Genomic DNA, 110460 nt, shown 5'->3' with positions numbered 1-110460 from the left:
TCACCGCTTTGTTCAATTAAAAGCAACAATGGAAAGAAGAAAAGAGAGAACGATTCCAGGAACTGAGCACTTCATGTTCTGAACTTTGACCTTTGAATCCAGATGACAGAAAGTGAAGTCTCCTGATCCCTTACATGATGTTAGTTTTTTAATGCAATGAACTTAAATGGTTTAAGAACTAATTAGTAAATAGTATGAACATCTTTTACTTGCAGATAGCTCATCATTTCAGTGGAAATCTGTGGGTGTTCGAGCTCCAGGCTGAGGGGCCCAGACTCTTGCAGGGTGATATATCACTGGGGATGGATGTTCAAATCATTTTCAGATCAACTTATTTCCCCCCTGGCGAGGCAAAGCCAATTTATTCATAGAGCACAATGTCATACAAATCAATGTGTTTCAAGGTGCTTTACAAGAAGAGTTTAAAACAGGGATTAAAATACATGAAGAGGAGGACATCAAAAATGCAAAAGAGAAAGAAAAATAGAATAAAAAAAACAAGAAGATAAAATAAAATAAATAAATAAAATAAATCCTGAACTCGTCCTCAAGTTGTCCTGGTGAGGTAAAGCAGCGTTTAGGCTCCAGCAGCTGCATCTTCAGTGGAATTCAGTCAGCAAAGTATTTGAATGAAAATCCTTCATGAGGGTTTGCTGTTTGCTGTGACTTCATGAGTTCCCTAAACACAAGCGATGCTCCTCTTCATGCAGGAAACAGGCCCACAGTATAGGACAACACATTCAAAGCCAATTCTGTTGCACCATACTGATAAACAATCATATTTGTGCAGCATTTCAACAAATAAACAGAAGAAGAATAGAAGAAATGGTAGAACAGAACAGAATAGAGCAGATAAATGATGAATTAGTGAATGCATACTGGTCTGAAAGTATTCAGTTGACACAGTGTTGTACCAGTGTGTCGAGAGCAGTCTCCACATTAAGGGGATGCTACAACACCAGATGTCCCTCTCCTCTCTGCTTTCAAATCCCCAAACATTCAACTCTTGTCTCAGCACAAACAGAAGAAAGCCCATCACCACTGAGCCAGCAAACTGTGCCGTGTGGCAACAGGAAGCAGCAGCACAGGCCTGGTGACAGAAAACACACCAACAAACTGGAGAGAATCATCAAAGAACAGGAGTTCTTAGCATGCTCTTTCCTTTTTTCTGATATGGCTCTCATCAAGTGCCTTTATTAAAGGAACATATCCACAATGCTGAAACTGGTGCAAACTGTGTGTGTGTGTTTTATTTATTTTTTCATTTTTCCCCATCATGTTTTGTGACTATACTGCATATTTTATCTATCGACACACGATATCCATCTAATACATACACCTGCTGACCAAAAGTTAATACATATTCGCACCTCCTTCCACAGCACCCTGAGGAAGACAAAATGGCTAAAATATGGTTGTTTTTAATCTACACAATGATGGTCTAAGTCAAACATGCTGCAACATTGCTGACATGACACTATGCACATGTTTTGATCAAACAAATGAGCCACATGTAGTGTTACTGGTAGAAGAAATAAATATGTCCAACCCAGAGTGGTCCTTGTTTTATTTTACTGCATTTTATTTTCAGAGATGCTGACAGAAATAGACCACTGTCTTTCTTTTCAATCTGTGGCATAAATCCAGAGGATGACTAACAAGAGCCAGCTGCTGCTTCTGCTGCTGCTGGTGGGGTTGATTTCTGAAATGTGTGCTGCTGAGGACATTTCTCTATTTTTTGTACAATCTCCATCACTGCATCAGTCATGGGCCTTGACATCATCCCTAAATCATAACATACATTGGCTTATCATAATAATCATAATTATTTTGCTGTTCTTATTTTATCTGAACAATAATATTTAGCACACTTGTCTGGCAAGCTCTTGTACTGATCCATATAAAGAGGCCTTCATATTTTGGATGAGTGATGTCAGTGCAGCCTGACAGATGGGATCATTAGTCAGTGTGCCATATAGGGGAAATAGCTCCAGTCACATAATGACATTTGAGAAAATATGCATGACTGATGTCTGTGAGGTGGTGTATCTTGTGATTCTGGTTTGACTTGAGGACCCAAAAGGTTGACAAACACTGGATTAAGCTGCAGTGTGTAACATGTACAAGCTAGAGCCTGAGGCTCTGCCACAGCCACTGAGCAGCCATGGATTTGACGTTCCTCCGAGCACTAGGTGGCGTTGTGGTAAAGGCCGAGACCGCAGCACGTCAGTAATCACAGGTGTTGCTAATGTGAGGGAAGCAAATCATTTTTCTCTGCTTGACTCTACTTGTTTTAATCTTGTGCTGAAAACTTACTGCAAGTGCCTGACTCCACGGGAGCAGCTTTACATAGACAGTGCTGAGAAAATAAAGGCGTCATTATTTAAAGTAAAGGTAGTTTAGTATAATACTGAATGTTTTTATTGATTACACGTCTGAACAGTTAAGTCCAGGACTTTGTCACTACATTTAAACCAGAACCCGCTTCACACTGGACCATGGGGACAGGACACGCTGCCTGTCAGTCAGCGGGCCTGGTCGCTGGACACACGCTTGGCAGTGGTGGATTCATCTGACAGGTGGATCTGCTGACTGGAGCCACTGGACTGTTTACGTGTTCAGACCAAACACCAGGCGAGTTTTTAACGCGGCGCAGCTACATACAAAGTCAATGCAAAGATGCGAACAGACGCGAGTTCTCAGTGGCATCGCGAATGACATGAATGTGCAAAATTCGCGTCAGTTTACAATTTTCAACTTTGAACTTGTCAAAGTCACGAGTCTGAGACAAGAACCCACCCTGTGTTCCAATACGCATACTAACATACTATTTAGTAGGCAAAAAAAAGAATTAGTATGTCCCAGTACATAGTATGTCATATGCAGTATGCCAAGAGTACCAGGATGTTCTACCACATCCGGTCAGATTTCGCAGTATGCATTTCAGCATGCTGCACCGGCCATTCTGACCCACAATCCTTTGCGCAGCGGATGTTATGTGGCACTGACTGAGCTGTGTGTACAAGCCACGCCCACATACGGAAGACAACACACACACACACATGGCACCCACCTGGCTCAGTGACAGCAGAAACGACAGGAAGACAGAGATCAGAAATATGACAGACGACAGTGCAGTATGAAACAGCACCAGCATTTTGACAACAACATTCAAATGTGGCGCTACGGACGGCGGCGGAAGTGAGCGAGAGGGTCGGAGCTCAAGGATGATGTATGTAGTGTCCCAATAGTATGCATACGCATGCATACTGCATACTACACTATATGCACACATACTGTGTAAGTGCAGCTGCAGTGCATACTAAAAGTAAAAAGTAGCAGTATGCGATTTGGAACGCAGGGCAGGACATCTGAGCACCTGTACCGGCCAACTCAGCGGTGCGTGCAGCGCTGAGTCCACCATGTGACCGTCATGTAGAAACGGTGTGCCCACCCACATGACATGTCGCTCTATACTCGCCTCGCGTCTGCTGTGAACCGACAGGGAGAGCAGCACGTGCAGCCTGGCAGCTCACGTCCTGGTCAGACTGCTGGCTGTGACAAGTAGAAGCAGGTTAGGGTGGAAACACACTCCATTACATGAACCCCAAAGCACTGATGATAATATACAGGGACACTGTAACCACAGAAATGTTGACACAGAAATATCTGCCTCACAAAAACTGCTGTGTGGTCAGTGGTAATTATTATTATTTTTTATTGATTGATTTTTGTTCATTTCCAAGAATGCATATGAAACTGTACCTAGCACTATATAAATTTTAAATAATGCTTCAGAAACTGCAGTATGGTCACTGATTTAATTTTGTTTCATTATTTTCAGTTTGTATTAGATATTGCCATACTAATTCACAAAGCCTAATTGGCAAAATTACAGAGTATTAATTAAATTTAATGTAGCACATATCAGTGGGGTTTTGCATACATTTTTTTTCAAATATCGGCAGTATAAGAAAACAGAGTTGGGGGAAATGCTTTTAACTGGTGACCGTACTGCACTTTAGGGAGAGCATTCTACATGTGGACAGACAAGTACAACATCCAGCTCAGGGGCCCGGGGCAGACTGTCCATGTGCTCCTGGGATTACAGCGCCCTCCTGCTCTGACAAAGCAACACTGCAGGCACTTTGCCGTGTATTTTGTCAGCACAAGAGCAGAGAAAGCCGCTCACACACACAGTGTAGGTGGCATCTATTCCCCTTCCACTGTAATCAGCTAAACAAACACAAGAGCCTGTGGTAAAAGTTATGTTTATGACACCACACCTATGCCACCGTCATTCATGCCAGTCAGTCATTTTGCAAACACAGACAAGGGCGGTAGACCATCGTGAAGTTATGAAGAGTATTCATCCATTTAAGAGTCACTGATATTATTCCCTTCTGTCATCATCATCATCATCATCATGTCATCGTTTCATCCGGGCAGTTTCTGAGTAGCCACTGTTCAATCATCAGCCCTCAATACATTTCATTGTCATATTGAAATAGCACATTCTGAGAAATCATTTACAAGTTACCACCTTGTGGCTGTATTCCTCCGCGAGCCTGCCACATTGCAGTTTCCATCCATGTCTGAACAGACCCATAATATTTACAGTGAAGAGTTTGAAGGAATTTAATTAAAGGTAAGGTAAAGTATATTTTTGGAGAAATGGAAGTTGTCACTATATTAACAGGAGAGCCTCGTCACATGATGCAACAATAATCACTTGAAGCTCAGTATCAGCAAAACCACTGAGGAACAGGAGGTGAGGTGAAAATGCTGAGTCATGGTGTTGAATAATAGCCAGAAAAGTTTTTTTTTCCCCCCAGAACATTATGATGCCACAGTGAAGTGGACCTTTGACCTCAAATGTCTTGACTTCATCATTTTGAGATACCAAATTTATGAGAATAGGACAGACAGATGGACAGACGACCTGGAAACATGACTCAGCTGTCACCACTACTGAAGCATAAAAAGTATATCCTTATTATTGTTGGGTGTATGACTATATCAGAGCTACGTTCACATATTTTTATTTGTGCAAAGACAGATAATTAGTTAAAGATGCATTTTTGTGGCAAAGAAATCTTCATTACAAAAGAATAAATAAAGAATAAGCAAACATCATGGAAAACAAAGCATTTGACGACTTACTAATCAGACATGATTTTTTTGTTGAATGATTGGATTTTTAGCTGTGGCTCATTGACGAACAACTTCAAATGTACATTTTCCTGATAATGAACACATTACTGTCTTGTTTTCATGATGCATTTACAGAACGTGGTAACTCTGAAACCACGTGATGAATGTTATCTGAAGACTAAATGCACAGTCGCTTTGATATAGACAGCTGATATGATTCAAGATTCATACTGCAATCCTGTTTTGTTTTTTGCTTAAAGACAATCACTAGAGCATTAAGATGAAACTAAATTTTATTTTTTTTTTCACTTTAATAATACAATCATAACAGTGGCTTAAATGAACTTAAACATTTCTCAAGTATGAATTCAAAACTCATCTTGCTTTTGCAAAGAGAACATATATATTATGTAATGTATATGCTGAACATGTAGCTGTAGTGTACACACAGCATAACGTAACTAATGAATCATAAAAACAGTTCTGTTGTAACAGTGCTATGAAAAACATCCTTTCCAATCCAAATCTTAAAATATTTCACACATGTAGAATACAGGCACTGACACATTTCAGAAAGTCATTAAAAATACTGCTTCATTTTTACATTTGAGCTCATTTAGTTTCCATTTAAACTGCAACACAATATTGTTTCACCAGAACACACAAATAATTGTTGGGATGAAAGGAGAAATTCATGTAGAAAAGAAAAACAAGCTCTTCTGAGTGCTTGGATGCTGAGTAGTTACAAAATCAAACAGGTGTTCTTCTGTTATCTAGCCAGCTTCATGTCTGAGAGTGAGCTCCTTCTAGTCTTTATGGCAAAAGAAAAACTATCAACTTATTGAAGTGACCATGACATACTTCCCAGTTCTGCAGAAGAAATACACGTGTAATCCAAATCTGTGCGTCTACCTTATTTTTTTTTCTGTTTTACTGGTGCAGACATGCACAGTGACTTGCTTTATTTTATTATTGTGACTTATTATTTACATTTGTTAAATCCTGTGCCATGTGCAATTAATTTTGGTTTGCAAAGCACTAAAATTCAGTCAGTTGTGTTAATGCTTATTACCAATTAATTGAGCATCCTTACATGTGTGTTCTACTGTAATAGTAGTTAAAAAAAGACAAATTGTTAATTGTGATTATTTGTTTACAACAGTCAGCTAATTGTCACAGCCCTACTCCCACACACACTACTAAGAGCAATGATGCACATGGAGAACAAATGCTGCTACAGAAAGTGTCCCACGGCACACAGGTTTATGTATCGTTCCATGACTGATGAGCCGCTGCCATAAGCTAAATGTGTTAGTTAGAAATTAACTTTGGTGTCATTTTGTGTTTTAAATTCATACTCTCACCGTGAATGATATTTATTACTTTAGAACTCTGAATTCAGTCTTGTTCTTAATTCTTAATTCAGTTACTTTTGAGGATAACAAGTTACTTTACTAAATTACTGTTCTTAAAAAGTAACTAGTTATTTTACTTACTTATTTTTGTGAGTGGTAACAGTACTTTTAAATTTGGCAATTAAAGCATGCTTTTTAAACCTGCATTTTGGCAATGCCATCACTCCTGCTGAGAAACAAAGCCTTACTAAGTGCACTATCAACTCAAGATCATTACAGGCAAGAAGACCTTGCAACATGTAACACCCTGAATAAATGTGAATACTTTTTATGGGTTTCATAAAGTGCAGAAAGGAATTGAGTCATTGTTGGCAATGTTCTACCTCTTACTGAGCTTGACTGCCAAAGTTTCTCTCCCACAGCAGAAGCAGATGATGACCAGTCTGGGGCTCTAACTCCTGGGTGGGCAAACAAGACATGGAGAGAGTGTTTAAAATGAGGTAATTACACTGGTTCACCTTTGGATTTGGTCCCATCCAAAAGGCACTTATAGTGACCTCTGGACTGAGGAGGAGAATATCAAGGTAAAAACAGCTCAGTATCAGCACCTAATATTTCTCCACAAATCCAATAGAAAACTGAGTGCATCACTTCTGTCTAATTATCGTGGATAATTAGACAGTATTTTACCGATGTGCATTCCCAACTGATCAGATACTGATCAGCAGGGAATGGACCCTACTGATCAAATAAAATCAGCTCAAGTTAGAAGTGATTTTGTAGTTTTTGAAAGAAAATTATTTAAAAGTAACTGTTACTGCCAAACTTTCTCATAACTTTAGCCATTAGACCATTTCACTGACATACTGACATTTCACTGACAAGTGTTAACCACTTATGACGCTTCTGATGAAGGCGGAAGAATCACGCCGAAACTGTCAAAAAGGTAAAGCATTAAGTTTTATATTTTGTCCCTAAAAAGAAAAATTTACTGGAAGTGTTAACCACTGTCAGCTGCTATTAATCAATTAATTAATCAATTAATTAATCGACGTCGACAATCAAAATAGTCTAATTTAGTAATCAACGTAATTGTTTTTTTTTTTTTTTGTTTTTTTTAAGCTTTGTTTTTTTGCTCGAAACTGCCGCTGTACCTTCCGCTGTCATGTTTGCCTTTTGTCCTTGACGCACAGGCGCAGTAGCGCTCATCAGAGTCAGCGGCGGCTATGGCAAGCCGGCAGCGAAGCTCCACAGTTTGGGAGCATTTTACCCAAAATATTAACGGGAAGACTGTGAAATGCAAAATCTGCAAGGCAGAGCTGTCATATCATGGCAGCACAACTGCCATGCACCAGCATTTGAAACAAAAGCATGTTGTGTTGGCTGCTGAAGAGGATGATGAAGAGGGACCGTCATCTCGATAAGCTAGTTGGCTAATTAGCTGCTAATAAAGTTAACGTCAACATTAATAAGCTACTTACCTATATTGATGGAAGGAAGCGAATCATGGTAAAACAATAGAAGCTGCACGCTGGCGCAATAATCTGCAATTTACGTATGATCCGATTAATCGAGGAATCGCAAAAATAATCGGTGTCATATCGATTATCAGAATAATCATTTGTGGCAGCCCTATATGTAACTAGAAATAACCTACAGCACTGACTGTAAGAAGTTCACTATTGGATTATTTATAGCCTTTAAGAAAGCCTTTGAAACAATTTATTATAATTTATTAATGCATACAATGAAAAGATACAGATACAGAGAGGGATAGGAGTAGATTGTGAATGCACTGTATCTTCTCAACCAAAGTATTCAGACCCCCTTCACTTTTTTCACTTTTGTTATGTTGCAGTCTGATGCTACAATCATTTGAATTCATTTTTCTCTCAATCTACCCCATAATGACAGAGAAAACAGAATTAGAATTTTTTTTTTATTATTAAAAAGAAAAAACTGAGATATCACATTGACATAATGCGCCGTTCCAGGCCACCCGTAACTGGTGATTTACCGGTTAAAAGTGGGTGGTGCTATAGCCAAACCTGTGAATTCACGCCTGTGAACTCAATTGTGCTCAACGTACTCCAACTTCCTCGTTCGACATCACACGGTTTATGTTTTGTACACAAGAATGGTGGCCCAACTGGAGACGGTTGTTCTTAAAATAGCCAACGGTGAGAAATACTGTATTGGGTAGAGATAAAAAGTATTGTAAATACTACATATATCATTACCTGTTAAGTGTATGAAATTACCTATCTATATATACATAACGACACGTATAGTAGTAGCCATAGTGCTTGGAACGGTTTGAAGTCATGACTCTTGACTTTGAAGTCGTGATTCACAGGTACACAGGTACAATTCCCCGCTGGAACGCAACATAAGTATTCAGACCCTTTGCAACAACACTTGAAATTTAGCTCAGGTGCCTTCCATTTCTCTTGATCATTGCTGAGATGTTTCCACACCTTGGTCACAGTCCACCTGTGTTAAATTAAAATGATTGGACATGATGTGGAAAGGCACACACCTCTATATAGAAGGCCTCACAGCTGACAATGCATATCAGAGCAAAAACCAAGCTATGAGGTCAAAAGAACTGCCTGCAGAGCTCAGAGACAGGATTGCTGCAAAGCACAGATCTGGGGAAGGCTACAAAAAAATTCTGCTGCACTGAAGGTTCCCAAGAGCGCAGTCGCCTCCATAATTCTCAAACGGAAGAAGTTTGGCACAACCAGGACTCTTCCATGGGCTGGTCGCCCAGCCAAACTGAGCAATGGTGGGAGAAGGGCCTTAGTAAGAAAGGTTACCAAGAACCTAATGGTCACTTTGACTGAGCCCCAGAGATCCTGTGTGGAGATGGGACAAAGCTCCAGAAGGTCAACCATCACTGTGGCCCTCTACCGATCTGGGCTTTATGGCAGAGTGGCTAAACAGAAGCCTCTCCTCAGTGCAAAATCCATAAAAGCCCACTTGGAGTTTACAAAAAAGCACCTGAAGGACTCTCAGACTGAGCAACAAGATTCTCTGGTCTGATGAAACCAAGATTGAACTGTTTGGCCTCAATTCCAAACGTTATGTCTGGAGGAAACCAGGCACCGCTCATCACCTGTCCAGCACCATCCCAACAGTGAAGCATGTGTAACCCATGGTTAAAAGACAGTAATAAATAGTCATAAAACCCATAAAAATATAAATATACCTTCCATTTCATATTAAATCTTCCCCTTCATTTAATGTGCTACTGTCTCTTGAAGACTCCTCAGTAGTCGCGAGCTCCTTTGTAAACAGTAGATGCAAACTAGCTCAGCTCAGAACACCAAAACCGTCATGAAATGTTTGAATGAACGTGTTACACTGTAACAAGCTGGCGATGTAAATGGTCAACCAAACCCACTGCAACATGATCTATATGTATTTCTGATGTGTTTTGTTTGTTTGTTGTCAGAATGTGTAGCCTTTACCTGAGTAATCCCTTTAGTTTTACATTTTATTTTTTTACATTTTATGTTAAGTGATCATTGATTTTATGTTGAGTGATTGTAATGTCTTGTCAGATGCTATCAAGTAACCATGGCAACACACTCAGAGGCGAGTGAAATAGTTACTCCCCTGCCATCGCCATGTAGCCTATATTGAGAGAGTAACCCATTCCTTTTGGTTGAAGACATTTAAATTGGATCGGATAGAACAACTGAACTGAACAATATATATAACAATATAACCCTAACCCTATATACACTATATTACCAAAAGTATTCGCTCACCTGCCTTTACTCATACTATGAACTGAAGTGCCATCCCATTCCTAACCCATAGAGTTCAATATGATGTCGGTCCACCATTTGCAGCTATTACAGCTTCAACTCTTCTGGGAAGACTGTCCACAAGGTTGAGGAGAGTGTTTATAGGAATTTTTGACCATTCTTCCAAAAGCGCATTGGTGAGGTCACACACTGATGTTGGTCGAGAAGGCCTGGCTCTCAGTCTCCGCTCTAATTCATCCCAAAGGTGTTCTATCGGGTTCAGGTCAGGACTCTGTGCAGGCCAGTCAAGTTCATCCACACCAGACTCTGTCATCCATGTCTTTATGGACCTTGCTTTGTGCACTGGTGCACAGTCATGTTGGAAGAGGAAGCGGCCCGCTCCAAACTGTTCCCACAAGGTTGGGAGCATGGAATTGTCCAAAATGTTTTGGTATCCTGAAGCATTCAAAGTTCCTTTCACTGGAACTTAGGGGGCAAGCCCAGCTCCTGAAAAACAACCCCACACCATAATTCCTCCTTCACCAAATTTCACAGTCGGCACAATGCAGTCTGAAATGTACCGTTCTCCTGGCAACCTCCAAACCCAGACTCGTCCATCAGATTGCCAGATGGAAAAGCGTGATTCATCACTCCAGAGAACGCGTCTCCACTGCTCTAGAGGCCAGTGGCAGCGTGCTTTACACCATTGCATCCGACGCTTTGCATTGCACTTGGTGATGTGTGGCTTGGCTGCAGCTGCTCGGCCATGGAAACCCATTCCATGAAGCTCTCTGCGTACTGTACTTGGGCTAATCTGAAGGTCACATGAAGTTTGTAGCTCTGTAGCAATTGACTGTGCAGAAAGTCGGCGACCTCTTTGCACTATGCGCTTCAGCATCCACTGACCCCTCTCCGTCACTTTACGTGGCCTACCACTTCGTGGCTGAGTTGCTGTTGTTCCCAAATGCTTCCATTTTGTTATAATAGAGCTGACAGTTGACTGTGGAATATTTAGGAGCGAGGAAATTTCACGACTGGATTTGTTGCACAGGTGGCATCCTATGACAGTTCCACGCTGGAATTCACTGAGCTCCTGAGAGCGGCCCATTCTTTCACAAATGTCTTGTTTCACAGTCTGCATGCCTGAGTGCTTGATTTTATACACCTGTGGCCAGGCCAAGTGATTAGGACACCTGATTCTGATCATTTGAATGGGTGAGCGAATACTTTTGGTAATATAGTGTATATCTATATATATAGATATGTATCTATCTATCTATCTATCTATCTATCTATCTATATCTATCTACAGTACAGGCCAAAAGTCTGGACACACCTTCTCATTCAATGCATTTTCTTTATTTTCATGACTATTTACATTGTAGATTCTAACTGAATTCTAACTGATTCTAACTGAAAACTATGAATGAACACGTGGAGTTATGTACAGACTGGGCCGAAGGTTCACCTTCCAACATGACAAGGACCCTAAGCACACAGCCAAGACAACACAGGAGTGGCTTAGGGACAACTCTGTCAATGTCCTAGAGTGGCCCAGCCAGAGCCCTGACTTGAACCCTATCCAACATCTCTGGAGAGATCTGAAAATGGAAAATCCCCCAATCCAGGTGTGCAAAGCTTGTTGTGTCATACCCAAAAAGCCTTAAGCCTGTAATTGCTGCCAAAGGTGCTTCAAGTACAGAGTAAAGGGTTTGAAAACTTATGTCAATGTGATATTTCAGTTTTTTCTTTTTAATAAATTCACAAAAATGTCTACAATTCTGTTTTCACTCTGTCATTATGGGGTACTGAGTGTAGATTAATAAGAGAAAAAATTAATTTAAACGATTGTAGCATCAGGCTGCAACATAACAAAATGTTGTTATGTTGAAAAAAGTGAAGGGGGTCTGAATACTTTGTGAATGCACTGTATCAGTTCAAACCAGTTCAGTGTATCCATAAGTGTGTTGCTGTCCTTACTGTTGAATGAAGTGATGATAGACTCATGAAGGACAGAAAGAGACTAGAGTTACAGCTAATGGAAATATCATCTAGCTCAAAGTTGTAGGATAACATAAATTCAGATACAGACTTGAATCACATTCTCTCTCTCTCTCCCTGTCTCTCTCTCAAAGGCTCTATATTGCAGGAAATGGCACTTTCCTGTAATATACAGTGATAGACAGTGACAATATATCGGTGCTGTTTAACTGTATATATATTAAAAATCAGGGTTTGAAAACAGCCGCTGTTCACATAACTAAGGTCAAAACTGCTGCTTTCTGTAGTTGTGATCCAGCCATACACTAGTCAAGTCAGTGTCTGTGACACCATTTACAATATTTGAGAAATTCAGCTTGACTCAGATTCTCAGCAGATGTGAACTCTGTTAGCTCTTGTTACCCATGAACTCCCCAGAATTTGGTTTTGTTACCCTGTATTTACTTTGTTTGTACCCATAATGACAAAAGAGCACTGCATTAGCACCATAGCTTTTCAAGAAATGGGTCATTACCACAAAATGTTTGTAAATGTTTGTTACACTCTAATTACTTTGTATTGCATAAATTCAAACTTTAACTAACTGGCAAAGCAGGAAAAGCAAGTGTCACAAACTTATGATACATCCCTAGTAAGCAAAGATAAGTTCATCCTAACTTCATTTGGCAGGATAATAAATTATTAGTTACTTTTGTTTTATGTTGGTTGTTCTAATTATTATTAAGCTCCACAAATGTAAATGAGCATACACTTCTATACATCTTACTTGTCCATCCCTGCTGATCTGTACTTTTTTGTTTTCATTCCATGGGTTGAGGAGGTGGCGGGTGCACTGGAAGGGAAGGTTCTCCTTCCGGATCCATTCAACGCAGAGAACCCCTCCTAGCCCTATGAAACCCCAATCCTGGCAGTGCTCCCGGCTGATGGCTGATGTCATGCGAGCATAGCCCTGAGAAAAACAAAAACTACATAATTATAACAAGCTGATCTAATCTTAAACTCATGGTAACACAAGTGCCTTGAGGCAAGATTAAAGGACCGTGACTGTGATTTCAAATGTCTGGCCCATTTACTACAATTTAGCCACATTTTACATTGTAACAAATGATTTTTAAAATCATGTTGCATAATTATAACTTGTTCTGCAGAAAGCAGATTCGTTGTCTTCTCTATGGAGCCCTTTGTCGTCAAACTCACCATCCAATATAATTTCCAAAATTTGTGTAGCTCCTGTCAATAGAAGTACTGTGGTGTAAGTGCTATTGCTATTTCCCACAATCGAGTCTTACCAAGGTCAGAGGGGAGCTGTATATTTTCATACTTTCAAAATGAGGGAAAACAGACAAGCAAGTTTACCATACAATTTTTACAGCCACTTCAAAATCTAGCAAATTCACATTGTCATCATATTCTCAATGTCTTTATGGCATGGGCACTGTTTGTCTTTTCCTTGCTTTCTGCTTGTGAATTTGATGTTTTTAGTCAATGAGAAATGACTGTAGCCCACTGTTGTCAGACACCCCCTGAATGCACCACTAGGAAGGCTTTCAGACTGGTTCACACAAATGTGAAAATGTTTTGTGAGGGTCTGTTGATTTAACAAACTGCCGATGAGCTACAGCTGTTTTTCTGAGAGCTAACATTTTAGGTGGATTTTGTAAGCCAACTATGGATAAACAGTGTGGAGTATCAACAAGACAAGTAACAGCTCATATTGCACAGGTTTCAAATTGGGTGTTAATTTGACTAAATGTGTAGGAGGACAGCAAAAAATAAGTATTTGAAAATATTCAATATTCATACCTGGAAGTGTCCCGAACCCTGGACAGAGAAGATGAGGAATATGGTGGTGTTCTCCAGGAAGGCTTTGTTGAGCTTGAGCTCGTTGCTCGGTGTGGTGGACCAGATACCTTTCTGCTGTGAAATTTCTATGTTCTGGAGGTTGCTGCTCTTCATGATGAAATACCGTAGTGAAGACAAGGCTTGTTGTGGGGATGGTGGCTTGGAGAACTGCTAGTAAAGAGAGAAGCAAATGAATAACAAAATAAACAGATTGTCAAAGTAGAAAAGCTTTTCTGGAAAAAAAACTGTACTTGCTTCAGTTTGAAAATGTGGAAAAAGTTGATATTATCTCCGAAATTTTATTAATATATTTGCTTTAGTGGGTAGATTTTTCAAATAGTTAATTATTAATAGTTAAATTTAAAAAAATCCATAAAACAGGGAGTGAACACACACTGCGCTTTCTTCTTCCAATTATGACCACTGTTTTTATATGGAATCCTATGGTAAGCATCAGTCAATGACACATTGTGACAATTGTATGTAAGTTTGTTTCACTAGCCATTCACTACCCACTGGCACATTAGTGTCACCCACTGCTGTTAGCCACTTGCAATCAATCAATCTTTATTTATATAACGTCAAATCACAACAGAAGTTATCTCATGTCAGTTTACATGTAGAGCAGGTAAAGAACACGCTCTACAAATTACAGAAGAAAATAGAAACCCAACAGAAAACCTGTTAGTTGCAAAATGTACTTTTATGAAAACACTAAGATTCTTAATTTCTTGTTTTTATACACTAATAAACACCATGTTCAGGGATAATATATCCTATTTCTGTCTTCAACTCAATTTAAATCCCACACACTGTACCTTTTAAGAGCTATAGATAAATATTAATGTCAGCTGCAAGTTTGCATGAATGCATTCCTAGCAATTAGATTAATCAAAAACTCCATACATACAGTTTAAGGATCTAAACATCTGACATACGCTATTTAACAAGATTAAATCACAGTTATTGTGAACAATGCCCTCTAGCAATGTTTGTAAGGCACTGATTACCTTTCCTGAAGAGGTGGGAGAAGACTGTGGGGTTGTGGTTGTGGAGCTGTTGAAGTCAAAGCCTGCAGAATTACTTGAGGATTGAGTGTCATCTGAGGGGTGATTGAGGGGCAGAGACCCTTCATCTCTCCTAAATGGAAAATATGCATGTGAATACAACAAAAAAATATTATAACTGTTGCAGTATGGCATGAGAAAAATCATCAAAGAAAAATGTTGGCGGTGAACAAAGACCCAGTTACACTTGGTTGTAACATGCATTTTGGGTGATTGGATCACAAGTGGACAGCACTAAATGTAAGTGTAAACCAGGGGTTTTCAACTGTTTGTGACCACAGTGCCACCTTCCTGACTTAAGAGCAACTTGGGGACATAGCAATGAAAAGATTCTTCTTACTACAAAGGTACCTGCCACTGATGGTGTTAGTAGATGTGAAAACCGGTGGACTGATCTTGATGTTTTGTGGGACAGTCTGGGGGCCCTCCTCTGATAACATGAGGCGGGGCCGCTGGCCAATGCCTGCGGGTTGCTGCAAGCCTGCTGCCTTCTCCTCTGCTGCAAGCACCTAGGGAAGGCAGTTTTTACACCTGGCATTAACCTGTGTCCTGGGTGATCGGACTGTAACCACATTAGGGCTGAGCCATATGGGAAGGGAATATATGACATGTAAAATTTTCTTTAAAATTTTCCTAAACCTAACCCTGCCCGGATTTGAACTCAGGCCACCACAGCAACAACTCAAATTTGATACATGGTACACGTTCCATCATGTGACCCAGTGGGACATGCTGTTTTTTGATGCTTCTTTGATCAACTATCTGTCAGTCATTAGCTAGCACAACATCAGCACTAAACAAAAGCAGACTGGTAAACATATTGCTGGCTTGTTAGCCTACTGCTTACATGAACTGGCATGAATTAACTAACCCTAACCCTAAAACTATGTTGATATCCTATGCTTCCTGTTTCCCAGTTCAGTGCACTGTGGCATTTCATGTCATCACCTAAACCACGCCTGTAGTCCCTCAAATGGTGCTGACGGGTACAACCATTTTTGGGTAGGAAAGTAAACGCTTTGGCTTTTGACCAAATCTCTATGCCAGGTTATCAAATTTGTTGCCATGTTTAAAAGAGGTAAAGCAGCCCCAAACAGCCTACAATTAAGACGTTTTGTCGCCTGGCTTGACTAGTGTGAAGCAAGCTATTTGTCTAAATACTGCAGCCAGAGTTTTGTGTAGGTAAGGCTTCTATGTACCAAAATTCTGATTTGTTCTCCTCAGATATCACAGCCCTTTGCAATGTGATTATCACATAAGTTTATTTTGCGATGATAAAGAATAAGTATCATTCAGTCCTAAAACAGATAAAACAAAAATGCATCTAAGGGGCCGTGTACACGACAACGGTTTTCACAAAGAACGGTAAACTTTTGTTGCAGTTTGGCCTTTCATTTACACAACAACTGCGTTTTTAGGTGCTTGAAAATGCAAACTTTTGAAACCAGGTTCCAGAGTGCAATTTTTTTTATAACGCCCCTCTCCCCGCCGCCGTGTAAACTGGCAATACAAAATTCTTGTGAAAACGATGACGATACGTCCCTACTTCACGCGTGACTATAACGCTTTCAGCCATGTGCGAACAGGAAAACAACAACGACGCGCTGCCAAAGTGTTTGTACGCAGGCACGCGGTGCTACTCTGTGGTGTTACATTGCAAAATTACACTGCCACCTACTGGCCTGGCATGCACACTACAGCGTTTTCAGTTATTTTTGTGGATTCGTGTGTACGAGGATCATTCTCATAGCGTTATTGTATACACGTAACTTTTTAAAAACGCAAAGGAATAAGTTTTCCGTTTTAATCAGAACTGTTGACGTGTAAACGGGGCATAATTCAAGTGTATATGCATAAATGTAACAGGGAGCTTGGATATTAACTTGTCAAATCACATTGTCAGGATACTCCTGGATGTGGAATAAGAGAGATGTGGGATTTTAATGAGGAAATGATGTGTGCAGCAGTTTGCACTTTGTGAGGAAAAGAGAAACCATATTTTTTGTGTGAATCACAAATCATAAATTTAAAATCAGGGTTAAATTAATTGTAGTAACATCAGAATAACTCAGTAATTTTGTTACAAAAAGAGCACAAGAAAACATACTCAGGATTTCTACAGATACCAGAGATAAATTCAGTGCTTTCACACGGACCATCCCACTGATTTTGAATGTTTGGCCCATTAATGACAGTTTGGCCACATTGTACATACAAACAAACCTTTCTGAAAATCCAGCCGGGACACTTAAGATTTCACAAGCAAAATCCCTTGATTTTCAAATTTTAATTTTTGGTTGAAACACTAACACAGTAGTTGCCATTCATAAACTACAGAACTGATAATTCACTGTGCAAAACAAATGTTTCCCCAAGGACTATTTTCTGCAGAGAGTGTTTCACTCTGTCCAGTTCCAAGTCATCAAACACAACAGTGCTGCTGCTTTTAGGAAAACTAATAACATTATTATGTTGATGGAATAATGGTGTGAAGAAAGATTGAAGTCTCCGAAAGTTAATTTTCATATTGTAGTGAGATGAATGGAAACTGATGTCTGGGTAAAAAGGAGGAAAAATTATATTGGAGTTCTAAAATACAACTGGTGGCCTGAAATATATACATTTTGTAGATATTACACTAAACATGTAGAATCACTGGCATAGTGCTTTAAAACCTTTTGAGGGCAATATTTACCAACATTTGACACTGTTTAAGTCATACTTTGCAGCTAAGTATCAAGTTAAGCACTATATATTTGGCCAGGTGTGGAGATACGTTTTAGATATGAATATGTTATGTCCTTAGCCAGATGATACTGTGAATGTTTAAAGTTTTCCAAGTATTATAGCAGGTGGCATTGAGACACCCGTAACTGTTTTCCACAGAACTTGTGACAAGTGAGTACCAGGCTTTTCTTTTGCTATCTGCCAATCAATATGACAGGTAAGTGCAAACTGAGTTGGCTTAATCTACAATTGCAGTTTTCCCAACAGGTTAAGTGTAGCAGGTCAGTATAAAGGCAATAATAGGTTCAGTAGATTTATTTTGAAAACATCAGAAATGCTGAGTCTGATGCAGAAGAACTTGCTAAACAAAAAAAGAACAAATGGACTGATGAATGAAATTAGAAACTAAAAATTTTGAGGACACCGAGATAATGACCAACATTCTCAAAAATCTTTAACAATATCAGTGCCTTCCTAGTGTTATCTGTGCAACATGTGTGTGTTTTCATACTGATGGTGATGGAGATGGTTATCATGATGAAAATGACAACATTTTATCTTTGGCTGCTTGATCTAAACTAGGGTTAGAGTTCAGTTCAGTGCCTTTGGGAAACTCCTGGGCCATATTAGCATAAAATTATTATTATTAATAACAGGACATTATTAGGTGAAATGGCACTCCAGGTCTTAAGCTTTAAAATGTGACAGCAAAGACTGGCATATCAAGCAAACAGAATTCCCGTTTCATTCTGCAAAAAAATAGCTCCTCCCGTTCAGATAACAATGTCCTGTGCTCCTCTTCATACTTGGACTCAGCTTTACATTTTCCTAACTCTGCATCTGTTGCACTTCTGCATCTATACACCTACATTTTATGTTTGGGCTAGAGTGGATACATACATTACATGTGACCAAAAAAAAAAAAAAAAAAAAAAAAACACCTTTAAATTTTTGTCAGTATTGACAAATAGTCATATCTATTTTGACTGATGAGAATATATATTTTAAAATGTAAGAATACATAAATGAATGAAGTGAGAACATGTTTAATATTTGCAACAAAAGGGATTGCCCATTGGTACAAATAAAAAATGTGCACTGGACATACAGAGACCAAGGTGTGGACTATGGCCTCATCCTGCTGAGACCACTGCTTTGAAGGACAACGGATCCTCCTGAGGAACAAGCTGTGCCACCTCTGCCTCAGCTGAAACACCAGTCCTGCTGCCTAACAAGAAGATAGACAACATATAGCCATGTTGTATTTCCTTTGTGGATAACAGCAAAATTGCTGTGGATACAGCTTTCAATCTAAATAATTTTACATGCTCTCTTTCCTCACTGAATTAATAAAAGACTGGCTCTTTGCAATGATTACAGTTCCTTATTTAACAAGGTGGCAATGCACTATGGCCGCTGTAGATAACTGAGGAATCCTGTGTGTAAACATACGCTGTTTACCTTACACTGAAATTCTTATTGCACAACTAATGCCCATTTCCATTACAAAGTGAGTAGAGGCAAAACACTTGCATTGAAATCATGTTTTCTGAGGCTGCACTGCAAAACAGAAACACCTGGAACAAATGTGTTTTTCTGGTGAGTAAATTTAACTGTCCTTTGTGTAGACTAGGCTAGAAGTCCTCTTCTAAATGCACAAGCTGCTTTGTCATGCCTATCTTTTATATTCAACGATATTCTTGCTAATTTGATAGCTTGCAAGTACAAAGCAATAGGAATAATGATCCTAGCATGTTGTGCGTTCTTACTCTGACCTTGCATTTGACCAGAAAAAATGTCCGATTTGATCATGACCTCAGAATTTTACTTAAAGTGGTTTTCCCTCACCTCTCTGTCCAACTGGAAGATGAGTCGGTCATCAATCTTCATCTGAGCTAGGTCGTCACTGTCACTGTCACTACTGTCATTCGGTGCACTATCTAAAAGAAAGACCAGTATATGACATTGGCAGAAACAAAGGGCCCTATCTTGCGTCAAAGTCCCTAAACCTGTTATTTGGGGATTTAGCATTGCGTAAGAGGCGTTCCCCCACAAAAGTTGCTATCTTGCACACCTGCCGTTATCCCTAAAACACTTGTGCTACCCGTTACATTATGCATAGGCGTTGTTTGGGCGTTAGGCCAGTTAAACCAATCAGTGTGTCAGGTGCCATTGCCTTTAAGAGCAGGCTGCGTTATCCCAAATCCTCCAACTGAAACCCATGATGGAGAGAGGAAGGTCGCGATTTAGTACTATCTCTGCCATTTTTTCAGGGGTTCAACTGAGGCTAAAGCAAGGTGGCTTTTTATAGGCGAGTTAACTGGGGAGGTGGAGCCGCATGTGCACGTGGACGTGCACTGAAGCCGCCTGGGCGCGCTCTTGTAAAAGCCCAAATGGGATAGCGGGTGGTTCTGAGGACCCGCTATACACTTTCCCTAACGTGTGTGCTCAAGATAGCAATTGTAGGGAAAGCGCATAAACACGCCCACGGACACACCTCCAGGCGCAAATAACGGAGTCGGCATAATGTATAGCAGGTAGTGTGGCTGCAAGATACTGTTTAGGGATAGCAGAAGCTGCTAAATGCATAATTCATGGGTAGCGGGTAGTGGCAAAGGGTAGTGCAGTGTGAAAGATAGAGCCCCATGTGTGTCTTCCCATTTCAGAGATTTGTTTTAGTTGCATAGGCTTCTAAAGCAGACTGGACAGTCACCCTTTAAGAGGCTTTGTACTGTTGAGCGGCAAAAGTAATAATGAACCAAATGCTGTGTAAAAGGAAAGTGGCTTAAAAAAAAACAGCACAATACTTGAGAAGAGATTGAATATTAAAGCAAAATATCAATAGTGCAGTAAAATATTTCATTTATTTTGTAGCCTCAGTTCCTCAAGAGACCTGAGAGTAAAATCTCCTGTCAGAACTGAGGAGAGTCAAAAGGACATGAATGAAAGAGCAAAATATATTGTTGATAAAAGGTGACAACTTAGGTTTTGGTGATTTATATGTTTTAAAAGCAGATGGACTTCAGGTTACTTAGTTAGAAAACTGTTCAAACCTTGGATTTATGAAAACGTTCCAAAAATACAACTGGATAAACGTAAGCATACATGGAAAATACATGGAAATACAGGGATACACAAAATGAAATATGAAAAAAAGTTAATTCTACACAATATGTTCACAATGTGCAAAAATGTGCACTGTAACCTGTTGTAGCTCATGTTCTCATATAAAAGACTGAAATATCTTGCCACCTATGCTACATGTAGCTAGGTTGAGGTACAAGGTTACAAGTACCTTTGTAGACAGCAGATTCCTCAAGGGCAGAGGGGGGCGTATTGGCACAACCTCCAAATATGGCCACAGTGATGGGTGTCACAATGGAGCAACAGCGAACTCTAGCTATCCTGTGGCCTTGGGTCATCTCATCGTAGATCAACCAATTTGTGGGTAGGGCCTGGACTGATGCCATCTCTCCCTTGTCTGAGGGGTTCTAAACAGAAAAAAAAAAAACAATTCTATCATACACAAAACTTCTGACAAGTGCCAGACAAAAATGAAAAATTATTTTGAACAAATAACTGTCAAAATCAAAACAACTGAAGATCCAATGGTTGACACTGGTTCAAGTAAACCAAACCTCCCATTGTGCTCTTCCCCAAACCCAGTCACTCTCAAGCATCCCCTGAGTAAACCATGCTCTTCCTTATGCACCAAGAAAAATCAATTTCATCAAGTAGACATGGGCTGTTAGAGAATGCTGACCGGTTATATTCCTGAAACAGCTGAATGTAGCCTGATGGTATTTGGGACCATCAAAATCAATAGGGTTTGGGACTTTTGTGGTTTTGGTGTTTTGTTTTATATACAGTTAGGTCCATAAGTATTTGGACAGTGACACAATATTATTACAATATAATTTTTCATTTTTTTTTTTTTTTTTGACATTTTTGCTTTGTTTGACAGTTACAGTAGAGATAGACAGGAAAGGCAGGGGAGAGAGAGGGGATGACATGCAGCAAAGGGCCTGAGTTCGGATTCGAACACTGGTCGCTGCGATTAGGACTAAGCCCTGGTACATGGTACACAGTCTTAACCGGTGAGCCACCGGAGCGCCCCAATATTCATAATTTTGCCCTTGTACACCACCACAGTGGATTTGAAATGGAGTATTCAAGATGTGACTGAAGTGCAGACTTTCAGCTTAAATTTAAGGGATTGAACAAAATATGGCATTAACCATGAAATTACAGCCAGTTTTATACATTGTCATCCCATTTTCAGAGGCTGTGAAAAAAACTGGCTGTGATGCCATATTTTTGTTCAACCCCTTAAAATAAAGCAACACATTATATTTATACAGTATGACAGATTACCCTACCTTTTTGAAGTGGAATTGGCTAAGGATGGAGGTCTGATGGAAATGGACCTTCTTCTCTTTGTTACTGGACAGGTGGTCTTGGTTGACATGAATCAGCTTGGGATACATGCCAGCTACCAGGGCAGCCTTCACCACCGCCCAGTTCTCTGAGTTCAGGTTCACATCACGGATGTCACTGCCGCCACGTACCCTCACGAAACCTTTAAGCATATATTTATTGCAGTGAACCCTACATTCCAGCTATCTTCCTGTTGAAATTATTCTAAAAACTATCCTGAATGTAATAATTAAAAATAAAGGTACGTCCTTAAAATGAACTGTCTGAATGAAGTATCAATACCTGACTGTTTTTCTCTGGATAACTCAACTGAAAAGATTCAAGGACTGCCATTGCCATTAAGATTTCACAACTTATGCAGTTATCAAGAAGATTCTGGCATTCACCAACATTTTTTTTGTTTGAGATTTGTTCTTAGGAAAGGACAGAATCTATGCAAACTCAAGAGCTCTCTTACACATATCTGTGTGCTGACATGTTTGTACAAAATAATTGACTGGTGCATTTCCTTCAGTTCTATAGTTAACGGCAGCACAGGCATCTTTTTTTCTGTTACTTTATATCCACTATTGACACTAAATGAGCTCTGGGTTCTGCACCTGGAGGATTTCACTTCTGGTGCACCACTGCAGTGTCACCTGTCACGCCTTCCTTTGTCGTGTCATTGTGTGTGTGTGTGTGTGACAGCGATATCTGTTTCTATGTGCCTGCACTTGTCCTCACTTGTTTTGTGATCACATTCTTGCACAATAAAGAATATATATGGCAGGTGGTTTGTTGTTTACTTCCTGCAGCAGAACATCCATGTCAAAGCTATAGAAGTGCTTTTTGTTTTTTTAAATGTCTGTCCAGTGTCCGGTGCTCTATCCTCTGTAGACTTGTTTGGGCATTCTTGACTTCTCTCAATTTGATCAGTTTCTGTGTGTCATTGTGTGTGTGTGTGTGTGTGTGTGTGTGTGCGTGCGCACGTGCGCGCATGCGCATGCACACAGCCCTGCAGTCTCACGTCCTTTTATGGGGTCTGGTAGGGCATTTACCTATGCTAATTAAGGTCAACTGGCATGTGCTTTCAACTTACAAAGGCAGTGGGATTCATCAATATAAGAACACAGGTGTGAACAATCCTGTGGTTTAAGAACACGTCATGAATCCAATGTAGACTTAAGAATCTTTCTTAAGAAGAAATTTAAGCAAAAACCTAGGAAGATATTGGTGAATGAAGCTCAATGCCGCCCAGCTGAAGGAGCTCAGCCTGGTCAGAGAGGTCTGTTAAACTATTTCCCTAAGTATGTTTGACCAGGAATGCTTTATTTTATCATTTTCTTTTAGATCTTCTTTTGTAACTTTTATCCTCATTTATGCTTCCTGTCTTCATGTCTGCTTTTTCAGTTTTATTTAACCTGATTTGTAGTACTTGCAGTGCTTAGTAACGAATGTTTGGAGAAGTGGTAGAAGAATGGGTTTGTTATTCTAAAATTATTATAACAGCTGTGACTGACCTATGGCACGAAGCTGTCCAAGCAGCTGTGTCCTCATGCTGATGATCATGTCCATGATGGCCTGGGACACAAAGTTCTTCTCACAGAAGGACCTCTCCCAACCATCACTACAGGCCTTCTGCCATGCCTAATACCAGAAAGAAGGAATAAAGTGCCAGTGAAAAAATAACATTTGTTGAGTTTCTACACATATGTCTTTATGCAAATTACGATGTATGTAAAAGTGATGGAAACAGATTTGATGAATCACTTGGTTAAATCTTAGTGCACAACAGGTAAAAGTAGCTTTGGACACTGACATGCCTGCAACCTTTGTCCATTACAAGTATCCAGAAATGTCATATGTGCTTGACAGCTCATATATATTGTATATGACAATGGTGAAGGAGACACTACATTAATATTTTAAAAGGTCTAATCTCACACAAAGTAAGTTGAGTTATGGCACTTCTTATACAATAGAAACTGAATTGAAGAGTTTTACTTTTACCCCCACTACTGAAGATGGGAGGCTGCCCATCTTCAGTGTCTGTCTTTCTGTTAGCAAGATAACTCAAAAACTAATGTAAGGATTTTGATGAAACTTCATAGATGGATTGGTTTTTGTGGCTTTAATTGGGGCACTGTCACAGACCTGTCCTGAATAGTATAATCGTTGTAGAGTGATTGTCTGTTAATCGAAAGGTTCATGGTTTGATTCCTGGCTCCTTCAAAGAGTGTGTCAAAGTGTCTTTGAGCAAGACATGAAGCCCTAACTTCTCTCAATGGGTGGCTTGGTACCTTGCATGCCACCATCAGTGTGTGAATATGTTTGTGTGAATGGGTAAATGTGAAGTCATCAAAGAATAGTCCAAAAGTTTCCAGTGATTATCAAATTGTACTTTTGGTTGAAATGCCCATCCCTCATTCTTACCAGTATCTGTCATTCACAAATGCTTGTAATGGGTATGACAGCCTTCTTTTATATTAGAGATTCCCATAATCATGCGAAGGCACCAGAGGTGGTATGTCATTCCACTTACAGCCTCTACTGTGAGGGATGGTGTGGATTTTCAAAGTGCTGCACACTTGAACACATATTAGCCAATGTAGATACGTAGATAAATCCGACATCAGGTTCAAAAACCTCTTTGCTTTTGTATACATCAAAGTGGTTGGCTATAAATTGGACAGCAGTAAATCAGTAAGCTATTCTGCACCATATAAACTCCATGTTTACAGTACAAATAATCACTAGCCCTCATTCTGTATTCTAACCCCAAAACAGCAGGGTGATGGCATGCAACTCCATGTATTGTTTCCTTTCCAAGAAGTTTCCCAAAAGAAATGCCTGATACATGGCTTTTTTGTTTTTTTTTGTTTTTTTTTGTTAAATTTCAAATGAAAAAAGTTAAATCTGGTCTTGACAGGACATTAAACAATTTTGTCAATATTGTAATTAGAGCAATAGTCTAAGTGACACTCGTGTTAAAACTGCACATTTTTTAACTGTGGCCAAATATTACAAGCTGCATGCAATTTTCAATGATGGAAAATCGCTTAAAGAAAAAAACTACAGGCAACCAACAAAAATTGGAAAAAAGTCAATTGTACTACAAAGTTTGACTACACTGTTATTGAAAAAATTGCCATCCAAAATATCACATCGGAATAATTACACACACAAGATGGCTGTACCAAGTTGACTATGCTTAAGGAAACACACCTTTTAAACAATTTCCCTGCAAATTTAAACCTTTGCATAAAAATCACAAGACATTTGGATGGTAACATGGCCAGTATCACTTGTCATTCAAAATTATCCACATTTTTAAAAATAATGACCCATAATTAGCCCTAAATTTTCAAAATTTTTGTGACACCGCCCCCCCTACCTGAAAAGCTCGCAGCAAGGCCATGTGGTCACTGAGAGTAGTGGCAGTGAAACGCTTACGACCAAGTAAAGCAGCCCTCTTCTGAGAGGGCTGAGTGGGCAGAACAAAGGGGTCACCATAGGCCAGCGCACAGGCAATGGTTAGGATGGGGTCCAGGCACTTGAGTACCACAGCGCACAACACCATCTTGCCTAGGTGAGGCTCCACAGGCAAGTCAGCTAGGTGATACCCCAGATCAGTCAGTTCTTCAGACTGGTTAATGGCATCTACCACCTAGACAGAGTGATCAATACAAACACAAAACATCTTTTAAGTCTCATGTAGTTATGTGGGTTGTGCTGGAGTGCTTAGAGCAGGACCATACTTATATAGTATAGTACAGTATAGTATAGAAGCTATTTTTGTTATGTGAGTGTTAAAATGTGTTCACATTATTACACTTTTTAGAGGAAAAACAGCTTCAGAGTCATTTTATAGTAATAAAATGTGGACTTGAATCCATAGCGACCAGCCGGAGTTGCTGCTATGATCAGCAAACAGTATTAAGTACAATTATTACAATACTGATGACAAACTGTCACACATATAGAAACTATTCTGGGATGGGAATCAACAGGGAACTCCTGATACAATTTGATACACAACACTTGGGTGCCAATTCGGGAGAGGGAGGGGCCTGTTAATGTTGTTTCAAATATTGTCCAGATGAGAGAGCAATTGGAAAAGATGAGTGAGCTAGCCTAGGCACATACAGCAGGCCATCAGAGGACCTGGTACCACCGGTCAGCCTGGCAGAGATCCTGCCCAGAAAGTGCTGGTGATGCTCCCAACAGATGAAAGAGATGACAGCAAGATGCTGTACCACCAACCAGGTTTCAACACAGGACATGAGCGGTCCAGCAAGGTGCTCCATGTCAAACTCCTCAAGAAGTGGGTTCCCAGACTTGAAAATAAGGTGTTGCTAATCAGGGGTATAGAATGGTTTTGCCATGTCATAAGATTTTACTTTTTTTTTTTTTTTTTAAGCATTTCAGCTTTACTCAACAGCAACATTAGAGAGACAGGAAAGGGAGAAAGAGAAGACAGAAGAGATGACATGCAGCAAAGGGCCTCATGTGGAGTCAAACCACTGTAGTAAGACTTGACTAGGCCTGTCGCGATATGTGATAAGTCCGTTAATTGCATGGTAAATTTAAATGAAGTCGGTAACTTTTCTGACCGTGATTGATTGCCACATTCATGCGTGTTTGTTTTTCTCATCTCTCTCTACCAAAGAGACCAGACGACAAGAGTGTTCACTGTCGTGCGCTGTCTGTCAGCGAGGTGAGTTGGTTCATTAGCGTAATGAACAGAGGGAACGCTCTTGTCATCGAGTGTCTTTGTCTCTGTTGGGGGGCGGGGTCATGGGCTACACACACACACACACACACAGAGTGCGATCCCTGTGAGGTAGAGACGAGGTGGAGAAAAAAGCAAATGAGAACGACATGGAACTTCTTCCCAAACCAAACACAGCAGCCCCTGTGTAGTCCAGTAATTTTAGGCCAAATTGGGGTCAACCTAGGACAAATTGCAAGAGAAGTAAACTCAACTGATTTTGTATCCTCAGTCTGTCCTGAGTGAGGAAAAAAAGTCCTAAAAAATCCCACTGGTGGAAAGTTTTGAAAATCACTTCTATATGACCATATAATACCAAAAAAACACTGTTTTTAACACACAGGGGAAAGGGGTTCAAAATTGTACTGTCAGATATCGCTATAAAAATTCACAAGTTAATTACACACACAAAGACAAGAAAAAAAGTCAATTACAAGTTCTTTGAATTATTCTGTTTACACATGCATATCACACATTATCTGATTTGATATGCGCTAATAAGGAATATAAGGAATAAATGCCAGAAGAGACATTTAAACAGTGAATTAAAAGGTTACTATATATTATATGCTATACTATATATATATTATATAATATATAATATATATTACATAATATAACTAGTGTGGTGTGAGCTACAAGCTTTTTACTGTACAAATATTGGTATTCTGCTAAAATTCTGTAATATAGTTGATATATAATGTTTTTCTCCCTATCTGTTGTTCTGATATATTCATACTGTTTTGGTGGTGGGTTCGCTGTACTGTACTGCATAAGCTACTGGATGCCTGAATTACCCTCAGGATCAGTAAAGTATCTATCTATCTATCTATCTATCTATCTATCTATCTATCTATCTGTTCACTTGTTTTACTAATTGTGACAGGTATTATTACTGTTGCTCAGGAGTCAATTCAGGTGTAAACACTGATTGCCCCTTCACAAACACACACGCAAACGAATGCACGCACGCGCGCACACACACACAAACACATGCGTGCGCAAACACAAACATGCGCGCGCAAACATGAGTGCGCTCGCGCACACACACACAAATAGGTAGAAATGATCACATTTCCTTTGCCTTTCGTGCAATTTGTTTAAAAAACATTTTAAATGAAAATAAAGACATTTTCAGGAAAAGTCAAGGACCAGCAACACTGTAATTTTTAATTCAACAAAGTTATATAACACAGAAATGTGAAAACGGTCAAAATGACCGTCATGGCCGTTCTAGTGTTAACAGACTAGCTGTCTGTGAGTACAGCTAATCATATCCATGTGAGTATAACTGCATATTTTGATTATTACAAAGGCCAATGGCCCAGAAAATTAGCCTTAGATTAAAAACTATGTGGCAAGATGTAATTCGCAAAACATAAAAGTAAGAGCAACATGTTCTTACCTTGAGCATCTGCATGGCGTTCCTGACTACACCGATGAGAGGTGGCTCTGGAGCACTGGACAGGAATTCAGCAATAGGACAGGTGACTGGGGCCAGCAGCTTCGTGTGGAGACACAGTTCCTGACACAGAAATACACTTAAACATGTTAACATTACTTTTTATTATTATTATTATTACTTTGTGATGTTTTGTCCAGGATTTGTACGTCTCAGTAATTTAAAAATTCCAGGATGTTTCATGATGTTTCCAGTGGCATCAAACAAAAACCCATCACCAAAAGTTAAGCAGTCCACTGAATATCCACAGCAAAATGACACCGACTTATCAACATACATTAAACCTGACAGATTATACATCAATACTGTTTAAACACTTTCTTGGTATCAGCTAGGATATAGCTAACATTCTTTTCATTTCATCTCTTCATTTTTCTCAATCTGTGGCAATGAGCCAGAGGTCCAAAACAGGCATGCACTGAATAAGTGTGTACCTGATAAGCGCATTCTGAAGCAGCTTGTTTACCATTGCATTTAGAATATGTCTACTGTCTGCAGCCCTCTTACACTGATGATATCTGTTATAAAAATTGCATTTTAATCTTATAAAATTACATTATATTACCATTATTTCCCCTGGGTATTGAATTCTGCACATATTTGTCATCTTGCTACAAAATTCTTTGAAAAATTTGTGAAACCGTATACTGTGAATTTACTTAATGTAAGGGTATTCATCCCTCCTGTCGAACCATGGCAAGGACCGTGGCTCAAAATACACGCCCATTTATATAGATTTCTAGGGAGAATAGTTTTTTTTTTTTCTCAGGAGAGAAGTAAATACCATCAACAATTGAAACACCATGAGACAACCAAAAAGATTGTTCAGACTCAATGGAATCTGTGTCAGAAAAGGCTATACTGTAAGGGAGTGAAAGTGAACAATACTAGAAGATGCCTGAACGGCCATTTAAGCAGCAATAACAGCCTGGACACATACTGGGAACGCTAAGGTGACAGAATCTAATTTGGAAAAATAGTATGCCAAGGGTCTCAACTTGTCACCATAAGACTGCAACAGTACTGATGACATGTGACCATTTTTACAATACACCATTTGAACAACAATTGTTGAACAGTTGTTTGGTGCATGGTTTAGGTGCATTAAGAATGACTTGTTTACGTTTAGGATCTATGGCTTTTCCGTCCGCACTAATGTTGTGACCCAAATATTTAACTGTAGGACGCCATAGCTGCAATTTTGCTTTATTGACTTTGCGCCCATTATCAGCTAAGAATTTTAGCAAGGCTTTCATGTCAATTTGACATGCTTTTTCTGTAGGGGAAGCTAACAATATGTCATCAACATACAGCAGTAATTGACTAACACAGAGTGGTGAAAATTTAGCTAGATTAGATGACATCCATTGTGAGAAAATGGTGGGAGATTCACAGTAACCTTGGGTTGAACATGTGAACGTCCACTTCTTCCGTTTATACATGAAGGCAACCCAGAATTGACTGTCTGGATGTACTGGGATGGCTGCTTTCTTTACAGGGAACAATGGAGTATTAACAGGTGAATCAGGGCAAGGAACTATAACACCTGCCTTTACCAATGCATCTATAGTATCTGATATGCCTTCTTCAGCATCTCTCTTTAGGGGATATTGTTTAACACATGGCCTAAAAGAAGTCTTTGGTGTAATTTGTACCGGTGTTGCACCTTTTATCAACCCAACATCAGCGGGTCCAGAGGACCACAAGTTTGGATTTATCTCCGTCAATTGCTCTTCCTCCTCAGAGGACAAAAACACTTCTTCTCAACTTTCTGATATCTTTCTTCTTTCTCCTCTGTAGCACTTTGAGATTGTTAAATGTAAAGTGCATTACAAATAGAATTTATCATTATTATTATTATTATTGTATCAAGTGGGTTGCAGTTTCCACTCGCGTGCACCAGTTGAGACGTTGTTTCTACAGTCCATATGTGGGACTGTAGAAAAGGTGGGTCTGCACAGGGTGCCAATCAGTGGCAATTTTTGCCTGACACAGGAGACGGTAAAGGTCTCTCCATTCTGTGTTGGGGTTACGAGTAAGAGACACATGTGGAGGTGCATGTTCTCTGTACAGGAGCTGCTGTGCGTTAGTTAGTGAAACTGCAACCACAGAGTTTCCGTGTTTGTCCCACACCATGTCTGTTAAACTGAGTTGTAGATCTGTCAGCTGAGCAAGTTTAGCTTATATTTTTTATCTGGTTCACCAGAATGAGGGAAGTACATTGTACAGTGTAAGTCTGTGTATCTGTGTTTTTCTGACATGGATGGAACACGTGCATCTGCCATTTCTATTAATGTGCATGGGATGTCACTGACTGTTGAAGCACACAAGTCCAAAGTGTAAAAATATTGGGGCTGCCCTTCCATAACAAAAACGTCTTCACCGTTGTTTACTCGTTTAACTATCAGGCCCTTGAGTGTGGGAAGCAAGGCCAAGCTCAGTTCGCACATTGTTTGTCTGCTCAAAAGATTAACCGGGTAGCTGCTAGAATAAAGTTGTGTCTTTGTGCTTGACCAGTAAGGTCATCCTTCACAAACATGTTATGTGTCAGAAATTCCTTTGACATCAGACCATTTGCTGATCTGTCCCAGACAAAATCATTTGACAGTTTATCTGAGAACCAGGGATCATTCACCACTTATTTTATCAGCTCCAGAATCACAAAGAAAGGTGATCAGCTTATCCATTACATAGAGGTCAATAGTGTTTTTTTTTTTTTTGTTTTGTTTTGTTTTTTTATTATCAATGCACTTCAAATAAACCTCCAGTTCTAACACTTCCATGCTCTCCTCATTTTTTCTTCCCTGCATTTCCATTCTTTCCTTTCCTTTCCACCTACAGCACCTTTAAGCGCATCCAGCTCTGCCTGTGCTGCCGCAAAAGGTGGTGGCGAGGCAGTAAGGGGGAGACGTGGCACGTCTCTGTCCTGCCTGTTGCTGTTGTGCTTGTTGTGATGGTGCTGAAGAATTACAACCATAATCTTCATCATACTGCTTCCTCTTTCCACATTTGTGCATATTTTAGTCCATACTTTTTGCTTCTTTTCATCTGTCTACTCCCTCTGTATATTGTCATATTCATTACCATCTGTATATTTCACATCTCATATCTCTTTTTCTTAGGTTAGCCCTTATTGTATATTTTAGTTTTTAGTCTTTATAGACTTTATTGTATATAATTAGCCTTTACTCTTTTTTATTTAACTTTACTGTATGTTTCTACTGTTGCTGCTGGAACACCAGAATTTCCCTGGTTGGGATCAATATATCTATCTATCTATCTATCTATCTATCTATTTTACATAGTCCAGCTATGCTGAAAGGTCACTTGAGTTCAGACCAACCATATTTCTTTCTGCACCCAATAATTTTTTTTTTCTTTTTTTACCAACAGAGTACAAGCAGTTACTCTGAGTTTGCCATTGAAATCATATTTCTTTTGCCACATGCGCAATTGTTCACAAGAGCCAGGGTAACGTTTATGCATGTATTTTGCATCAGCCATCAGCTGAGGTTCAATCTTTTTACTGCCACTACTTCTCATATTTGCCAATGGAACGCCAACAGCCTACTTCAACAGTCAGCAGAGTCAGTTGACACCGATCAGGTTTACCCTCTGCCTGCTGCTTCGGCTGTTGCGAACCCAATCACTCATCAATCACACACCAATCACACCGTTCTTTGCTAGCTTTATCTTTAACGTGCATGCGCGAGGTTTGTCTTTAGAGACCTCCCTAATCAGGTCTTTACTAGGAGTGAGTAGACAGTAGTTTTCCACTCTTCACCCAAGTGAGAGTGTAATATGACCTTGTATCCTTGTATTGTAGCTGGATTGTTGAATATTACCATATAAGGATTCATTTCCTGTTAGAATAGAATAGATAACTGTTGATGTGTGAACAAGTGCCTCAGTGAGAGGTCGCTGCCCAATGGGGTAAGCTACTCACTCCTTGCAAGTAAAAATTTACTACTCAACTGGGCGTTGTCTGTCTCCTTTGTCAGGAGGTGATCTCAGAATTTTCTTAACAATATCCTTAGACAGAAGTTGTTTGAAAAGATCATCTGCCACAAATCCAACATCAGTTCTTTTCACATCAAGATGATTTTCCATTTGGTAGCCTCCATCACCTGTGTTTAATGTTTACTTCCATTCATGTGGCATTTTAGTGCAGATTCACCCATATTTCTACGCCAAACTTCTTCATGCAATAATGTCATCCAGCTAGGGGTGCTCCATCGCAGGTACCTCACGATTCGATGCGATTTCGATTATGGGAGCTTCGATTTTTCGATTATAGCGATTACAGCGTTTGTCGATTCGATACGATTATTGGTGCCACGATTCTTCGATTATTGCGATTTTTACAGCAATTTTCCATGCAAGACTGATTTTGTGTTAATCTGTGGCTAGCTTTGTAAATAAATAGTCCATAAATTAACTCATGTCACTCTCAAAATAAAGATTTTTTGAACATTTGACTAGGAATTATTTTTCAAAGACACAAAATATTTTCACTATGTAATCTGGGAGTAGCTCCTAACATTTAATCCAACATTGCCATGGAGCGCAGCCCCATGTAGGGGCCAGTGAAAGAATTGCATAAGCCAGTTCCATCATAACAAAGAGTAATTAAAAATTTGGTCCACAGGCACTACAGTACACCATTGACATACATACATACATACTTACATTCATTCATTCATTTATTTATTTATAATAGTTTATAATTTATCGTGTTGCGAAAGTACTTGACGGTGGCGTTCATTTCGTGGGTGGAGATAAAAGGCCGGTGGATCAGGAGGGGGCTTGTCTGCAACGTCTGGTTTGACGTGCAGCTTCATATGGGACGCAGGGCGAACGAGGGCAACCGCAAATTAAAGCCCAACTCCTTCAGCATTCGCCACTACCAACATGGCCTAAAATATGTCACCGTGTCTTTCAACGAATTCATGAAAAATCACAAAGATGCTGCCGAAAAAAACATAGAAAGCCTGCGGGGATTCATATATGAGCAGCCGGGTAACCCACTGTGTCCGGTGGCCTCCCTGGAGAAATAGCCTACCTCTCCCTGCTGCCTCCTGATCCACCTGCCTTTTATCTCCACCCAAAGTGGACAGTGTGAAAGCGCCGATGTATGGTAAATTAACAGTATACTTTTATTATTACTGTTATTGTTACAACCGACGTTAGGCATAGGCTATGTCTGCGCAAAAATGCACCTGTCGCAAAACGCACGCCACTGTCCCTGCAAAGAGAAGTCCAAACATAATTGAACACTATTTTAACAACTGCACTATTAATGGAAATATCCTGTTCAACATTAGCGAGCCCAAATAGCCTGATGTGACATGATGATGGCGCTAGATGAAAAAACTATCTTACCGTCTGCGCTCTGTGCATTCTGTCCACTCTATCTTGCTTGGCGGAAGAAGGAATAGTTCTCAATTTTATTGTTGCATTTTTTTTCTTGTGTGTTTATTTTATGGGCTATATGTAGGGTAACCGTTTTATAAAAGCAATAAGCCCATTGAAGCCGTGAGTTACAGTTATTTTACAACGGCATTCCGTTTGCTATGGTCCCACCTACTAAACTGTCCGGGTGGCGCGCGTGTTACCTACTTTTTGTTCCGGGTGCCCGTTTTTTCCCCCGGGCTTGGTGGAAAAGAATCGACGTGAAAAAATCTATGCAAATCAATGCACGAAAACATCGCGATGAATCGCAATTTCGATGAATTGCACCCACCACTACATCCAGCCATATGCATATTTTCTTTGCCTTGTTGAAAAAAATAAAATCAGAAGTCGGAGATGCAGCTGCTTGCTATGTGCGGTTGGAGGGCTCCTTGTCTCTTGTGCGCTGCCTGGTTAATTGGTTACACCTCTCTGGCTGTCTCATTTTACAACTTGGCTTGGCAATTGCCAATTTCAGCTGGACAAAAAGATAACTAGGTGCCGGCTACGTGAGGCAATTCAATCATCAACTCGACCCAGCTGTCTGTGCAGTATCAGGGGCTAGCCGCTCTGGCGGGATAAGTGGGCAGGGGTTGGTTGTGTCCTGCTGACTGAATCACAATCGTTTTATCAGTTAGCATTTTAACCATGACACCACACAGCTCTCCAGCTGGTCCAGAAAGTGAAAACTCCAAAGTAATGAAATGTGCGACATGTCTAAGTATCTGAAGAGGGTTTTATTGATAGTGCTTTCACCTGCTTCAAATGTAACAGTTATCCATGGACCTTGGATATGGACCTTGTTACTCTGGTCCGGTATGTTATATATTGAATTGCGCCGCATTCAATATATAACATACCGTATTGATCTGAATATAAGACGATATTTTTTCCATTGAAAATGCCCGGAAAAAACGCCCTCGTCTTATATTGGGGGTCTAAGCAAATACACATGTATTGTACTTGCATATGTTCCGTGCTTGAATACAGTACACTTCCCCCGCTCTGGCACGGTTGGAAGTGGTGTGCTCCAGCACGGTACGGGCGTTCATGCACAAGCACATGCATGGTCACGCACGCGGCGCGCGAACGTGGATTTAACGTAAATCATGCAACTTTCCTCCTGCCTCCACAAAATCGTTTAATGCGCAGCGCGATTACCGGCGAATGGCCGCGTCGCGCAATCAATAATCAACCATGTTGTCTGTGTCGCTGTCCATGGTGCTGCTGCAACCGCATATAAACAAAAGTTGATTTATGGTGAAAGGTATATATAGCAGTCTGTGTGCGCCGCGCACCTGTCAGATCTGGCAGACCTGACCGGGTGGGCACGGTGCCGACTGAGGCACCAGCCGGTATCAGGTGGGCCGGCGCCGCCACCCGCTTGAATGTAGCAGCCAGCTGACATGCCGCTCCGGCTGTCAGTTGGACGCTTTCTGAAGTTACCTCAGAAACTGTCAAGATAAATAAACATCCCTTAACCCTGGCCATGAGTGCAATGTGAGACGGTCTCAGAAAGAAGAGCTAAAAAATGCCCACAGACAGAGAAGGGCTTTTCGTGGTCCACAAACTGGTCGATTCAACGAGACTGACAGGAGGGTGTGCGATTTTGTGAATGAGAAACGTAGTGAAGGACTGCCTGTTACGAGGGCTGTGATGCAGCAGAAAGCACTTGAAGCTGCCACAGAGCTCAACATACCCCGCACTGAGTTCAAAGCTAGCATGGGCTGGTGTTGCAGAATGCAGTGGCGGATTTAAGAAATTTGGGGCCCAAGGCAAAGGCAGACATGGGGCCCTCTGAGATGAGAGGACAACACACAAAACAGGGGCCCTGAGACACACATAATACGATAAGCATTCTGCTGGCATTTTAGCAAAAGTATTTTAATCAAAAACATAATTAATGTGCGCAAATAAGTAATGACTGTATTAACCATAAGTGTATGAGGAGTTTTATGGGGCCCTCAGGAACTTGGGGCCCTAGGCAACCGCCTAGTTTTGCCTAATGGTAAGTCCGCTCCTGGCAGAATGTCCATATAAAAAGTATTTTTCCAAAAAAGGGTCTTGAAAAAGATGGGTCGTCTTAAAATCAGGGTCGTCTTTTACTCGGGTCAATACGGTATATACATTAATTGAAAATAACCCTATTTACTATCTTGTAACTATCTATTGCCACATTGCTCCCATTCTCCTCTATCCAAGCCCAGCGCCATTTATTCTTAATGCCCTTATCGACATCTTTGGTGTCTCCCCACAGGCTTCGTGAACTTCGGTCCATCCTGTGGGTTGCAATGCGTAACTGTAGGTTAATAAGGCTCTCTTTCGACGGCACTGGAGCGCCTGATTGTGAACACCCAAGTCCTGCCCTACTTCTGATTGGCTAGTAGGCCTATTGTTAGTGTGGTTGAGAACGAAAGCTGCGCTTCTATTGGATCCAGAGAAATGTCTGGGGTTTTTTTCACAGTCACGCCAGTACACCGAAGATTCGGCATGGTGCCGGAATGCTATCAGCCCTGTCTCAGTCCTGTCTCACGCCATGTCTGCCTCATGCCCTCCACCCCTGGTCGTCCCCTGGTCATTAGCAGTTCCATGATTCGCGACATCCACCTTTACTCTGCATCTGGCCTTTCTTAAGTCCTCTGCTTCCCTGATGCCTGAATCTTCAGTACAGACTCCCCACCATTCTAACCAACTACTGTACTCCACTGGATCTGCAGCCTTGTCAGAGGTCTATACTCTACTGAGTGCACTGTCCAGTTAAAAATGTCATGACAAGTGCAAGTTCCCTCAAGTGACATGCAAAACATATCCCCACACATTTTTCCCTCGTAGCTAAATTTATATCTAACAAATTCAAGCAGCTGCAGATTAACTGAATCTGTCGATTCATCCATTTCCCCTCCCCATCCGTCTCTTAGGTTTCACATGTTTTAACCTTTTGTGCGCAAGAACTTCTGAACAAAGAACACATTGTGAATATTCCATATTGTTTTTAGCTACACACTTAAATCCATATTTCAGAGAGTCAGCGTGATATTTCCAATGCTTGTAGGGATCTAGGGGCTCTGTGGAAGCTGCCGGTACCTTGCATTTCTCAATAATGTTAGACCCATCTGCTATTGGCCCAAGTCTTGAGCTGCAATATTTTTTCTGAGAAGCCATCGCTCCAAATTTTTATCCCACTGTTGTGGTATCTAGCTAAGCTGGAAGAACCTGTTTGGTTAAGCATGTTCATGCATATACTGGTGCCAAAATGAAGAGGAAGAGTTCTACTATATGTCCAACTCAGAACTCAGTGTGCACATGCACTCATAAACACACACTCAAAAAAATGTTAGGTAAATTATCATTAGTACAGACATGTAAAAAAAAAAAAAAACCCAGTTGAGAACTAATGTTAGAACCAACATAGAAGTGTTTCATTTCATATATTTCTGCCTGTTGCCTTGTTAATTTTCTTGCCAAAAGCTTTGTAAATATTATCTTTGTTTAGTGAATGACAGCTTTTTCTCACTTTACTGTGTATATATTATACCGATTTCCTTTAAAATTTTCTTCATTTGTTGGAGCATTTTTGTAAATGACATTGGCATTTGTAAATGACAACCCTCCAGTACCTTTAATTGGATTTGCAAACTCAAGTAATTTTCTTTGACGTGGCTTTTCTTTGATTGAACTTACAGCTACATTTTCTCATGTCAGAGGCAGTGATATGTCTCGATTACCCTTTTCTACAGTATGTTTGAACTTCATTACTCATTGAAAGAGAGTCATCAAGAAGACTCCAATTCAACCTCCCATTCTATTTCTTAGGCAATTCTCTGGTTTAATAGGAACATAAATGGGAGCATGGTCACTTAAATCTTTTGTTCCAATATCTGAATTCTTATTCTGGCTCATCTTTGCTAAAGGTGATTAAGTAGTCAATTCTGGCATTTCGAGTACATTGTAATGTGTATACTGTGCTGTACTAGGGAACATTTCCCTCCATACATCTATTGAACCTATGTCTTTCGTCAGGTAATTGAGGTTTTTGCTCAGTGAATTAATTAATCTATGTATGGTTTAACATATTTAGTTTGATGCAAATGCATGGTCAAATGTCCTCTACAATACTTTTTTTTTTTTTGCTTCACTGCCAAATAAGAAAAAAGATTGATGTGAAGGTAAATAAATTTTACAAACACTAAATGCTAATTTTATGATAACATTAGTCCCATTTCATCCACTGGATTATATTACCCTCCACAATGCTTTCATTTTTACTTAAAAAATGTTTATTTTGGTTGCTATAAAGATACTGCTAGGTCTAGTTCCTAGTCACAGCTCAGTTCTTTGAACTTCTGATGTGCTATTCATGTCTTTAATAACTGCTGCTTCATTTTGTGCTTTTGCCATTGCTTTAATGCCAGTGAAACACTTTGTATCTCCATTTTAAAAAGTCTATTACAATTGATTCATTATTAAGTGTTCTGTGTGAATTTTTATAACAAGAGAAGGAACTCTGGCTGATGTGTAGTGAAAAATTTGTGTGTGTGTGTGTTGTGTACCTGTAGAGGCATTCTCAACAGTTGTGGAACCTGGAACTCTCGCATGTTGTTGAACCTGAGACGACTGAAAAGGTGAAAGCAAATCCCTGGTCTGCGTCGTCCAGCTCTGTGGACAAATTCAGTTTATACATATATTAGGTAAGCTGAGACTTGAGTGAGTTGAAAGTGGGTAAAAAAGGATGTACAAAATATGCACTGTTCTCACATCCCCAAAATGTCTCCATGCATTGTTAAAAATGTAAAGTGCAAACATCACACATGGTCTGGCACGTGTGGGTGGGGGGGTGCCCCTTTGCCCCTTGATGCCCAAAATGCCCTTTTGTCAAAGTAATGTTTTTTTTTGATGTTGTTGTTTTATTTTTTGTAAGTGTGTGTGTGAAAGTCTGTCTGTGTGGCCCAAAATAATTATAAATAAAACAAAATAATGATAATTTAGATCTACCTTGGTCGGTCACATGATCCGCGATGTGCCCTCACTCTGCCCTCACTGCCCTGACGTGCACAGACGTGCTATGTAGCTAAGTGCTGCTAAGCTGCTAGAGACGGCCACTGCTAGTCTTGCGAAACCGAAGAAGACCCGAGGGAGTAAACAACTGGTCCGGTGAGTAGGTTTTGCAGAGGTATTCGTTTGTGCACAGTGTATTCTTGCAAGATGACTGACGAAGTGAAGTGAGCAATGAGCATCCTCTGTGTCGTCTGTGTGCAGAGTCAGACGAGTGAGTGAGTGAGTTAACCACACACAGCGTGCTGTGGGGAAAAAGTATGTCAGGCTTCTTTTTTGTTTCTGTATGTTTCTCTTATCATGGGCAAAGTGCATTAGAGAAATGTCATATATTATTTTACTCTTAAGCAGTGTTTTCCTATGTTTCTAGTGGCAATGAGGCATAGACTATGTTATTTCACTAAAACTATGCAATATGCATAGTTTTAGTAATTTTGGACTATTACAGTATAAATACAACAACTTTTAAACTTTTAATGTGCTTGCCACCCTTGCGACCGCCTGGACATGCGCTAAACTGCCAGCCTTATGCTGTTTGCAGGTTGTGTAAAGTTATCGCTCTTGCTCAAGTGGGGAGTTGAACCCTGGTCTCCTGCATGGCAGCCAGAGACATTAACCACTGTGCCACTGGGGGTTGTGTGGCCTGAGCCAGAAATGAGGCTCTATAAAGCACACAGCATGAGTGACATGCATGCATACAAAATATATAACTTTTAGAACCTTGCTGTCTTGTGCAAAGTGGATAGTCAAACTGAATAAAATCACAAAAATATTTAAATACATCATTAAGTTATTTTTTACTTCATTATCAGCACTAGGAAGAATTGTAGCAAATGTTGCTACAGTTCAACCAGTTATATTGTAAGGTACATTTCTGTATGGTGTTTCAAATTTGTGTTCCATGTGCCCCCTTTAAACTTTGAGCACCTGCCCCTCCAGATGTCTCTGCATGTCCCTGCACATGGTTGTCTGTTTTTGTTATTCTTTTCAATCAAAAAACTGCTATCAACAAGACTGAAGGTATCACCTTCCTCTCCTCTGCAGAGCACTGGCTTTTGAGATCCAATCCATCTTTAGCATGGTTACCTCACTGAGGGCATCAAAGGTTCTCTACAACAGGAAAATCATTGCATGAGTTGATTATTCGTAACATTTGGGAGATTCCTTCCTTATTGTTCATGTCACACATGCAATTTTTTTTAATCCAAGTCCACCAAAAAGTGATCATACCTCTGTGACCTTTCCCGAGTCAATAACAAAGACCACATCATCAACAGTGATGCTCGTCTCAGCAATGTTAGTAGAAAGGATCTGAAAGGAGAAGGAAATTAACTCTTTTCACAACACTAAAGGCCTAAATTCAATTCAATTCAAATAAAGAAGTCTTTTTGTTAGAACACTGGTAGACTAAGCTTGAAATATCATGAGGAGTATCATACAAAAGATGAGATTGAGAGAAATACAATAGATGCGGCAGATCTAATGCCCTCAAATCTGGATGTGCTGTAATAAAAGTATGCAGCAGTGCTTTTTTTCCAGTGAACAAACTGCTTTACATTTTGTGGTCTATATTCCCAATCCTCTCAAAACCAACAACAAAGGTCTATTAAGGACCTTTGTTGAGGAAGCTTAATATTTTAAATTGTTTTGGTACTAAAAGAAAACATGGAGATGGCAAATGACACAAGGAAACCTTATATATGTAACACGACTCACTATTTTCCTGACTCCTGGCGGACTGCTCTTCATCACTTTCTTCTGGTCCGCTGTATGCATGTTGGAGTGGAGGGTGAACACTTGATACCTGAACACCAATATACATTCAAATTACTGCCAAAGAGGCAAAAATCTTATAGATAGCCTCGTCCTTAACGTGTTGTGTACATTTACCTTTCAAAGTGGTTTGTGAATCTCCTGTCATCATATAGGATTTGGTTCCTGAGTGCCACAATCTCATCATACCCAGGGAGAAAAATCAGAACTGCACCTTAAGGCCAAGTGAAGGGAAAAAAAAATTCACATTCACATTATATTGAAGATGAAATATCACATTAATTCAGGCTAAGTTGTGTTCACCTCATGTTCACCGGACAAGAGCTTCTCAAATCCTTAAATCTCAAATAATTTTCAAGACGGCTTGTACTGCACCTCATAAAAAAGGAGATACAACCCCAACAGCGATTGGCCAAGTTTAATTATTAATGAGTATTAGATGAACAACAGAGAACACCAGTAACAGAGAATGAGACAGATTTTGAAATGAGACACTTTTTGAAAGCTGGTCTTACTATTCCTTTTTTTTTCCTTAAATTGAACATACTTCATACAAAAACATACAACTTGGAAATGTACAAATACTTACATTCTCATCTCATCTCATTAGGTCTTAAACATTGTAAAGCGGTAATTCTCCTGAAAATAATTATGATAGGCCTTCATATACATGAGCATCACATATCAAATATCATATCAATATCTCCTATGACTTAACAATACAATACCATTAGTATCAGGAAAACTAATTTTGTTATTTTTACCTGAGAATTAAACTGATTAGGAGAGAAGAAAAAATACACAACCACAAGTGTCCTAGGAAAAAAATACAAATTAAAATAAATACACTTTAATAAGTAAATAATTAAATAACAAAAAAAGTAAGGAGCGAAAAGTGATCTGTTTTCAACTGTAATCTCGCTGTGATTTTCTCCATGATAAAGACACTTTTTACCGTATCCCTCCATTGCGTTCCACTGGGAGGCTCTGGCCTCAACCAGGAAGTTGCTATCATCTTTTTTGCTATTAAAAGTAGAATTCTCAATAAATAAACTAAATCTCTCTATATTATATTATTAGGGAGTATGCCTAGTATGCTTCATTGCTGCATTTGCCCATTTTGCCAATTAATTCTTATTTGGACAGATTCCAGAAATGTTGCCTCAGCTATTATTTTTTCTGTTTTTTATATTTGCTACAATCGGCATCTAATACCACTATTTAATTCAGGTGTAACAGAAATGTGATTCAACCTGTGAAAATATATTTTGTTGCACTGTATATCCAGAGGACATTTCACAATCTGTTGATATATGTGTATTTAGACTGTTTATGTCTCTGTTTCGGAACCACACGCTCATTTCTGTTTTCAATAAATAACAAAAGGAACATCTTGACTGTAATGCCCTCTAACTCATGCCCCCTAGTGGCCACAATCGTTATAAACCAGTTGAATCACAGTCTTGCCATTTCACTGTAACAATCCTTAACTTGTAACTATTTTCAGTGTTTCCCCTGAATTCATTCTGCAGTGTGTTGCTGCAGAATGGGGAAACAATTTTTTTTTATTTCTATTCAAGAGATATAAAGCTACTGAATGAAGTCATTAACTGCAGGCAGGGATTGCAAAAAAACATATTCAAATAGGTGCCGGTGGACTTTGGGCATTGGGCAAAATTATGTTTTTGCTAACTTAGAATTTATTTTTCAATAATTAGGCAACATTGTATCCATACAGCTGACTCATGACACTCACCATCCTCAGAGGTTGAGCAGATGTTATACAGCAAATGCATGATGAGGTCTAGGTCCACCTGATCATCATCAAAGGTGTGGTGGTAAAACTTCAACAGTTCCTGGTCTTCGGCGCTCACCTTAACACTCCCAGATTGCATCAGCGCTGACTCATCCACCTTGTTCAATTCATGCAAGGGGCTAGAGGGCAAGAAGAAGATTTAACTTGGAGATAAACCCTTAATGATTGTAGTCACAGTGCTTATTCCTGCAATGTCCAATTTATAATCCTTTCTTTTCATATATTTCATATATTGAGCATTAGGCTGATGTAATCCTGAACAAATTCCAATGACTACAACTAAACAATAAACTTTACCTCCAAGATCAAGAAAAAGAACAAGAAAGAAAGAAAAATGGGGAAATTATACACTGAATATGGCAATTGTGACAAATTTCTTGATGAAATAAGCTTTTTTGGAAGACTTAAGATATGCCTCTCCATTTACATTACAGAAAGGGTTATATTTTCTGCACCGTAATGATAAACAGCATTCTTACATGTAGGATTCAAGTAGGTCCACAGCATCCATCTGCTGGAAATGTTTAGCCCAGTCTAAAGCAGTCCTGGAAAAAACGAAAAAACACTATCATGCCTTCTCTAGATAGATAGATAGATAGATAGATTTATTTATGGATTAAGACGAATAAAACAGCAATCCATCGGATGACATGCAAAAGTACAAAACTTATTTCCAGCATGGTCCTTGGTGTTACATACAAGAAACAAAATAGACAAGAAACAGACAAAGTCAAGACAGAGGTCATACAAAAATAGGTGGGAACAGAAGACATCCCAATAAAACAAATACACATATAAAACAATTAAAAAGCAGAAAAACTATCTAGAATATATCTAATATCTAGAAAAACACTATCATGCCTTCTCTACCTAAGATAGATAGCAGAATTTAAGCCTGGTTGATAGTGATTTTGTAGAACAGTAAAGAGCAATCCCCACTTATTCTGGGCATCAGCTACAATCATGATCGTGATGTGTGTTTCAAATTGGTGATATTCAACCAGCATTGCATGCCTGGGCTTCCCACTGTCTGTACAAAAAGCCGACAAGACTTTGGTCTTGTCGGCTTTTTGTCTGCTTTTTGCCTCTTGTCTCCAGAAATTGTGACTCAGAACTGTGACTCAGAATTGTGACTCAGAACTGTGGCAGAATTTAGGCATTGCTATACACTTTTTAAATCTGGCAACTGCGATGTTATCTTATTATACAAAAAATTATTACATGATCACGGAACTATGCCCTACCAGCCATTTGATGACTTGATGCTTATGTCGGCCCCCATGTTGAGCAGCTGCTCCATCTGACTGAGGAAACCTTGACCTGCTGCCACCATCAGAGGTGTGGCACTCGTCTCACTGTGCATGTAGTCCACTAAGTAGGGGTAGACAAGTATAGCTAAGTACAACCTTAAATGTATAGTTAAAGCTACTGTAGGTAACTTTTTCCTTCATAAATTTTACAAACCACCAGTGAGCAGAGAGGATATGATCCAAATTAAATGCAATAAACTAGAAAAATATTTCGTCTTCCATGTTGCCCTGGTGTAATCTCATTTGTCACCTCCAGGAAGCGCTGTGATGGTTAAATTACATTTTGTGCACACACGCGCAACACTGCTACCATGCATACACCTGAGCATGCAGGTGGGTGGCAGCAACTTGGACAAAATACTGAATCTCAGGTGGGTGCTGTCTGAGTTCATTTTTTTGATGACAGTCTGTAGATTCTAAAAAGTTAGGGTTAGGGTTCACCCTAAGGTAATTGAGGACCATTGTGTGAAACAATGACCCCACAGAACATCCACAAATTAAACTAATCTCATTGCAACAGCGCTTAAGATAGTTTTTGAATATTTAATTAAGTTTGTTCACAGCCTATGAAAATGCAGATATCTGTTTAAGGAAGCTGAATATAAGCAGAGAGCTTCAATGGAAGACATACCATCAAAAGTTTCACTGCCGATGAGGTTGAAAAGCTGAATGAATGCATTGGCATCTTTTTTGAGAAAAATGTTGGCAATGCAGGTGTCCATCTCCTTCAGCAGCCACATGTCCAAGTGTGTCCCCTCGTTCTCATTCTATAACCACCAAACAGCACAGTGACTCATCTTGACAAGAATTATAAGTGACTGATTTTTACAAAATAAAATAGTTTCCACTTGAACTTGCTTGTCTAGATTAAGCATTTGATATTAAGAGGCAAGTGCATCAGAAATATCCTAGCAACTGTGGCTGACAACATCTTGCCAGCAAAGTAACTATGCAATAATGTTAACAGGCACTTCTAATGCTAGCCATTGTACCAATCAGATATGTGATGGGTAAATCAGTAATGGTTACCTGGCTACTGTTGACTAACAAACTTAAAAGTTACCACTATCTACACACAGAATCAAACAGATATTTCATGTACAAATGATGACTTCCCCAGCACAGAAATTATCTGCCTATCCCATACTAATGATTTGGGCCCAAATTTTCAAGCCCAACCTGACCTTTGCCTGAAAAAGTTCTTTCCACAATCAACCTAAAACTGAGAAGTGGCAGCTTTTCCTTAGTCTGAGCTCAACTTAAGCCCCAAACAGGAATTAATTTGTCCATGAGATGATGACCCCCCTCCATAATCATGTAGGGTTAAAGGGTCATTCCTGGGGAGACAGGTATCATCAGGAATCAACGAGATTCATACCACTATCTATAACAAATACACTGACAGCCACCATAGGCTACAACTTATAAGCCCAACAGCTGCTGAGAACCTATATAAACCAGAGAAGACAAGACTGTTCTCTAGAGAAAAGAGGAAAAAGCGGAAACACCACTCAGCCAAAACCACACCTGACCTGAGTCAGTAACTCAAAAAATAAGCCCAAATAGAACCAAATCTATCAGGTCCCGTCAGTTATCGTTGGGTTCAGCATTTATGTCAATGCACTTTTTTCAGCTGTATTTGCCCATGAGCCACAAACCTCCAAATTGGCAGCCAGACCACTTGTGGCATTACTTGAAGGCTGTTTCTATACCTAAATAATGGTAAAATGACATGTTATTCCTGTAAAAAGACCAAACCGTTTACCTAACAGCTCTTTTTATACATTCATAAGGCCAAATCAATGTTGAATTCAATAAATCCACTCAAACAAAGTGTGGGACTTGTTTACCGGCTCATTGAAGATACCAGCCCCCACCTCTTCTAGGAGGCTGTTGTCTAGGACACAAGAAGTTTCTGTCTTGTTCCTCTGCAGTTCCAGGGCAGAGGCGTCCTCCACAGTTTTAAACCACTTGGTCAAAGCCTTCTTCTTCTTCTCCTCTAAATAATAAACATGCATGCAAGAAATTTAGACTATATGGACAAAAGTACTGGGACACCTACAGGAGCTTTTATGACAGTTTCCACTCCTCTGGGAGGGCTTTGTACAAGATTTTGGAGTGTGTGTGTGAATTTTGCCCATTCATCCAGAAGAGCATTTGTGAGGTTAGAAACTGATGTTGGATGAGAGGGCCTGGCTCACAACCTCCGTTCTAGTTCATCCTAAAGGTGTTGGATGGGTTTGAGGTCACTGCCCTGTGCAGGCCAGTCAAGTTCTTCCACATCAAACTCAGCCATGCCGTTATTGAGCTGCTTTGTGCACTCGTCACCGCCAGCATCACTGGCGGTGACGAGGACTGGCTCTTTGTGTTGGAGGGAAGAGAATTTGCAAAATTGCTGACCTCTGAGCCCTTATTCATCTCTGCTCCTTGATATAAAAAAGCTGCTGTTTTTGAAAATGCAAACAGAAATGCGACTGCCACTGTGAATGCATTCATGATCATCACCATAATATAGACATGTCTATGATCACCATAGCCAAATGTAAACACTGCGTGCACTTTTGGCGCATAATGTGACGTCAGCTGCCTGAAACTCTGTATTTCTCCATTTTTCTCAGTTTACATGCAAACGCGAAACAGGAGTTTTCCCAAATCTCCACTTTGGCCGGAGTTTTTAGAAAGAATCGTTTTCAGAGGTGAATTCGCCGTTTGCGTGTAAATGAAGGGCACAAACAAAGGGAAATGTCTCCGTTTTTAAAAGTACCCGTGTATGTGTAAACGTAGCCTTACACCGCTCCATCCAACGCTTGGCGTTGTGCTCGGTGATGTAAGGCTTGCATGCAGCTGCTCGGCCATGGAAACCCATGCCATGAAGCTCCCAGCACACAGTTTTTGATGTTAATGCCAGAGGAGGTTTGGAGCTCTGTAGTTACTGAGTCAGCAGAGCATTGGCCACTTTCACGAACTATGCACCTCAGCGCTATATTTTACGTGGTCTGACACCTGATGGCTGAGTTGCTGTGGCTCCTAAATGCTTCCACTTTGCAGTAATACCACTTACAGTTGATGGTGGAATAACAAGGAGGGAGGATTTCACAAACTTACTTGTTGCAACAGTGGCATACTATTACATTATTACAGTACCCTGCTGGAATTCAGTGAGCTCTTTAAAACGAGCCATTCTTTCACAACTGTTTGTAAAGGCAGACTGCATGGCTAAGTGCTTGATTTTATACACCTGTGGCAATGGGACTGAATGAAACACCTGAATTCAATGATTAAGAGGTGTGGCCCAATATTTTTCTCCATATAGTGTAGATCATTTTTATTATGACCAAAAATATTTTCATTCAACTTTTTTTCACTGCAACTCACTGCACTGACCAGACTGATTTAAGCAACATGACAAACACAAGACTAACAGTTAAATGTTGGATACTTCTCTGCATCTCCTCCTTGTATTTCATCATGTCCTTGTTGGTATACCCCGTAAGCCTCAAAATGTCCTCCAAAAAGAGTTGTTTCACCTCCAACAGTCTTGCTTTAACTTTAACAAAGAATGACAAAAAGAGACTACTATAAGAACACCTCAGTAAATATGTAACCAAGCAAACGTGTTTCCATTAAAAATGATATTAATGGACCAATTTACCTCAAAAGAAAAAATGATTTTCATCATCTACTCCATCACTGTCAGTCTCCTTTGTTTAACTTATAAACACTTCCTTGATATGTAAAGTATGACCAGTTACATAAAAGGTAGGATGTAGCAAGTACATTTTAGCACACTAAACAGTGGAGATAATGGGCTTAATATTGTGATTACATATTGCAATTTTATGCCCACTATGGAACCTTAAAGAAAGAGGACAAATTCATCTCAATTCTTTGGGCGGGAAGAGGAAGTGCTCCATCTTGAGCTGGAACACTACTAAAAAAATGCATTGTTCTGAAATAGTTCAGCTTCATGTTATGGATGATGGATGATTTAAATATGGAGGGAACCATTTATTTAACAAGACATAGCATCAATATAGCTGCAAGCAAGCTTCAATTTGCCCTGCGTTCCAAATCGCATACTTATACTTTTTACTTTTTACTTTTAGTATGTACTGCAGCTGCCCTTAAAAAGTATGTAGTTTAGTATGTATTGGGACATATTAATTCTTTTTTTCCCTACTAAATAGTATGGTAGTATGGGTATTGGAACGCAGGGGTAATTTTTGTTTTGCACTGGGTAATCCAGAGCTTTAAAGCTCTTAGTATCCATTTAAGATGTTGTTATGATAAAACCTTGGTCTTGAATTTAAAATCCCTGTGCTTGTTAGCAACTAACATAGCCATTTCCCCACACAGAAAAAAAAATCAGTATAAGAGTGACTCATATTAATCAATGATAAGTTTCATAAGATTGACCTTTAAAGCTAATTTTCTATACACCGGTAAAAGAGAGAATGGTCTGCAGTGGTAAAGATTAATGACAACTAACAAGCTTGCACCTACTTGTAAGCTAGTTTTCACTTGTCATTCTGGAAGCAAATTCCTGGTAGAGAAATTTGATGCAACTCAGGGTTACTGGATCTTACTGTGGATAACAGGACAGGAACTAAAGTAGTGGAGCAAAAGGTCCATATCCAGTGCAGCGCTAGAGAGGATGAGCTTCAGTGAAGGGATCTTCTGCAGCACATCCCTCAACTTTGTCAGCAGGAGGTCCGTGAGACCGTCACGCTCATGCACTTCATCCTGGTTAAGTAACCAGTAACAAGTCACAATTAGGGCTAGGCGATATGGAAAAAAAATACCACAACATTTGAATTGGCATACCTTGATATCGATAATATGATGATACTGTAGGGATGACTACTGGTGGTTGCACAAAATATTTACACTAAGATTTTTGATAAACAATTATCAGTAATGTGCATATGATGACTAGGCAGGCAGAGGCAAATAAAAGAACAACTAGAACAGTATAAGTTGAGAAAATTGCATCCCTTTACTGCAATGCAGGCTTAAAAAAGACAACATTGTACCATATCACAATGTTACAATATCCAAAAATCGCAGGCAATATCTTGTGTTATATCGCGATATCAATATAATGTTACTGATATTATTATTGAAAGTCCTTTTCATGGTAAATACAATATATTCAGGCTTGATAATAACAGACTGCTTTACCTTAAATAGCAAGCTGCTGATAGAATAAATGTAACCAGGATTTAAAAAAAAAAACAACACCACATATCACAGTTCAATGCCAGATCAGTAGCACCATATACAATAGGACGTCTATGAAAATCATGGACACAGAAAAAAGGAAGGACAGAGTTGGTTCCACAAGAGAGTTTATCTGGGGTTGGCTTTCACCCACTGGCGAGCACTGAGGGAGAAGATGAGGATGAAGAGTGATTGCCACATTACACTTGAAAATCACAGCACACCAAGAAAATCAACAGTAACCAACAATAACCAACAGTTATTTGAGACTTCATATATTTTACATATGCCACTAATCATGGCGCTCACCACAATGACATGTGTGACACTTGACAGATTGGCATCTCCAGCCATCAGGGTTCTGAGAAACACTCCACTGGTGCAGAAGGTCAGCAGGGTCTTAGGAGAAACTCTGTGAAGTTCAAAGTGAACAGATAGCAGCACAATTTCTATATCAGGGAATCTGTGATTTTCTTTGGTATGCAAATGTTAAACTGGAAATGTTGCTGCGTGTCAGAGGTATACAACAGTTAAAAAAAATATTATGTTGTGAGAGATAGAGAGAGGAGAGAGGGAGAAACAGAGAGAGAGAGAGAGAGAGATGTAGCAAAGTCAGAGAGCCTATAGACTCATCTGTTAAGACACAAAAATTTCCATGACTTGGAGCATGTAAAAGTGACAACCTTTTACAAAATACCAGATTTGAATGTTAACAGCTGTGAGACACTAAACCTCAGAACTTTTGTAATTAAGAAATTATTGTTAGCTATTCAAAGGTACGGATGCTGGGACAGTTAGTATTTTTTTGTCTCGATATCTCAAGATAACAAAAGATGTTTTCTTCCACAGACAAGTTTTTTTTTTTTTTTTTTTTTTCAGACATAACATGTTGTTTTCTGCATATAAGTTGTTATATGAAGATAACTTGTTATCCAGAGATAAGTTGTTTTGTCACAGCCATAGCAACCATGGGTAATGTGATAGCATGAAAAGGTTAATTCGTTATCTGGACTAACTATAAAGTACAATAACCTTTTCAGTTTCTCCTTCATTTACACAGGATTTTACCTACAACAGTATGACATTGTGACTTGTAACACTCAAATTCCTGCTGGAGTTTTAGTATTTAAAAGCTGAAAATAAGATGCACTTTGTGTTTTTACTATCAACATAAAATGAGGTTGAAGCAGCAGTTTTTCCATAAAAAAAAAAAAAAGAAGTCACTAGTATAGTTTACCTGCTCTCTAGTCTAATCTGATAGCCAACAGTCTGGCCAACGCTCTCGCCTCGCTCAGCTGCTACTCTCTCAGCTGCAGTGATGGCAGCCAGGCGCCTGGCCTGTGTGCAGAGAATCCAACAGGGCATCCTATTCCTGCTGCAGTCATCCAGTAGGAACTGTGGGATCTGGGTAACACAAATTATTAATGCAATATAAAATAACAAGATTTGCAGCAAAGTTTGTAAAATATCTCCCTCTACATTCCAGAAATGTTATACTTGTTGTATCACCCATTAATAAGGCCCACTTATGGCTCAATGGTTTATTCATTCATTCACTGGTTTATGGTTGATGTCTCAGAACACTGCCGCTTTGTTTCCCTGACATATCTTTTTTTCAGGCCCCTTGAGTGGTAGGCCCTCAAAGCTGCCACATGACAGTGTTATCACAGGCGAGTGGGATGAGGTAGTATTGTCATGCATGTCAGGGCTAAGGAGAATCATTGCACACATGGAGGAGGATGTTGCTCACAAAGTGGCGCATTTCTTTATTCCAAGATAAAACAACACTAAGTGGAACTGAGACAGAGCAGAGGACTTTCATTTCAATGCCCTTGTTAATGGACATGCTTCTTCAGAAATCCTGCGAGCCACAAGTACTGTCTACTGCAGGTCAAGAAGCTTCATGTACATGGGACAGCAGTCCACTCAAGTCTATTAAAAATGCTGCTTGTATGAATATAGGTCAAAAGAAATCTGTGGCATGGTGCACATTAATGTTCTTTTGTCTTTGTGGCTCTGGCTTTAGTGTCTTGAAGTTGCCTCAATTTCTTACCTGGGTGGTTTTCCCAGAACCAGTGTCTCCCACCACCAGAACCACCCTGTTATTCCTGATGAGCTGGACAATCTCCTCCTGGCATTCATGCACAGGTAAGGAACACCGGAAGCCATCCAGCTCCGAAGGACTCCTCCTCTGTGGCACCTGGGGAATTCCATTTTTCAGGCATCCACTTGCCCTGTTCCTGTCACGACTGTTGTCTGAGGAGTAATGATGAGAATAAGAGAAGAAAAAGAAAATGAATGAGAAAAACAAATCCATACATAGGCAGCAATAAGCAGGGTCCAAGTACAATATGCTAATTTACTGAAAGAGCCACGGTACCGTAGCTGCCATGGTACAAGCTTTAGAGCTAAAAATGCAAGACAAAAGCAGATGGTGCAATTTACTACTACTACTACTGATACTAGTACTCTGCCCGGCCACACTGAAGAGGATAGATGAGCAGAAGCTACACATATTCACGACAGCAAAGCAGTACAGTAAGCAGAGGATTCCGTCAACACAACAGCAGACGGCACACAAGCCATGAAAAAAGTAGTCCTTTGGATCTTGTCTTCACTGTTTACTCACACTATTTCAGCATTATGCAGCTTAACATTTTTAAGCCAGTGGTCTGTGTAAAGGGAATGTCAGACTAAAGACTGAGGAAAATGGATATGACTGCTAAATTAAGAGAAGTATGAGTTCATTGTATTTTAATTTAGCATTATATATAAAGATATATAATCAGTTGGTATGAAGTTAGAAAAAAAAGGGTCGGGTGTCTTTCAGGGCCTCAGAATTCCAAGCACAGTCTTGCCGTGTGTATCAGGAATCAGTGCTCCTTACAGCTAGGAGATGTGTCAAGTCAGTAAGTTACAGGGAGGAAACAAAATTGTGACAACTGTCAACAATAGCAAAATCCAGCAATACAGAGTCATGCTGAAATCAGCATAATTATACTCTGAAGTGATGGATCAGATTTTTACCCTTATACTGGTATTTGAATACCACTATATGGGTAAAAATCAGAACTATTGTATCACTTGAAGCTTTATTCCACTTTCGCTGATAGAATGTGGAGGATAGATGTCTGCAAATCTGTTACAGGAGTACGGCATTAGCACAAGTGTATGGATGTAATATCTTAATTACAATATCTGTAGTATAGCAAAGAAGAATTAGTGCTTATCATTAAAAAAGACAAACAAAACCATTCAAAAAAATACAATACAGTTGACCCTCGCTATAACGCAGTTCACCTTTCACGGCCTCACAGTTTCGCGGATTTTTTTTAGTGCAATTTTGCATTTTTTTTTTTTTTTTACAGCGCATTGGCACTTTGTGTTCTGCATCCTGATTGGCTAAGGGACTGTAGACCATTGTCAATCAATCTCCTCCATGCCGTGTCTCCTGTACAGTAAAGAATGCGTTCATTCTATAATACTGGACTTATTTTTCTACGAAGGTTTGAACTTTGAGAGTGTTTAAACAAGAGAGAAAAGTGAGAAAATGTTAATGCCTGTCTGAGAAAAGTGTATAAAGTGTGTAGTGAGGGGTTTTACAGCCTTAAAACATCTATAATAATTGTAAAAAATAAAGCTGACTACTTCGCGGATTTCGCCTATTGCGGGTTAATTTTAGAACCTAACTCCCGCGATAAACGAGGGACCACTGTATACAAAAAAAAAAAATCAAAAATCAATTAAAAAATCCAAAAATTACCAAAACAAAACAACAACAACAATAACCAAACAAACAATAAAAACATGCCTCATGGCAGTATGCCTCTGTAAAACTGTCAAGTTGCAGTTTACATCCATGTCTGTCAAGACATGGATGTAATAAAAAGTTTGAAGGAAGGAACTTGATTAAAGTTAAAGTAATGGTAAAGTATATTTTGGGGGAAATGGAAGTCATCACTATCTTAACACGCATGATTCCAATGAATAATTTGCAGTGAGGAACATGCCGTCTTCACTTAGAGACTATTTGGACAGAGGAGTATATAGGTCTGATAAGAGACCGTCATCACATGATGCAACAATAATCACCTAAAGCTCAGTATCAGCAAAACCACTGAGGAACAGGAGGTGTGGTGAAAATGCTGAGTCATGGTGTTGAATATGGCCAGAAAAGTTTTTGTTTGTTTGTTTGTTTTTTGCAGACAATTATGAAGTCACAGTGAAGCTGACCGTTTATTTTATTTTTAAAATACATTTTATTACTTCTATATATTTACTATTTTAACTATTATTAAAACAATACATTTTAAAGGTCAGATTGGTGATGCTGTATCAGGCTTGTTGTGAAATGCTTGTGAAAGGCATCTCCGATCTTAAATCCAGTAAAATTAAAATGAAAACGTTAACCCTTCTGTCCTTAAGACAGATAAGTGAGGGCAGCACTACAACTTAGCATGTCTTTCTGTAAAACTAAATTAAACACAAATCCAGTGAAAGGAGAATTGAAATAAGGTTTATAAATGGTGTGCTTATGTATGATAATGTAACCAATGAATTTTAATTCTGCATGCTAAAAACTGGTTTAGCATTTTCCAGCATTCTCTGGGTGTTTTATAAATGTTCATATCTGTATTTAGGTGAACATTCTAATGTTGATAACCAAAGTGATTTGTATCTATTTGAAAGAATATTAAGGTATGGCACTATATGTTGCATTCTGCTGCTGCTGAACTCCTGGAAATAAGTCAATAAATAAGACCACAATGGAAATAGGTTTTTCAATTTATTGTGGAATCTTGGGCAGCACGGTGGTGCAGTGGTTCTGGGATCGATTCCCACCCAAGGTCCTTTCTGTGTGGAGTTTGCATGTTCTACCCGTGTCTGCGTGGGTTTCCTCCGGGCACTCCGGTTTCCTCCCACCGTCCAAAGACATGCAGGTCAGGTGAATTGGAGAAGCTAAATTGCCCCTAGGTATGACTGTGAGTGTAAATGTCAGTGTTTGTCTGTCTGCCCTGTGATGGACTGGCGACCTGTCCAGGGTGTTTCACTGCCTTCACCCTGTGAGCGCTGGGATAGGCTCCAGCACCCCCCCGTGACCTTAGTGAGGATAAGCGGTTTAGAAGATGAATGAATGAATGAATTTATTGCAGAATCTTTGACAACTTTCAAGTACATCTACTGTTTTGTTAAATAGCTGTCCGAATAAACTAAATGAGACCATGAGAGTTTCTCTTATTGAGCCAATAAATCAATTTATCCCCAGAATAATCATCAGTATGATCAATTATCATATTTGTTCGTGGCAGCCTTAAGGAGCAGGATTTGACACCAAGTATGTCAAAGGCTTCCTACAAGTCTGTTTCCATTTAGACAGACAGACAGACAGACAGACAGACAGACAGACAGACACACACACACACACACACACACACACACACACACACACACACACAGATTCACTCACCAGCGTCTACAGTCAAAGACATGCCGCTCTTCATGTGGGGCTGCAGGTCTGCATGTTCCTTATTGGTGATGGGAAACTTTTGAAGTTGACTGCGCATTACATACATTGAATTATGGGAAAGTGCAAGTGGTATTACGGACTGTGGTTTGTCTGAACTCTCCTTCCTGACAGTAACGAACCGGCTTGACCCTTTCCTAAAACAAGTGAACACAAATATTTGTTTATTATTAATCAAGATTAGACCCAGATGTAAATCTAGTCAGAGCCATGGATTCATCCAAAGAAATGTAATTTACATCATTTAAAAAGGACCATCCCAGTGATTTTGAATGTTTGGTGTGTTTACTGCAATTAGCCCACTTTTTAAATTGCAACAAACCATTTTGCAAATCATGCAGGGGTACTTAAGATTTAACATTTAATCAAAATCCCTTGATTTTTAAATTTGAATTCACTGTGTAAAGCAGAAAGTCAGGAGGAGAAGTCCGACAGCGAAATATCCCACTTGTAAATCTGTAACCACAGCTTTAACAGAACACACAGTGTATCCTGAGGAGAAATGAATGTTTTCAAGAGGAGGAAACTCAAATTTTCCTGAGATGACACAGCAAACGCCATGTTGGTGAAGGGATAGGTTGGTGCTACGCTTCAACCTATCCCGCCACAGAAAGCTGACAGAAACAAAAAAGTAACGAGAGTCATTGCTAAGGAAACCATACACCGCCTTGTCAAGTTGCACTCCTATAAACTGGCAGGTTTCAGAATGGTGCAGATCACATTCTGTCATGGAATTCCTCAAAAAAGTGAGATTGTCCCCAAGCCTTTAATGCTGTGACAGCATGAGAATCACAAAGCTTGGAGGTAGTTTCTAAGTAGGACAGAGGTGACTGTCAGCTTTTAAGGTCTTCAGATTTTACATATACTTTGCATGTCTTACATAGTAAATCAGGTAATATAGCAATAAAAACAGTCCTAGTTACAGAACAGTCCTAGCCATAAATTCCAAACAATAAACGGACCACCTCTAAATGAGATAAGCAGGCAGATAGTTTGATCCATTGCAAATACCACCAACTTAACTCTAAGGTCAGACAAAGGCTAACACAATACTCGATTTTAATGGTAAATTCCTCCACAATTCTTTTGCAAGTAGTGTCAAGTTTCAACTTGTCTAATTGTGAATCTTTGGTGTAAACTAGCCTGAAACAAGCGCCCTTCAACAGCGCTGTTTAAAAAATTTTGCTTCCAGCGCCACCTAATGTTCTCTGGGCACACCCATGAGAGACACTTATGCAAAGGAAACATTTCTTCCGGGGACTTTTTCCAGTGGAGAGTTTAATGCCTGACAAATTTCAAGTCATCAAAAGTGATTTTAGGCAAGCTAATGTGGAGGACTTTATTACAGTGAAGCTGCTGTGGAGAAAGTTTGAAGTCTCTGAGAGTTCATTTTCATTTAGTAGTGGAATAAATGAAATTCAGTGGCTGGATAAAAGGCGGGAAAAATGACATCAGAGTTCCAAAAACACAACTGCTTGCTTCAGCAAAAGATGAGAAGAAACATTAAGCATATACATTTTGCATACAATATACTGTGTTATACATGCAGAATCACTGGTATGGTCCATTCAGTCTTGAATGGTTCTGAGCAGTTTAGTCATCAACAATACTCACTCAGCTTAATCTGATAGAAGAACTTACCCTCTGCTGATAGAAACGTATCCCATAGATTGTGCCATGCGATGAACAAAGGTCCTCTCACTGCTTGAGAACGAGGAGGGAAACTCCATTTCTAATCAATCAGAGAAGGAAGGGTTACATATTAAAGATAATTTGTGAGATCTGAGCATCATTGGGTGGGGTTGTGTGTGTGTGTGTGTGTGTGTGTGTGTGTGTGTGTGTGTGTGTGTGTGTGTGTGTGTGTGGGGTTTACCTTTCTGGTCACTGTGCTGAAACCTCTCCAGAGTGAGGTGCACAGCAGTCCTGACATCTTCATCTATGTCAATGTCTTTGAGCTCTTTGAAAACCCCAGATGGTCTGCTCTGGCCTTTAACCGGTTTATGCCAGGCTGCACTGAGACGTGACATGATGCACTGCAACACAACAGCCATCCAAGTTAACAGAGTGACAATCACTATGTTTACCCTGTATGAACTAAATAATCTGACTACTGGCCTTATTCTAAATAAAACAATAGTCTGATTAATCTGTTCACATGGGTTGCTTGTACAATTATTCCATTCATATTCCTGTTTACATGCAACTGAGTATAGCCTGATGGAGCCTGGCTTGACCAAACACGACATAAGGCCATTCTTTCATTCATTCATTCATTCATTCATTTTCAAACCGCTTATCCTTATTAGGATCACAGGACAGGACACTAGGCTATTGCAGGGTAAGATATGTTCATTTCACAGAAAATATTTAGCAATAAGAGTGCTTTCACCCCACCCAGGGTGCAAATTAACACTCACCAGTTGCCAAATGCGGGTAAATTCAGTCTTTGACACATAAATTATGGAGACCACCGGCCACTCTGCTATGCACTTCTGTCACTTCAATCTGCGTTGTGCGTAACTGCATTAGGCCTAGTTATCAAACCCTGTGATTTTTTTGTTACAGTATATGAGGCACTTGCTATCATCCGGACACACACATCCGCAGCAGATGGCCAGGCTGCATTGCGGGAGACAAGAACAAGGAATATCATTTATCATTTAAAAACATATTACTACGAACTATGACTCTGAACTTATTAGTGTCACTTGTTTTTCTTTGTTATTGTTGATGTCTTTAAAATTGTTGTATTCTCAAACCCCTGAATAAATTATCTTTCTTCCACTTGATACCACTTGATTTATTAACATGTGTTACACTTTACTGTAGAAACTGTTTAATATTTCTGCATACAGTGGTGTTACAACTATACAACTCACATGAGCCCAAGATGACATGTTAAATAGTAATAATAAATTCAACAGTACAAAGCTATTTATTATTTTTGGCTGGTAAAAAAAAAATCTGCCTGGCCAGTTATTTTTTCATCTACCAGCCACCTTGGCAGGTATGCCAAAAACTCAGTTTTGGACCCTGGCCTCAACCCAGAAATGTTGAAATTTTATACCTTTATTGTTGATCTACTTTCCCAAAGTGTGAGCTCACAGATTCATTTGAGTGGTTTCCAGGGAAGTTGAGTGGATCCCCAATCAAATTGGTGTTTTTTTTTTTTTTTTTGTTTGTTTGTTTGTTTGTTTTTTGTTAAATTCATGTTTACTGTGATATGGTTATAATCATAAATGTGTTCTAAGTGTTGTTAACGCCACTTTCTCTTTTTTACATTTGCATAACTCACAAAAAAATTGTCCTTCAAATCCAACAGCACAGGATTCGCAATCTGAGAGCACAAATAATGAATCAGAGGGCATGAGGGTGTGCACAGATTTGTAAATGAGAGTTAAGATTTTCTTTTTTCCTCAGCTGACCCCAGAAGAGGGTTCCTTACCATTAATCTACTGATCCAACATCGGCCTAATTCTGATTTTGCTTTCTTACATTTTTTTGCTGCAGGGTCGATGAAAATATCCCAGTAAAAAAACTCATCTACTGGCCAAGCGGGTTCGTGGGAAACATGTCAAATGGACACAGGGAAGGCGGGAAGGTGTGAATGTGAAGCCAATTTCATCTGGTCAACCTGTCACAACCACAAAACATCTGTGGCCATAACACAGCACCGTGGTGGTTACAGCAGCTAAAAACTCAAAAATATACCAGTCAAAGTTAGTCAATGTACAAAGGAACGCGCCAAAACATACAGAAATTAGGTCGGGCAACTGTTTCGGGGAGATCTGAGTAGTTGGCTAAATGGCTCAGCAGTTTAGTCCGTGGATGCCCGCCAAATATCTAACGCTAAGACAGTTTTACTCCGCTAAGTGTTTAGCTAAACTTACTAGCTAATTAAATTAACTACTGCACTTGGCGGCTAAAGTTAACATGATTTTTGCTCGCGAGATATCCTCTCAGTTGGCGGACTACGTTTTCTGTATGTACTCTAAAAAGCCATGCTCGGTTTAACTGACTCTCAAAAGTATTGCTAATTCAGAAAAAAACAGATTTTTAATGGTTAAATTCTGTTGTGTGCAGCCTCTCCAAATGAACATACCTGGGGCACCTGTCACTTCCAAAAGTTCAGCCAGGAAGGCAGCCAGATTCTCTGGCCAGACCACCGTGAGCTAGCTAGCAAGTTCGCAGATTCCCGTCGACTTCCTGTCACATTTTTCACAATAAAAGTTGTTTTATATGCAACTAGGTGCAACTTTTAGCCTGCACGGCTCCGGTTTTACAAACCTCTGTCCGTCCCGAACCGGCCACAGCTCAATATCACACCTGGCCCGTAACCTCCAGTGTTCTCTAAATCATCTCTGGATCCCACCAGACCCTACAAGACCATAATGAAATACAGCTTCACGTTTAGTCTAAAGGGGTTATTTCTAATTTGACTTTGGGTAAATAGCTAATAATTACCCGAGGACAGGGCTTATGATTCCGACAGCGTGGTTTGTGAGCCGTGCGCAAGGATTTATAAACCGCCTGAACAGGTTAACTTTTTTTCTTGAGCTGACCACAAGGGGGCTCCCTTATCCGAGGGGCTCACAGGTTTTAACCCACAACCACCGGTTTGAGTCCACAGTGACACGAGATGCTGAACACCTTCCTGCTCACTCTTTCAATAATCCATATCCTTTATCGCCTCAGCCTGATTCAACTTCATGTTCATCTACACTCAATAAAATGTGCGTTAAACTGAATTTCAAGAAATCCAGTCGAGTAAAATTCTTCAAATGATGGTAAGCAGGAGAAATCAGTTTCAAAGTGAGTGAGCTAAAATGTAAAGATTTATAATAATATAAAATGCACGTCACAAAACTGGTTTAATTTGTTGATCAGGTTATAAAATTGGGTGCATAAAATCATAAAAATGAGAGAATTAAAGACTTAAGATGAGTGAGTGACATCATTTGTGTCTTGTTACACATTTTTTTATTGTTGTTTTGTTTTGTTCATTGCATATGCTTGTTGTTTTATTCTCAAGCTTGGTGTCGATTCTGGTGAAATTCAGTGAGATTTCTCATTCTGAGAAATCTCACCACCACGTCTTCCAGTATTTTATTAAGTCCACCATTTTGTCTAAAGGTGGCGCTGTCTGGCTCCTTCAGTTTCCCATGTGTCTTGAGATCCACTCCTCCTACTGATGGGATTTTAACAAGCTTTGCATCTCAACACATTTCGAGGAGCATGTGTCTGCAGACCCGGAGACTGCAGATTCAGGCCCGCAGTTTTGGGACCCGCAGTTCTAGGCCCCTCGCAGCGACACCTACTGGACTGGACCCGCAGTACAGGACCCGCAGTTCTAGGCCCCTCGCGGCGCCACCTACTGGACTGGACCTGCAGTTCTAGGCCCCTCGTTTTTCCGCGACAGCGCCACCTATTTAATCGGAGACAAGTAATGACAGACGATCGGAGTGCAAGGATTCAACGTGGAGCCAAGTTATGGAATGGCCTTAGTGATGTTTTAAAATTGTGTAGCTCTCTGTTGAGGTTCAAAAAAATATTGAAAAGTAGAATAATAAAGCATTACAATGTAAACTGACTGCAGTGTGAAATTAACCCTTGTTTACCCAAAGGAAAAGTTCCGAATCCCACCCTTTGACCAAAAAAATGGTCAAGCATCTACCCTTTCATAAAATTATGATTTTTAAAAATCATTTTTTCCAGGGTTTTTCGTTCCATTCTATTTATTAAAATGTTGTTAATTATTTTAAATCATTACTTAATCAAATATTAACCCTTTACATGCCTGTTTGTATCATATACTACTAATTACAATTTGTGGAAAAAAACATATGCTGAAACTTTGTCAACATACTAACAGGTAATAAGATTATTTTACTATTATTATCCCAGTGTGACATGGGTTGCCCATCACCCACAATATTAACTCTGGTGCATTATTTATTTATTTATTGCAAGAAATGAAGTGGTGACTGTGAAACAAACTCTGTGGTCTATTCGCTGCTTTCAGAGCTGGTGTGAGGAGAACAAAGAGATTTTCACCCGATCTCAGCGTCTGTGTTGCTTGGCAACCATTCTGCCCACTTTCTTGCTGGATTGCACGCTATTGCTTGGTGGAAGAGTAAATACTTCTCAATTTAAGCAATAAGCCCCGAGAAGCAGTGGGTTACAGTGATTTCACAACGGCTGAGGAGCGTTTTGCCGTTGTAAAATCACTGTAACCCACTGCTTCAAGGGACTTATTGCTTTTATAAAACGGTTACCCTCCATATAGCCCATAAAATAATCACACAAGAAAAAAAAAAATCAATAATTTATTGGTAATAATGCCACAATAAAATTGAGAACTACTCATTCTTCCACCAAGCAAGATAGAGTGGACAGAACGGTTGCCAAGCAACACAGACGCTAAGATAGCTTGAAAAAGCGGCATATATACCAGCAGTTAAATTATCAACAACGAACGTCAAATTGATTTTGCCAGGCCTAGGCCTACAACATAATGTTTATCTGGTGCGTGTGCATATCTCCGAGACGGCTCTGATTCCAATGAACAAGCCAATAATGACATCCATATCCTTATTTATGCTGTTTAATTGGCATTGTAGTAAACTGTCAAACAACTCCGTACAGTTGTATAGCAACTGCAAAGCAACTGCAGAGAAAAATGTCTGGCTACGCTCATGAAAAAAAAAACGTTAGAATCACAAGATCCCTGGCCTGTTTCCCCGGCTTGTCCATGCGCGTGCACGCAAGACAGTGCATGCACGCATATGTGCGTGCACGCACGGCTTTGCATGAGTGTGCCTGTACACATAAGAGCAATGAAAAAAAGTCAGGGGAATCACACAGGCTCCTGTTCCTGCTCCTGTTGTGCATATGCGTGCATGCGAAAACATATTGAGGTGTAACAAACCCTTAATCAATTGTTAGTATGTAGTATTTTGGTGTGATAAACGTTAAACCAGTGCAGTATTGGGGTACAATAAACATTTAAACTGTTAGAATTGAAGGTGTAATAAACCTTCAAAGCTTCTCCTTTACTGATTCCCGAGGGAAATTCTTGCAGTTTTGCAGTCATCCAGTAGGTGGCGCTGTCGCGGAAAAACGAGGGGCCTAGAACTGCGGGTCCAGTCCAGTAGGTGGCGCCGCGAGGGGCCTAGAACTGCGGGTCCTGTACTGCGGGTCCAGTCCAGTAGGTGTCGCTGCGAGGGGCCTAGAACTGCGGGTCTCAAAACTGCGGGCCTGAATCTGCAGTCTCCGGGTCTGCAGACACATACTATTGGCACATTTCCAGCAAATTACATTGACTGACTAGAGGGCGCTATAATCACAAATCAACAACTTTTCAACAACGTCTGACTTGTTTCTGAGGCAAATGCTTTACTCTTTTTATTAATATTCTAATTTTTTATATACTTTTTGATGAGGTGACAAGTGGTTCATGGTGTTTTTCCACCACAACTGTGTTAAATATGACAGACATCATCAGCTGGAGGAGCTGAAGGAGACAGCGCGCCCCCTACTGGAGCCATCAGCACAGTACAGGGACAGCAAGTTCCTCTGGTGGCGAGCCTGGAGCCTGATGACTGTTGTGTCTTGTGGCTGTTTACATTAATGCAATTTACTGCATGTTGAATATTACAGTTTAATTGTTGCTATGGTAACTAAACTCATATGGAGCATTCAATATGAGGATTCAAACCCAGTTCATGATTTTCATTGGATGGACCTCCAAAACAACTCATGCAGGACCTCACTCTATCATTTTATGTGTCAGCAGAGAATATTATTGTCAGGATGTTTTCAGACAGGGCTATATCCAAACAATCTGTAGTTTGTCTGTCAGGCTGGTGGCTTCAAGTGTATAATTAAATATACCAGAGAACATAAAGAGAGCATTACATTTAAATAAAAATGTCAAAAAAAAAAATCTTTTCTGCTGGACAGACAGAAGAAGAGCCTTGTAATGATGATCATCTTTTTATGATTTCAGGTTTCATCGCTGGATTGAAGACAAAATGCCTTCACCCGTGAGTTTTTACATGACATGAACACCAGTGCTGACCTTTCACAAGATTTCACATCCTCAAAACAATGTAAATTCTGTTTTGTGTTAAAATAATGTTATATATTATTATATAATTTTTCCAGACATGATTTATAATTTCTATGCTGCACTCAAAGTAAAAAAAAAAAATGAATGAGTAAAAATCTCACCATTAATTAAATTTGCAAAGACTGTTTATTTTGGTTTGATGAATTTAATTTGAGTCTCTGTCGTCTGACCACCTCGGCCTCTTAGCAGCAGGCGACTCCCAGCTCCCACCTGCTCAACTGGAGCAGGAGCAGCTGCTCCCAGTTCAGCCTCTGCTTCTGTACTGGGAGATGCTGGTTGAGAGGAGATGAAGGTCTGGAATTGTCCAATGAATCATCATCGTCCCCCTTCTCCTCCTCCTCCTGTCTCTACACGGTGAGACGGGTCGAGGAAGGGGCGCCCCTCCTCTTCCTGGCTTCTCCCCTCGTCTTCCTCTTCAGTCCTGCTGGACATCCCAGTGACTGTAGGATCATCATCAGCCTCATCCCATGGAGGTCCCAGTGATATGGGGATCATGGCCAGCACCCCTTGGAGGTCCCAGTGATTGCAGGATCATCGTCACCATCCCATAGAGATCCCAGTGATTGCGGGATCATCGTCACCATCCCATAGAGATCCCAGTGATTGCGGGATCATCGTCACCATCCCATAGAGATCCCAGTGATTGCGGGATCATCGTCACCATCCCATAGAGATCCCAGTGATTGTGGGATTTCAGTCTTCATCAGTGCTGGAGATCCAAATGATTGCAGGATCGTTGTCAGCTCTGTCACTGTGTCAAGAGGAAAAAATAAACTGTTACACTCTGCACTTGAAAGAAAAAAAAACAAAGAAATGAAAAAAATAAATTAATTAAATAAGTAAGTAAGTAATTATGAGTAAACAACTTAAGGGAAAATCTCTCAGATAAAATAAGTTGCAAAATTAATCTTACTTTGATGTGGGATGATGGGTTTAATCTGAGTCGCTGTCGTCCGACCATCTCGGCCTCTTGACAGGCGACTCACACCTCCTGCCTGTGGAGGGACCCGCGTCCTCAGAGGAGTCGTCATGCTGCCTCTTCATCGGACGTCCCACAGCAGGAGTGTCCTCTGTCCTCCTCCTCTTCAGAGGAGGTCCCTCAGCAGAGAGCTCTGCCTCATCAGGACCCCTCTCCAGAGCCCTCCTAGGAGACACAGCAGGTCCACAACAAGGTCATTACTGTTAACAAAAACTAACAAATTCATGAAAACTAGGTGTGAATAAAGTAAAATTAAAATGAAACACTAATGAAAAATACAAAACTATATTAACCTTGGTCCCAAAGGAGGCTGATGCTCAAGCTGCACCTGACGTTCCTCCAGATCCCGAGGAGGCTCCTGAGGCGGCGGTGGAGGATTGGCAGGCAGCTGCGGCATGGGGAGCTGCTGAAGCCACTCCTCCACCTCCTGGATCTGGTCCAGAACCTCCTGGGCCTGCTGGAACAGCTGGTCAAGGCCAGGTGCAGCTGGCTGGTCCTGGTTCAGCCTCTGGTCCTGTCTGAGGAAGTCCTGGTTGAGAGGAGATGAGGGTCTGGAGTTGTCCAGTGGCCCATCATCATCCTCGTCATCCTCTTCCTCCTCATCAGACCCGAGGCTCTCGTACCCAGAGTCGTCGCTGGTCAAGTCCTCGTCATCCCAACGCCCAAAGGCGGGGACACGATCCAGCGGCTAGAAAACATACAAGTTACGTTACGTTACGTTCAGTTTCTGTCACAAAGTAACAGCAATTTTTCTTTGATAAGGCTCAAAAATCAATCAATAACTAATGTACATTTAAAACACATTTAAATACACACAAACACACACATACACACCTGACGGTGGGCGAAAAGACGAGGAATATAAGGTTGAGGAAGGTCTCCCTCCTCGTCCTCACTGTCCTCCTCCTCCTCCTCTTCATCAGAGGAGGTGTCATCGAAGACACGGAAGTCAAGGAAGGAGGTTTCCTCCTCTTCCTCGCTGCTCTCCTCGTCTTCCTCATCGCTGCTGATGGCCAAGATGTTCTCAGGCTCATCATCAGCTTCAGTTTCACCGCGTCAAAAGGAAAAGACAAACCGTCACACTCTGTACTTCAGTTGAACTTTGTCACCCCAAAAGTAATCATTTATCATCAATATTACTTGATTATAGATTTTTTTTCCATGAAAAACATCCCTTACTACCTTAAAAACTGCTTAATTATAGCTCTAAATCCCCCACCGCCTGCCTGCTGGCTGACCGGCTAGTAACCAGAGCTCTGTTCACAGGAAGATTATCCACAACATTCACAAAAATTATGGCATATATGAAAAGCTAATCATGAAAAAATATATATATACTAATATTGTTCATGTGAAACCATTTTCAGTTGAAGAAAAACATCTTTGAGTGGAGAAGGACTTCAAATATCTGAAACTTGTCTTGTTTATCAAGGGCAACACAGTAAAGTCCCAGACTTATTTCTGCTGTGGTCCTCCATAAATGTGGCAGGAAATGTGAACACTACACAGTGTTCAGTCCAAAATAGAAGTTAAACACAAAAGAAAACCAAAAATAAGTCTATTCCATGAACATAAAATCACAAAAACTGAAATAAAATCGCCAAAACTCTTGTAGCAATTCTCAAAACATCCACACATCAGACTCAAAAATCAAACTAATAGACAGTGTTTTTGTGAAAAATCAAACCCACAATACTCACCAGGCTGAGGACGCAATGGAAACATGGTTCCAAGTGTGTGTGTCGCAGAGAAAAGTTTCTCCAAAGCTCTCACGGTCAGCGTGTGTCTTTGCAGAGACAGCCGGGTGTGAATAAAGGCCCTGATCTCTCTCTGACGTTTGCTGGACTTTTAGAATTCTGCTTCTCTGTGACGTCGTAATGCCGTTTGTGCTCAGCTCTGTTCTACAGTTAAAGAGGCTCTTTAAACACACAGCAGCCAACAATGACAAGATCTGAGTGATGCTTTTCTTCAATTCAAAACAGTTACCAAGTGCTGCAAAAGTCATGGAACACAGCAAACATGTCAAACAAAAACTCTTAGCTGTCATGAGATGGATGCTCTCCTTCTTCTTCTCCTTCTTCTCCATAGTTAGTATAACAGGCAGGAGTTGCTCTAATAGTGATGTTTGGACAAGTAGCTGTTATGGTAGCTGCGGTTGTCACGGCAACAGTTGAAATAGTTGTAGCAATTATATTAATAAAAAGTAATATACCTGCATTACACACGTTATTTTGTTGTTGCTATTAATATATGCTATTACATTAACTGACAATTATTAATAGCTAAAAACACAACCATGTTTTTTCATATCCCATATATGTCCCATTAATGAAATAGATGGTTGTGGAACTTATTTTTGTGGGAAATCAGTTTTTTGGGCTATTCTTTAGACCTACCCTAATATCTGAAAAAGAGCCAAATTTGGCCAGTCTGGATAGGGGTGAGGTGACAAAAAAGCCCATTATTTCATAATGTTCACTCAAATTTACATCAAATCTGCTGTGGTTTGACCCAAGTAACTGTCCAACAACAGCAAAGAGTTAAAAAGTAATTTTTCCAAAGAAATACTAGAATATAGTCCTGCAAACATGATTTTAGTGTAGGCAGAAATTGTTGGTCTAGCAGGAGGGGCCCTCAGATTTTGAGGTAGGCTACTGTACCCCTACCCAAATTAGAACAAAACACAACTATGTTTTTTTTTTTTTTTTTTTTTTTTTTTTCCCATTCAGGAAATGCATTGTTGTGGAACTTTATTTTTGTGGGAAGTTAGAGAAATCAACTGATGAAGTGATGAAATGATGCACCCCACAGAGCCAATAAAGATGGGGGGTGCAAGGGTTACATTGTGCAGTCTAGTTTTCCAAAGGAGGCTCTGATCCACTTTAAGGGCGTTTTCACATCTGACAGTCCGAACCAAGGTCTGAACCAAGCTCTGTGTTTCTGTTACACTGTAACACATTTGGTCCGGTTGGTTTTGGTTTCACACTGCAAATGGAGTAACGAACTTTACAAGACAAACCTACATCGGAAATTTATTCTTCTCATTAGTGGACGCATCAACTCCCCATGTACTTCGGCGGCTCATTTTGTTTGGTTACGCTGTGTTGTTAGGCTGGCCTGCCGGCATCTGACATCAATGTTACTTCCTATTTACACAAAATGAATCGAGCGAGCCATCATTTTCCCATTCTAATACTTTTGCTGGTATATTGCTACCAGCAGCATCAACTTCATGAGCAGTACATCAGAGTAATTGGTATTCACAAGATGAGCCTCCTCAACATGCGAAAACTTTATCGTCATCTACAGGAGAGGAGGAGAAAACGGCATACAGTTATGGCAATGTCTATTCCGGAGAGAAGGTGAGTGTGGGAACATTTTTTTTAAAAGATGAGCTGTCAGTAGTGATGTATTAACTTGTTTTTATAGTGCTATACATTTTACAGTGCAGTACTTTTCATTCGGCATAATAACGGACATGACTAACGTTACACCATGCGTGTCACAGGAACATTTAACTTTAGCAGCTAAAGTTAGCATGGAGACGTATAACCATGGTAACCAGCTATTTAGCGTGACGCAACTTCCTGTATTGTAAAGTCGAGAGCAGAAGAAGAAAAAAAACTTCCTGTCACTGATACGAAGGTCCGAACCATACAAAAAGTTGTTTTCACACTGCAAAAGGTACAAACCATGGTTCGTTTGGTCCGGACCGAGACCACCTCTTTTGGTAGGACCAAATTTTGGTCCTTTGGTGTGGACTGTGGTCCGCAGCACCTTTCACACCTGTAAATTAGGTTCGAATCAAACTGAAAAGTCTGAAAGTCCAGACCAAATGAGATAGGTGTGAAAACGCTCTAAGTTTTCTCTCGGAGTAGTCAGGTACCTTGTGCACATGGATTACCTGAATGTATTATATTGATAATTTGTTTTATTTATGTACTGTTGACCTCTAAACACAGTGATGAATAGGTGGAAAGCATATAGGCTACAGTAAATTATTTTTCATGGTGAAGTAACGCAAATCCTCTTCATTTGAACAAAATCAAAAAGGTTTTTGAAGTCAATATCCTTTTCATTTACCATAAGCTAGGCCTTCCTGAAAGAGATATATTCATTGTTTAGTGTTAATTTGGGATATGCAATCCATATCACCCTCTGAAGTCAAAAGGGTAATGAACACAGCACCACGTTCCATTGGTTTTTAAATTTCAACGGCCAACTGCCAAACTGCCACATCCAGATGACTGTCAAAATGCTATGTGGCAGAAATAAAAAAAAAAAGAAAGAAAGAAGAAACCATCATCACCAGCCTAATGACAGATCAGGTAACATAAATATCTGAATATGTTTTCATTTTTATATATTTTGAAATTGAGTATAACATGTTTTGTGTTGAAAGAATTATTATTTTAGCTAGCTTACCCTGCTAGAAAAACCAGCATAGACCAGCAAGGCTGGTCACCAGCAAAACCAGCATGGGGTATGCTGGTTATACCAGCAAAACCAGCATATGTTGTGTTTTGGTGCTGGTGACCAGCATCCCATGCTGGTTATGCTGGTCACCAGCATTCCATGCTGGTTATGCTGGTCCAGCATCCCATGCTGGTGACCAGCATAACCAGCATGGGATGCCGGCCCAGCAAACAGGCCTGCAGTGGCCCTTTACAAGCCCACTTAGGGCAGCCTTAAGGGCCCCCAGTGGGCTGCCCGCGCAGGTCCCCTGAGAATTTGCTCATTGGCAAAATGTTGGCCCCTCAGTGCTGGTCCCACATGGGCAGTCCTCATTAACCCCTAAGGAAGCCTGCACTGGCCCACTTAGGGCTGGCTAGAGGGCGCCCTCGCTAGGCCCACACTGATTTTGCAGTTAAATCCCCCTAATAATCTAAAACAATAAATCAGTTCCACACATAAATGTATTTCAGCTAGTAGTGTAGTTTCTTTTGGGAGTTCCATACATCTGAAATGGATGTGGTCATTGATGTATGCATTGTCAAAAATGTACAATAGTCAAAAGGATTCCAATCAATTCATTTATTAAATACAAACACATTACACTGAATGAAAAATGCTCTACTCTGCACATTGCAGCCTTATTCATTTAAGACAGGGTTGTCAAACTGGTGCCATGGAGGGCCAAGAGGCTGCAGGTTTTCATTCCAACCGAAACCTCCACCAGGTGATTTCACTGATTGGTTCCTCCTTTCTGATACAAGGTGAGGTAATCAGTGAAATCACCTGGTGATCTATTGATATCTATTGTTCGTGACCCCCTAGCTCTTCCTACTAAACATGGTCAACGGAACATGAGAGGAACTGTAGTCAAAATTCAAATATGAATGATTCAAATTCAGTTACTAGTGACACATTTTTCAGCCCATACTTCAAACAAAGAAAAAGCAAAAACTGCAAAAACTCTGACCTCTGATGCTGAAAATATATTCTTGTGTGCTGCTAACATGTCCATACTTCAATTGAGGTGATGTATTGATTGGCAAAGCTCACTCTTCCCCCAAAGTCTCTTGCTAGCGCTCCATTCGTCCACCCGCTGTCTCTTGAATTCCGTAGCCACACCTTAATCTCATCCTCAACTTCAGAATCCTGAGGACTTGGCTGGAGGGAGCATTTTCTTACAGCCTCTGAAACATAAAAGTAAAGGGGCCTATATAAAATAATGTGTGTAGTGAGCAGTATCTATATGCTATTTCTAATACCAGTGTTACCAAACAGTCATTTATTTTTGGCGGGCCGCCACAATATCAACACTGTCCTCCACATATTAATTTTCTATTTCCAGAGTTGCGCACCATGTTCAATCACTTAGACAGCGTAGCAGTGAATATCATGTTAAATATGCTGACAGAGTGGATGTATTCCTTCTTTGTGTGTGTGTGCTTGAGTGAGAGAGAGATATACCTTAATCTCTCTACTCTGTGTCACAAACCAGGAAGTCAAGATCAACTCCTCTTCTGTCTGTACTTCTTGGTTTTCTGTCTCTGTCCTGGAAGAGAGAGTAGGGTGGGAACAAAGAGGGAGAGAAACAGAGGGATGGAGTGAGAGAGAAGGAGAGTAGAGAAAGAAGGCCAAGACGTGGGTAATTTTCCTTGTGAAAGACAATAAAAGCACGTTACAGTATCTGTTTATTCTAGAATTCACACTGTTTGTTTGAAGATAACATTTGACATTATGAGCATATTTGGGTGTGTCATTTGTTGTCATTTGTTGTACAGGGCTCCAGACTGCGACCAAATGGTCGCTTTTTGCAGCGACCCTTGAGACAGCGCAAGCATATTTGGCAACCACTTGCACGTGTGCAACTTGTAAATTTGCCGACATTTTTTTTATGTCTAAAAATGTCCAGGAACTAGCGGTTATGAAGGGAAGGAGTTTTAGGGAGGTGTCGTTCGGACCTGATCACATCTGGATCAGCTGTCAGTCAGTTCAATAGCTGTTTGTGTCTGAGCACATCAGTGCTGTAATATTAGGCTCACAGCCATATGAGTTTCTCTCTCTGTACTGTTACCTGATCAACAAACATCTGCACTGAATAAAAACCTGCATGCAGTATTTAAACTGTGCACTGTGTCAGGCAGAGGCACACAAATAAGTTTTACTGAAAAGAAACGTTCATATTTTTGATTATTAGTATTGTCTGTTTTCACTGATGTCCTGATTTTAAAGTCACGGTTTAATAACCCATAATTTTAAATTTTGTCTTTTGTTCATCACACTTTATTGAGGCTAAATGCTTCAGGAAATTTTTTCTTTTATCACTTTTATCAGCGCTCAATGGTCAGCCTGACAAGTGTTTTTTTTCCCCCTAGCAAACAGACTCATCTACTCGCTCTGACTTAAGTCCATAAAAATAATCCAAATCCATAACAGTTCACATGGGAAGTAGCTACTGATGAAAAGAAAACTATTTCTGATGAATGCAGTCATTTAAAAACTGACTGGTAGTTCTGGAAAAAAAAACAGCTGCTTGGTAATATTATCTCTGCTAATACTGACCACCATGCTGCCCATTACAAGTCACTTACACGCATCAGACACCGGCCTCCAAGTATCACTTCATTTTTAGCCAGAAAAAAAGCTGTGTACGTTAAGCCCTGACTTCTAATAGTCTATTTTAACGTACAGTAGCCTTTAACGTACAGTAGCCTACTTGGTACACAATACATTTCTCTCGCTGAGTTTCTCCACTGTGCTTGCCTCCTCACTCTTACACGTACTGAACTCCGTTTTACACTGTGGACCCTCCACGACTAGCATGAGTAAACCGTGAAGTGCCGTGAGGATGCGCAAACCGGCGCAAACAAAGTGGACTTGAGTAAGTAGAGGGTGTAAGGCCATGTTTAACAAATGCCCCCTCTGTCTCCTATCCGCAGAAACATAGTACATACGGAGAGACTGTGACGTTAGCTGAAAAAGGCACAGACCCACACCGAGGAGTGTAGGTGGTGTGACCCACGCAGCTGACAAATCATTCCCGGACCCTCAGCCTTCCTCACGCACACACTCAGACAGGTGAACTCTCTCCCCCTCAACATGGATTATTAAAATTATAGTAAAAGAAAAACGTCGGCAAATTCCACGCACAACGACGCGCGTGCTTTGCGAGAGAAGCTGTGAAAATATTGGCGCTGTCTCAAAAACGGCAAAATGCCACGATCTGGTCGCAGTTTGGAGCCCCGACTGTTGTCAGAAAATTAAATACTCTCGCGGGCCACTGTGGTAATCGGACATGAGGAATATGAGAAACAGGATGATAGGGACCACTAGCCCAACCTTATATTTATTTTTCGCTGAGTGAAATTTAAGCTAAGCCAACCGTCAACGTCAAGGTTTGGTAGCTGACAAAGATAGCTAACATTCGTCAACGTTCGAAAAAATGGCTAATGGTCTGAATTAACTAAAACCATACTCAAATACAATCCCAGGAGAACACACACTATGACAATATTTGCTGTAACATTAAACTTTAAGATGAAACATTACAATTAAAACTCACCTCGGCAAAATACCACCTTCAGCCAGAAGAAGTAACGGTCGCGTTCTGTTCCGGTGGGGATGTGAAGAGGCTCAAGTGCGTAGTGATATATGGCACCTCTTCAGCAGAAAATAGTTCCAAGCACGGACGTAATTTGGGGAGGGGGCAGGGAGGACATGTCCCCTCCACTTTTTCAAAAGGCAGTTTTGGTCCCCTGCAGTTTTTACTGTCCAAAAACAATGTTACGCTATATTAAATGGAGACAGGTCAAGCACTGGGACCCAGCGGAAAACGGCCGCTCAAGCTGAAGCCTGTTTCCCTTGAGACCGCCCACAAGCTCTTCGATTGGCTCTGCCGTTTCTTGCTAATGTGTGATTGGCCGTTCCCGCTGCCACTCACTGGTTGTAAACAGCGCCTGGACTTGCTCTCCGGTGAAAAAAGGGGAAAAAAGCGATGCGCATCACCGGTGTTTAGCTCGTTAGCCAGGAGTCCGTCTTCATCTGCCACTGTAAGTCCAATGATCGACGACACTATGTGTTTGGAAGCTTTGGCTAAATTGATTATGTTAAATGTTAATAGTTAACTATTCTGTGGTCTTTGAGTCAAACTGACCCGTGTTCACTTTTCTTTTATATTTAAAATTATATTTTCTTCCATATAACTGCCTGAAAATGGCAGATGGTTCTCTGTTACACTCACTTCAAATAAAATTGATGATCACTACTTGCATTGAATTATGGATATATATATATATATATATATATATATATATATATATATATATATATATATATATACACATATATATATAATTTATTTATATTTTTTTTTTTTTCAGTTTCTCCCCTCCTGTGATATTCCCTGGTCAATTTGATCTGCCCATCACTGGGTGGTGCTGGGTGGTGGTCCAAACACTTGAAATGATTTCATTTCATTTTCACATATACCAGTCTGCGATAATCCATCCATTTATATGCCTGAGTTTAACTATTGTCAAAATAATTCAGAATTTCTGCTTTTTTTTTTTTTTTAACTAAAAAATGAGGTATAATTTCATGTAAATGAGGTCTATTGACCAAAAAAATGGTAAACTGTTAATTTTGAACCCTGCTAAACCTTTTAAAACATCTATTATCTATTATATTATCTATTAAAAATTATAGGCTTTTCTTGTTAAAAACAAAAAATAATATTTGTTGATGAGTTTTTAAGTGATCATGTGTAGACACAATCCAATTCAAATAATGGATTTTTTATGCATTCTGTGCAGAGGCTATAAATGCAGTCTCTCTCTGAATTTCAAATTACATTTAAAAAAAAAAAAAAAAAAAAAGCCGCCAAAGCGTGGGAAATGACTTTGGGCTGCCTGCACAAAACCAGCATGGGCCCAAAGGTACAAAACTTGCTCTGGACCCAAATGGGCTGGCCCACACTGGGCCAACATGGGCTTTCTGTGGGCAATCCACTATTATGGGCTGCTTACGGAGAGCCCGTGGTGAGCTCAGAGCTCTGGGCCTTGCCTGGGCAAGCCAGCACTGGGCCGGTGTAGGTTTGGTCTGGGCTGGCCCTAGCCCACAGTGCCCACAAAAAGCCTGCGTGGGCCCCACTGGGGCATGTTTGCTGGGGGATGCTGGTCACCAGCATGGGATGCTGGTCCAACAACATCCCATGCTGGTCCAACAACATCCCATGCTGGTCACCAGCATGGGATGCTGGTCCAACAACATCCCATGCTGGTCCACCAGCATCCACCAGCATTTCCATGCTGGTCCACCAGCTACACCAGCATCAGACCAGCACTAACCAGCATTAACCAGCATAGACCAGCAAAGAATCCATGCTGGTCTATGCTGGTTTTTTTAGCAGGGTAGCCAGCTTACCATTTTAGCTAGCTAGCATACCATTGTACAATGCTAATGGCAGTTATGCACAAAGTTAACTCGTGTGTGTGTGTGTCTGTCTGTCTGTCTGTCTGTCTGTCTGTCTGTCTCTGTGTCTGTGTGGCAAATATGTTGACTGTGTTTTCCGTATTCACCAGCTGTGTCTGAGTCCAGCTTTGCACTTATGGAACCAAGAGAGCCAGCACAGTCGTCAACAAGCCAGACACTGGCACTAAATGAAAAGCTATGCCTGATAAGTGGAAAAGCTCTGCGAGATGATAAAAAAAAAAAAACATATATCAAGAACCCCAAATTGGAAGGACTAAAAACAATATTGAAAGTTGCCCAGGAATGAAATCACAAGGTTCACAAGAGACTCTCTCCCCACTCAAGTGACCTACTCTCCTTCAAAGTGAAAGTGTCATACCACAAGTCATGCAGAGCCAATTACTCCAGCACAACCAATCTGGCCTATTGTACTTCTTCCGCCGTGACTGTACAAGACAAGGATCATTCCCTAATCAAAAAACCAAGACTGAGCAGAGACACTGAATTTGACATCCGCAATCAGTGTTTCATTTGTGACGAGAAAACGCACTATAAAAAAGGGCCCCAATAAGCACTGGAACCGGTGAAAGAAGATTAAAGGTCCTTAGTGCTGCCTCAGAGAGGCATGATGAAAAAATACATCTTCGCATACAGACACATCAAGATCTATTTGCTTATGAAGCTAAGTACCACAGAAGCTGCCTTGCACATTACATTTCAGCAAATAATATTTCAGCAGCCAGAAACGAGCATCTGTCGGAAAAGAAGTTCACCAAACATAAAAGAGCTTTCATTGAGCTAACTGAAGAGTTAAATGAGACAAGAACCAGTGGAAGAACCAGAATTGGAAGAACCCGTTGCAGTAATACAAGTCATGGAAACTCAAAGAAAAGTTGGTCCAAAATTATGGAGACAGGCTCGTTTTCATAGAACGTCCTGGAAAGTCAGACCTAATTTGTTCCAGCAGCATTACTGTTGGCCAGGCAATGAAAGAAGCATCACTCCTCAAAAAAAAAAGTTGCAGATGACAGGGAAACAATGCCTCCTCAGAGAACAGAGACACTAATGGATACTCAAATCCTACACCAAGCTGCAGGTATACTAAGGAAAACCATGGAAGAAGTTGAGCCTCAATTCTACATAAGCAGTGATCAGCTTTCCCTTCCCCAGTGCAGTGAATATGTTCCAAACATTCTATATGATTTTGTGAATTGGTGTGCTAACTCTAGTACATTTAAAAAAGTGCAGACCTGTAATGAGGACCCATCTCTGAAAAATAATCTACCGTATTTCACCAATTAATCGCCCGGCCGCAAATAGCCGCCTGGTTCTTATAAACGCCTGGGGTCTGCACCCATTTTGCATATTAAACACCCACCCGAATAACCGCCGGGGTGATTATTTGCATTATATTGAGGTAACCTAAAATAAGGTTATTCACCTTATTTTTGCAGAAGTAAACAGTTAGCCGCACAATAACTGTGCGGCACTTCTGTTTTCTGTCAAAATAAGAGAGCTAGCTAACGTTAGAAAAAAGGGTGTACTGTAATCTTAAATCAACCAACTGTAAATATGTTGGACAGTAACTGTGATCACAATAATGGCCTGGTGCAGGTCTATGCAAAAATAAATAAAGGCTTGCAGCGAATAGCCGCCTGGTTCTTTTAAACGCCTGGGGTCCAAGTTGATTTTGTGTATTAAACGCCCGGGCAATTAATTGGGGAAATACGGTAAGTGTCCTAACCTTTTGCCATGACCTGATTGCACAGTGCTGTACACACTGGGACTTGGCATAATGATCCATCATGAGTTTGGCAGCACCTTATCGACCCTTATCGGCAAGCTTCACGCAATGGGTCACTGTGTGTCTTATGATGAAGTGCGTCAGTTCCTCACATCTGTAGCAGCAGATCAGTTACAATGAAGCAAAGGTATTTACATACCTAATGGACTGACAAGGATATTGGAACATGGAATAACTGATGCAGCCATTGACAACTTTGACCAGAATGAAGAGACGCTGGATGGCAAGAATACAACACATGCTATGGGAATTTTTGTATACAGAAGAGGTAATGTTACTGCAGTACATAACCCCATCCAGAGAGTTCCCAAGAGATCTCTCACTGCTCTGACCAGCTTTTATTGGATGATGAATTTCAGAGGTAAATATTGTAATCATGATTTCTGTTATGATTAAATATATTCATATAAAATACATTTTCTGTTTAGTGAGACATGACTTAATATGACTTAATATGCTTATGTCTTGCTTCCCCTCTAATTTCAGGTAGGCTATGTCAAGCCACCTAGGCGACCTGAACCACCAGCAGTTCTACGACAAGTCCTCAAACCAGACAAGACAAAAGCTGAAGCAGCAGAAAACAAAGACTTTCTTTGGAAGGTGAGGCGTATTGTGAAAGAAAAAGAACAGAGAATCCCAGGATGGTCTGCATTCAGTGCATATCCACGTCAGACATCCCAGTAGCCACAGTGCAATACACTCCTGATCAAAATCTTAAGACCAGTTGAGAAATTGCAAGAATTTACATTTTCCACTGTTGGATCTTAAGAAGGTTCTAAGTAGAGCTTCAAAATGCAAAAAGAAGAAATGGGTGTGAGACAAAAAAAAAAATTGAGTAAGCAATTTATTGCAAAAAAACCATTAAACTGAAATAGAACTGCCCTACACTTTGTGAATGGTACAGTGACAAGCCCATACTACCTGAATAACATCATTAATCCAGTCATTGTGCCCCTGCCTGAACAACACAGGCCTAATTTCATCTTCATGGACAACAATGCTCCAGCTCATCGAGGTCGCATCATTAGGGAACGGCTGCTGGAGACTGGGGTACCTCAAATGGAGTGGCCTGCACTTTCTCCAGACCTGAATCCCATAGAAAACCTATGGGATCAGCTGAGTCACCGTGTAGAGGCTCGTAACTCTGTACCCCGGAACCTCAATGTCCTGAGGGCCGCCCTTCAAGAAGAGTGGGATGCCATGCCTCAGCAGACAATAACTCGACTTGTGAACAGCATGAGACGTCATTGTCAAGCTGTAATTGATACTCAAGGGCACATGACAAGTTATTGACATTTTTTGTTGTGGTATACCCACCACTGTTGTTGGCTTTTGTTTCAATAAACTGTTTGAGATGAGGAAATCACCAGTGCATGCTTCTACTTAAATGCCCTACTTTCATGATATAATATCACTGTAGCGTGAACTTTTTACATTTTCCATAAATTTCACCCAAAAGCCAAATATCCCTAACTTTTTGTGAGTAGTGTAAATAGGGTAGGAGAAGAAAAACAGAATATTATCACTAAGTTACCTCAATATCTGCTGGCTAGGTGTGCAAGTGTATTTTCTGTATCAATAATATGACAAATCTAGGAAGACTTGCTGCAAGAGAAATAGCTTAACATTTTTTTTTCCTTTGTCCAACAGCTCCTGTCAACAGTCCCACTACCTCTCTCCCTGTTCCTCCACCTATTCCTTCTTTTTTTATATAACAACCCAATGGCTCTTTTAAGAGCCACAACTACACTCTCATACATATGCATGTTATACTCTTCTTTCTTCTGTCTTTCTCCTGCAGTACACTGCTACATAGAACCATGATAAAAAAAAAAAAAAAAAAAAAAAAAAAGAGTTTACCCGTCAGCTGTAATGGTGTCGTATCCTACCCCACATTCTCAGCTTTTGTTTTGGCCTGACATTTCTTTTGAAGTGAAGTGAAGTGAAGCATTTCAATGTTTTTTATAATAAACATTAAACCAGACAACTACAATTTATAGTAAATTTTAAACATTTTATTTTTTCCTTCCACATTTTTTTCTCACTTTATTCCATGTTTTTTTTAAAATACATTTTTGAGGTGCTGCCGCCCCACAGCAGGGGGTGCTGCAGCACCCCCAGCACCCCCTCTTCCCGTGGTACTGATCAACGTCCACATCATGGTCCTTGCGCCAGCCTGCAGCCCAAGATGAGTGGCAGAAAGCAAGGTCTGATCACCTGAACTGTTTGCTCTCCTGCAATATTGTTCCCGACAGGACCTGCAGCCACTGTGCTTCTCCCGCCACTGTTCGCTGCAGAGACTGCATGCCAGAGGAGTGGCTGTGTATGGATTGTGACATACACACCCACAAAAAACTTGCACTCCACAATGTAGTAGTAGGACTACTGTTCCCATGATGCTGTGCTCCCAACAATGCAATGTCGGTACTGGGCCACTTCCGGGTTTTGCAAGTAAACAATTTGCCTTAAGTCCAAGGCGTCCCGTGTCCTCATTACATGGCGTCAGAAGTGGCGAACTGCAAGTCTCCACGGTATTTTCAAGTGTAGTAACGTGTGGTTAGCTGGAGAAAAAAAAAAAAAAAAAGTTTTCGTGCCGTCGAGCAGACGAGGGCAGATTCCCCCGCGGAAGGTGGAAACCGCGAGCGCTAGCTTGACGGTGAGTGAGCGTTGCTAGGATACGGCCCCACTCGGCACAGAAGGGCTGAGGGAAAAGTGCAGAGAGACGACACATCTGAAGTTTTGATCCTGAACGTGATGACACGAGGGAAATACATACAAAGATGGCGACAACTGTACAAATAACTCCTCCAGAGCCATTTGACTTTTCAAGCCCAGCAGAATGGCCAAAATGGATCAGAAGATTTGAGAGGTTTCGTATTGCAACAGCTCTTGATGAAAAAGAAGAGGAATACCAGGTGAATTCACTCTTGTATGCCATGGGAGACACAGCTGATGATGTATTAGCAGTGCTACCACTGACTGATGCAGACAAAAAGAAATATGAGGCTGTCAAAACGGCGTTTGAACAGCACTACATAGGAAAACACAATGTAATTTTTGAAAGGGCACAGTTCAATTCCAGACGCCAACAAGATGGAGAGAGTGCAGAAGCATACATCACAGCTGTACATAAACTTGCAGAAAACTGTGGTTTTGGAGTGTTGAAAGAGGAACTCATAAGGGACAGGATTGTAGTTGGGATACAGGACAAAAAGCTGTCTGAACATCTCCAAATGGACTCTGAGTTAACACTCGCAAAAGCCATACAGAAAGTCAGACAAAGCGAAACTGTGAAGAAACAGCAAACAATATTGCACAGCAGTGCTGTGGAGGACAAAATATCAAACATGGACGCCATACGGACACACATGAAAAAAGTGAAGAAAAAGACATGGCAACAGTCAAAGACGGGACAAAAGCCAGATAATCAAGGTGAGAAAGAGTGCGGCCGGTGCGGTCGAAAGAACAAACACTCATGGAAAGACTGCCCAGCCAGAGATGTACAATGCCGAAAGTGTCAGAAAAAGGGGCATTTTGCTGTTGTTTGTCGTTCAGGTGGAGCAGTAGGGCTACGTGAGGTCACAGAAAACCAAGATGACATAGACAGCCAGGACTATGTTTTCCTAGGTGAAATAGGAACAGAGAAGTCAGAACCCTGGATTGAAACAGTCAAGATAAATGGTGAAACTGTTGATTTCAAACTTGACACTGGGGCGGACGTTACGTCTATTCCCGAGAGACTATACAAACCAGAAAGAGATGGCACGCTGCACAAACCGACAAAGAAACTGCTTGGGCCAGGTAGACACCCACTTAAAATAAAAGGCTGCTTTAACGCAGAAATGGCAGCAAAAGGGCGCAGAACCTCACAGACAATTTACCTGGTGTCAGGGCTGGTCCAGCCACTGTTAAGCAGACCAGCATGTGAGGCCTTGGGGCTAGTGTACAGAGTGGACACAGTCACAGCTGCTGAGACAGACTTCAAGGCAGCTTATCCAGATGTTTTCAAGGGTTTAGGCAAGTTAAAAGAGCCTTACCACGTAGAGCTAGAGCAAGGTGCCACACCCGTTGCCCTCTCTGCCCCCCGACGGGTCCCTCTACCCCTCAGAGACGCAGTGCGTGCAGAGTTGAACAGAATGGAGGAGTTGGGAGTAATCTCAAAAGTCACTGAGCCGACAGCGTGGTGTTCAGGTATGGTTGTCATCCCAAAACCTGCAAAAAAGCCACCCAGGATATGTGTCGATCTCACACCCCTGAATGCTGTTGTGAAAAGGGAACGCCATATCCTCCCTGCAGTGGATCAAACACTTGCAATGATGAAAGATGCTAAAGTGTTCACAAAACTGGATGCACGGTCGGGATTTTGGCAAATCCCTCTCACACCAGAGTCACGACCCCTCACGACTTTCATCACTCCTTTTGGGAGGTACCAATTCAATCGACTCCCTTTCGGCATAGCATCTGCTCCCGAACATTTTCAGAGGAGAATGTCTCAGATGCTGGAGGATTTTGATGGAGTGATCTGTCATGCTGATGATGTTCTGATATATGGCAGAGACAGACAGGAGCACGACCAGAGACTGCACCGCGTGCTCCAAAAGTTGCAACAGGAGGGTCTCACTCTGAACGAGAAATGTGAATTTGCAAGGACAGAAATCATGTTCGTGGGCCACAAGGTCTCCGCAAACGGCATAGAGCCCGACCCGAACAAAGTAAAGGCAATCCAGCAGTTGCCACAACCTACATGTGTGGAGGATGTGCGGCGTCTCATGGGCATGGCTAACTACCTCGCAAAGTTTATGCCCCGGCTGGCCACGATAACCACGCCGCTGAAAGAACTGCAGAAGGAGAGGAATGAATGGATATGGGCAGAGCCCCAGGAGTCAGCTTTTCAGGAATTGAAAGCGATACTGAGCTCTCCGGAAGTGCTCACTCAATATTCCAACACGGCTGAAACAAGGGTTGCCGCCGATGCATCGCCATACGGGATTGGAGCCGTCCTCACACAGAAACAGGCTGATGGCTTGTGGCGGCCAGTGACGTATATCTCAAGAGGACTAACTGACACAGAGAAGCGCTATGCGCAAATTGAAAAAGAGGCACTGGCAGTCACGTGGGCGTGTGAAAGACTCTCATCATACCTTCTCGGTCTACATTTCACACTAATGACAGACCATAAGCCCCTGGTTCCTCTGCTGAGCACAAGAGGCTTGGATGATCTTCCACCGCGGATCCTGAGATTTCGCCTGCGGTTGCTGCGATTCTCATACAACATCATCCATGTTCCAGGGAAGAACCTCGTCACAGCGGATGCCTTGTCCAGAGCCCCGCTGGGGGGTCCGCCCTCTGCAAGTGATCTTCAGCTGGAGAAAGAGGTGGAGGTTTTCATAGACTGTGTTGTGGACTGTCTCCCTGCCACAGACAAAAGGCTGGAGGAGATAAAGGCAGCGCAGAAAGAGGACGACGTGTGCAAAAATGTGAAAAAATACTGTCTCACAGGATGGCCACAGAAATGCGAGCTAGACCCAGAGGTTAAGCCATACTGGCAGGACAGACCCGATTTTCACCTTGCTCACGGCCTTCTTATGAAAGGAGACAGACTTGTGATACCACCCCCACTGAGAGCGGATATTCTACAGCGACTGCATGAAGGACATCAGGGGATTTCAAAATGCAGGGCCAGAGCTAAAGAGTCTGTGTGGTGGCCTGGCATCTCTGCCCAGATAGGTCAAATAGTGGACAGGTGCGAACTATGTCAGAAACACAGAACACAGAACACAGAACCGCTGTTGCCCACTCCAGTCCCAGACCGCCCATGGCAGAAAGTCGGTATGGATCTGTTCGAGTGGTCAAAGAAACAGTACCTTTTGATCATAGATTTTTTCTCAAGATACATTGAGGTGGCAGAGCTCAAGTACACTTCGGCTGAGGTGACTATCAGAGCTATCAAAGACGCTTTTGCCCGACACGGAACAGCAGAGACTGTTGTATCAGATAACGGGCCGCAGTTTTCATCTGAGCTATTCAGGCAGTTTGCACAGGAGTACCAGTTCACACACATCACGAGCAGCCCACGTTACCCTCAAGCAAATGGGGAAGCAGAACGTGCGGTTCGCACCATAAAAGACTTGTGGAAAAAGAACAATGATTACAGCAGGGCGCTGCTGGCATACAGAACCACTCCGCTGGAGCACGGGTTCTCGCCAGCTCAGCTGCTAATGGGGAGAAACCTGCGCGCCTTCCTACCCCAAACCACGGCCAAGCTGGATCCTAAGTGGCCGGATCTGCAGGCTTTTCGCAAGAAGGATGAGGAGGGAAGGCGTAGGCAGGCAACATACTACAACCGGAGACACCGCTCTAGACCTCTCCCAGAACTTGCATCTGGACAAAAGGTCTGGATTACCACAGAAGGAACTACCGGAGCAGTCGTTAGGCCTGCCGACACTCCAAGATCATATGTGGTAGAGACTGACAGGGGTCTTCTTAGGAGAAACAGAAGACACCTTCGGCCTACAGGGACTGTTACCAGGATTGGTCGAGTTTCAAAGCCACCTGACAGAATGGACTTGTGAACAAAGAGAAAAAGTGACATAAGTTCATGTGAAAGAAAAACAAAAAACAGTAATGTGATATTACAGTTCATCAGTGTTGGTAAAAGTACCTAAGTTTGTGAGTGTTGATGAAAAGCATATTGCGGTTGTATGTGTTGTTTTAAAAAAGAACAAAGGTTTCAGTTAAAAAAGTTAAAGTGCTGTTGAAAAAAAAAAAAAGAGCAAAGTGTTATACTAAGAGTTGATTAGAAAAGAGTATGACTTTAGCTAAAAAGAGGAGGTGTAGTAGTAGGACTACTGTTCCCATGATGCTGTGCTCCCAACAATGCAATGTCGGTACTGGGCCACTTCCGGGTTTTGCAAGTAAACAATTTGCCTTAAGTCCAAGGCGTCCCGTGTCCTCATTACACACAACAGTGACTCTGCATTGATGGATTCTACGGGCCCATCAAACCAGCACTGTGCTGTGTTGAACAAGATGGCAGATATACACTAGTAAATCAAGGTGATTAATGTTATGTCTTCTTTTTTCCCTTAAATTTTAATTAGACAAATGTTTTATGCCTTTTCACAAATTATTTAAGTTCTCTTTTCAGCCTGTTTGCTGCCCACAGTGAGACCCATCCAGCTATGCACCTGTGACCCTGCAAACCTCACAGAATCTGCATGCGCCGAGATGGGAGTGGCGGCGCAGCAGGGGGAGGTGCTGACAGATTCAGCTTGGCGCAGTGACATTTTCGTGCCAAAAGGCTTCGCCGAGGTGCGCCCAAAGCTCGCAATCTGAAACCATGTCTACTTTCGGCGCAAGACGCAGCATGGCTGGCATAGTGGAATTTTGGCTGACAGGCGGGCAGTGCGCACACGTCACCAAAAACCTGGCGCTGCTCGTGTTAACTACACAGTTCTTCTTCCATATATATAAATATTCCACACTGGGTTTCCGTTATCCAGTAATCACCAGACTATGACTGGTAGCCTAAAATCTGCCAAAGTCCGGTAATTTTTAAATGTCCGGTGAAAATATTCCCTCTAAGCACAATTTGAATTAAAACAGTCAATTTTCACGTAATTTTATTTATTTTTAAAATAGCCTGCGTGATCCCTGTCTCCGGTGTACCAGAGAGAGAGAGAGAGAGGTTTTTCTCTGCAGAACCGGATCAAAACAGTGCAGCGAAGTCACCTGGGGGAGAAAAAGGTCACAAGACTGATGCGCATTGCAAGTTGCGGAGAGACACTTGAGACTTTTGATTTTAATTCAGCTGCTGAATTAAGTTTTTATTGCACCTTTACTGCATTTGATTTCAAGTTGGCAACATGCCTTGTTATTAAATTGGTATGAGCCAGTTTTTTTCTTTGCAAATTGTAGTTGCAATTGTTTGCAATTGTATGCAATGTTCATGTTAAAAGAGCAAAGGCTTGTGCAATATTTATTTATTTATTTTAGAAGTTACGCACGTGAGTCAATTGACGGCACTCATTTTATTTGATATAGCCTACTTTTCAATAAAAAGATTACACTATAAATTGACATGCCTTGATAACATTCTTATATAGTCTGCATATAACTTTAAGCTCAATAAATTCAGATAATATTTGACCGGAACATTTGTCCAGTAAATTGAAAACCTGCCGGTCACGTTGTCCGGTGCCAATTCTTTCTAACGGAAACCCTGATTCCACACATATAGAAAATGTAAAATGCATCAGTTCCTTGCCAGACACTGGGCGTTTAGAACAGCAAATGTAAAAGCTTTCATGAACCGGATTTTGTTTTAATCTCTAGTGTGTTGTTGCATCAGTAAGTGATGGAGTTGAAAGTTGCAAAACAAACATGTATTTATATGAATATGGCGAGGATTATCCTTTGATGTAAAAACATTCATTAAAAATGGGGGCTTCACAGTTAAATTTATATTTGCTCGTAAAAATCAATAACTTTAACAGACGGTGACAGAGTTGGAAAGAGAGATGCGAGGCAGGTAGGTAATGGAAAGACGGGACTGAGGAAGACGAATGTGAGGATAGAGGCATGGATGGATGGCAGGTAACTCCAGCAACTGGCCTCATTGTCCTGAGTGTGTGATGCTGCTGCTCTCTTCTTCCATGTCAATTGTGTAAACGTTCATTACGCCTTCGCGCAGCGCATTTCAGAGGAGAGGACAGGGGCTCATTTGATTGGTTTAAAGTGAATCGGCTGTGTCAAACCCACTCCACGCCTTCTCTCCTCCCTTGCGCTGGTAGGAGGAATGGCGCAGTAGTTGCACCATGGCGCACGGCATTCCAAAATAGCAAAATCCCTTTGGCCACACCCAGTTGGCGCAGCGCAGCTGTGCTGCGCCCCCACCTCACCTGGTCTGCGAAAATAGAGCCCCAAGACCCTTCAGGTTCTTTAAAATCAGGATGGCAGAGTTTTAAAATAACCAAACAGACTCTAAGGCTACGTTTACACATACTCGGGTATTTTTAAAAATGGAGACATTTCCCTTCGTTTGTGCCCTTCATTTACACACAAACGGCGAATTCGCCTCTGAAAACGATTCTTTCTAAAAACTCCGGCCAAAGCGGAGATTTAGGAAAACTCCTGTTTCACGTTTGCATATAAACTGAGAAAGACGGAGAAATACAGAGTTTCAGGCAGCCGACGTCACATTATGCGCCAAAAGTGCGCGCAATGTTTACATTTGGCTATGGTGATCATAGACATGATAATAATGATAATGATCATGGATGCATTCATAGTAGCAGTCGCATTTCTGTCCATATGTTTGCATTTTCAAATACAGCTGCTTTTTTATATCGAGGAGCAGAGATGAATAAGGGATCAGATGTCAGCAATTTTGCAAATTTTCCTCCCTCCAACACAAAGAGCCAGTCCTCGTCACCGCCAACAGCATCGCCAGTTTTGGGTCCGACTTGGGCGAACTTTTGTCTGGTTTGGCTTCTGATTGGCTTGCATGGCTTTCTCGTTCTTCCTACACCGCTGCCCATAGGCTTGGCATAGTTATTATGGTGCTCGACGGCGTATTTATGCGGGTTGATGTAAACGAAAACTTTTTTGAAAACGATGCCGTGTGCACGATGTTATTTTGGAAAACAGAGGGAGGGAAATATTCGTTTCTCAAAATACCCGACTACGTGTAAACGTAGCCTAAAATACACAGAAAAGGGTTTAATACAAAAATATTCTTTTGTCCTTTTCCTACCCCACAGTCACCACAGGTCCTAGAGGTTAAATTTTTTCCTGGCTTTGTTCGGCGCAGTCCAAACAATCGGTCACGTCCTGGCGCCACACCTCAGTCTACGGGTTCAACTTCGGCACAAACCCTGTGGAGACAAAGGACAACTCAGCGAGTACAGGTCCGCCACTACATTAGAGGGTGCTAATATTAACCTCGGGAGAAGTGCATGCCGCCACTGACTTGACAGGGGACTCACACATCTCCTGGGTTGCAGTCTTAAACTAACGACCCAGGCCGGAGTAGATCAGCGTTGGTGGACAATGCTACAGCTCGGTCGCGTCGTCTGGGGGAACCCCTCGTCCCGTCCCGGCCGCTTGCTGCGCTCAGTCGCAGCCTCAGCTGGCCCACGGTGTCGTCTGCTTCTGCTGTACAGGACAGGTGTGCTTCTGTCTCTGTTCTGGCCGCTCCCGCCGCAGCTTCCGCTTCCCTCGGCTCTGCCACGGGGCCGGCCACCTGGCCGCCCGACCACCTCCTGCTAGTCCCCCGAGTCTGTTCTCCCCTGTCCTTTCCTGCTTTGGCTTTTCACCTTGCTGCCCCGCAGGTGAGACCCACATCCCCGGCACTGATTGGTTCGGGAGGCCTGCTCACCTTCCTCCAGTGGCTGCCTCAGCTGTCCATCACGGTATCTACAGGTGCAGGTACTCTCTAATCCGGTCACCAATTAAGAACAGAAGTGTGCAACTAAAACCAGCATGCAGATAAAACCAAGAATAAAAATACAACAAATACATACAAAACCAAATGCAAATAAAATCATGCATAAATAATAAAAACATAAAAGCATGCATAAACATTACAAAGTAAAACCATTAAAACACACTTCTGCCCTGTGACATATGCCTATGCCTTTCTATTTTTATCTTTTTCCCATCCAGTTGTGTCCAAAAAAAAAAAAAACAAACATGCATATAATGTACTACTTTTTGTTTTTAGGTCGGTATGATCTGAACTTGCCGAGGTTGGCATGTACATCATGCATGGCACAATTGACCCCTGACAGGGGTGATCTTATTAAAAGTGGGTATTGGCCAACATCTGTGAATGCTGAAACAATCTTTCAATGGATCTGATGGTGACCTTTGAAGAGATGGAAACCACTGCACCCAGTCTATCAAGACAAGGGTTTTTGCGGATGCTGGAGAGGAGGAACTGCCACTTTCGAAAGGGTAAGATCAGTTTTGATAAATATTGCCTGTAGACATGGGAAAATATTAGCACAGCTCTTTCATTTTACTTTTTGCTAATTGACCTGCAAATGTACAGGATGGGAAAATACACGGAGACGTGTTCCCAAGGAGCTACTTGGAGTACACTTTCTGCCTCCACCAGTGTGAAAAGATGGCAGGGGTGGAGCACTTCAACTGTCCAGCATGTACTCCAAACGTGCTTGCCCTTTGTGCAGATGGCAACCGGAAAGAATCAAGAATCAAGAATCAAGAGTCTTTATTGTCATTATGAAGAACATAACGAAATTTTGCAGACACTCCTGGCTTAAAAACATGCATAAATAGCAAACATAAATAACAAACACACTCATAGATAACAAATACTGAAGAATAAAGAAGAAGCTTTGTGCAAGTCCAGTACAGCTTAGTGCAAGTCCAACGAACAAATACACGAACAAATACACGAACAAAAACGTAAAAAGCCAAGAGCCTCGAGCCGCTGTGTCCATCCGCGCTGCCATTTTGGATCTTCAGTACCGATCTTCAGTACTGATTTCGGCAGTCAAAAGGCTTAGTTAGTTTTTTGTTTTGTTTTGTTTTGTTTTGTGTTTTTTACCCTTTGAAAAACAAACTGAGCAAATAATAATTGATGCTGAACATAATCTTTTCCCTCCTTATTTTCGCTGATGTTAACCACTTCGTTGAGGACATCAAGCGTACACTGAAAAGTGTTAGTAAAATATAAGGTGTTATAATGTTTGCACCCTTTTTGAGATAAAATATGTGGCAAGTAATTCAAAATATATGATTTTTCCATTGGTAAATGTTATTGTATGTTATTGTATGCTTCAGACCAGTTGGTGTCATCTTATTTAATCCAGGCTAGTATCCTAGTACGCCAGAAGCAAATTTAGCATGATAGTGCATCTCTTCCAAGCACTTATGTGTTTGGTTTTATATTTGATATGTGTTTGTGTGGTGGCACCCCAAGTAACTAAATTAGTAAGTTGGTTGTCCATGTAGTAATAACATTTCTATTATAGATATTTAGTATGCGTTCAGTTTGTCACCCTGCCTGTGAACTCATTTGTGTCACTGTAGTAGGAAAAAAGTGGAAGATACATTTTCTGAAGTTCCTTAAGCCCCAACAAAACCTTGAGAAGTAGTTTGAAATGGTGCAGTTTGGTGTGATGTAACCTAACTCCTGATGGATAAAATAAGTATTTAGAGACGAAAATCACAGCTTACGGTTTTAAACAGACTTATTTTGTCATGCAGATGGCAGGCAAAGGAGTGTGTCGAGCCAGTCAGTGGTCTGCAGCACGGGAGACTGCCAGAAGGGCAAACAGATTGGATGAGGAGGGCCTTGAGGTGGCTGTTTGCAGGCATGGGGTGCTACTCAAGGCCCTTAACATGTACAGGGGGGAAATATTTGCATATCCCCTCTACCTGCAGAAGGAGCTCCAGGCAGCCACGAGGGGCCAGTTCTACTGTACAGACATTGCCTGCAAGTACTGGCCTTATTTAGAGAAGGTGGCAGTGCCCATGCTCGACCTCAGGCCACTACTGCAGATGAAGCCATTCCTCTCCATTATGCATGCCAAGGCCCATTCAACCAAGTGTGAGGTGCTACATATTCCTCATCATAACATTTGAAATTGTATTTTAATTTTTCTTTCTTAAAAATATTTCACAATGGTGTTGTTAGATAATTTGGAGTGGCGGGAACCAGGAGGGTGCAGGCACATTTTTCAAAACCTTATATGAGACTGTATAAGAGAAAGCTGTTAATATTATCCTCATATGACAGTGCCTTAATAAAAAAAACTTCACTGTATTTGTCTTGAATCAATGTTCAATTGTCAGTCTGTTGAAAAGAACAGATTCAACAGAACTAATGAGGCTATTATTCATTTGTTTATCTCCACATCAACGTTAGTTATTTTAGAGACTCCTACAAAGCTCGCATTATAACTCAAACCTTGTTCAACACTGTACCTGGATGAGGTTGAGGAAGCAGAGCTGTACCAGTTTTTTGTCCAGGAAGTCCCCTGTGAAAAGCCCATCATTTCTGAGGGTTTGGAAAATGTCCATCCAAAACTGTACACTCTGTTTATGCAGGATTCCCCACCACGACTCTATCCGCTGATTGGCCGTACTGCATCCATAGATGAAACTTCCTTCTCCTGCATGATGGTCCGTGTGATTTCTTCACAGAAACATCTGCATTTCCCTGACATGTCCATTTTCTGTTCCTGGGTTGGCCCTCAGCTGCTGTGAACACCCTCCAATGCACGCCACAGTGTTTATGAAGTAGTCAGCAATTACCTTAGGATTATTGTTTGTTGTATATGCCTCCATCCACTTTGTGTACCGACTAAACCCATCAATGCAGCCATTAATAGCAATGCCATAGGGCTTTATTTTATCATATGAGTCCATATGCCATAAGGCGTTGGGGCCCCTGCACGTGTACTCCTGACGTCGGAGACGCCGTGCTCGCCGGAGCTCCACTCCGTCTGGATCCAAAATCTTAATCACCAGTCTGATCGTTTCTTGAGAAACCACAAAACCCCTCTGAATAGCCCACTGATGCATCCAACGATAACCTTGCAGACGACAAGTGCCGGCCATTTCCTCCTCCACAAAAGAGGTGATTTCCTCCAATTCTGTGTCGTTCTTTCGTCGGAATAGACGCAGTTTCTTGCATATTCTTTTTAAAGTCCTGATACTGATGATAATGCGGTGCTGATGTGCTAAAAGACAAAGTATTTACTTGTTTGTGAAACCGATGCTGAAGTACAACTTCACAAAATGCTCCACGGCCCTCATTTTAACTGCTCTCCTGATATGTCTCTCCTGAAATATCAGAGACAAGAATTACTTTGTTCTCCTAATATTTCTTTATTCTTTATTCTCGTAAAAAAATTTACTTTTTCTCATAAAAATACGACTTTATTCTTGTAAAATCACGACTTTATTCTCGTAAAGTTATGACGTTACTGTTGGGTAAAGTTATAACAGTATAGAAGCAACTGTAAGAATTTGGACCAGTCTCAGAAAACCTAGGAACGTCAGGACCATGAATTGGATTACGATAACGCCATAGAGACATAGGACACGGATGTGGGTGTGAATGAAGTTTGAATGTATATTAACCATAAACCATTTGGATGCAATGTACATTGTGGCAATTACAATTCACCAGAATAACAAAATAATAAACCCTGTGTGCACAGTAAAGAAAATAATAAAGACCTGGATAATTTTTAAATGTCTTTGTAAAAGTCACAGTTCTCACGGCCACTCCAATGTAGGAACGTATGAAGAAAGGTGTGTATGCTGTCTCCAGAGCTGTATGTGTGTGTACAGTTCAGTCCTACCACACTTGACGTAGATGTGGAATACGTGAGTGTTGTTCAGTTCACAGCCTTCCGACTGCAAGCAACAGGTTCTGTATCTTGTGGGCTGGGCTCGCCATCCAGTACTGGAAAACTTCTCCAAAATCTGAATCTCTGAAATCTCCTCTGAAGTCTTGATCTGTTGCACAATAAAACAAACAAAAAAAAAAAACACCTGACCTAAGAATAAGGCCAGAGGAAATGACCTTCATGCTACTCCATGAACATTTCAAAGGATAAAGCATAAATTCAAAATCTCTGTTGTACAACATTAGGTATCAATTTCAAAATCGGATTTTTTATCCAAAATCATCAAAATAATAGAGAGCTAATACTTTAAGTAAAAACTCATCTGTAATTAAGGTGCATAATGATAAACATAAATCATGTCCTGAATTTCTGTCAATAGGGCACCTTCAAAATATTCTCAACTCCCTTCAAACACCATTGCTAACAGCAGATTTTCAGCCAGCAGCTATGTTACTCAGCAGCTAAGCCGCAATAGTGTACAAAAATAACACACAGTACATTAAAACAACCAAACAATACTTTTTCACACACACTAGCATGATAAAAGATGTCTGCATATCAGCAGTATCTCTTTTAACCAAGTCATATCAAGTTTCCAAGCCACTAACACCTTTAGTCAAATCAAATGGGTTTTACATGGTACTAATTAGCATTTAAGCTAGCGGACTTTAGATTGCTAACAGATTGAAACACAAAAAGGAGCCACTGCTCAGTTTCCCTCGCTGTAAATACATTTACCTCAAGTCGAAAACCTCCAATAACTTCTCTAAAATCAATTATTCAACTAACATTTTTCAAAAATCTCACATACCCTCAACGTTTCCCTGTTTGCTTTGAGCACGACCGTTAGCTGCTGTTAGCGGCGTGGTTGAGGTTAGGAAAGGGTTTGGCGTGACGGTTACGGCGTGAACAAGGGAACGGCTCAGGTTAGGAAACTGGACGCTGAAGTCAGGCGACCGCAGCGTGAGGGACTGTGAGCCGGGCGGCAGGTTCAACGTCCAGAGAAAATCAGTGAAGTGAGAGGAAATGTGAAAAGCAGTGAGGCCAAACAGCAGCAGTGAAAAATGACTCTCTGGCTGCTGCTTTGTCTTTCTGTCTTGTTTTGCTGTCCTGTTTTGGTTTGGTTTGGTGACTCTGTTACCCCCTGCATCCCACCTTCACACCTTACGTTTGCACTTCATTTGATTGGTTTACACTTGTATTGTTTTCACTTTAACGCACTAGTTTAAAAAAGAAGAATTAGAAAAGAAAAAGGAGTGTTGAAGTGTCTTTAAAAACAATCCGAGCTGCTCTGATTGGGACTGAAAGTACAAAACACACTGGTTGTTGTCCTGTGCTGAATACAGGATGTTTACTTTTCAACACAATCACAGTGCCTTGCACTTTTGGACTGATGTTTTTTGTTTGTTTGTTTTTACAGATGGACTTTCATAAGACAGCTCAACGATCGATCTGCTTTATTCTGGCTTATTTCAACACATTTATACTGGTTCCCAGAAAAATCCATGAAACAAGTGAAACTTCACTGGAAACAAGTGGGATTAAAGTGGGATTATCTCATCCCACTGGCAGATTTACCTTGCTCAAAGTTAAAACAACATTTTAACAGTGAAGATGAAACTAATGTGGATAAATGAAGAATTTCTCAGCATTAGCAGAGTCCCAGCTCCAGACCAAACTGAACAAAACTAAATGTGCTTTGGTGATCTATGAACAGCCTGCAGAGCGCCACCTAGTGGTGAAACACACTGCCCCAAAACCAAAAGCTCACAGGTTTGAACCCACAACCACCAGTGTGAAGGTGCGCTCACACTGACAGCGACAAAATCGCCTGTGGTCACTCGGTTCGCTCCCTTCGTGTCGCCTGCAGTTTTCTTTGCAGTTTTCTGCTGGCGCGATGGAAGCGACCGGAGACCACGGTTATCAGCCTCTTCTCCATGATCGGTCCTCCTCCTCTCTCATACTCCGGTCAACTTTTGCCGCCGTGGGAATCCAGATCGGCTCGCTATTGGCCCGTCGCCTCGGTCGCGTCACTCCTCATTTGCATAAAGTTGAGATTTTCTCAACTTTTTTCGCTCGCATCGCGTCGCTCAATTCGCTCGTCGCCCGTTGCTCATCGCCGCTGTCGCCCAAATCGCCCGTCATCGCCAGCGTACACTGAAAATGAATGGCAGCTCGTCGCTCAAGTCGCCTCTGTCGCTTTCAGTGTGAGCACCCCTTGAGTCCACAGTGACCTTCCTGCTCACTCTTTCAATAATCCATATCCTTTATCGCCTCAGCCTGATTCAACTTCATGCTCATCTACACTCAATAAAATGTGCGTTGAACTGAATTTCAAGAAATCCAGTCGAGTAAAATTTTTCAAATGATGGTAAGCAGGAGAAATCAATTTCAAAGTGAGTGAGCTAAAATGAACAGAGGATTTATAAAAATATAAAATGCATGTCACAAAACTGGTTTAAGTTGTTGATCAGGTTATAAAATTGGGTGCATAAAATCATAAAAATTAGAGAATTAAAGACTTAAGATGAGTGAGTGACATCATTTGTGTCTTGTTACACTTTTTATTGTTGTTTTGTTTTGTTCATTGCGTATGCTTGTTGTTTTATTCTCAAGCTTGGTGTCGATTCTGGTGAAATTCAGCTGAATGAGAAATCTCACCACATCTTCCAGTATTTTATTAAGTCCACCATTTGGTGGCGAGCCTGGAGCCTGATGACTGTTGTGTCTTGTGGCTGTTTACATTAATGCAATTTACTGCATGTTGAATATTACAGTTTAATTGTTGCTATGGTAACCAAACCCATATGGAGCATTCAATATGAGGATTCAAACCCAGTTCATGATTTTGACTGGATGGACCTCCAAAACAACTCATGCAGGACCTCGCTCTATCATTTTATGTGTCAGCAGAGAATATTATTGTCAGGATGTTTTCAGACAGGGCTATATCCAAACAATCTGTAGTTTGTCTGTCAGGGTGGTGGCTTCAAGTGTATAATGAAATATACCAGAGAACATAAACAGAGCATTACATTTAAATAAAAATGTCAAAAAAAAAAAATCTTTTCTGCTGGACAGACAGAAGAAGAGCCTTGTAATGATGATCATCTTTTCATGATTTCAGGTTTCATCGCTGGATTGAAGACAAAAAGCCTTCACCCGTGAGTTTTTACATGACATGAACACCAGTGCTGACCTTTCACAAGATTTCACATCCTCAAAACAATGTAAATTCTGTTTTGTGTTAAAATAATGTTATATATTATTATATAATTTTTCCAGACATGATTTATAATTTCTATGCTGCACTCAAAGTAAAATAAATGAATGAATAAAAATCTGACAAGTAAATAAAATTGCAAAGACTGTTTGAATTTATTTTGGTTTGATGAATTTAATTTGAGTCTCTGTCGTCTGACCACCTCAGCCTCTTAGCAGCAGGCGACTCCCAGCTCCCAGCTGCTCAACTGGAGCAGGAGCAGCTGCTCCCAGTTCAGCCTCTGCTTCTGTACTGGGAGATGCTGGTTGAGAGGAGATGAAGGTCTGGAATTGTCCAATGAGTCATCATCGTCCCCCTTCTCCTCCTCCTCCTGTCTCTACACGGTGAGACGGGTTGAGGAAGGGGCGCTCCTCCTCTTCCTGGCTTCTCCCCTCGTCTTCCTCTTCAGTCCTGCTGGAGATCCCAGTGACTATAGGATCATCATCAGCCTCATCCCATGGAGGTCCCAGTGATATGGGGATCATGGTCAGCACCCCTTGGAGGTCCCAGTGATTGCGGGATCATCGTCACCATCCCATAGAGATCCCAGTGATTGCAGGATCATCGTCACCATCCCATAGAGATCCCAGTGATTGCGGGATCATCGTCACCATCCCATAGAGATCCCAGTGATTGCGGGATCATCGTCACCATCCCATAGAGATCCCAGTGATTGTGGGATTTCAGTCTTCATCAGTGCTGGAGATCCAAATGATTGCAGGATCGTTGTCAGCTCTGTCACTGTGTCAAGAGGAAAAGACAAACTGTTACACTCTGCACTTGAAGGAAAAGAAAACAAAGAAATGAAGAAATTAAATAATTTGAATAAGTAAATAAGTAAGTAGTACTGAGTAAACAACTTAAAGGAAAATCTCTCAGATAAAATAAGTTGCAAAATTAATCTTACTTTAATGTGGGATGATGGGTTTAATCTGAGTCGCTGTCGTCCGACCATCTTGGCCTCTTGACAGGCGACTCGCACCTCCTGCCTGTGGAGGGACCCGCGTCCTCAGAGGAGTCGTCATGCTGCCTCTTCATCGGACGTCCCACAGCAGGAGTGTCCTCCGTCCTCCTCCTCTTCAGAGGAGGTCCCTCAGCAGAGAGCTCTGCCTCATCAGGACCCCTCTCCAGAGCCCTCCTAGGAGACACAGCAGGTCCACAACAAGGTTATTACTGTCAACAAAAACTAACAAATTCATGAAAACTAGGTGTGAATAAAGTAAAATTAAAATGAAACACTAATGAAAAATACAAAACTATATTAACCTTGGTCCCGAAGGAGGCTGATGCTCAAGCTGCACCTGACGTTCCTCCAGATCCCGAGGAGGCTCCTGAGGCGGCGGTGGAGGATTGGCAGGCAGCTGCAGCATGGGGAGCTGCTGAAGCCACCCCTCCACCTCCTGGATCTGGTCCAGAACCTCCTGGGCCTGCTGGAACAGCTGGTCAAGGCCAGGTGCAGCTGGCTGGTCCTGGTTCAGCCTCTGGTCCTGTCTGAGGAGGTCCTGGTTGAGAGGAGATGAGGGTCTGGAGTTGTCCAGTGGCCCATCATCATCCTCGTCATCCTCTTCCTCCTCATCAGACCCGAGGCTCTCGTACCCAGAGTCGTCGCTGGTCAAGTCCTCGTCATCCCAACGCCCAAAGGCGGGGACACGATCCAGCGGCTAGAAAACATACAAGTTACGTTACGTTACGTTCAGTTTCTCTCACAAAGTAACAGCAACTTTTCTTTGATAAGACTCAAAAATCAATCAATAACTAATGCACATTTAAAACACATTTAAATACACACAAACACACACAGACACACACACACACACACACAAACACACACACACACACACATATACACACCTGACGGTGGGCGAAAAGACGAGGAATATAAGGTTGAGGAAGGTCTCCCTCCTCGTCCTCACTGTCCTCCTCCTCCTCCTCCTCCTCTTCATCAGAGGAGGTGTCATCGAAGAGACGGAAGTCAAGGAAGGAGGTCTCCTCCTCTTCCTCGCTGCTCTCCTCGTCTTCCTCATCGCTGCTGATGGCCAAGATGTTCTCAGGCTCATCATCAGCTTCAGTTTCACCGCGTCAAAAGGAAAAGACAAACCGTCACACTCTGTACTTTGAAGTTGAACTTTGTCACCCCAAAAAAAAAAAAAAATCATTTATCATCAATATCACTTAATTATAGATTTTTTTCCCATGAAAAACATCCCTTACTACCTTAAAAACTGCTTCAATATAGCTCTAAATCTTGCCCTAATAAAAAATGCACAGATGTGTGTGTGCACAGTCTCTGCCCCCCCCGCCTGCTGGCTGACCGGCTAGTAACCAGAGCTCTGTTCACAGGAAGATCATCCACAACATTCACAAAAATTATGGCATATATGAAAAGCTAATCATGAAAAATATATATATACACTAATATTGTTCATGTGAAGCGATTTTCAGTTGAAGAAAAACATCTTTGAGTGGAGAAGGACTTCAAATATCTGAAACTTGTCTTGTTTATCAAGGGCAACACAGTCAAGTCCCAGACTTATTTCTGCTGTGGTCTTCGATAAATGTGGCAGGAAATGTGAACACTACACAGTGTTCAGTCCAAAATAGAAGTTAAACACAAAAGAAAACCAAAAATAAGTCTATTCCATGAACATAAAATCACAAAAACTGAAATAAAATCGCCAAAACTCTTGTAGCAATTCTCAAAACATCCACACATCAGACTCAAAAATCAAACTAATAGACGGTGTTTTTGTGAAAAATCAAACCCACAATACTCACCAGGCTGAGGACGCAACGGAAACATGGTTTGAAGTGTGTGTGTCGCAGAGAAAAGTTTCTCCAAAGCTCTCACGGTCAGCGTGTGTCTTTGCAGAGACAGCCGGGTGTGAATAAAGGCCCTGATCTCTCTCTGACGTTTGCTGGACTTTTAGAATTCTGCTTCTCTGTGACGTCGTAATGCCGTTTGTGCTCAGCTCTGTTTAAACACACAGCAGCCAACAATGACAAGATCTGAGTGATGCTTTTCTTCAATTCAAAACAGTTACCAAGTGCTGCAAAAGTCATGGAACACAGCAAACATGGAAAACAAAAACACTTAGCTGTCATGAGATGGATGCTCTCCTTCTTCTTCTCCTTCTTCTCCATAGTTAGTATAACAGGCAGGAGTTGCTCTAATAGTGATGTTTGGACAAGTAGCTGTTATGGTAGCTGCGGTTGTCACGGCAACAGTTGAAATAGTTGTAGTAATCATATTAATAAAAAGTAATATACCTGCATTACACACGTTATTTTTTGTTGCTATTAATATATGCTATTACATTAATTGACAATTATTAATAGCTAATTATTAAGTCTGGAGAGGTTCATTTTTGTTTTTTTGCGATTTATTGTTGTAAGTTCAGAGTTTTAGTGTCCCATGAGTGTCTAATCTAATCGTTTCAGAGGCTTATTTTTTTATTTCTAAATAATTAGTGTCATAACTAACTTAAAATTAGAGAATGAACGATTAATCATCAGGCAGATAGTATCAGCCAAACATTACTAAAACGAGCTGAGCACGCACCGCGGTCACGGAAACACGTGTGGCTCTCTGCAGAGATTGTAGAGTTATGTTGGTGAAGAGCCCTCCGTACGTCAGGCTTTTCTCAGGAGGGAGGGAGTGTGACAACCTGCATTACATCACAGGCTGACCACCAGTACACACACCCAGAACTCGTCATACGTTCACGCCTCAATTCAAGTGTGTTTAAAATGGACTCACTCAGTTTGGAGAAAGAGGGTTGTGTGTGTTGTGTATTGAATTTGTTTGTCATTCAATATGGGATGTATTATGGTGCTATATATGTCCTTTGCGAGGGTTTGGTACACATATTTAAGCTGACTTGACTGACTTAAAATCTTAAATGCCAGGAGAGAGACCTGGCTGGCACCCCAAATAAACCCACAAAACTAGTCCTTAAAAAAAAAAAAAATGAACTGTCACAAACTGGCTTCGATTTTTCTGGAAGGTGCACCCCAACACAAGGTATCTATGTAAATTCATAAGGTTATTACATTAAAAGTTGACTTTATATAATGTAGCTTCATTAATAAATTAGGTTTACGTTACTGGAATAATAAATGTTTTGACTCGGGTTAGGTTAACATCACTGCTTGTCCGTTCTGACTCTAATGGTACGTTAACGGCACAATCGGCCCCTCTTTGACTATCGGCCAAGTAATCAACTATCTGTAAATTACTGGCTATCGGCCTTTTTCTAGATAACTACTATTGGCACTATCGACTATCAGCCAAATCCACTATTGGTCATTGTCTACTTAAAATTGGCTGAATAAATCGGATGAGAGACTTTACTTTGTATAAAAAAAATAGTGGAGGCTGTCTGAGGCCCCTCTCACCCCTTACAATACATAATGGTGCGCGAGGATGCATCTCTAAAGCATGGAGAGCAGGGCAAAGCATCTGAAGCAGGAGTATTTGCAGAATCTGATTTCAAACAAATGCTTGACAAGAATCTCCTCAGTATTCCTGCAACAAAATTGCTCCCAGGCTCTGACATGGAAGTCCCTTTTATGTTAATAGGGGATGATGCATATCCCTTGCGCTCCGACCTCATGAAGCCATACTCTTTTTGCCAGATGGACCATGAGCAGAGAGTTTTCAGTAACCGACTCTCTTGTGGACGCAGAGTGGTGGAGAATGGGTTTGGTATACTTGCTAACAGGTGGAGAGTATTCCTCTCCACAATTATGCTCAACCCTGACAAGGTGCAAAAGGTCGTTCTGGCGTGTGTATGTCTCCACAACTACCTGCGAGAGGTTCGGTCCGAGACATACACAACTCCAGGCTTGGCCGACACAGAAGGCACAGACCACAGGCTCGTGGAGGCGTTCCTGGCGGAATGATGGCCTGGGAGCCATGCTCCCCCTTCAACCTGGGAGAAGTGGCAACAACTCCATGGCTGCCAAAGAAGTAAAAGACAAACTGAAGAGATATTTTGTTTCACCTGCAGGCCAGGTTCCCTGGCAGGATAACTTCATTTAGCCTGTTAGCTCTTCAATTTGAAGAGCTAACAGTAATGCCTCCAACTAGAATATGAACACATAGTTTAGGATGTTGTGCATCCCTGGGAACAATCACTTTGGATCTTATATAAACTGTTTGAGAAATATAGCTTTCGAAAAAAAAAGTGGTTTTGTGGCACAACTTGCCCCCGGTGCGGGGTAAATTGTGCCATTAGAGAGAATACACTGGGGTAAAATGTGCCATTGATAATTAAAGTAAAACAGATCATTTTAATCTCACAAATGATAATGCTATATAAAAGCAAAACAAATTCAATACAAAATTATTTATTTAACATTTATTTATTTATTTTAACAAGATCACAGGCCACTTTTCAATTACAAGGCCGAGCGCCACATGAACACAAACCCAGAACAAAATAAAAATTCCAAAATGAGCACCTGCAAATCATCTTCATCTGAATCTGAATAGTTTTAGTGATCAAAGGTAAGAAGACAATGTACAATAACAATAAAATACAATAAAGTAACATATAGTATATAATCACAAGTTGTGCCACTGGCACAGCTTACCCCAAGGCCCTTTGGCACAAATTACCCCAAGCCCACCATTTTGGAAAAAATGCATCCCCCAGCTGTTTTGAGCTAACATCATGCTAACTGTATAGACTCATGGTGTAGCTTACTAAAGTACTAAAACCTGTGTGAACTGTTTTCAAAGTTTTCTATAACTGTTCAAACACAGCAATCAAAAAACCTTGATCATAGAAATTTTACTTTGGAGGGCAAAAAAATGTTTTTTGAAATTAAATGTGCTTACCTCTCAAGCCTGTGTCTCCCTTCTTTGCAGGATGAGTGAAATGGATGCCTCTTCAAAAATATGTGGTCACATGACCAACTTCTTCTATGGTTTTCTAGATAACAGGGGTGGCACTACTTGCCCCTTGGCACAAATTACCCCACTCTCCCCTATAGATCATTCATGATCTTTCTCTTAACTCTTGTCTTTATAGCAGTGTTTTTAATTGCCCTCAACTCCTCAGTTACTTGTGCTCCAAAGGTTGTGTCACTATCTGACACAGGCCTGCTTCTACCTGCCAGAAAAGCAGTAGACATCTGCTGCAAAATTTTGACTTTCTGATATTCAATTGAATCAGCAGATCGGCTTTTCTTCCGCTTCTTGGTATGGGTGGAAGGTGTGACTCTCTCTTCATCATCATCATCATTCAGAGAAGTATTCGGTTGAGATGCACTTGCTGACACCTCCACAGTGAAGTCTTCAGATGTTGCCGACTCATCATCTCTAGATCACTGGTGGGATCCTCAGCAGCCAGGGCTTCTTTCACTGATTGGTGATGTAAGAAAGGGATAATGTGACGCCTCCATATGTAGATAATGAGGGATGACTAAAAACATACTGCTCACGAAAAATAAAGGGAACAAACAGTTCCCTTTATTTTTCGTGAGGAGTGTATAATAATAAGAGCAATAACAATAATGATTAGTCAACAACAAAAAAATCTGTAATACCAGTTACACTGTTCTCAGTTGGCCGTTGAGTGACATGTTGCTTCAGAAACATCAAAGCCTTCAGCAACCATTTTTGCTTGCTTGTCAACGGTTTGTCCCCACTCCCACTGGGTTTGGACTTCAGGAGCTTTGAATACTGGTTCTCAATGTAGTGGTTCTCATCTGCAATTATTGAGCAAGAAATACTGTAATCTTATTGCAATTTTGTCTGTTATTCATACACACACATACACTATATTACCAAAAGTATTCGCTCACCTGCCTTTACTCATACTATGAACTGAAGTGCCATCCCATTCCTAACCCATAGAGTTCAATATGATGTCGGTCCACCTTTTGCAGCTATTACAGCTTCAACTCTTCTGGGAAGACTGTCCACAAGGTTGAGGAGAGTGTTTATAGGAATTTTTGACCATTCTTCCAAAAGCGCATTGGTGAGGTCACACACTGATGTTGGTCGAGAAGGCCTGGCTCTCAGTCTCCGCTCTAATTCATCCCAAAGGTGTTCTATCGGGTTCAGGTCAGGACTCTGTGCAGGCCAGTCAAGTTCATCCACACCAGACTCTGTCATCCATGTCTTTATGGACCTTGCTTTGTGCACTGGTGCACAGTCATGTTGGAAGAGGAAGGGGCCCGCTCCAAACTGTTCCCACAAGGTTGGGAGCATGGAATTGTCCAAAATGTTTTGGTATCCTGAAGCATTCAAAGTTCCTTTCACTGGAACTAAGGGGCCAAGCCCAGCTCCTGAAAAACAACCCCACACCATAATTCCTCCTCCACCAAATTTCACAGTCGGCACAATGCAGTCTGAAATGTACCGTTCTCCTGGCAACCTCCAAACCCAGACTCGTCCATCAGATTGCCAGATGGAAAAGCGTGATTCATCACTCCAGAGAACGCGTCTCCACTGCTCTAGAGGCCAGTGGCGGCGTGCTTTACACCATTGCATCCGACGCTTTGCATTGCACTTGGTGATGTGTGGCTTGGCTGCAGCTGCTCGGCCATGGAAACCCATTCCATGAAGCTCTCTGCGTACTGTACTTGGGCTAATCTGAAGGTCACATGAAGTTTGTAGCTCTGTAGCAATTGACTGTGCAGAAAGTCGGCGACCTCTTTGCACTATGCGCTTCAGCATCCGCTGACCCCTCTCCGTCACTTTACGTGGCCTACCACTTCGTGGCTGAGTTGCTGTTGTTCCCAAACGCTTCCATTTTGTTATAATAGAGCTGACAGTTGACTGTGGAATATTTAGGAGCGAGGAAATTTCACGACTGGATTTGTTGCACAGGTGGCATCCTATGACAGTTCCACGCTGGAATTCACTGAGCTCCTGAGAGCGGCCCATTCTTTCACAAATGTCTTGTTTCACAGTCTGCATGCCTGAGTGCTTGATTTTATACACCTGTGGCCAGGCCAAGTGATTAGGACACCTGATTCTGATCATTTGAATGGGTGAGCGAATACTTTTGGTAATATAGTGTATATACAATAAGATTACAGTATATGTGTGTGTGAATAAAAGAAAATTTATGCATATATATATATATATATATATATATATATGTATATATATGTGTGTGTGTGTGTGTGTGTGTGTGTGTGTGTGTATATATACATATATATATATATATACATACACACACACATATACATACATACATACACACACACACACACACACATCCATTGCAGTAGCAATTTCGGTCCAACTCTTCTCTTTGTCCGTCCTGTTGTGGTAGGTTTTGGACAAACGTTATATAAACATTCCTGCTGTTGCCACAAATAAACCAGTTGGTCTTCCATTTTGGAGGTCCAAGAGACTTTTCTCTTCACCGGCGCCATGTTTTTTGTTTGTTTTTACTTCCTCTTCCGTCAGTCAGCTGACTCAGCTCGCGTCTTGATTGGCTTTTGTTCCAGTACACGTGACATTACACACTGTGCGTGCTCGGCTCCTCTCGGAGCACCCCACACACTACAGGATTTCTAGTTGCAAATATTAAACATGTTCATTATTTACGATCTCTCCTTCCGAGCAGATCGGACTGGACAAAATCAGTCTGTACACACCCTACACCACAGGAAAATCAGACACCATGTTGCTTGCAAACATTACACAATCGGGCCTTTGCTGGCTTTGATCGGAAGGGGGAGATCGGGACAAAAAGCGGCCCGATTATCCTGTAGTGTGTATTAGGGCATTAACGACGCCAGATTTTTTCACGTCGATGTTCTTCGACTTTCGACGGACCCTGGCGACATGACATGACGGGTCGACCTTTACGTTAATGCCCTAGTGTGTACCAGGCTTTAAGAGGTTATGCCAATCCTGTATCACAACTTGCTAACACTGTTTAAGACTGGTTTAAACTAATATTGGCATGTTGCTTGGAGGCAGTCAACCAGGATAGCTTGGAGCATATATTTTTGCATAACATGAATTAATCAGTATCATAGCAACAATGTCATGTAACATTATCTATCAATATTACCTAGCAAAGCTTAACATCATGAACTACATGACCCTCAGTTTTATTGAATGTTAGGCTATAAGCAGGTTAAGAGGCTAATATCAATCCTATGTTTCATGCTTTTGTAGAGGGTTCTGTTCTTGTAGCAGATAGTGAGCAAGAAGAAGTGATAGAGGATGATGGAAGTGAAGAGAGCAAGGAAAATGAAGATTGCACTGAGGGTAGTGAGAAGGATAAGGAGAGGACAGAAGAGAAAGGGGAAATAAGTGAGGGCAATGCAGAAGAGTTTTGCCAGAGGACCCAGGACTGTGGCCAGAGAAGCTCTCTAATGGAAAACCAAAACATAACCAAAATGGCACCCAAAGATAAGGAAGGCAAACCATTCCCAAATTATTTGCACTATGCAAAGTCAGCCAATGGGCGTGAGAAAATTAGAAGAGATTGGCTTATTTATAGTGAGAGTACAGAGGCTCTGTACTGCATCCCATGCCTTCTGTTCTCTCATGAGCAGACAAGGCCATCCAAAAGTGCACTGAACAGCAAGGATGGAGTTAAGTTGGCGAACATCAAGTGGCAAAAAATGTACGGAGAATTAGAGAGAATTAGAACATGAGACAAATGCATCCCATAAGCAGTGCTACCTGAAATGGAAAAGCCTTCAGCACTCGTTATTGGCAGTCAAAGGAGTTGATAGCCACCTTCAAAAACAGCTACTGACAGAAGTAGAGAAAAATAAAATGATTTTAGAGTGGCTTTTGGATGTGACCCCTCATTTGGCTTCAAGAAATCTTGCATTCAGAGGCAAAACCTTGAATTTAGATGATGTCCATAATGGCAATTTTCTTGGAACTCTTGAGTTGTTGTCACATTATGATCCCCTTTTACATGAGCACCTAGAAAAACTACAGCTAAAGAAGAAAGGGTCGCGGTTAGCTCGTTATCTCAGTGGTGAGATGCAGAACAAGTTCATTAAGCTTTGTGGCAACAGAGTGCTAAACACTATGCTGGCAGAAAGAGAAGATGCAATATATTACTCTGTGATATGTGACTCAACACCACACATATCTCACAGTGAACAGAACATGCTTTTGGTAAGGTATGTGCATCAAGAAAAACAGAGTGGTGTTTGGGAGATAAATCCCTGCTGGCGCCCCTGCCCCCTCTATATGGCCATCTGCTGGACAAATAATATAAAAAACCAAAGCAAAAATTCAAATTTGTATTACTTTCAGTAGTTGTGGTAGTAGTGGTATTTTGAAACGTAGCTGTTACTGTAGTAGCCACAGTAAGTTAGTAGACACAATGTAATAAGCTATTGCAGTAACTGGTTGTTGCTAATATATGTTATTAATTATTGAAGGAGGATGTGTTATTAAGTTTTCTGGCAGTTTATTTTTGCGTTTTTAAGCATTTCAGTGTCATAGTCTTGACATTTGGGGTGTAAAGATTCACTCAATTCATGATTCAAACTGATTCACAAAGCAGGATTCACAACTTAATATCCTCATGATATTTTGAACAACATTAGAATTAAGAAAAAGTATGATATAATTTTTTTCCTGTTTGCTGCTCCAGGACAGCAGCAGCGCTCTGAAATACTGATCAGGGCTGCACCCGTCAATATAACGTGCAGTTTGTGTTGTTTTGCCATTTGTTAGTTTTGTTCGATGTTTAATGAACTGAGTGCAGCTGTCCACAAGCTGCATGGTGACATCTGAAGATGCACATCTCCATATTTTTGCATTCAACTTGACAGTCTAAATGCTGTTTGAGAGGCGTTTCCACACAGACAAGAGACAAATACTCAATAACAACAACAAATTATCATCATTATTATTATTATTAAATCCGCTAATATAGCATTTGGCATACAGAAGGTTAATGCCAGGTCGCTACGCTGTCATTCACCCAGCGAGCTTCAGCTGAGCGGCCAGTGCGAAACTACAGAGTCGTCACTAGTAACAGAGGAACAGTAACATGGCACAGAGGAAGATTTCAGTCTTTTTTCACCAAAGGTGGTTGACAGCCAAAGAGGTCATGTGAATAGAAGGGATCCTGTTCAATTGTATTGCATTATTGTATTGTTTCGAAATGAGTGTTAGAGGGGAAATCAGCTAGCCCTGGTTCAAGACTACGTTTGTCTTGTTATGTTAACTTACCAATGTCACTAGCTAGCCTGCCTCTTCTGAACTGCAATGTTACATGGAAGAAGCAATGTATTTGTAGCAAACTTTACAGTGTCGTTAGCCTAGCATCTGTTGGTGTATGCAAGTGTGTAATGTGTGAGAATTGTGTTTTTCCTGAAATAATTTAGCTTGGACTTCTTCTCAGATGATAATCAAGCTACTACTACCACTGCTGCTAGTGGTGCTGCTGCTGCCCCCAACCAGACCAGCCTCCTGGAGGGTGCAAGAGGTAGCTGGCTAGCTTGTTGATTCTTACATAGAGTTAGAGGCTATTCTATTCCAGGATTATCTGTATGTTAATAGCAGTAGGTTTACAATGTTGACTATGCATTTACATTCATAAGTAGGCTATAAAACATTATGTTTACATTTCATTTTCAGGCATGATAGCAGATATGGATGTGGTCAGGGATCCTGCAGCTGACCAAAGGGAGGAAAGTGAAAGAGCAGGTACCTGTAGGCTATGTGAAGAGTGTCTCTATACAGCAGGGGTCCCCAAACTTTTTCCTGTGAGGGCCACATAACTTTTCCCTTCTCTGATGGGGGGCCGGGGTCACTACCTTTTTGCACCGTTCACCTCCCTTTGTCTGCATAATTTGACCTCCACATTGATCTAAATGCATATTCTTGAATTCTGGTGATTTCAAAGGTATCATAAACAGAATGGGCACCCAAAGGTTAGTGGGAAATGACATTTTAAGTGTTTTTCTATTGTGTTTGGTTCCAAAGTTATGCATTTTTGAATATTATTGGCGGCCATCTTGGATTTGACCTCTGCCGGGCCTTAGAGGTCAAATCTGACTTCCCTCCACATCTGAAAATAAACCTCATGGTATAAACTTACTATGGTAGAAGTTTCATGCTTCTATGTAAAAGTGCACAATTTCCCTTGATTTGAGGGCTTAACCGCTGTACTAAATCTTAACAGGTAAAAGTTAAGCTTAGTTGTCAGAGCAGAATCTCTTATTTAAATGCAGGGACGGTTTTTGCTATGGGTAGTGTGGGCCAGGGCGCAATCTACTTGGGGGCGCACGAGAAAAAAAAATCGGCAGTTTTCTAGACTACCGTATTGACCCGCACATGCTGTGGCACCGGGGTACCATCAGTCGGCATCAGGCGGGCCGGTCTGGTCTGCCAGATCTGACAGGTGAGCGGCTTAATGCCGGCCAGTGACGGCTCGCCTGATGCCGACTGATGCTGCCCCGGTGCCGCGCCCGACTGGTGCCGCGGGGGCGGGGGGGTTGGATTAGTAACATGAAAGGGCGCAAGCCAGTAATATCACCTAGAGCGGCAACATAGGCAGAACCGCCACTGCTTAAATGACTCATACACTATATTACCAAAAGTATTCGTTCACCCATTCAAATGATCAGAATCAGGTGTCCTAATCACTTGGCCTGGCCACAGGTGTATAAAATCAAGCACTCAGGCATGCAGACTGTGAAACAAGACATTTGTGAAAGAATGGGCCGCTCTCAGGAGCTCAGTGAATTCCAGCGTGGAACTGTCATAGGATGCCACCTGTGCAACAAATCCAGTCGTGAAATTTCCTCGCTCCTAAATATTCCACAGTCAACTGTCAGCTCTATTATAACAAAATGGAAGCGTTTGGGAACAACAGCAACTCAGCCACGAAGTGGTAGGCCACGTAAAGTGACGGAGAGGGGTCAGCGGATGCTGAAGCGCATAGTGCAAAGAGGTCGCCGACTTTCTGCACAGTCAATTGCTACAGAGCTACAAACTTCATGTGACCTTCAGATTAGCCCAAGTACAGTACGCAGAGAGCTTCATGGAATGGGTTTCCATGGCCGAGCAGCTGCAGCCAAGCCACACATCACCAAGTGCAATGCAAAGCGTCGGATGCAATGGTGTAAAGCACGCCGCCACTGGCCTCTAGAGCAGTGGAGACGCGTTCTCTGGAGTGATGAATCACGCTTTTCCATCTGGCAATCTGATGGACGAGTCTGGGTTTGGAGGTTGCCAGGAGAACGGTACATTTCAGACTGCATTGTGCTGACTGTGAAATTTGGTGGAGGAGGAATTATGGTGTGGGGTTGTTTTTCAGGAGCTGGGCTTGGCCCCTTAGTTCCAGTGAAAGGAACTTTGAATGCTTCAGGATACCAAAACATTTTGGACAATTCCATGCTCCCAACCTTGTGGGAACAGTTTGGAGCGGGCCCCTTCCTCTTCCAACATGACTGTGCACCAGTGCACAAAGCAAGGTCCATAAAGACATGGATGACAGAGTCTGGTGTGGATGAACTTGACTGGCCTGCACAGAGTCCTGACCTGAACCCGATAGAACACCTTTGGGATGAATTAGAGCGGAGACTGAGAGCCAGGCCTTCTCGACCAACATCAGTGTGTGACCTCACCAATGCGCTTTTGGAAGAATGGTCAAAAATTCCTATAAACACTCTCCTCAACCTTGTGGACAGTCTTCCCAGAAGAGTTGAAGCTGTAATAGCTGCAAAAGGTGGACCGACATCATATTGAACTCTATGGGTTAGGAATGGGATGGCACTTCAGTTCATAGTATGAGTAAAGGCAGGTGAGCGAATACTTTTGGTAATATAGTGTATGAGCAGTCTCTCAAAGTTCTTGTGTTCCTTCCTTATAATCCTTTTGTAGGTTCCAGTAGGCTTGTCACGTTCTATGCGTGTATTAGTCTCGATCGCGTGGCCAGACTGAAAAAAAAATCATAATGCGTCTCTGGTATTGTTCAGGGGGCCGGGCCAAATGTGGAGGCGGGCCGTAGTTTGGGGACCACTGCTATACAGTATTTAGCAGATTCCAGTAACCTACTGTAAATGCACCAATTAACGCCTCTATTCAAATACCCACCCGGTCTCCAGTAGTCGCCGGATATCTGGTTGACAAAAACAAATAAACACTGGGTCTAAAATAAACGCTGGATCTAAAAACAACAGTGGTAATAAGAGCTGCATTACTCCTGAAGACATGCGTTCGGTACACGTGTTTTGTAGAAGGTGAGCTGCATGCATAACGTCTGTTTGCAGTACACCCATGGTATTTTAAATGATATTAGCACTATTAGCTAACTAGCTAATGTTAGCTAGCTGTTGCATTTGCCCGTGTGGTCTGATATAGGCTAGGTAACGCTAGTTAGCTAACGTTAGCGTTTACTATTTACCAGCCGATCTTATTATTTAAATTTGAATACCTAAATACTGTACATTATGCTTTTACTGAACTGTTGAGTGTGCATATGATAAGATTATGAAGGATGATGACTCAACTTGATAAATGCTGCCTGCAATACATAAGCAGAGCTGCCAACTCTCACGCATTGGCTGTGAGACTCACGCATTTGATTGGCTTCACACGCTCTCACGCCACACCTCCGATTTCTCACGCTGAAGTGCTCATCAAGAGCCTTTTTTTCCCTTTTGACTAAAAACGGTTCTGTTTATCTGTGAGCTATATGTTGAGCCTGAGATCCATCTGAGATCTATCTGTTGAGCTCCAGCACGGTACGGGCGTTCATGCACGAGCACATGCATGGTCACGCACGCAGCGCGAACGTGGATACAACGTAAATCATGCAACTTTCCTCCTGCCTCTGCAAAATCGTTTAATGTGCGCAGCGCGATTACCGGCGAATGGCCGCGTTGCGCAATCAATAATCAACCATGTTGTCTGTGTCGCTGTCCATGGTGCTGCTGCAACCGTATAAACAAAAGTCGGTTTATAATGAAAGTAGCCTACAGCAGTCTGTGTGCGCAGGTCTGCCGGATCTGGTTAATTATTATTATCAGTTGATTATTGATTGTGCAATGTCGCGATTCGCAGTTAATCCTGCTTGCATTAAACAAGCAGGAGGACGGCATGATTAACGTCGTATCCACATTCCGTGCATGTGCTCGTGCATGAGCGCCCGTACCGTACTGGAGCCCCCCCCCCCCCCCACCCCCCCAACCAGCCAGAGTAATTTTAAGTTGATTTAATTAAACAGTCAAACGTTACTTTGGTGGTCCGTGGATTCATTTTTATCATGTGGATTGAAGTTTGCGTAGCCCATATAAATGCTCGGGAAATCTGTTGTTCAAATGAAATTAACCTGATCCATTGGGGCATTTCATGTAAATATCCTACATTAAGATATTAATGGTATCACCCGTGTGCAACGTATTGTCTCTTTATAATAATCTTATGCAGGGGCGCCCTATATGGGGGAAAAGTTAGGACAATTCCAAGGGCCCTTTCCTGACAGGGCCCCCCAAATCCATCCATATTGACCATGTTGTGCAGGAAAAAGCAGCGTGTCAATTGTCAAACCAATCGGACTTTGCTGTTTTTCGTAATTTATCAACATGAATGGAGAGTCTGCCCCCCCCCCATCTCACTCCAAGGTTTTTTGAAAAGTTGGCAGCTCTGCATAAGTCTATTTAAAACTGAAACTATCTTTGCTTATTAACAGGTACTTCTTGGGCATCAATCCTGAAAGAGGCTCAAAGACCAGGAAGCGGACAACAAATAACCCTCATATGAGCACCTTTTGAGGAAACTAATGGACTTTGAGTGGGCATCATAGTTTTTTTTTTTTTTTTTTTTTTTTGCTGCAGCAGTTGTCAGGCTCAGTTTTAAGTTGTTCTTTTTGTACTTTTTTTTGAAGACAACTTTGCACTACAAGATTTTTGTACAACTTTTGTACAATTACTTTCACAGTAATTTTCGCATGATTTCCACAGTATACATAGTAAATTCACAGTAAATTACTGTCAACTTGTGCATTACTTTCACAGTACACACTGTAAAAGTATAGGGCCTTGTTGTAATGATGTACAGCAAAAGGTTGTAATTCCCCAGTAATGTACTGTAATATCACAGTAATTGCTTTGTCATTGAAGCTGTGAAGTTACAGTACACAGTTGTGCTTTTACAACAATGCATTGTAATATCACAGATGTGAAATTACAGTAAATTGCTGTGAGTACTTGTACTCCATAATATTCTTCAAGTAATTTTTACTTATTTTGTCAGTAGTGGTCACGTGGTGAAATTTAGTACTAGTGATATGACCAGCCCTATGGGTGTGCCAGTTGTTTGATTTTGGCTGTTGCCGTGTAACTGACTCCAGCTTTTCACACTCCTGATGTTTTAGTTTGGTTTTTAGTTTGAGAAATGTTTCTTCACTTTTCACCAGTGTTTCCTGTGGTGAGAGCTCCCTGTGTGCAACGCTGAATAAAGCAGACAAGGGCTCCAGCATGCCTGGTTGTTCTTCGCCATCAGTGTCCTTGGATGCAGTATCTGTGTCACTGTCCTCGAAGCTTGTGAGCACTGCAGCATTTGGGACAACAACCTTCAGTTCACTGATGTCAGTGCTAATGACAGGACAAAAAGAAGAAAGTTATTATGTGGATTCTGAATATTAAAGGTCAATCACTTAGCCTACTGGTATATTGAAATGACTCATTGTTTAGCCGATACAGTGTTATGATTTTCATCTCTGTATTTTAAGGTAATGTCATGGTAGTCTGTGGTGTTAGAAGATGCAGGAAAACATTTTTCAAATGAATTAAATGCACATTGACAAAAGGAAACTTATCTAGCCTCTGTCTAACTATGAAATGCCTTTGGGTTTGACACTGTTCCTCTTAGCGGATTTAAAAGCTTTTGGTAGCCTGTCTAGCTTCTTTGGATTCTGGAAGCTGATGTCCTTAAGTGGAGCTGGCTCTACTTCTTTCCTGCTCGGAGGTATCCATGAACATGCTTCCTCTGTAACTGCAGGCTTTTCTGTCCTCCCCATCCTGACACAGAGCTCAACTTTAAATAAATTTGCTGCTGCATGGCTGCCACATGAAGCAAGTTGCTTACCATCAGACAAAGTTAGTTTAAGTAATTTTCACGATCCTTTAAATTTAATCGACTTGTATAAGTTGACATGTCACTGAACTCCACCATATTGCCTCAACAATGCTCACGCATCCTGATTGCGTCATTGTTTACAAACTGGAAAGGGGTCTATAGAAATTAAATCTCCATAAAATTCATGGAGGATCTTGTTTAGCTCTTCTTTACTTATAGTTGAAAAAATCAACTGTTTGCCCTGTGTT

The 110460-nt window shown here is 41.1% G+C and overlaps 1 protein-coding gene and 1 long non-coding RNA gene across 7 annotated transcripts; both read right to left on the bottom strand.

Moving 5' to 3' along the window:
- Positions 1–6590: 6590 nt before the first annotated feature.
- On the bottom strand, positions 6591–58894 carry ythdc2 (YTH domain containing 2). Of its 6 annotated transcripts, none has more exons than XM_030066116.1 (31): positions 58799–58894; positions 56570–56729; positions 56338–56428; positions 54640–54833; positions 51226–51428; positions 50410–50576; positions 49482–49584; positions 48539–48695; positions 47392–47499; positions 45803–45951; positions 44584–44719; positions 43887–44013; positions 43122–43187; positions 42583–42761; positions 40944–41040; positions 40770–40857; positions 40284–40364; positions 40081–40163; positions 38552–38657; positions 28494–28613; positions 25712–25984; positions 23838–23964; positions 22281–22480; positions 21197–21392; positions 19750–19841; positions 19010–19129; positions 15526–15683; positions 15118–15247; positions 14069–14278; positions 13032–13214; positions 6591–6967 (listed from the first exon to the last, which is right to left on the bottom strand). In XM_030066116.1, the coding sequence occupies exons 2-31, from the start codon at positions 56721–56723 to the stop codon at positions 6896–6898; spliced, it is 4170 nt and encodes a 1389-aa protein (XP_029921976.1). In that variant the 5' UTR covers positions 56724–56729; positions 58799–58894; the 3' UTR covers positions 6591–6895. The 6 variants fall into 6 exon arrangements, with proteins under 6 accessions (XP_029921976.1, XP_029921977.1, XP_029921978.1 ...); XM_030066117.1 differs by having other exon boundaries at positions 14069–14275; XM_030066118.1 differs by having other exon boundaries at positions 45830–45951.
- A 9894-nt stretch (positions 58895–68788) lies between these two features.
- Positions 68789–71860, bottom strand: LOC115369117 (uncharacterized). The gene is made up of 3 exons (XR_003929123.1): positions 71818–71860; positions 69723–69807; positions 68789–69445 (listed from the first exon to the last, which is right to left on the bottom strand). It is a non-coding gene; the product is annotated as an uncharacterized LOC115369117 (long non-coding RNA).
- Between the last annotated feature and the right edge of the window lie 38600 nt (positions 71861–110460).

The sequence above is a fragment of the Myripristis murdjan genome, chromosome 12, assembly GCF_902150065.1.
Source record: "Myripristis murdjan chromosome 12, fMyrMur1.1, whole genome shotgun sequence".
In the NCBI taxonomy this organism is placed as follows: Eukaryota; Metazoa; Chordata; class Actinopteri; order Holocentriformes; family Holocentridae; genus Myripristis; species Myripristis murdjan.
The sequence above is the reverse complement of the archived record's forward strand: the minus strand, read 5'-3'. Positions and strand labels throughout refer to the sequence as shown.

Excerpts from the sequence above, each read along its gene's own strand:
- ythdc2 (XM_030066116.1), bottom strand. The coding sequence starts at position 56,723 with ATGTCACGTCTCAGTGCAGCCTGGCATAAACCGGTTAAAGGCCAGAGC. Across the intron at positions 28,614-38,551 it reads TGTTGAGAATGCCTCTACAG|GAACTGTGTCTCCACACGAA; the intron begins GTACACAACACA and ends TTTCTGTGTCAG. Across the intron at positions 23,965-25,711 it reads CCTTGCTGCGAGCTTTTCAG|GCATGGCAGAAGGCCTGTAG; the intron begins GTAGGGGGGGCG and ends TTCTGGTATTAG.